The 105,961-nt window shown below is 43.2% G+C and overlaps 4 protein-coding genes and 1 long non-coding RNA gene across 9 annotated transcripts; 4 read left to right on the top strand and 1 right to left on the bottom strand.

Annotated features, from left to right (window-relative positions):
• The first annotated feature begins 2,110 nt into the window (after positions 1 to 2,110).
• Positions 2,111 to 6,598, top strand: LOC139564365 (uncharacterized). Its single transcript, XR_011672722.1, has 4 exons — positions 2,111 to 2,465; positions 4,386 to 4,438; positions 5,358 to 5,484; positions 6,345 to 6,598. It is a non-coding gene; the product is annotated as an uncharacterized lncRNA (long non-coding RNA).
• A 1,018-nt stretch (positions 6,599 to 7,616) lies between these two features.
• LOC139564364 (type-4 ice-structuring protein LS-12-like) lies at positions 7,617 to 9,344 on the bottom strand. Its single transcript, XM_071383837.1, has 4 exons — positions 9,209 to 9,344; positions 8,801 to 8,869; positions 8,369 to 8,486; positions 7,617 to 8,029 (listed from the first exon to the last, which is right to left on the bottom strand). Exons 2-4 carry the CDS (start codon positions 8,844 to 8,846, stop codon positions 7,756 to 7,758), a joined length of 438 nt encoding a protein of 145 aa, XP_071239938.1. The 5' UTR covers positions 8,847 to 8,869; positions 9,209 to 9,344; the 3' UTR covers positions 7,617 to 7,755.
• Positions 9,345 to 11,668: 2,324 nt separating this feature from the next.
• Positions 11,669 to 15,827, top strand: LOC139564363 (RNA-binding protein 8A-like). 2 transcript variants are annotated; one of them, XM_071383835.1, is made up of 6 exons: positions 11,669 to 11,843; positions 12,649 to 12,708; positions 12,842 to 12,919; positions 13,132 to 13,268; positions 14,864 to 15,000; positions 15,278 to 15,827. In XM_071383835.1, the coding sequence occupies exons 1-6, from the start codon at positions 11,777 to 11,779 to the stop codon at positions 15,324 to 15,326; spliced, it is 528 nt and encodes a 175-aa protein (XP_071239936.1). In that variant the 5' UTR covers positions 11,669 to 11,776; the 3' UTR covers positions 15,327 to 15,827. The 2 variants fall into 2 exon arrangements, with proteins under 2 accessions (XP_071239936.1, XP_071239937.1); XM_071383836.1 differs by having other exon boundaries at positions 11,714 to 11,837.
• Positions 15,828 to 22,952: 7,125 nt separating this feature from the next.
• On the top strand, positions 22,953 to 58,311 carry LOC139564046 (OTU domain-containing protein 7B-like). Of its 3 annotated transcripts, none has more exons than XM_071383248.1 (12): positions 22,953 to 23,243; positions 43,877 to 44,096; positions 44,516 to 44,686; positions 46,568 to 46,795; positions 46,987 to 47,088; positions 47,489 to 47,616; positions 47,720 to 47,826; positions 48,044 to 48,171; positions 48,305 to 48,454; positions 49,297 to 49,411; positions 52,145 to 52,223; positions 53,132 to 58,311. In XM_071383248.1, the coding sequence occupies exons 2-12, from the start codon at positions 44,012 to 44,014 to the stop codon at positions 54,587 to 54,589; spliced, it is 2,751 nt and encodes a 916-aa protein (XP_071239349.1). In that variant the 5' UTR covers positions 22,953 to 23,243; positions 43,877 to 44,011; the 3' UTR covers positions 54,590 to 58,311. The 3 variants fall into 3 exon arrangements, with proteins under 3 accessions (XP_071239349.1, XP_071239347.1, XP_071239348.1); XM_071383246.1 differs by having other exon boundaries at positions 22,955 to 23,243; positions 44,516 to 44,698; XM_071383247.1 differs by having other exon boundaries at positions 22,959 to 23,065; positions 44,516 to 44,698.
• Positions 58,312 to 60,086: 1,775 nt separating this feature from the next.
• Positions 60,087 to 93,564, top strand: LOC139564223 (myotubularin-related protein 11-like). Of its 2 annotated transcripts, XM_071383560.1 has the most exons (18): positions 60,087 to 60,576; positions 65,338 to 65,435; positions 66,580 to 66,649; positions 72,359 to 72,495; positions 72,736 to 72,805; positions 73,037 to 73,176; positions 82,289 to 82,373; positions 84,194 to 84,341; positions 84,569 to 84,656; positions 85,074 to 85,162; positions 85,528 to 85,652; positions 87,229 to 87,307; positions 87,793 to 87,863; positions 89,190 to 89,362; positions 89,535 to 89,705; positions 90,020 to 90,238; positions 90,561 to 90,887; positions 91,229 to 93,564. In XM_071383560.1, exons 2-18 carry the CDS (start codon positions 65,403 to 65,405, stop codon positions 91,649 to 91,651), a joined length of 2,448 nt encoding a protein of 815 aa, XP_071239661.1. In that variant the 5' UTR covers positions 60,087 to 60,576; positions 65,338 to 65,402; the 3' UTR covers positions 91,652 to 93,564. The 2 variants fall into 2 exon arrangements, with proteins under 2 accessions (XP_071239661.1, XP_071239660.1); XM_071383559.1 differs by lacking the exon at positions 65,338 to 65,435.
• Positions 93,565 to 105,961: the final 12,397 nt, after the last annotated feature.

Raw genomic sequence — 105,961 nt, 5'->3', positions numbered from 1 at the left:
TACACGCTAGGAATTCTCTTTTCCCGCTGTCAACCACTTGCAAAGTGCACCTGTTTCATCTAGCCACACAAAATAACAATATTGTACAGCAGAAGCACTATTGTCAAGCCCAAGTGGACTGCTGCTGTTTTTAAGACCGCTCTCTAATTTGCTTCCATTTTGTAGTCAAACCCAACATCTCATATGTATAAAGCCTGCTACACTCTAGCCTCAGCCCCTTCACATGTACACATCGTCAATGCCTGTCTAAAATACACAAGGATCATTAAATGTTTTGTATGTGGATCAATTGGTTCATCCAGTCCTCATCTTACACAGAATGTCCTGATGATGTAAAGGTCTGATGTGATCTGATAGAGGAAGTAACCGATTACACAACAGTGACAACAAACTCCATATTTTGTGTAAACTTACACTGGTAGCCCCTATTTGTACTGTGATTGTTGTTATTACAGTAACCACATCTAGACTAAGAAATGTTAGTCAAACAAGAGACATCTTACATGAATCACAGACAAACAGAACACAAGAACAAGCCAGACATTTAATGATTATTAGATTGATTAGTATGTTTGATTGATTGATTTATTGATACGTCTAGCCAACATGGAACCAAAGCCATAAGGCTCTGCGTGGAACTAGAATTCAGGTCCAACGTACGTTTCAGGGGTACGTACTATTTCCTGTCTCCCCATGTGCTACAACACAGCAATATGTTGTTCTATGTCTTCTCTAAGGTGCACAGCATTACTGTTTTCCTCATCAATAATTTTTTTTGTGTGATTTCATTCCTTTTAGTCCACTTAAGGTCCTTTGGTTTCCAAGGAGGCCATTGTATTTCCTCCATTGCCTAGCAACCATCACCAAGGCCAGCACTCCATTGTCGCTGAGGCTATGCACATGAATTGCCAACCATAGAAATAGAATGAACAGAACACACATCCCTATTCAAGTCAATAATGGAATAACGGGTGGACTGGCAGCCCTTTTGAGTATACCCATGCCTAGGTTGAATATAAAAGGTTAGGACAAGTTATGACTTTTTAAAATATTTTTTAAAACAATTTTAGCCATAGTAGTATGGCACACCTGGACCAAACTTGGGTTAAATAGGGCACATTAACAGATTTTTCACCATGTTGGCTAAGAAATGCAAACCAGCGACCTTTCCGTTACTGGTCCAAACGCTCTAACCGCTAGGCTACCAGAACCGTTGTTTACTAGCATACAGTAGCTGGCCCCATTGTTGCAAATAAATATTAGAACCCTCTTGTCTTAACTTTTGTCATCTTCAACCTAGACCCATGCCAGGAAGTAAAAACAGGAAGTGTACCTCTCAATCTATGCTGTCATTTGTTGAGTCAACTCAACTGACATTACAACAAATACATTCCATTGCATGAGCCTCATCAGTTAGCATAATTTAAAGGAACATTCTAGATTACTATGGCAATCCAGCATCAGTTCATAGAACATTACAAATTACGATGGAAATGATTGATTCACAATATCAGGCAGCCATTGCGAGTGTACCCTTGAGTTTACCAGGTTTAGAGCTTCCAACCTCGTTCTATTCATTCTATTTCTATATTGCTGACTGCCTGCGTCTACTTTTCAAAATTGTACTGTAATTTCACAAAGTGGTATTTCAGCATTGGAGAGATAGAAAAAAAACAGGAGGATCAGACAATTGGGAAAAATATCTTTCATTTGGTCATTTGTTTCTGAAGAAATTGACAGAAAATGGCAACTATTGTGAATACAAATATTCTGCTTTTTTGCACGGTGACTATATATGTGTGAAAATATATAATGCTGCTACATGTGTACTGTATAGTATTGCATTACATTATTATGTAAGGACACAAGAAAGAAAGAAAGAAAGAAAGAAAGAAAGAAAGAAAGAAAGAAAGAAAGAAAGAAAGAAAGAAAGAAAGAAAGAAAGGGAGAAAATACTGTACTCTAGAGCAACTCAAAGTGGAAGGAAGGACTTTTATGTTGAAAGGCTTTCAGAGCATATTTTCAGTGATGTCATTTTTACACAATTCCCTTGAATAGGCTAGCACCTGTGTGCATGGGGGTTGTCTGTCTGTCAGCTTTGAGTAAAAAACATAACCCATGCCAGCAAAAACATATCCACCAGTATTCCCCACTGCCCATTGAGACACTCTGTGTCCTTACTCCTTAGAGACCAAAGCATATAGCACTCTTCTTAAAGACAAGGCGTTTGGAACTGTAGATATTGGATTGGCCCCCACTTTTTACAGCCCAAAACCATCTTGAAGTGTGGCTTCCATGTGGTGCTTTCTTATTTTCCTCTCTTTTCTCAAATTTTTGTCCAATTCTTAAGTGCTTTTCAGGTTCCCTTAATAGGCCACAGTTTCTTTTCTGTCAGGGTTCGCTGTTTTCCACACGCAGATCAAGCCCGTCTGGATGACCCTTCTAGGTGCCTAAATTGAAACATGGTGAGTACCTTCCATTTTGCTAATGGGCAGAATGTAGTCCTGTCATTATGTGGGTGCATACGGATGTATGTATGATTTATGATCTTGACATGTCATGATTTTAAATGGTACATTTGATCATGTTAACCTGCTCTTTTTTATCTGCATAATCAAAGTCAATTATGGTTTGTCTCTGAGCCAGTGCATTATATCTCTATACACGATATGCTTCTGGGTTATCTAGTATCCTTCAGCTCATACTCATTGGATTTGTTAGATACAAATCTGCATGTCTAACTAGCTCTCCTTTGATTAAAGGAAGAGTGCATGGACATCATGGGCATAAAATTAAAAGATGTAATCTTTTCCTAAAGACTATAGACACACAGAGCATGTTATCAAAGGCACACACACACACACACACACACACACACACAACACTCCTTGTGTAGTGAAATTATACCAATCTATTTATTTTTGTTATACAGGCTCAAACTGCGCAACATTGTACAACATTGACTGTAACTGTTTTTCCTGTCATGTCCGTGACAATCGAGTTACTCAACTAACCATGCCAGGACCTGTACATATGATGGAAACCCCTATAAATATAATGCACATGCAGTATAGCCTTTAATATGCAGAGGAGAATATGCATTAGATTACAGCCTATGCCAGTAAATAATAGGCAATAACTTTGAAATAGCTAAAATAGTTTTTAGGCATTAACTACATGTGTTTAATGTGTAAATATCAATACATGTGTTATTGGAGTCCAAACAGTAACATAACGGCCACATGCCAGCTACAAATGTCACACAATATGTCATGCCTCACAAACAGACTTCAGATGCCAAAAACATTTATCTTGGTTAACCCAGAATGTAAATATTGTGTAATTTGGTCAGCTGCGTGATTACAAATACCCTCGACATTCTAGAAATTAATTTTGCACCGCAAGGAGTCTTTTTCCAAATCACTCACCAGCCTACAGTAACAGAGAAAAAACCTTTGGAATAATACAATATGTACATACTACACAATACCTTGATGTTCCAAATATTCAGTGGGCAACAACAAGAGTTAAGGGAAGAAAAGACATGTTGTTGTGATCCTAAGAGTTATTAATAATTGACAGAACATAGTCAAATAAATGGATTAATCATCACATCATGCACAAACATGACCATTTGCTTTTGTTAAGCTATTCATGTCTATATTTCCAGTATAAAAAAGTTAATTGGAGCTCATTAATACAAAATCAAATCCAACTTTATGCACACGTTATTGAAACAGATAAATTCAAAGGGAACCTCAAAGACACAGCTTATCTTTAGGGGTTCTCTCTATGCCTAACTACATGGCAGTAACTGCATGTGCCAACCTTTGTGGCACACAGTGTGCCCTGATACCCAGTTATCGCTGGGGCTTATCACTGGCTCTCCAACCAGCAGGTGTGCCCATCTACATCACCCTGGCCTTGTCCTTCCACTACCACCCCAGGGTCTGAGAGGCTGTAGAACAAGGCACCACCACCAACTGTCTCTTTAACACTATGGAAATAGCATATGTTAAGCCTCATGTCCCTCATACGCCTTCATAACCCTCTGATATGAAGCCTGTGTTACCAAATGTATTAAGCAGTTATAAAATGTTCGGTGAGTTTATGAAAAATTATGTAATGCACCACGATGAGACATGCAGTCATTAGTTAATGGTCTGATAAACATCTGTACTGCTGCTGCTGCTTCGTAACAGTGGTCGCTAGATCATTTAATATCTGATATTGACTGATACGTTTGTTATGAGTACAGAAGTCAGACAGACAGATGGTGGAAATATGTTATACAAACAGCTTAGAGGCAATCCCTGGTTACCCCATAGTCAAGATTTGAATTAGGTTTAAATGGTTCATATATTTTATTTTATGTTCACTTCAAGGAGGCAACGTTGCAGAACTGACAAGACATCTGGCCGTATCAAAATGAGCAGAGGTATAAAACTTAAATGTGATTTCTATTTTTACTTTCTGTCATGTGCTTCTTTGATTGCAAGTAAGGGCACTTGATAAGTTGTCTTCATTAAATCTTCTATTACAAGGAGAAGGTCACCTAGAACTGGCATTACCTCGTTCAAATGCCTTTAGCCTTCAGCCTGAAGGTCTGAAGGTTGTTGTGATGTATAGAGATTAGTGCAGCTGGAAGGAGACTGAGGCTCCCGGAAAATATGCTTCAGTCCTTTAAACATTAGCTAAAGGAGGCCACCTTGAGTACATCTTGTAGCCTGGCAACTGAATAGGCAAGAGTACAGTAAAGTGAAGCTAGATGAGATCATGCTATCAAATTACTGAGCATAGTGTATTCAAGGGGGGCATAGGCCTACTTATTGTTTACACTTAGATGCACTGCCATCATGCTAATAATGAGACTATAAGGAGATGAAGTACACACATTATTCTTTCCCAAATCAGACTCAACATTGACTTGATGAATGATTATTTGATTCTTTGGGTTGCTACAGCACACACGATGTGTCTCTAAGTGAGTTTCATCTTCTAAAACCAATAAAGCATGCAGCCTTTCATCTTAAGGGTCCATAGCTGTGTGGAAGACTAGTGATTTTGTTGTTATGTGTCAAAATTGACAACAAGTCATGGTCTACCTCATTGCTTTGAGACAAAAAACCCTAATATGCAGGTCCCATATCAACACTTATTTAATACTTATTTTTAAAGGATGTACAACTTTCCAGATTGCAACCATCTCTTCATTATGATGTACTGTCGTTTTTTTTTTTGCTATTTAAAATGGAGATATCTGTAAGTAGGCAGGCCTAAATTCAAGTTACAATATCTGGGAAGCTGAACAAACACCACTACCTCATTCCTTAACTCTTTGTCTCGATCATTTTCAGACCCATTCACCCTTTTCCATTGACTTTCCAAAGCAATGAGGGTATGGAAGGGACTGCAGAGATTTTTGAGAGAGATGTTTTCCATCTTCCCGTGCTGCCAGTTGAGAGGACAACATTCGAAAGACAGGTAGGCCTACACCAAATTTTAATTAGATAAACTTAGGTCTGTCAAAACTTCAATAAACTTTCCGTCTAAAACTGCAATGCATTTTTATTTAGGCTATTATATCAATGTTGATGAATATGAAACCATAAACTTACATTACGGATGCACGGACAACACTCTAGTCTAGTGTCTAGTCTACTTGAAGTGGGAGGGATCAGCGTCCCAAATGTCCATTCCGGCACGCTGATTGGTTGAAAGGAACAGCATTTTTTTACGACGATGATGATGATGAAGAGGAAGGTGGTGGTGGTGATATAGAAAGCAACAGTGATGACGTCTTTTTGTAGGCATTAACTCTGCCATGGTTCGTTGAACAAAGCCTATGGGGAAATGAATGGAGTTTTTGTAGGGTTTTTGGATAAACACCGAAAATAAGATCTGTGGTAAACACAGGCTGAGGAGATCTTATACAGTTTTGTTCTATGAGGTCATCTTAATCAGCTAACATCACTTTTTGTGAATTTTTAAGCATTTATGTAACTTCAAAAAACATAATGCACATAAAGGATTTGTAATTCATAAAGTTCATGATAACTGACTGATACCTCATAAAACAAAACGTATAAAATCCTCATAAGCCTGTTTTAACCACAGACCTTATTTTCGGCATTTATTCCAAAACCCTATTCTTTCCCCATAAATTTTTCCCATAGTAATGGCTGAACGAACCAGATGTAAATAATTTCTGTTTTTTTAGGACAACAAACTGTCGAGCTCTGTGGGATTAGAGTTTAAGAATGTAATGGTGATGTCGTGATGATGATTAGGCTTATGAATTGCACTATAAAACAAAAATATATTATTATTTTGACCCCCTTCAGTTACGTGGTAGGCTATTCCTCGGAAGTCACTCATGTCAGGCTTCTCGGATACACAACTGTGCTGCGCGGCTGTCAGCGTTGCGGTCTCATCCAACACTGGAGACTTTGGCGCCATCCCTGCGGACACCACTTCTGCCGTGAGTGCATGGATCAGATCATAGATGATGGTTTCCGCGACATCGAGGGGCTTGGCTCAAGTCCCTGTCCACAGTATAAATCAGTTATAGCCTATTAAATGTGTAACCGTGACTGTATGTTAGTGCCTTTTTCTGAGTTTGTGTAACCTTTTCTTTTTCTATGCACTTTGTAGTCCCCGCATGTCTCTATTGCCCAGGCAATTCAACAGAACTAAGGTATCATCAAGACAAAGGACAAGCAATACTACTTCACCACTTATCTAGTCAGTCAGATCAGATTTTCATTGTCATCTTTTGGACATTCTATTCTATGCATTAATGAGTGTGTGTAGTAGGACAAGGTTACAGTCAATGACATGAATATATCTTAATATAACAATCTAAATTTAGCTGATGCTAAACTCCATCCAATACAAACGACTATTTAAGAATATTAACAACTAGGGCTCCTAGGCAAGGTTGGGGAGAAACTGATTGCATGTAATCATGTACATGTAATCTGATTACAAAAAAGTAGTTCCAGCTAAAATTGTGTAATCAGGTTACAGATACTTTGAAAAACTAGATGATTACTCCTTGGATTACTTGCTTGCGACAAAATACATTATAACACTTTTCCTTTTCTCAATGACATTCAATTCAGCCTTGAAAAAAAGGGCAAATTTAGTTTGTTCCACCTGAGCGAGTCTGACCACAAATTAGAGACCACTACGATGACACACCGAATGCGTTTGATGGATCCTTTTTGTCTTCTAATGCCTCTTAAGGGGAAAGTAATCTAAAAGTAACTGAAATTAATAAGATTACATTACTGAGTATGGGTAATCCAAAATTACTGATTACAATTTTGGACAGGTAACTAGTAACTGTAACGGATTATATTTAGTAAGTAAGCTACCCAACTCTGCTTATAGGCTATATGATAGAGTGGCCCAAAAATCAGTATATCAAAACAAATATTAAATATTGCACTTCAATAAGCACTTCCCATCAAATTCCGCCCAGAAATGTATCTAATTTCAACCCCATAATTTGACCTTTAACCTTCAATAAATTACACAGCAGTACACAGTGTATTCCTTTCATCTGCAATGTGCCCATGTGAGTTAGAGAAAATAATCACAGACAAAATGGCCACCTTTCAAGCCCTTTATTGGTGAAATTTCAGCATAATTTCAAGATGATGTCAAGAGAAGGAGTGAGCTGGACTTGACACAGGTGAAACAGACAGAGTGGAGATGGTTTTTCCTTTCTATGGGGATGTAACGTTAGCTTTACTGGGGGGGGAGGAGAGCCTTGGTTTGGTCAACCACGGTCTGGAAGAGCTGCTCCATCTGGGCCTGCAAGTCATCAGCCAGAGGCTTGAACTGGGCCTGCATCTTGTCGACCAGAGGCATGAGCTGGGCCTGCAGGTTATCAGCCATGGGACGCACCTGCTTCTCGATGTCACTGACGAAGGGCTTCATCTGCTCCTGGATCTTCTCAGCATGCTCCTGGATCTTGTCGGTCAGAGGCGTGATCTGAGTCTTACCCTCCTCCAGGTAACCCCTATGGGTAGAGAGACACACTTAGAGAGACGTTTTCCAACAGCTGTAGGCTCAGGGAGCAAGCTAGCTTTAAAGCCGACTGTATGGTACTGATGTGAAAACAGACATGTTTAAGATGTAATATCCCTGTCAAGTACAATGTTACGAATAAATAAAATGAATAGTAACAATTTGAATGAGTGTTCTATTTAGAATGACTTCATATCTTAAACGTGAAGAGATTCAACTCCATACAGAGTTGATGGTACTTATTTTGTTGATCTGCAATACAATTTCCCCTCAAGAGAAGTATTCTATTATTTTATATTATATTGGAAGAGTGTGGTGGTCAGTGACATACTGAGCCTGGCTGATCAGCTCATGAGACTTCACTGTCTCAATGGCGTCCTGGAAGTACTTTTTGAGAGTCTCGATCTCAGCAGGGATGTCACGCTTCACCAGGGAACCGGACTCACAGCCTGTCATACACACACACAGAAAACACACTTAGTTACACACACTCACTACACACACAGTATTGTGTTTATAATGCACAGTATTAATTCAGTCTGAAAAAAAGGATGGATGTAGTTATGATTAAAGAGGTTACAGATTAGCAGAGGAGTAAAGGGCTTGATTTTCAAATAAATATTTATCCTCTGAATTACCTTGTTTATCAGTTATGTGTTACTCAATTACTATTCATGAGTAGTATTAAGTATATATGCAGATAAGATAGAAAGTCATAAATATTTTTCTTTGTTGCGGAACAATTTATGTAATGAATTCTTACCAATGGCCAGCACAACAACAAGGGCGGCGATGAGAGAGAATTTCATGATTGCTGATGGGCAAGGTGGATCTACAGGAGAGGAGACGAGGATTAGGACAACAGATGCAACATCGTACACTACATGACGATTGACACTCAAAGATATTCTGTTCACTTTCAGAAGTTGCACTTATCCTAGGTGAAACCAGGTAAATGTGATGAAACTCTGACCACATTAAGATCGCAGTAGAAATTGGCATCATAATTAACCATGTAGTCATAATGAAAACTTTACAGTACTTTGATGTATCTCTCTTGAGGCCACAACACAAACAAAAAGACACACAATAAATATGAGGCTAAACTTTAAGTGTTAAACCAATATACTGAGACATTGGAATCAGACAGAGAAAACCATGGAAGACTTACCTTTACTTCTGGGGGTTCTTGGACCTAACGGTACCTTGTGTCTGAGGCCAAGGGGTTTTATAGCTCCTGCTGGACAAAAGGGGCCTGACCCATATCTTATTGGCTACAATATGTAAGGGAGTGACCTGAGGTAGAATGTGCAAATGTGTAGCGTTGGCTGATGAACCTTGATGTGTTGCCTGTCCCAATAATGACACAAAGTCCAAGTGTGTGTATTGATCGGGTTCGCGATAAGGTGCTTGCACCACAGTTAAAACACGTATTACTGGTTGAATCAAAAAGTGCCATTCAAGCCAACCTATCCCGTCATCCCTTCATTGTGTAGGCTTAATGCAATCACTAATAGATTCATTCTTTCTTGAAGAATGTTTTGTCCAAATAAAAATTCAATGCCAATTTGTTTTACTATTTGGGTATGCATTTTAGGTTACCCTCCTCTTTTCATTTGGGTTAAAATATATGGCAGTAGGAAGTTGCATAATTTAGTTTTCCCTCATTTGTTTCCAATGTTTTGGGGTTTTATTAACTCATTTTCTAAATGATTGGCAGAGCTAGCATTTTTATAGAAAAATAACGTCAATTTTGGGGAAGTAACTCTCAGCAACACAAATGAGAAAAGCTTGGTAGTGTGCGTGCTAACCAGGGTTGGCGTCCATTCGAATTGAAGGCTGTAAGTTCTAGTCTGGCTGATACCAGTAAACTGAAATTCCAATTCACAACAATTGAAAAAGGGCATCTGGTGTCAATGAGTTCTCAATAAACTGAAAAGGGGATGCTGTTTATGTCAAAAGTTTTGGGGATTTTAAATTCAAATCACTTCCTGAATTTTTAAAATTTAAAATTGTATTTTATTTAACCTTTATTTAACCAGGTAGGCTAGTTGAGAACAAGTTCTCATTTACAACTGCGACCTGGCCAAGATAAAGCAAAGCAGTGTGACACAGACAACAACACTGACTTCAATTTGAATTGATTACACAGCCATTAAACACACATTAGAAAAAGACTGATGGTAACACGACTGACAACACCTTTTCTACTTTCCAGGTCGGACGTTCCATCAGCCATTGCCTCACTGCACATTACTACTGTTACAGTATCAGGCAGAAACACAGAGGGCCTCAGATAAACCCATCACATCAGGGGAATGGTAGATACATTGCTTGTATATGAACTTGTTATTGCTGAAGACATCTATTTCAGTAATAATGTGAAATTAATGGTAATTGCATTGTTTTATGGTTTGGTTACGATCAGTTAGAGTCAGCAGATATTTCCTATTCAGTTTGTAGATTGAGAACATAGATACTGGCATGTCGCATGCTATATAGTTTAATGTGGTCAATGTTCAGTTTTTTCTGTACTGTTGGATTTTTTTTCTCTACTGGGTAATCTAAAGTAATGATGATACATATTATCATTCATACATACAGCAAGAATGATCCTCTGACATACTGTAAATAAATTGCACATTGCATTAATTAATATAGAAAGACCCATCATTAAGAGAGAAAATATGTAATATGACTTCATTCATTATTTTGCATCTCTCCTATGAATGTAATTATCTCAGCAAATTAGATTGGCTGGACCAGAGATCCCAATGTGACATGTGCCCTAGATGTTGACTTAGCAATTTCTCATAAATATCACCATCCTCTGATTCGTGGATAAAGTACTTTTTGTATTTCCAAGTTCTTTCATTATTTTCCCATCTCTGCATCTTTCTTTGTATGGAGTCTATGATTCACCACAGTGAATGGGAAAAGATTGTGCTGAGATTGGTACTTTCAGCAACTTTTTTACAGAAAGGCAGCCTATTTTGTCGAGGAAGATCACTCTCTCTAGGCATCTGGCAGCTTGGTGGATCGTGGACGCAGTCAGCATAACTCCCCTCTAGCCAAGTAACCTAACATCACAAGGTTATGTGATGTATGAATTTTTATGATGACCTTTTCCCATTGTGCTGTGCTGTGTGCTGTCCCTGCTCAAATAATTTACATTGAAGTCATTCAGCAGATGCTTTTACACAGTGCGACTTACAGGAGCAATTGGGGTTAAGTGCCTTGCTCAAGAGCACATCGAAATGTGTTCAGCTAGTCAGCTCGTTTACTGGCCCAATACTCTTAACCGCTAGGCTACCTGCCATTTAAATATGTGAAATTCAACTAATAAATTGAAACTAACTGACACAAATAATTCGATGAAAACAATACACGCCCATACTCATGTATTCATTTATTTCACATTTCTAGTTATAATATAAGGGATAATATTGATACGCTTTCTATAGCGTCTCTGATAACAGGGGTGTATTCATTAGTCAGATTCCGTTAACAGAAACCGTTTACTGTTTACTCTAGAAACCAAAGGGAAACAAACAGAACAAACAGAACCGGACCAACCTGCATTTTCCATATAGAAACTCTCATTTCCGTTGCAAAACGTTTAGCAACAGACGAAACATTTTGAACTCGGAATCCGACTAATGAAGACACCCCAGTCAGCGATACTTCCCGGATATCATCAACGTTTACGCGCATCATCGCAAAAACAGTGGCTAACAACATGGCGGACGTACTAGATCTTCACGAAGCGGGAGGCGAGGATTTTGCTATGGATGAGGATGGTGATGGTAAAATTTATGAAACAGTAGTTCTGTGTTTTTTTGTGCTTGCTATGGACTCGCTAATAGAGCGTATTTGGGGAGTTTTCGACTAACTGCGTGAATAGTATCCGTAAATCGTGGATGCGTGTTGACTGTTGGGCCTAGTTGCAACCATTCAAACATGCTGGTTGGCTAATATCTTTTTGAATTGTGCATATTTCGTTTGAAAAATAGGTGTTAGCTAGCGAATGTGTACAGTTGCCATTCCAGTTACTGCAATAAATGTTTATTTGGCATTGTTAAAAGATGGCGAGTAGGTTGCGCTAACGCATTAGCAAGCTATCTGGCTAACACAAGTGGTAGCTAGGTAGGCAGTTCATTTGTTTGGAAACTGGGAGATCAGTGTTAATAACTCACCAACTACATAATCAGCATTTCTTCTGTTGACTATTGTAACCCGATGGCGAGTAGCGTGTGAGCTACTGAACGTTAGCTAAACTAGCTTAGCTAATTTACTAGTTAACGTTACACCAATCTAAAATTAACGTATGATAACTAACGTTAATGTTAGCTAACACCCTTTCAACTTGTAAGTAAGCTAGATTGGTCACATAACTACTACACCAAGCTAGCTAATTCATTTGTTTGTCAACTGTGAGGTCAAGGTAATAACTTGTCAACTAACCTAGTTATTAGATATTGTTTCTGTCGAGTTAGCTACTGTGCTGTCTTAAAAACGCGTTGTTCTATTCATTAGTTAGGTATACTCTAGCTAAGTCAGTAGTTAACTTTCAGTTCACTAATGTGTGTCTGTAATGTCTTTATTCCCCAGACAGCATCCACAAGTTAAAGGAGAAGGCAAAGAGGAGAAAGGGAAGAGGTTTTGGTTCAGGTGAGTTACCACTGCAGTTCTGACTCCTAACCTGGCTGTATTCTGCTTCTCCAATTTTTCAATAGTGTATGACAGTGTACACTTGTATGTTTGGGGTGGCATGCATGATTTCTTTTGTTCTCTGCTGTGCTAGAGGAGGGAGCGAGGTCCAGAGTGAGAGAGGACTATGATACAGTGGAGCAGGATGGAGACGAGCCAGGTCCTCAGAGATGTAAGTGTCATGATGAATTTAGGGTGGACATTCTTTTGTCAGTCACTTCTGAATGGGGGGGGGGTTGATTTTGTACATCGTTCCAAGTTTTAAAATGCTCATAACAATACGAGTTTAATTTAAATATTGTGTTATAGCAGGTGGTAGCCCTAGTTAACCATAGAGGCAGTTATTTAATTAACAAAGACATGTTTGTGTTTTGATTCTCTCAGCTGTGGAGGGTTGGATTCTTTTCGTGACTGGGGTACATGAAGAGGCCACTGAGGAGGACATCCACGACAAGTTTGCAGAGTTTGGAGAGATCAAGAACCTACATCTGAACCTGGACCGAAGAACGGGTTACCTCAAGGTTAGGCCGAATCCCCATGTCTACACAGCACATTTTAATTTAGGGTTTGTTGCGTGGCCAGTTTTGCCAGGATTAATTTGCCTGGCTAATATTGAGAGTTTTATAATTGTGTAATTTGTTGCACACTGCTCTTTTAAGCCACAAGGTGGCAGCATTACACTGAACATGGACAAATGACCATGTGCTTTTTTGTTGAAATTTAAGGCAAAGCAGACATAAAATTATAGGGTGGTGTAAAGTATACAAGTATTTGCAACATTTTGAATGGTCAAGCTGGACCGAATGATAGTCCAATTCACACAGCTATCAATAATAACACGTCACCACTACCTCCTCTCATCTGGCAAACTCACTAGACACACATACTGCATTTGTAAATTAAGTCTTGTTTGCTTCGAGAGAAAAAAAAGTGCAGTCTTGATGTATAGCATTTACTTTTACTGAAGTATGATAATGATGTACTTTTTCACCAGTGTACATTTAAAACAAGAGACGTTTAGACTTACTGAAGTAGTATTTTACTGAGTGTCATTTTCATATTTTTTTTCTTTCTTTAAATTTTATCCCCTTTTCTCCCCAATTTTCGTGGTATCCAATCGCTAGTAATTACTATCTTGTCTCATCGCTACAACTCCCGTACGGGCTCGGGAGAGACGAAGGTCGAAAGCCATGCGTCCTCCGAAGCACAACCCAACCAAGCCGCACTGCTTCTTAACACAGCGCGCCTCCAACCCGGAAGCCAGCCGCACCAATGTGTCGGAGGAAACACCGTGCACCCGCCCCCCTCGGTTAGCGCGCACTGCGCCCGGCCCGCCATAGGAGTCGCTGGAGCGCGATGAGACAATGATATCCCTACCGGCCAAACCCTCCCTAACCCGGACGACGCTATGCCAATTGTGCGTCGCCCCACGGATCTCCCGGTCGCGGCCGGCTGCGACAGAGCCTGGGCGCGAACCCAGAGACTCTGGTGGCGCAGCTAGCACTGCGATGCAGTGCTCTAGACCACTGCGCCACCCGGGAGGCCCCCTGAGTGTCATTTTCTATTAAGATATCTTTACTTTTACCCAAGTATGACAATTGAGTACTTTTTCCATCACTGAAATTCTGTTATTGTCGTTAATCATTTGAAGCACTGTTTAAAATTTAGGATCTGACAAGCATTCTACTCGCCCATTTTTGCCATTCCAATATCTGTACAGTCATTAACTGGTTACTAAGTACGGTGTGGTTGGACTATAGCGGGGCATTGAATTCCACAACACTTCCTGCAGCTGCACATCTCAACCTTGGGCATCACACGTTCAGGGAATCCAATGGGCTGCATTAGCTACCTAGCATGGCGACGCAAAAGCCTGTTTAATTAAGAACCAGCTCCATTTCGATCACCTCGATCTGCCGTTTTACGTTGTCGGATAATTAGGAATACAGCAACACCTGCCATTTCTGTATGTTTTCCTGTCCTTTTTAGTCTGGGTTGACAGAGGTACTCGTGTTGACCTGCGACTGTTACGACAAGAAGGGTAAGCCCTTCTCGTCGTAATATTAAGCCTAGAATTTGACTTTCTCATGGATTTGCTCATCAATTCTTTTCACAGGGTTATACGCTGGTGGAGTATGAGACATACAAAGAAGCCCAGGCAGCCATGGAAGGGTTGAATGGCCAGGACATGATGGGCCAGCCTATCAGTGTGGACTGGGGCTTTGTCAGAGGACCACCCAAGAGCAAGAGGAGGTGAGTGTCGTAGAGTGAGCAGTAATCTGCTGTGGAGGGTAACTGTAGGGGTTTGGAGCTGTGAGAACACTTGAAACAAGTGGGCAAAACCCCAGAGCTTAACTTGGAATATCTCCATTTCACATTTTACGGGTAAGATGGGACTTGTTTGGGTCTAATATGAAGAGGGGAACAGAATGGGTGCAGAGGCATGACTTGAATGGGGGAAAAGAGAAATGACTGATTTCAAGTGTTGTAAATGATTTTGTTGAGTTAACCCTCCCTCTGTTCCCCACAGGAGTGGTGGACGTAGACGCAGCAGGAGTCCAGACAGGAGACGGCGTTGATTTCCCACATAGCGCAGCCCTAATTCTGAGCAAGGACTGTTGTCATCTGCTCTTGAAAGGGTTATTTTTTTAAATTACATTTGCATTCTGTAATAGCGTTAACTTTACCGATGTCTCTATGGTAATCAACTGTTTAATTGCAAATGGCCCTGACAAGTGTGCTTTAGAGACAAAATTATTAGTAGTTCCAGCAAAATGGCAGGGTTGCCATTTTTTTTTTACTGAAATAAAGAACACCAAATACACTGATCAGTGAAACTTTGTTTGCATCAACAACAAACTGTTTTAAAGTAGTGGTATGTGTTTTCTTATGGATCCCTTGATTCTGTTTCAAGGTTTAATTTGGTTATGTTCTGGGCCATGTTTCCCAAAAGCTTCTTAAGGCTAAGTTCATTGTTAGAACCATAGGATCCTTGGTTTTCATGATGGACTTAGCCGTAAGATGCTCTGGGCATTTGTGTGGCCTTATGTATTACATGGGAATAAAAAAAATTTGGTGAATCGTGTGTGCCATGGTCATTGTTTTGTTAGGATGTTACAAATGTTTTATTTTCTATATATTTGTATACACTGAACAAAAGTATAAACGCAACATGTAAAGTGTTGGTTCATGATCTGAATTTAAAGATCCCAGAAACTGTCCATTTGCACAATGTATTTCTCTCAAATGTTATGCACAAATTTGTTTACATCCCTGTTGGTGAGTATTTTTCTTGCCAAGATAATCCATCCACTTGACAGGTGGGGTGTATCAAGAAGCTGATTAAACAGCATGATCATTACACAGAGGCACCTTGTGCTGGGGACAGAAGGTCACTCTAAAATATGCAGTTTTGTCACATAACACTGCCGCAGATGTCTCAAGTTGAGGAAGTGTGCAATTGGCATGCTGACTGCAGGAATGTTGCCAGAGAATTTAATGTTAATTTCTACCATAAGCTGCTCCAATGTTTTAGAGAATTTGGCAGTGCGTCCAACCAATTTCTTTAAAGATATATGACCAACATATGCATAGGTGTCACTGCAGTCCCTGGTTCGATTCCAGGCTGTATCACATCTGGTTGTGATTGGGAGTCCCATAGGGTGGAGCACAATTGGTCCAGCATTGGCCGGGGTAGGCAGTCATTGTAAATAAGAATTTGTTCTTAAACTGACTTGCCTAGTTAAAGGTTAACTAAAAAATAAAATCTGTATTCCCATGTGAAATTCATAGACTTGGGTCTAATTTATTATTTTGACTGATTTCCTTATATGAACTGTAGGTCATTGCATGTTGCGTTTATATTTTTGTTCAGTTTATATGTATATTTATAAACTGGGTGGTTCGAGCCCTGAATTCTGATTGGCTGATAGCCGTGGTATACCACGGGTATGACAAAACATTTATTTTTAACTGCTCTAATTACATTGGTAACCAGTTTATAATAGCAATAAGGCACCTCGAGGGTGTGTGGTATATTGGCCATATACCACACCCCCTCTTGCCTTATTGCTTAAGTATATCACAGGAGGTTGATGGCACTTGTGGTAATTACTGGAGCAGAATTAGTGGAATGGTATCAAACACATGGTTTCCCGGTGTTTAATGTCATTCAATTTGCTCCGTTCCGGCCATTATTATGAGCCATTCTCCCCCCAACAGCCTCCTGTGATGTATGCATGTACAGTATATGTATATAAATCTATCAACCTTTATGCAAGATAATGAAATGTACAGGTACAGTGCCTTCAGAAAGTATTCATACCCCTTGATTTATTCCACGTTTTGTTACAGCTTGAATTCAAAACAGAATACTTTTTTCTCTCACCCATCTACACAAAACCCCATAATGACAAAGTGGAGACATGTTTTAGAAATCTTTGCTAATTTAAGTATTCACACCCCTGGGTCAATAGTTTGTTGAAGCACCTTTGGTGGCGACTACAGCTTTGAGTTGTCCTGGGTATGTCTATCAGATTTGCACATCTAGAATGGATTTTCTCCCATTCTTCCTTGCAGATTTTTTCCTGCTCTGTTAAGTTAGATGGGGAGTGGTGGTGAACAGCAGTCTTCAAGACTTTCAATGGGATCCAAGTTTAGGTTTTGGCTGGGCCACTCAAGGACTCACATTCTTGTTCTTTAGCCATTCCAGCATTGCTTTGGCTGTATGCTTAGGGTCATTGTCCTGTTGGAATACAAATCTTTGCCCCAGTCTAAGGTCACTCTGAAGCAGGTTCTCATCAAGGACTGGCCTGTATTTGGCTTCATTCATTGTTCCCTCTACCCTAACCAGTCCCCTAGTCCCTGCCACTAAAAACATCCCCACAGCTTGACGATGCTACCACCATGCTTCACGGTAGGGACGGTGTTAGGCAGGTGATGAGCTGTGCCTGGTTTTCTCCAGACATAGTGCTTTGCATTCAGGCCAAAGAGTTAAATTTGTCTTATGATCTCAGTCTTTCGAGTGCCTTTTTGCAAACTCCAGGGGCCTCATAACAGTTCCTTAAATTTCACACTAAATATGTGCTTGCGCCATTTTTGAAAAGTCGGTGCAGATATAAATATTGACATTTATAAACTTGGCACACACCATACATAGGCATGCTTCCTTTACATAAACTACCGGCCTATTTACTGTGTTGGCAGAATGTTTTACATTTTATCAGTATCAGATATTTATGCTGTATCTGGAAAAGGAATACATCCGTTTCTTAAAGTGAAAACCATGGCAAATTGTCGTGGACCTGTCAGCAGATCGTTTGATTTCAACAATGTTTTGCATCGACTTTTCCACCAAACCTAAATAAAATAGGATGAACTGCCTATTTCTCGTGTGTTTTTGTTCTAGTTTACTTTTTTATTTATATTATATAGTAGGCCTACTATTGATATTCATTACTGCATCATTGGGAAAGAGCAAGCAAGAAAGGCCTTTCACTGTACTTGTGCACATGACAATATAAACTTGATACATAGGCCTACTTCAATGTAAAATATTACATTCAACTGTATACCGGCATTATAAACCGCACTGCCTATGATATTGCAAAACCTGAAATACATATAGCCTATATATTTACTAGGCTACTAGGTCAAATTAAATCAGAGATGCACATGGTAATTTGTTTTATGGCTCCTTCGGGAAGATGAAGCCATCATGGCCAGAAAAAGTGAGGAATATCTTTTCAATGGTTATGAAAATAAAATAAATAAGGAAAATATTTCTGTCTAGTCATTTTAGATTAAAAAAATAAAATCTAAAACAAGAATGGATGCTTTCTTGTTAATCTGTTAAACCCCCTTTAAAAAAAAAAGCTTTTCATCATATCCCACATTTGCACAAAATACTTACTTTACAGCATATGCATGGTCTAAAGTTTGCATGGAGGTTTGCGTGTATAAATGTGACCTTTTGCACGAAAACTGACGCAGGCACATTTTGGGGTATATTTTGTACATACAGTATGCACGGTATATTAATGAAGCCCCTGGCGTGCTGTCATGTGTCTTTTTCTCAGGAGTGCTTTCCATCTGGCCACTCTCCCATAAAGCCCAGATTGGTGAAGTACTGTAGAGACGGTTGTCCTTCTGGCAGGTTCTTCCATCTCAGCCAATGAACTGTAGTTCTGTCAGAGTGGACATTGGGTTCTTGGTCAGTTCTTGGCTAGCTAAGATTTTGAAAGTATGATGTTGACATGATCAGTCCAATCAAAGCTACGGTAGATATAACTTGATTTGACGTAATTTTATCTGTGGCCAATGACCTTGAATCTTCTTGGATGGGCACTTCTAATGTAACTCTATGGCAGCAACCAAGGGGCATGAATGTTTTAGCTCCACCTGTAGATTTTGCAGTGACATGGTGTCCCCATGAGTGACAGAACACTGAGCCAATCATGGCGCAACTAGAGAACATTACCAACTCCTACACTTCGTATTTTCTGCTGGCTGCCCCACCACCACAGAAAGCACTGAGCTAGGCTGAAACACCTGTGTTTTGGAGCTGCCTTACTCAAGAAAGCAAAAAAAGAGACCATGTTTGTATGCAGCTTTATTAACTCACCTTCCCTGAATGACGGGTCGCCACTGGCCTCATCACAATTCTATGTTGGACATCTACAGACAGTTCCTTGAACTTCATGGTATAGTTACTGCTCTGACTTGCGCTTCTTCTTCTTCTTCCTCTTTGGGATTGGGTTGGCAGGTCACATCCAACTTTTAGGTGCATACACCGCCACCTGCTGTACTGGAGTGAGGCCAGTCACAGCCTACCTACATGAACATCCGGTAATACAGATTGGAAAAAAAGGAAAATTACCCTGCCAACTATTAGCCCTCACTAAAAACAACACCACCCTATTCCACTACTAACCCTATCTGATCCTACTAGAGGCCTACAGCCTGGGAGAACAGTACACTACCACTCAATACCCCCTGCAAATCTTCAGCAGTAATACTTCGCAATCAAATCAAAGTTTATTTGTCACGTGCGCAAATACAACAGTGAACAATGCCACTTAATATAATGTTTACATACCCTACATTGCGCATCGCATATGTATATACTGTACTCTATACCACCTACTGCATCTTGCCATCTTTATGTAATACATGTATCACTAGCCACTTTAAACAATGCCACTTAATATAATGTTTACATACCATACCCTACATTACTCATCTCATATGTATATACTGTACTCGATACCATCTACTGCATCTTGCCTATGCCGTTCTGTACCATCACTCATTCATATATCTTTATGTACATATTCTTCATCCCTTTACACTTGTGTGTATAAGGTAGCTGTTGTGAAATTGTTAGGTTAGATTACTCGTTGGTTATTACTGCATTGTCGGAACTGAAAGCATAAGCATTTCGCTACACTCGCATTAACATCTGCTAACCATGTGTATGTGACAAATAAAATTAGATTTGATTTGAAATGCTTACTTACAAGCCCTTAACCAACAGGTATTAGGTAAACAATAGATAAGTAAAGAAATGTGGCGGGGTGGCGGGACACAATGCATAGTCCAGGTAGCCATTTGATTAGCTGTTCAGGAATCTTATGGCTTGGGGGTAAAAGCTGTTGAGAAGCCTTTTGGTCCTAGACTTGGCACTCCGGTACCGCTTGCCATGCGGTAGCAGAGAGAACAGTGTATGACTGGGGTGGCTGAAGTCTTTGACAATTTTTAGGGCCTTCCTCTGACACCTCTTGGTATAGGAGGTCCTGGTTGGCAGGCATCTTAGCCCCAGTGATGTACTAGGCCATACGCACTACCCTCTGTAGTGACTTGCGGTCGGAGGCTGAGCAGTTGCCGTACCAGGCAGTGATGCAACCAGTCAGGATACGCTCAATGTTGCAGCTGTAGAACCTTTTGACGATCTGAGGACCCATGACAAATCTTTTTAGTTTCCTGAGGGGGGAATAGGCTTTTGTTGTGCCCTCTTTACAACTGTCTTGGTGTGTTTGGACCATTCTAGTTTGTTGGTGATGTGGACAGCAAGGAACTTGAAGCTCTCAACCTGCTCCACTGCAGCCCCCTCGATGAGAATGGGGGCGTGCTCGGTCCTCCTTTTCCAGGAGTCCACAATCATCTCCTTTGTCTTGATCACGTTGAGGGAGAGGTTGTTATCCCAAGTACTTCTCTGCAGCTGCCACCACACAACCTCCATTTTCTGTGACTTACGTTCCATTTATGCAGTACAGTTGACAACCATGGCTATGAATGCTAAGAAACCCACCTTACTGAAGCACATATTATTCACAGCCCTCTCTATTGGTCTCTGCATACTCCAGGAATCCTTTCAGGATCCCTCACCCTGTACCCATCTTCCTCTACCACTGTTTTCGCTGCTTCAGCGCCCCCACACACACACACACACACACACACACACACACCTCTAACCCTGGCAACCTCAACCTATCTTTCTCTCACCAGCCCCATGGGCACCCCCACAGCTTACACACGTTACTTTCTCCACCGATACTTCACATTCCTTTATCTCATTACCTACTGCACACTCCTTACATCTAGGAATCTCCCTCCTATACACTGCTGCAACATGACCATAAGCTTGTCACCTAAAACACTACTATTTTTGGAATAAAAGCTCTCACGAGATAACTAACACATCCTAACTTAACCTTTTCAGGCAAAGACTCTGCCTCAAAACTCAGCAGGTCAGACAACGTCTTCTGTTTCACCATGCTCTCCACCGGGTCTGCGTCGCACCGAGCGACGGGCGTCACACCAAACGACGGGCGTCACCAAACGACGGGCGTCACAGACACTAGGAATCTTCCATTAAAGCTGATCTTCCTCAACACTTAATGCTACCCACGTTATCACTCCTTTCAACGGTGCCATGCTCTGAAGAGCAAAGCAAGTCACAGTTATTGTCCCTGGTACCGTAGTCCAGGGCGCCCGCTCCTTCTGGACAGAAGAAACATAATAAAGTCCACTTCGAGTTACTTTCACCAACCTCTTCTCCACCCAACCTGACACCACATATGGATCAGATAGAATACAAGGATCCATTCTCTCCACAAATCTCACTCCCACTGGGACAGAACCATCCCTGTCATCATCGGGACGAGGAATGAACTTGGCGGTCCTCACCGCAGGTGCTTCACCCTCACTCTTGTCAGGTTCCATCTTTGAGCTACCAGAGCACATATCCCTCTTTTTCCACTTGATGGCAACCTTCCTCACAACATCGCTTCCCTCTACACTCAGTTCCTTTTCAACGGTCACCACTGCACCTGCCACCACATTGAATTAATCCTCACTCTTGTCACGTTCAATTTCCTTCTTTAGCTCTTCCAAAAGTTCTGTGTGATCCTCTATTCCATATTCACTCAAAACATGTTAAACCTTTCTCCTTTTTTTCTTCTCCACCCGCCATCTTCTCCTTCATCATATTTTCCAGAAGGCTTGTGAAATCCCCCGCTCCATATTTACTCATAATATGTTCCACTTTCCTCCTTTCTTTCCTGTCCACCATCTTACAGGTCATCTCGACTCGGAGCCCGGTGGAAACCCTTGTCTTGTCTCAAAATCTTCTGACATTCACTGTCAACTGTGAGACCTTATATAGACAGGGGTGTTTCTTTCTAAATCATGTCCAAACAATTGAATTGGCTACAGGTAGACTCCAATCAAGTTGTAGTGATATCTCAAGGACAATCAAAGGTAATTAGATGCACCTGAGCTCAATTTGGAGTGTCATAGAAAAGGGGTGTGAATACTTATGTAAATTAGATATTAATGTATTTCATTTTCAATACATTTGCAAACATTTCTAAAAACAGTTTTTCACTTTGTCATTATTGGGTATTGTGTGTATATGGGTGAGAAAAATAAAAATGTCATCCGTTTTGAATTCATGCTGTAACACAACAAAATGTGGAATAGGTTAAGGAGTATGAATACGTTCTGAAGGCACAAGTTTGCACGTTAGCTAAATCACCCAGATGACCTCATCGAAGGAACAGTTCCCGCCCCATCCCTAGACTTGAAACGATTGCCTACCTCTCATTTCTCTGCAGCCAATCGGCGTATGAAGTCCCCCCCTCCACCGTTTCCAGTTGACGTTAGCTACACTGGGACATTTCAGTCAAAAAGTATCGTGTGGTCATTGGTGTTTTGGATTGGCAGTCAACTTCAGTCTGTTTTGCGATTGGCAGGCGACATAATTTGGCTACCTCAGCTGGCCGGACTCAGAAGCGCCTTGGTTGACATTGTTGTTGTTGTAAGTAAGAAACTACTTTGTCGTTGAGTCCTGTTTTGGATTTACAGTAGACTGCAACCTCTGGATTAGCTCAAAGTCAGGAACAATTGGTCTAATAAAGGTGGAGGTTTTCACAGTATTTGTCAAGAGGGAGGACCATTATGGGACGATGAAAGAAATGTCTGCGAGGCCGCTCAAGGTAAGCAGACAAGGGACACTCAACTGCTAGCTAGCGACTTTAGCTTGTAACATTATAGCTAGCTGGAAACATTTTGGACAGGACGACCCGTAGCTGGCTTTGTATGAACCTTTTTTAATGAGTTGGAATGGTACGTTTTAAGTGGGAGACTCCTAGACGGCTAAACATGAAACATAGCGGGTTCGATTTACCAACTAGTTAACTAAGTTACCTAACTGATGTTAGCTAGTCAGCCTAGCTAGCTAACTAATTTAGCTACAAACTTGTTACCGTAACTTATTAACGGGATAGCTAGCTATAACGTTAGCTTCCAATTTAATTCAAGTCACGTTAACAATGTCGCTTCGGTTACTGTGCCTTGCTAGCTAACGTTAGTTAACTACGTCCAGGATAACTTTGCTAACATTAGCTAACTGGCTAGTTCCCTCTCTTGCCCATCTGCCTAGTTAGCCAGAAAAGGATAGGACGAAAATGTACTATGCTTAGTTAGCTAAATAACGCTTAGCCCATTCATAGACAATATACACACATCAGTCAGATCCTTTAGTAACGTTACATTATTGGACTAACTAACGGTATGTTGAGTTAGCTGACTAGTTAGCCATTCTACTCTCTCCCTGTATCCTCCTTCAACTCTCTCCTTGTATCATCCTCTCCCCATCTAACGTTAGGCCTATGAATCCATTTGAGGAATGAGCAACTTCAAACGGGAGGCCTCTGTCAGTCAATTGTTGGTGAAATATTCAGCAAGTCGTAGCCCTGTTGCTTGCTATAATTAACGTTTAAAGTAAACGCATAGACATGCAGAGAGTATCAAATGTTATATCAATGCAAGGGACTCCTGCTTTATAGTTATTTACCCCAGAGAGTTTAATACTTGCCTGTATTTAGGCTATTGCTTAGTTAACTGTAAAACATTGATAATACATTTCAATGACACTCTTAGGTCACTAATATTCTTCCCTGGATGATTGAAACCAGTGACATAGGCTTTGACAGCTCCACAGTGTGTTTATTTAAAGACCTCTCGTCATTATGTAAACTATGCGTTGCGCCATTGCCAACACCACTACAATGAAAGGGTATCATTACATTTTGACTTGGATTATTCAGCTCTTTATTTACAATTAATTTTGTTTGCTTGTAGTCTAGTATAGGCAGACAACCTGCAACATAAAAGTAGGACAGAGAGACAGGCTCTTCACTGCTTAGGCCTACAGGTTCTTCTCACTTTTTCATTATGTAAAGAAGGCACATTGTTAGAAGATGAGGAAGACTAACCCTTATCAACTCTACCTTCCCTGCAGCTTTCTGACTGCTGTTTATATGCACTTGAACCCGAACCCATGCTTGTCTTGCTCCCACTACAAGTACACTATGCATTATAACATCATTGCCAGATGAAGCATAATTTGGGGATTTGTTATGATATCTGTGATTTGGCAGGAAATTTTCGCTCAAGACCATGTGATTGTGGTGTCATTCAAGTTGTGACCATTTGCATTAAAGCATTAGTCGATCGAGCCTACCACTTGAGGAGGGAGAGAGAAAACAAAAGGGACAAATGCAGCAAATGCCTTTTATATTAGTACAAGTAGAATTCAGAGGGAGCGCACAAGCACAGTGGAATTCTGAGGGATCTATTTTTGCAGTGGGGGGAAGAAATGCATCTATCCCTCCCACCTCTACTCATTTCAATGGCAATGCTGGGGGATGCTGGAAAGGCTAAATGGAAGGGCTAACTGGCAAGAGGAGAGTTCCTCAGTGAGCAGACTGCTAGGGTGTGAGTGCAAGTTTGCATCGTTACGCAAGTCTTCTCTTTTTCAAGGAATGCATTGATCCATACAGTGTCACACAGAACACCTGAGGTCATCTTTTGGGGAGCCTGTATAGTGTTCCTCTGTGATATTGAGATTCTCTAGTACAACTAAGACACTGTGAATGACTGTTTTTTTAAATCCAGCAGTAAATGTCAAATATGTTACTGTTGGGTGGTCCTTTGCATGGGGTGATGTCAGTTTCCTTTAACAATCAGTCTTCCAGATAGCTGACACAGACACAGGAACCTTGGTATAAAACTCTTTAGTAATAAAATGCAATTGCAGCCAGAGATTCACATACAGAGTATCTCAGTAGTCTATAGTAAAGATCTGTGTGTCGAAACAGGGGACCACAGACCCTACCGTCATTCATATCTTAACATTGTTGCATTGGATTAGATACAAAGTATCTAAGATGAGAAAAACATGTCTAGACTGTGGTTTCTCACTCTACTATCTCGGCCTTGAGGCTGGGTGACTATCAGCAGGTGCAGACAATTCTCAGCCTGAGAACTAAAGCAGTACATCTCCATTTACCCAGTACTTTTCCATCATTGTGCATTGCAAGCATACAAAGGTTATCACATATATACAGTAATCATGGCATTGGTGTAGCCCCTCACCAACCCCCAGGGTAACCCCCAACATTACACAAAAAAAACTTTTAAAAATGACAGCATCACATAGAACAAAATGGTGTTCGGATGCATTTGTTTGACAGTGATCACTAATTGTTTTGCGTAGAGCCCTTTGACTCTTGACAATGAAACATGGCAAATCTGTGGTTCATAGCTTAATTTGCAACTTTTCATGCTTCTCCACTAACATTCAAATGGTTTGTTTTTTGCCTCTATAGAAGCCCTGCGATGTATAAACACTACACTATGTCAAACTGGATGGCTGGCTGAATCACAGGTGGGAGAAACATGACACTGATGACAGAGAGAATTATCGCCATAATCCATCAAGGCAAGGGATTATCCTATTGACCTGGTGACGTCATAATTCGCTTCGGTTTTATCACCAGTTGAGCATTGTGGAAGTTTTCAGGGTGTGCTTGGCTAATTTATTGGTGTCCTTTAGCCTATGTGTGACACACAGTGAAGTCTTCCACACATGACTGATCTGTGTGCAGTTCCCTTGTGAGCACTCATGTCTTATTCGGACAGTTCTGTGGAGAAAAAACCCCGGAGTCCATCCATTTGTCCTTCAGGATCCTTTCCCTCTTTCCACTCTCTTTAGCTAGCACTCTCCAAGCTCTAGTCTAAATGGTTTGTCACTGTACAGCTTATACATGCTCAAGCCTTACCTATGTGAAGTTATGAGTTAAGCCTAAACCCTCTCTATCTCTCACACAGAGCCATTTAGCCTACCATTGTGTTGGTTGGCTTTAGCCATCTTGACTGTCTCTGTGTGGTAGTAGAGACTGAATGTTATATTTCAGTGTGGAACCCTGCTGCCGCAGCAACACCTAGACTAGAGATACAATTTTAGTGGTCTCTCGCTGGGCTCCCCCAAACAGCTGTTCAATAAGAGTGTGTTTCATGGATCCAGTGTCAGCTTCAGTGCCAGGCCCATGTAGGTTAAAACTATCCCCATAGGATCCCTCTACCCCCACAAACAAGGTCAGATGAATAAGTAAATAGTTGAGTGCTTCTCCAGGTTAGTGGGACAACTGCATGACCATGCATCTCTTATTGCCTCTATCTAGTCTGTGTTCAAGGATTGTAATTTGTCCTACCATGACCAAATGCTACAGGGAAGGAAATGCAATGCATATCTAGGCTTTTAGTAGGCCCATGCATGCATGAATTGCCCCTTCAACCCTAGTTGTTGCCAGCTTAATGTTCCAGCCAACAGAGGCATTTCATTGCTTTCATCAGGAAGGTCAGACCTTGGGTTACCAAAGTTAACCTGGACTCAAGAAAATAACCGGGTTGAGGTGGCCTGCATGGGCATTTCAGCATGTTGGGAGAATTTAATTGAGCAGCTGACCAATTCTGCAAGACTTTAGTTCTGGGTTAACCGAGATTGCTTGGGCCTTGTTGCTTACTATGACTGTGATACTGTATGGGGTTATCTCACCTAGCTACCTTAAGATGAATGCACTAACTTTAAGTCGCTCTGGATAAGTGTCTGCTAAATTACTCAAATGTAATGTTAACATGAATGGACACATCCTGCTAGCCTAAATTCTCTAACTAGGCAAAGATTTATTCTTCAGATTCTCTCTGGTGGTCACAATTTACTGCTTTACACAGCACATATAGTCTACTCCATACATTTTCATAAGACTTTATGACCATGACATCTAGAATTCCACCACCATGCACCCCTGCATCCTTGTTTGCCAGCACACAGCATGGTCCAAACAAGACTGTACCAGATGTGCTTTGGAAGAAAAAAACATCCCCATGATTCCTCAGCAGAGGAGCGATCAATAGGAAGCTTGTCTCTGAGAGCCTGTGCACCCAGACAGCGACTCATAAAACCCTGTTCAGCCGAACCCTCCCCTGCGTGCCTGGATGCCTGCCAGCCCTTTGACACAGCAGCCAGGGACCAGAGCTGTTTGTGTCAGGGTGGCGAGGCCTTCAAAACCAAGCATCAGCAATTGCACCCCGGCCCTACCTAGTACCTACTTCCTTTGTGTTCAACCAGAGACCGGGTGCGTGTGCCCTATGCTTTGGGATACTCTGACTGGTTATATGATCATTTTATCTGGTGTTTTTGTACTCAACTTTGCTATGCCAACTCTTTTCAAAAAGGCATCACTGTGGGGTGATTGTAGGATGTTGAATGCACTGAGTTCGACTAATGTAAAAACAATGGGACACATGTTCCCGATTTTTTTTTATATTTTTTTTTTTAGCTTTTCTGAAGCATTCCCAATATTATCTCTGCATTGCTCTACAGATCGGCCAACCGGGTCAAACGGTTGATGGGTATAGCCTAATATAGGGGTGAATGGAGACCCAGGCTATGCTTTTGCCCTCACATAAAAAAAAAGCTCCACAATCCCCCTTGACTGGGCCCTCTACCCGGAAGAAAGCCATGGTAAGATCACATGGCTGCTGGCTCCTCACCATGCCGTTACTACACAACAGCAGTCCTCCCCTCTCTAGATCCAGGACCACAGTAATCCTATCCCTGCAGGAGAGGAGCCTCTCGCCCTGGGCGAGTAAAGCCACGTCACTGCATTGACTGCCAAGCCAGCACCACGTGGGGATTCGCATGAGCATTAGTACCCAGGCCCGTTGCTGCTAATGCTCGTTTAACCACTGCCGTTAGCCTAGCCACGGACTGCATACAGGTTCGGTAGGCCTTGCACATACATAGGATGGCCTACCTGATTTTGAAAACAAGTTATTTTATGTGTGTTTTCGGAGTGCAAGGCTAATTCTATTACAGCAATTCAATTTGTGCTGACGGTATTCTGACTTGAGATCCACAGGCGCAACTCTGCATTAATCATAATTAATTTAGGCTAATTTCACTGGGAGACTTAACATTCAAGATATCAAGTTCAATATTGCCCATTCTGATCATAATGGTAGGTCTTTAAACAATTGCAAATATAGTCCTTTTTGTTTTCAGTGTTTTTCTACAAGAAGGCTATTGTTGCCTCCTTGAAAAAATAAATATATATACCATAAATCTTTCATAGGATTTTTACTTTAAGACTTAATTTACAGGTTTTGTAACATGGTCAGGATGTGTACTGTTATTGCTTAGTCTTGTGGTTGTTTCCACAGAGCAGTGCAGCCAAAGATGCAGGTTTGCTTCTAAGAAATGTCTGATATGCGTGAAGGAGTAATGCATAAATTACTGCAAAAGCTAACTCCCACCCTTCTTTTAAATGTGAGTTATGTAAGCCCTAGCTCATTGTTTTGTGAAGTCTCATTGGCATCCACAAGACATTGATGGCCTTTGCATATTGAGCTACTGGGGAAAGCAAATGTTGGTACAAATGTTTGAATTCAGTCTCATTCCTCTTACTGCCCTCAGGTTTTACTGTCCATAGGGTTTTAGTTGCTTTTATAAACTGGGTAGTTAGAGGCCTGAATGCTGATTGGCTGACAGCCGGGGTATATCAGACCGTATACCACGGGTATGACAGCGTTTAGTTTTACTGCTCTAATTGCGTTGATAACCAGTTTATAATAGCAATAAGGCACCTTGGGGTTTTGTGGTATATGGCCAATATACCACGGCTAAGGGCTGTGTCCAGGCACTCTGCTATGCATCTTGCCTGAGAACAGCCTGTAGCTGTGTATATTGGGCATATACCACACCCTCTCGTGTCTTATTGCTTAATTTCATATTGATTGCAAATTTCATCCAAATAGGCTAGCTGTGCAGACGATGCAGAAGCTGGCATTTCTGCACAAAGACAAGACATCAATAAAAAGCAGCTAGTGCTGTATGAGGAGTTCCCGCCCACGGTGTGCTGAGTTTAGGTTGGCAGTGCTCCGGGAATACTGAAACCAGGGCAGATTGTTCCCTGAGTCCAACGAAAACACTTCTGCTGCATATCTCTGTGCTGCAGTTCTTCATTGGCATAGCAGCGCTCTGCTCGCACTCTGCAGCTGACAGAATCAAGCTCTATTATTTTGATTAGCCACAGCATTGAAGAGCATTGACATGTAAGCAGATGTGCACAAAGTGTAGGCCTAGTCTCATTACAAAACACACACAAATCAAACATGCCTGCGTAAATTGTCCTGTTACTCCCTTTCTGCCACCATTCTCTGTGAACTACCCGTGTGCCCTCTTACATTGCTACATGGCACAGCAAGGCACAATATGCACCACGGTTCACGGTGTGGCATGACACAGCACGGCACTGCATGGCACACAACACTGGTCGGAGGATATGTCAGGGGCGTCAGTACTGTTGGCTGCTGCCTCGGCACCCCACATCCCCATCTGAAGCCGTCTGCTATGAGTGGCTGTTAATTAGCACCGCTTGACTGTTGATGACTGGGTGTGACTACAACGACAGACCCTGGGCACAGGGCAGGGTGACCTCTGAAGCCAGGTACTGGGCAGCTCTAATAAAGTGCCCAATGGAGCATGGTGGCAGGAGAGGAGAGAACAGGCTGTTCTGAAATACTCCATGCACATGACCCACACCACCAATTGGGGGGGGGTGTTGAGACATCCTTTTCCTCTCTTGAGAAAGACCAGTTTGTGGGTAAGTGAAACTTCTTTGAGACCTTGGCCACAAAATGCTTGGCTTAGCCATGACATCAGCTCTCAGACACTTGATAAACAGTTTCTCTGGAAAGCTATTACTCTGCCCATTTTAACTGCTTGAACTTGGCAGTTACTACCACGCCGCCGTGCATGTCAACAAGAGGAAATCGGGCCTCTGTCTGCCAAAATGAGAGTGACTGACTACCAGGCCCCCTAACTTCTGTACCCTACTGGAGTTAGCCTACACTGTCAGTTGCTACTGAAAAGCCTGCAGTAGCTAGTCCTACACTGTCAGAGAACACTGCACACCTTACTGGTGGCATAACCCATTTACCTATTGAAGTTGAGCAGATACACCAGAGAGAAAGAGCAGTAGCCTATCAGGGACGCTTTGTGTTTCTTGTAGACAAGCTTCTCGAGCCATGACACTTGCAGACATAGCTTAGCTGTCTTGTTTGCTCGCCATAACTTGGTCTGTTTCCCGCCTGTTTTCTTTCAGTTGTCTGCTGTTTAAAAACTTTGCGCTGAGAGGTGCTATATTTGGTTCATGATTATGGAGTGGTATTTTTAGGCTGTGAAAAGTCTGTTGTAACTTTGACACCTTGCAGATGAGGGGCTGGCATTCTGTATGCATTTCTAGCTATGGTAACAAACTGTACAAATGTAAAGTCTCCTTTTTTTCACAGTACAACTTACAGGGTTGACAGTTAGTTATCACATGGAATGAGAAGCTTGAGTATTTAAGGAGTGAGGGAAGACTGGGAACAAGCATCACTGAATGCTTATGGCAGGCTTAGACAACATGTGGGATCCCCTTAGGCCATTCAATGTTTGATGCCACTTTGTTTTATAGCCTCCTTCGGATGGGATGTTAAGGTTGCACATTTTGGGGAATATTCAGAGGTGGAAACTTTCTATTGGAATTAACAGAAATATATGAAAATTAATGTTAATACCATTTAAATGTAATGTTTTTTGCATTGGATATATTTACCATATCATATGGAGACAGAAACATAAACCTTTTACCTTATCATAAATAGATATAATTGCAAATTATTAAATCCTTCCTATATATATACAGTGGGGAGAACAAGTATTTGATACACTGCCGATTTTGCAGGTTTTCCTACTTACAAAGCATGTAGAGGTCTGTAATTGTTATCATAGGTACACTTCAACTGTGAGAGACGGAATCTAAAACAAAAATCCAGAAAATCACATTGTATGATTTTTAAATAATTAATTTGCATTTTATTGCATGACATAAGTATTTGATCACCTACCAACCAGTAAGAATTCCGGCTCTCACAGACCTGTTAGTTTTTCTTTAAGAAGCCCTCCTGTTCTCCACTCATTACCTGTATTAACTGCACCTGTTTGAACTCGTTACCTGTATAAAAGACACCTGTCCACACACAATCAAACAGATTCCAACCTCTCCACAATGGCCAAGACCAGAGAGCTGTGTAAGGACATCAGGGATAAAATTGTAGACCTGCACAAGGCTGGGATGGGCTACAGGACAATAGGCAAGCAGCTTGGTGAGAAGGAAACAACTGTTGGTGCAATTATTAGAAAATGGAAGAAGTTCAAGATGACGGTCAATCACCCTCGGTCTGGGGCTCCATGCAAGATTTCACCTCGTGGGGCATCAATGATCATGAGGAAGGTGAGGGATCAGCCCAGAACTACACGGCAGGACCTGGTCAATGACCTGAAGAGAGCTGGGACCACAGTCTCAAAGAAAACCATTAGTAACACACTACGCCGTCATGGATTAAAATCCTGCAGCGCACGCAAGGTCCCCCTGCTTAAGCCAGTGCATGTCCAGGCCTGTCTGAAGTTTGCCAATGACCATCTGGATGATCCAGAGGAGGAATGGGAGAAGGTCATGTGGTCTGATGAGACAAAAATAGAGCTTTTTGGTCTAACTCCACTCGCCGTGTTTGGAGGAAGAAGAAGTATGAGTACAACCCCATGAACACCATCCCAACCGTGAAGCATGGAGGTGGAAACATCATTCTTTGGGGATGCTTTTCTGCAAAGGGGACAGGACGACTGCACCGTATTGAGGGGAGGATGGATGGGGCCATGTATCGCGAGATCTTGACCAACAACCTCCTTCCCTCAGTAAGAGCATTGAAGATGGGTCGTGGCTGGGTCTTCCAGCATGACAACGACACGAAGCACACAGCCATGGCAACTAAGGAGTGGCTCCGTAAGAAGCATCTCAAGGTCCTGGAGTGGCCTAGCCAGTCTCCAGACCTGAACCCAATAGAAAATCTTTGGAGGGAGCTGAAAGTCCGTATTGCCCAGCGACAGCCCCGAAACCTGAAGGATCTGGAGAAGATCTGTAGGGAGGAGTGGGCCAAAATCCCTGCTGCAGTGTGTGCAAACCTAGTCAAGAACTACAGGAAACGTATGATCTCTGTAATTGCAAACAAAGGTTTCTGTACCAAATATTAAGTTCTGCTTTTCTGATGTATCAAATACTTATGTCATGCAATAAAATGCAAATTAATTACTTAAAAATCATACAATGTGATTTTCTGGATTTTTGTTTTAGATTCCGTCTCTCATAGTTGAAGTGTACCTATGAAAAAAATTACAGACCTCTACATGCTTTGTAAGTAGGAAAACCTGCAAAATCGGCAGTGTATCAAATACTTGTTCTCCCCACTGTATATTTTATTTTTTTGAGTTACGAATTGAACTCAAATTAAATGACTTGACTCTTCACATGGGATGATTTCACTGAACAACAAAAGGGAATATTGAATGATCCATCACATCTCCCAAAAACATTTTCAACATACATCTGTAAAATGATAGTGTAGAAACTAAAGCTTTGTTTGTCTTACTCTCAGGTTTCCATGTCTTCTCCCTAAACCTCAATGTCCACCTCTTGAACATCAGACTGAGGCCTCATCTTCACTTCACTTTCCAACCTTGTTGGGGATGGCTCGTTGTCAGGCCCAAAAAGCCTCAAATTGCCACAATTTTGGCCACAATTTTTCGACCCTTGTATTGGTCAGCATGTTGCGTGCTTTGGTGTGTGTTCCCAAACAAGGACCAGTTGTGCTCTGAGGCGGCTGATGATGTTGGGATTTGGAGGATGATGGAGGCAACAAGGGAAAGAACCTCAGATCCACAATTCATTGATGACTGTCTTCAGCTCATCTGCAATGTAGAGACCGGTGTGTCTGCTCTTGTAGAATACTGGTTGAGGGGTGGAGATGATGTAGTTAATTATTCCTTGCCCAAGAACATTCAACCACCCACCAGAGATGATTGCATTATAGACTGTGTTCTCTATGATTTGCTTGACCTTCACTTGAGCTGTTGAACTCTGCATCCAGCAAATTAGTACATAAAGCATGTCTGGTTGTTCTCTGCCCAGCATACACCCCTCCATTCAGAAATCTCTTCCAATACACATTGCCTGTGACCATCAGAGGTGAACCAGTTGCATACACAGCTCGAGCAAGACATTCATCAGCATTTCTCTTTATTCCTCCATTGAGTCAAAAAAACTTCTGATTCCAGGAGGACTATGAGCTGTTGCTATCGATAAGGTGTCTGATTCATCATTTTCACCTCGATTAGAAGTAGAGGGACTTTTGTCAGAGGTTGCTTGTTGTGAGCGCTGAGGGAACTTTATGCACTTGACCAGATGATTCTGCATCTTTTGTTGCATTCTTCACATATGATTTGGCACAGTATCTGCAAATGTACACAGCTATTCCTTCTACATTAGCTGCAATGAAATGTTTCCACACATCAGATGTGGCATTTTCCGTGGCATTTTCCTGTAAATATTAGAAAAAAAAGACAAAAACCCCCAAATACAATTTCATGTACAGATAAATAGTTAAGCAGTTAGATTAAACACCTCCTTTGTAAGATAAATGTTGTAATATTAAACGTATGGAAACAGGTGCGTTAACACTCCTCAGTTAGCAGGCTCAAGCAAGCTAAAACCCACATGGTAGCAAAAACTAATTAGCAAAAATTGTTAAGTTAGAAATGATTTAAACACACTTTGCTGTAGGCTACTATTTACTAGTGAACAAAAAATCATGTATGTCATATAAAATATATTCACCCCACCCAGTATTGTAATCAGAATTTACCAGAAAGCATGTAGTCCTTGACTCAGACAGTGTAGTAGTGTGGGCTCAATAGCATCTCTCAAGACCTTGCACACTAATGAATCAGCTGTACATGTGATGGAAGAGTGCACTGCACATGTGATGGAAGAATGCACTGTGCATGCAGAGGGTTGCAATTCCATTAAATTGGGGATAGTTTAACCAAAATATGCTACAAGACCTAGAATTGCCCTATGTGCATCCCACACAAAAAGGTTCACTGTTATAAGGTAACTTTTTTGATGAATTTAAGTAAAATTCCCGGCCTCAACTTCCCATGAAAAATTTCCTGGGAAGGGTGAAAGGGGCAGATTTTTGGGTGATGACTGGACACCTAAGCCCTGGCTCCAGCAACATGCCCCCTCAGAGGGTGGTCATCCCATGGAATCTCTGACATCGGCTCTTTCTTTCTCCCCCTTTCTCTTTTGGTTAGCGCATGAGCAGTGTCTTTGTAATCAGTGACACCGCTTACCTCAGCTGGTGTCCAAGCCTTGATCAAGACTGGAATCTCTGAGTTCATGAATGAATAGAAGATGACCAAAAGACCAGGCCTAATTCGAAGGGGAAACAAGTAACAATCCTTTGTTTCCCCAAACTCTTGCGCCTGTGTTGCGTTACCAAACTTTTCATCTTCTCCAAATACGGTAACAGAATGGCTGTTTGTGCCATTGACACCGAGCTAAAGCTTGTTTTGCTATGGAAAACCAATTTTTCACTAATAAACTCAAGTCAGTGGTTTTCATGGTTCAATTGGCTGACATCTCAGAAAATGTTCAAGGCTTAAGTTGTGCATTTCATAGATTCTTCTCCAATGACCAGCTTAAACAAATGTTATTTGACCAGGGAAAATGGTCCAAATCCAATTAAATATATTGATTTGGCTAAGAGCTGGATGTCATTGAAAACCGGAGACATTAGTCTCTCCACCTGAACTAAGCACATTTACTCAACCAAACGGACGAAACATTGACGGTACAATTAGCAACACACCAATTTGCTAGCAGAACAGGAGTATTAAAAAAAATATCTATCTTTCTTTCTCCCCCCTCTGTAAAGGTGAGATGTGGAACAGGAGCAACAGTATGGGCAGTAGTGTCTTCTCGGCTCCTGACTGGTCACAGACATTGCTGTGTTCCTGCGCCAGTGTTGAATGGGCACTCAATGTTTGCATTGTGTTGACTACCATGGTGTTACGTTGCGTAGCATTATGTTGGGCAGCTATGTCTCTTAGGATGTCCTGCAATACGTTGCCTTGCAGTGTGTAACCTGTAATCTTTGACTGTGCTTCTTTGTCCAGGGCTTCTGCCTTTTACGTTTCTGCAGCTATGCAAAGCAAGAAGTAGGCTACTTCAGTTGCGCTGCGTTATGCTGATTTGTACAGCAAGACCGTTGCTGCTGTGCGGTATGCTTAGCTGTAGTTGCAGGGTTCTGAAGCTCAGGAGGAACTGGGTAACTGCTTGATTTTTCTTAATCCCGCCGCCAGACAAGCTCGGCCTCCTCAGACGTAGCGGTGCAGTTATGTAATGAGCTAGTGGGCTCCGCTTCAGTCAGTAATCACCACACTGTTTGACTTCCTCTAGTTGTGAAGTGTCTGTACTCTGTTTAGTCACTTTATGATCTCTTGATCCTATTTCTGACTGATCCCTGGCACATTTGACTTGCTCAGAATGAGGGACTATTAGTACAAAACAAGGAAGGCTTGGGGCTATTGCACTCATAAGATTATTATTTATTTTTATTTTTTTAAAGCTGTGGTTAATCAGAATTATTTCAATGATTAGGCTAGCCTTAAATGCGCTAAAAGTTTTCCATGTACGGTAGTAGCTTATCTGATTATAGTCGACGGTCTAGTATGCAACTTCATAAAGTTCATAAATCAGTCAAACCAAATAGCTTAAGCTGCTGTTCCAGCGTTTATGGCCATCTCTGAGCTGCTGTGCCTCGGACTACTGTGCCATTTCCTAACCCCTCTCCACCTTTCCTCCAGCCCAGAGGTATGGGCCAACCACTGGGCAACATTTATCATCGCTGACGCAACTCACACAGCCTCGGTTGTCTTATCAGCCCTTCTATATTATCACTCATATGATTTTAGCAGTGGTGCGAGGGTGTTACACCCTCACTGAGATCACAGGGAAACTTTTATTAAACTAAAATAGAACTGATTCATTTAGAGATGTGGTCATCCATCATCTTGTCCTGACTGAAGATGAAATGGGAATAGAACAACCCAATTGTCCATCTTTGGAAAATGCTGCATTTAGGCTATATGTTGATGACAATGGAACAATATAATTGTAAAGCCTGTTGAGTATCTTCAGGTACAGTGGCTAGCCTTACCGTTTTCATATTGGGCCTCAGGCTCTAGCTACTCTCCCTCTCGACTGGAAAGTGAGGTTCATGTTTCACATGATGAATGACTTAGTGGGCTAAACATGAAATGGCAAGTCCTTCTGCTGTGTACTAGTGACAGCCAACAACCCTGCTCCCCCTTCACTGGAAGTGCAGATCACTCTCATTTTGTAAGGATGCATAGAGGGCTCACTTTAAAAAGTGACTGCCCCTAAAAAGCTAATTTTCATTTGGTCATAAAGTCAGTCTGGTCCAAAACTGAGATTTTAAAGGAAAACATTGTATGTCACGGAATAAAGGGTACTGTAACAGTTTTCCTTGGGTTGAGTTTATTTCAATCCTGTACACAGCTGGCAGCACCCAAGCAATCATCAATTAGGAACGCGTAGCTGCTCGAGCCCCATTCGTAATGCCCATGGTCAATTTGGTTTGACATTCGATAGTCCCCAACTAGCACCATAGGGATATCAGTAAATTACATAACGTAGGCCTACGTGGGACAATTATTTTAAAATGTCAGTAGCTCCCAATTTCAATGACTTAACCTCAAATGAACTTTGTATAAAAATGCATATACAAATATTGAGGCATTAAATGAGACAACTAAAAGATGTGCAACATGAAAATATTGTCCCATTTACATTGTGTAATCTATTGATGGTGCATAACTAGCCCCAGAGATGGGCTATCCAATGTCAAACCAACATTGCCACAGTTCACACCAGCCTGCTTATTGACTAAATAAGTTGGCTCGCACTAACTAGCCTAGGCAACTTCAAGACACGACCTGGTTAAACTGTTTTAAGTTATGTACAAAAGCTTGCCACGTGGGAAAACACCCACATTAAACCACCCCCCAAGACAACTCTACTTTGGCTTCAGTCATGGCCGTTGCATGTAATGACCAAGTCGCTAAACAAAGCCAAATCAGGAAGTTGAACTCCCTTTAATACTAGTCTCAAATGGGGTCTTTTTGCTTAATGAGGTTCTGAGTACGGCTATGTAAAGGGTTGGCAGAGGTCACAAATTCTGAAATATCGGTCATTCCAGACCTGTGCATCCATCTTATCAGTAGACCTACCAGTTTATGACTGCCTTGTGGACTTCATACTACCCCTGTGCAATACAACAGGCTATGCAGATTTATCATGAGAGTGCCTGGTACAGCTGGACTTAATTTATTGTCCAGGCTTGATGGAAGTTGGAGCAGGATGCCTTGTAGGCCTCGATAGGCAAGGTTTTCTAAGTGCTGGGCCTGTAGTGGAGCAGGTTCAAAAAACACATATAGGGCTTGGTGTAAGCCTACTTAAGTAATGTAGGGCATATTGAGTGACCTTACATGAATGCACAATGTGACATGACAAAGCATTTGGAGCAATCCCGCCCTTAATAAGTAGGCTATAGCCTAGTCTCTCGGTCTTGTTGTGCTAAACATTTATCTTAGGCTAGATTACTTCCTATCATATCTGACTCAGTTTGATGCAGTGGTTCTATATACCTATTCCTGTTCAGAATGATATCACTAGTATTCTTCTGTGGCTCTCTCAGCTGCTGTGGTAGCAGCTCTCTGGTTTTAGCTGGCTCACCACCCCAGGTTCTGTAGCTATGTGTTAGACCAACATGGCCCCAAACTACATGCCAAGGAGGCCGCTGTTTCAGTGACTAATCATTTAGTGTCATGATTTCAGGCCATGCCCCTTTTGGGTCCAATTTATCATTCAAATTCTGGCAGGCAGCACTATCCTTTTTTCTATTTTCAATTGATTCAGTGTTTGATTTTTAGGTTTCTACTAGTCTCTTGTGACAACAAAAAAACATTAAAATGTCTCAGGAGACTGGGATATGACGGATAGTGTGGAACAATTCTTCTGTTGCGCTTGTTTTGTGAAACGGTTTATTTGGAAGAATTACGATTTGAGGGGGTTCACCTACACCAGACAATACCATATTTAGAATTTCGGAACAGGAGGGTATATTTGGCCCATAGGCTTGCAGACCGAGAGAGTGAGGTTGGGGTGGGAAGCTACCAAACAGGATCCGCTTCTCACACTAGTCCAACATCTCCCCGTCCTCCACCCAGAACCTAATGGAGTAGCTGGCCAGAGGTTCTGGGTTGCTGACATTTTAACTTTGTACTAACCTGTTAGCCCAAGTCAGATTAGCACCACATTGTTTGTGCTTACACTCAACTCTCATTTCTCCTAAATCACTTGCAGTAGGCCTGTTCTTCACATGCTTAAATTAGACTTCTCTGTTTTGGTTAGCCTGCAGTTGTTTCACTGCTGGAAGCCTATACTGTAATGGAGGTTGTCTCTCCATCCATTGTTTACCTCCATGAATCTTCCACGGGCCCACACAATGGCTGCAGCAGGCCGTGGTGACCTATCCATGTCTGCTTCAGTGATCCAGGCCTCTCCCAGGCTCAGCACCCACGTGCTAGCAGCAGCTCCCATTATGTAACCTTTCAGACAAAAGCCTGGCCGGCCTGCACACACATAACTGACTGCTCTGTGCTGGCAACAGGGCCATTATGCTAGTCAGGCCATCGCTTAGGTGTCTCTCACAAAACCTAAACTTGATGGAAACTATTTTTGGGAAATTCTGACAGTTTCAACCCCGGATCGCTTACGTTGCTGTCAATATTTGCAGACACAACATTGACATTAATTTGTTGTCTTTGTTGATTTATCACCCCTAGCAGCTGTCAACTAATAATTTAGTGGACCCTTCCCTAGTTTTGTGGCCCTCACCTCACCCCATTGTCAGGAACTCCTGCTGGTTGATGCGTCAGAAGCTGAGTGCGTCCACAGGAATGGCTGATGTTAGAGGCTGGGAATACCAAAGTCCTTTCACTGGTCTGTTAGCATACATTCTGTCCACAGAGCGACACATTACCAGCAGGCATTGGCACTAGCTTGTCCGTTGATACATCATTATTTGTAGGACTTAGTTTGCTCAACTCCCAGCAGTAGGTGTAATAGTGTTTCTTAAATGAATCAGGTCATAAAGTTATCTTTATGAGATGCAGTGAAGTCAACACAACAAGAGGCTTTGTATGGAGGCCAGGGCCTAGGAAGATATTGTGTTGCTGGCTTCTGCTTCTCTCACTAGTGTAAACACTGACCTACCTCCAGGGCCAGAAGTACTTGTCCACTCAACTCAACACCTGTCTCTTTTGAATGCTGAGGATACTCACACAGCCTCTTGTCAACAGTGCCTTCTGAGAGTATTCAGACCCCTTTTTCCACATTTTGCTATGTTAAAGCCTTATTCTAAAATGTATCAAATACAAAAAAATCCTCAGCAATCTACTCAAAATACCCCATGATGACAAAGTGAAAACAGGTTTTTAGAATAGTTTATTTACATAAGTATTCAGCCCCTTTGCTATGAGACTCGAAATTGAGCTCAGGTGCATCTTGTTTCCATTGATTATCCTTGATGTTTCTACAACTTTGAGTCCACCTGTGATAAATTCTATAGATTTGGAAGGGCACATACCTGACTATATATAAGATCCCAAAGTTGACAGTGCATGTCAGAGCAAAAACCAAGCCATGATGACGAAGAAATTGTCCATAGAGCTCCGAGCCAGGATTGTGTTGAGGCACAGATCTGGGGAAGGGTACCAAAAAATTTCTGCAGCATTGAAGATCCACAAGAACACAGTGGCCTCCATCATTCTTAAATGGAAGAAGTTTGGAACTATCAAGACTCTTCCTAGAGCTGGTCGCCCAGCCAAACTGAGCAGTCAGGGGAGAAGAGCCTTGGTCAGGGAGGTGACCAAGAATCCGATGGTCATTCTGACAGAGCTCCAGAGTTCCTCTGTGCAGATGGGAAAATCTTCCAGAAGGACAACCATCTCTGTAGCCCTCCACAAATCAGGCCTTTATGGTAGAGTGGCTGCTCTAAAAGGCACATGAAAACCTGCTTTGAGTTGTCAAAACGCACCTAAAGACTCTCAGACCATGAGAAACAACATTCTCTGGTTTGATGAAACCAAGATTGAAGTCTTTGTCCTGAATGCCAAGCGTTACGTCTGGAGGAAACATGGCACCATCCCTACAGAGCATCATGGTGGTGGCAGCATCATGCTGTGGGGATATTTTTCAGTGGCACGGACTGGGAGACCGAGTCAGGATCGAGGCAAAGATGAACCGAGCAAAGTACAGAGATCCTTGATGAAAACCTGCTCCAGAGCGCTCAGGACCTCTGACTGGGGCGAAGGTTCACCTTCCAACAGGACAACGACCCTAAGCACACAGCCAAGACAATGCAGAAGTGGCTTGAGTAGCCAGAGCCCGGACTTGAACCCGATCAAACATTTCTGGAGAGAGCTGAAAATAGCTGTGCAGCAACTCTTCCCATTCAATCTGAGAGCTTGAGAGGATCTGCAGAGAAGTGTTAGATACTCCCAAAATACATGTGTGCTAAGCTTGTAGCGTCATACCAAGAAGACTCAATGCTGTAATCGCTGCCAAAAGTGCTGAGTAAAGGGTCTGAATACTTATGTTAATGTGATATTTCAGTTTAATATTTTTTATACATTAGCAAACATTTCTAAAAACCTGGTTTTGGTTTGTAATTATTGGGTATTGTGTGTAGATTGAGTAAAATACATTTTTTTAAATCGATTTTAGAATAAGGCTGTAACGTAGCAAAATGTGGAAAAGTCAAGGGGTCTGAATATTTTCCGAAGGCACTGTATAGTTTTTTTTGAAGGGTAGGCTGGCCCCTATCCACAGCTTCTAGCTGTGTGTTACAGCGGCTTTGGGAAAAGACTATTACAAGAGATGTGAACATAGCGGTGATGTGTGTATGTGAACATCAGTGAATTGCTACACCGCACGTGTGTTGGAGACCCTGCAGAGAGAAGTCTTTTTCTTTCTTTCTTTTTGGGGCCGAATTTGGAACGAGGGCACTGGAAATTCTCTGGTTTAGAAAGACCTTTTGTCCTGTTGCCTTATCTTGCCTGCCAGTGTGCCTTTGTTGTAAGGCGGGAGAGCGAGTGAGGGTGGGTCAAGAGAGCGAGAGAGGGATGGGTGTAAGAAAAAAGTGATTCATCAGGTGTGGAGGTGAAGAGTTCACTGAGGCATGGGCGGGGCTAGATGACTGCAGGTAACAAGGATAGTAGTCCAGTCACAGCTTGAAGCTTGAACTTCAGTATCTCAAATTCATAACATAACATGAGAGGTGGAACATTTGACCATTTAGGAGGATAGAAGGGAAATGGGGTTTTAGACTAAGATGTACACTAGGGTACCAAAGGAATTTGAATTACTGCTTTAGGCAGTGTATGCTCAAAGAGAGCTTAATCTCAATTCAGATATCTATACTGAACAAAAATATAAACGCAACATGCAAACATTTCAAAGGTTTTACAGAGTTACAGGTCATATAAGGAAAGCAGACAATTGAAAATAAATACATTTGGCCCTAATCTATGGATTTCACATGACTGGGCAGGGGTGCAGCCATGGGGGGAGCCAGGCCCAGTCAATCAGAATTTGTTTCCCCCCAAAAAATGGCATTCTTACAGCCAGAAATTCTCTTCAGCACCCCCATCAGGCGATCCCGCAGGTGAAGAAGCCAAATGTGGAGGTCCTGCGGTTGTTAGGCTGGCTGGACATACTGGCAAATTTTCTAAAACGACATTGGAGGCCGCTTATGGTAGAGAAATGAACATTAAATTCTCAGGCAACAGCTCTTGTGGACATTCCTGCGGTCAGCATGCTAATTGCACGCTCCCTCAACTTGAGTGTGTGGCATTATGTTCTTGATATGCCACACCTGTCGGGTGGATGGATTATCTTGGCTAAGGAGAAATGCTCACAAACAGCGAAGTAAACAAATTTGTGCATAAAATCTTAGAGAAATACGGTTTTTGTATGGAACTTTTCTGGGATTTTCTTTTCAGCTCATGAAACATGGGACCAACAGTTTGCATGTTGTGTTTATATATTTGCTAAATGTATTATAGGTCACATATTGGCACAGTGCTGCAGCCAAACACTAGGCTACCTTATGGACTGAGATGTTGACACTAGAAGCCTATCTTATTTCTGTCAGGGACATTTCCAGTCATCCTTGCACTTGTATCGATTGCCCTCTGCATCTCTCCTTTCAATAGCCCATCTGTAGAAAATGTATTGTTCCCCAGTCTCGATTGGGGGTCATCATTGCTGTTTGCTACACTGAAAACCTATCACTGTTACCATAGTAACATGACATTTTGCCTGATCCAGCTATGCCTCTTTTCAGTAATGTGATTTTTATTGCCCATGGATTGCTGTAGTTTTGGACTTTTTCTAAACCCTGGTCGTTATTTGAGACTTCTTTGTGCCCTGTAGTTTGGGGGTTCACTGACTGAGCCATGTTTTAAAGTCAGAATGGAATGGTTTCTTAAAGGGAAGGCTCGCCTCCAACTGAAGGGGAGTTCAATAATGTCCTTGTGTAGAGCTTTTCTGTCTTATGTCTGGCCTTAAATGTTTGCCAACTTTATAATTGAGCTGTCAAGGTTCCCTAATTCAATGCTAGTACTTTTTGCAATGAGCTTTTTTCTGTGATGCTTTTTGTAAAGCATTCTTTATTGCCCATCGTGATAGGAGTGACGGCCAGTTAACTGAATCTGCGGCTGTGCACAATAGCACAGCTATTAGGAGTGTGCTATTAGGAGTGTGCTGTGTAGGTAGAAAACAGAGACCCATCTGCGTCATCCCAACATGTTATCTTGTTGCCATGATTCAATGCAAATGTGAACACCTTTGTGTAATTTGCTCAACGGCTCTGTGAGCAGCCTACCACAACAGTGGTCATGGGTGAGTGAGACGTGGCCAGGCAGAGGGGTCAACTGGGAAATGTTTTTCCACAGATGTTGCTCTTTACCAAAACAGGCTTCCACATGGGCACTATGAAAGGGTCAGTGGGGTTATGTTTCATCTTTTTTTGTGTGTGTTAGCTGTTAAGATGACATTTAACACACTTGAATCATTTTTCCTGGCCCTATAACATTACATTCCACAGTACCTGCCTGCTGTACAAATGGATCATATTTTGATGCCAATTCAGGTTTACATTTTCATCCGTTTTGCTTCTTTTTGATTCTATTTAGGTTTGGCTGGACGTGTAAGGCAAGTTGAAGAGCCCCTCTTCCCCCTTCCCCTTGGTCCAGTGGTCTTGTCGGGGAGGGCGGATCCCCTGTTTTTTTTTTTTCTACCCTGATGCCGCCCTGTAAATTCATGATCACATGACCTTGGATATGGACGCAGTCCTGTCCGACTTTGTCCGTTCCACTGGAGCCGAACCAGGACTAGCCAGAGACCTGCTAGAGGGTGAGTTGCAAGGCATTCTGTGGTAAAATAGATGGTTTTATGGTCAACTGCTAGTGAGGGGTATAAATTGAGCAGTGCACCTCCCAGTTAGAGCTGTTGGTTAGGTAAGCTATGTAAAAGGAGGACGTTAAATCCAGAAGAGACTCAACTCTTGTTGCCTAGCAGCAGCACAAGTTGCAGGTAAGAATATGGGTTCAAAATGTAATGCACTGCAGTAGCTATATGGTGGTGAGAGACAAGACGTGCTCAAAATTCAAATATTTACTCAAGCAACGGAATGTGTCAGTGGCCTTTACATAACAGTCGCTATGGTTCTGACATATGGTAAATCTTTAAACTAATGACTGTTGAGTGGATCTGACTTTCATAGAATGCGTTGGCTTTTTCGGTCGGGTTTGACTTGTCCTTTCCATTTGCAGGGAAGAACTGGGATCTCAACGCTGCCCTCAGTGACTTTGAACAGCTGCGACAAGTGCATGCTGGGAACCTGTCATACTCTTTTGCTGAGGAGAGGACGTACCCAGCCCCGGAGAAGGAGATGGCCAGGGTGGGGCGGCCCCTTCTGCACCGTCAAGAGGAGGTGCTGCAAGGTGAGAACAATGGTAAGTAAAAAAATATATATATACAGTGGGGAGAACAAGTATTTGATACACTGCCTATTTTGCAGGTTTCCCTACTTACAAAGCATGTAGAGGTCTGTAAGTTGTATCATAGGTACACTTCAACTGTGAGAGACGGAATCTAAAACAAAAATCCAGAAAATCACATTGTATGATTTTTAAGTAATTAATTTGCATTTTATTGCTTGACATTAGTATTTGATACATCAGAAAAGCAGAACTTAATATTTGGTACAGAAACCTTTGTTTGCAATTACAGAAATCATACGTTTCCTGTAGTTCTTGACTAGGTTTGCATACACTGCAGCAGGGATTTTGGCCCACTCCTCCATACAGACCTTCTCCAGATCCTTCAGGTTTCGGGGCTGTCGCTGGGCAATACGGACTTTCAGCTCCCTCCAAAGATTTTCTATTGGGTTCAGGTCTGGAGACTGGCTAGGCCATTCCAGGACCTTGAGATGCTTCTTACGGAGCCACTCCTTAGTTGCCCTGGCTGTGTGTTTCGGGTCATTGTCATGCTGGAAGACCCAGCCACGACCCATATTCAATGTTCTTACTGAGGGAAGGAGGTTGTTGGCCAAGATCTCGCGATACATGGCCCCATCCATCCTCCCCTCAATACGGTGCAGTCGTCCTGTCCCCTTTGCAGAAAAGCATACCCAAATAATGATGTTTCCACCTTCATGCTTCACGGTTGGGATGGTGTTCTTGGGGTTGTACTCATCCTTTTTCTTCCTCCAAACACGGCGAGTGGAGTTTAGACCAAAAATCTCTATTTTTGTCTCATCAGACCACATGACCTTCTCCCATTCCTCCTCTGGATCATCCAGATGGTCATTGGCAAACTTCAGACGGGCCTGGACATGCACTTGCTTGAGCAGGGGGACCTTGCGTGCGCTGCAGGATTTTAATCCATGACGGCGTAGTGTGTTACTAATGGTTTTCTTTGAGACTGTGGTCCCAGCTCTCTTCAGGTCATTGACCAGGTCCTGCCGTGTAGTTCTGGGCTGATCCCTCACCTTCCTCATGATCATTGATGCCCCACGAGGTGAGATCTTGCATGGAGCCCCGTGACCGAAGTGAATGACCGTCATCTTGAACTTCTTCCATTTTCTAATAAATGCGCCAACAGTTGTTGCCTTCTCACCAAGCTGCTTGCCTATTGTCCTGTAGCCCATCCCAGCCTTGTGCAGGTCTACAATTTTATCCCCGATGTCCTTACACAGCTCTCTGGTCTTGGCCATTGTGGAGAGGTTGGAGTCTGTTTGATTGAGTGTGTGGACAGGTGTCTTTTATACAGGTAACGAGTTCAAACAGGTGCAGTTAATACAGGTAATGAGTGGAGAACAGGAGGGCTTCTTAAAGAAAAACTAACAGGTCTGTGAGAGCCGTAATTCTTACTGGTTGGTAGGTGATCAAATACTTATGTCATGTAATAAAATGCAAATTAATTACTTAAAAATCATACTATGTGATTTTCTGGATTTTTGTTTTAGATTCCGTCTCTCACAGTTGAAGTGTACCTATGATACAAATTACAGACCTCTACATGCTTTGTAAGTAGGAAAACCTGCAAAATCGGCAGTGTATCAAATACTTGTTCTCCCCACTGTATATATTTTGGGCATAATGTCACTTATTTACAACCACTTATCTGTTGTCCTCTTGTTCTCCTCATTGTGATAAACTAGAACCCTCTCCTTTTGTTTTGTTAGTTCACTTTTTATTTTTTGTCAATTCTCTCAAGTCAGCCTTCCTTGTATACTTTCCCCTTGTCCAATTTCTCTTTCCTACCCCTTCCCACAACTAACCTAAACTCCTCTTTCTCTTTTGTGATACTTCCCTCTGCAGCCACAGAGAAGCGTCTATCGAGAGGCATATCCCATGCCAGCTCTACCATCGTGTCCCTTGCGCGGTCACACGTCTCCAGTACGGGCAACTGTAGTAGTGAGCCCCTTCTGGACACTCCTCTGTGCACATTCCAGCTGCCCGACCTCACCGTGTACCGGGACGACTTTCGCGGCTTCATCGAGAGGGACCTCATCGAGCAATCTATGATGGTGGCCTTAGAGCACGCCGGTGAGTTTAACTGCACGGGTTCCACTGCTGCCACCAATTACAAATAAATGACTTTATTCACTTCTGAGGCAATCTTGTTCATTGTGTCGTGTAGATGACCGTCTACACCATAGATTCTCAGTACTAGACGTGCGTGCTAAATAGTTTTTAGTGTGAATGAAACCGCGAGTGCCTGTTCTGTTTACGTTAAGGCCGACTCAATTGGTGGACACGGGTGGGACCTAACTGTCAGAGTCTATTGCCATTGGCGACGAGTGGGGACGGAAACTGCCTGTTACATGCAGCGTCATTGGGTGAGTGTCATAGCCTTTAAAACAAGATCCAAATCTCTGCTATGTCAATCAATGATGAGAGCTTCATTGTTAGCTGAAGTAAGCCCTTGAATAATTGTGGTACACATTATAGCTAAGCGGCAGTGTCCTACTGGAGAGGCTTAGCCCAGAGCAATTAATTAGGACCCAATTGAGGTGTAAGCATTGCAGCTAAAATGCCTTGTAATCCATCCTTAGGAATTGGGCTTTATTTGTGATATTCCTGAAGCTACAGCCCATAATGGCACACTAGGCTAATTAAGAACACAACTCCCACATCAAACAACTTGCCTTTTGCCTAGAGTAAGGTTTGGATGTAACCACTGCTTTTCCTTTCTTTGGGATGGTGTTGTGTATATTATGTGCTTGTACGGCCATGCAGGTATGTGGGGCTTTCATGACCGCGACCTGATGCTGCGGAAGTCTCTGTATGCACTGATGGACCACGGCCAGGAGAGGGAGTCGCTGAGACGCAGGTGGAGGTGGCAGCAGACCCTGCAGAACAAAGAGGTGGGGGATTCACTAGGATGGATCCATGTGAAACTTAGTCCTAAGGGATTGTTTACAGTCCCAACTTCCATTTCAGTGTATTGAAGTGTGTGTGTGTCCACAGTCTGGTCTGGTGTACACGGAGGAGGAGTGGCAGAAGGAGTGGAATGAGCTGCTAAAACTGGCCTCCAGTGAACCTAGGATACACTACAGCACCAATGGCAGCAATGGGTAAGACCTGTCTCGGACACCTCTCGCACGCATTATTTATGTTAAGTATGTATACTATTATATTAAGTGTGAGGCATGCCACATGGAGTTACGGCCCATCATGAGCCTCTGTTTTGGAACAAAGACTAAGATAGTAAGAGGAAAATGTTAGATAGTGGCTACCTATGTCACTTCCTGCGTGTTTCCTGATCTGACCTCGTTTGTTTCCTATGTGCAGGACGGAGTCTTCAGAGGAGCCTGTGTACGAGAGTCTGGAGGAGTTCCACGTGTTCGTCCTGGCCCATGTCCTGAGGAGGCCCATAGTAGTGGTGGCAGACACCATGCTCAGGGACTCTGGAGGAGAGGGTAGGAAGACACATTTTGATATTACCAATTTGGCTGCCTTACATCCATAAGCTATGTTTTATGAACTTTAGTGTTGTAACTGATTGTGATGTTTTATGCTGAATGTTATTCTCTTCCTCCCTTCCCTCACCAGCTTTTGCCCCCATCCCATTCGGAGGGATCTATCTGCCCCTGGAGGTGCCAGCTGCCAAGTGCCATCGCTCGCCCTTAGTGCTGGCGTACGACCAGGCCCACTTCTCTGCCCTCGTCTCCATGGAGCAGAAGGACGGCTCGAAAGAGCAAGGTAATGTTACGTGTCCATCCTCTTAACTACCTATTACAACACAACCAACACGTCTCATAGTGAAGTGGACCACTTGAATAGACTACACCTCATCAAAGTGGAAATTAGAGCAACTGCACATCAATCATAGTCCCAAAATTGACTAATGTGTAAAAACATTTTTTTTTTGACTTCAGTGTTTTTCTAAAATGAAAAAGTCTGAGATTAGGAGTACCTGTCACATTTGATTTCTTTGTAATATTTGAAGTTTTGGTTTCAAGTAATTCCCTTGACTGACACAGTGTTTGTTTGTAAAGTATCACTCACTTGACGCTCCGACTGAAGAGTAGCATTCTGATCTCACAACATCAGTCAAACACTGACGCAGAAGTTGGCTAGCTTGTTAGCTACTTCCAGACACAAATGAGAGAACACCTCCCTCTGACCATTTTACTCACCCTAGAAAAGCTGGTTAGACTGTTCTCTTATCAAGAAGGGTTAATGACTGTAACAATAAAAACAATAAAACATTTTTAGCCAGTCTTTACTGAAACATGTCAACTGGGTGTATGTCATTTGTAAATTCATCAATTATTCTGCACTCTGGGTCTCAAACCAGAGTACTAATCGGAGTAGATTGCCAGTGTTTACGAACTCACCCCATGACCAACATCAAAGTACGCCTCCAAGACACGAATCTAGTCTTTTCAGTTGTGTTCTTAATGAGGCATAGGAAGACTGAGGAGAAATTGGCCATTACGGTCCCTCTTTAATTAGTACTTTGCATCAGTTGAATGACAATTGCTGGATTGAAGAATGCTTTTAATTTTACTTTGAACATTTTTGCTCCCTCTCCCCCACAGTTGTGATCCCTCTCACTGACTCAGAACACAAAATGCTGCCTGTACACTTTGCAGTGGACCCTGGGAAGGACTGGGAATGGGGCAAGGATGACACGGACAATGTCATGTTGGCAAGGTATGATCCGACTCATTGCACTTCAAATTGGGTCTGCATTACCCCCTCCAAAAACACACACGTAGTCACTATGTCCTCGTAGGACCTAATATCCAGTATTGACCCCTGCTCCAGATTAGAGAAATGCGTGAGAGTGAGATTAGCTCTAAATGCCTTCTATGATTGGAACAAGGGGGAATACAGAAATAGCCCGAAATAAAAATAAGTGGATATTTATTCCACAGGATTAAGATTTGCTGCTGTGTTTCAACTGGAATGGTGTACAAAAATAACTTCAATGGAATTAATACAGTGCCTTCAGAAAGCATTCACACTCCTTGACTTTTTCCACATTTTGTAGTGGAATTATGTTTGTAGAAATTTCTACTAATTAAAAAAAATTAAAAGCTGAAATGTCTTCGGCCAGTAAGTATTCAACCCCTTTGTTATGGCAACCCTAAATATGTTCAGGAGGAAAAATGCAATAATAGTGTTTAACATGATTTTTGAATGACTACCTCATCTCTGTACCCCACACATACAATTATCTTTAAGGTCTCTTAGTCGAGCAGTGAATTTCAAACACATATTCAACCACAAAAAGAGGCAGACATTGAATACCCCTTTGAGCATGGTGAAGTTATTAATTACACTTGGAAGGTGTGTCAATACACCCAGTGACTAAGATACACGCAGCCTTCCTAACTCCGATGCCAGAGAAGAAGGAAACCGCTCAGGGATTTCACTAGGAGGCCAATGGTGACTTTTTAAAACGGTTCAAGTTTAATGGCTTTGATAGAACTGAGGACGGATCAACAACATTGTAGTTACTCCACAATAGTGCTGAGCGATTGGTGCTTTTTAGGTCGTTTTGGTTTGATTATAAAAAAAGAATCACGTTTTGATTATTTGGGTTGAATGCTGTAACACCGAATAAAACAATGAATTAGTCACATGATGGTAGTGGACTGTCCATTACTGCTTATCATTTATTCACATTACTTTATTAATATTTCAGTTGTGTATATTACATTTGTTTTATGGCTTTAATTCATTCCAAGTCCTCATCTCTGTAGAGCTGCTTTCTGACAAAATCCCAATTTGTTTTAGTTCTTCAAAGGCATACTTTTATGACTGCTGTATTTTCAGGTAGAGATAACTAGCGAAGCAACAGCTGCTTTCTATGTCCCATCACGATCAAACATTTGTGTGTCTTCTGTAGCAGGCGTAAAAGAAAGACCGGAAAATTGGATGTGCAATGGATTATGGTCATTGTAGTTAATTGTAGTTATTTTAAGTTCCAAAATATGTAAAATATTTGTCTGCTGGAAACTACAACTCACTACTACATCGCACAGTTCAGGCTGGATCGGATTTATCTCTAGAGAAACGGCAATGTGTGCATTGAGCTCACGGGGAAAAATGAATTTAAAATAATTGAACCAACAACACGATTAGTTCTTTAAAAAAACAAAAAATAACTTTAATTTAATTTCTCAGCACTACTCCCCTATACTAAACTAAATGGCAGAGTGAAAAGAAGGATGCCTAAATAGAATACAAATATTACAAAACATTCATCCTGTTTACAATAAGGCACTAAAGTAAAACTGCAAAGAAATGAACTTTATGTCCTGAATTCGAAGAATTATGTTTGGGGCAAATCCAACAACACATCACTGAGTACCGCTCTTCATATTTTCAAGCATGGTGGTGGCTCCATCCTGTTATGGGTATGCTTGTATTCAGCAAGGACTATTGAGTTTTTTTGTATAAAAAGAAACGGAATAGAGCTAAGCACAGACAAAATCCTAGAGGAAAACCTGCTTCAGTTTGCTTTCCAACAGACACTGGTAGACAAATTCACCTTTTAGCAGGACAATAACCTAAAACACAAGGCCAAATATACACTGGAGCTGCCAAGATGACATTGAATGTTCCTGAGTGACCAAGTTACAGTTTTGACTTAAATCAGCTTGAATATCTATGGCAAGACTTGAAAAAGGCTGTCTATCAATGATCAACAACCAACTTGACAGAGCTTGAAGAATAAAAAAATAAAATGTGCAAATATTGTACAATCCAGGTGTGCAAGGCTCTTAGAGACCTACCCAGAAAGACTCACGGATGTAATCACTGCCAAAGGTGATTCTAACATGTATTGACTCGGGTGTGAATACTTTACGTAAATGAGATATTTCTTTATTTCATTTTCAATAAATTAGCAAACATTTCTAAAAACGTGGGGTATACCATTGAGGTATTGTGTGTGGATGGGTGAGATTATTTAATCCATTTTAAATTTAGGCTGAAACACAACAAAATGTGGAATAATTCAAGGGGTATGAATACTTTCTGAAGGCACTGTACATAGTTTGCCTGAAAATGGATTATAGAAAGATTTGTATGGGGAATTAGAATTTCAGTTCTACACAATTATGCATTCATGTTGGCTACATTTCTGACACAGTATTTATCCATTATCAAAGGTTACATAGTTTCAAGTGAGTCGTTTGGGCCTCAAGACTTGAACAGATGCCACGCCATTAGCCTAGTTTGAATAACTGTCATGTTTCCAGACATCACTTATGTAGCCTAGTTCTTATTTCCCTTTCTCTAAATGATGCATGTAATATTCTGGGAAGCAGCCTTTTCTCTAAATGTTTCACCCAACATGGTGTTACTGTTAGGTGGCACGACAAGGCGATTTCACCCTCCGTTTTGAACTTTGACCTGTCTGTCTTCCTCCCTCAGTGTGACCCTGTCCCTGGAGGCAAAGCTCCAGCTGCTACACAGCTACATGACTGTCACCTGGCTGCCCCTGCCCTGTGAGGTATCTTTCGTGTTCTCATTCGCTAAGGGGGAATCCTAACTCTTAACACACTTCCCTCAGTCATGCATTGATGTCAATGGGAGACTAAGTGACCATTTCAGTTGTCGGTTTGGATTCAGCCCTGGTTGCAGATCATTTTGTAACAATCATCATTTTGTAACAACACCCCCTCTAAATTGATCGTGAATGTGAAGCTTGGATCATATGTTACCTACCTGGTTACGTTTTTAGCATGTTGTAATGGATGGTTAAATTGAAATGAAAAGATTATATGAGAGATATGTAGATAAGCTATTTACTGTGTTACATAACTGTGTGGGTTTCTGGTATTATGTGGGTTGTAATTTTCTGTTTTGTTCTAGTCGGTAGTCATTCCCTCTGCTTCACAAACCCCATGTTGAAAACAAACCACACATAAAATGACGTCACACTAAATAGTTTGAATGGCCTTTTCGTGCATTCCAATCTAATGCTGTGAGCTAGAAAGGATATCAACCTCATGGCAATTTCACCGTTAACCTCTAGTGAGAAGTAGCAATAGGATCGCTGTTGAAGAGCTGAGGTATTCTCTGACTTTCCAATAAAAACGAGGACGTTGGTGTTACCTTTAGATCTTCGGTTGTCACGGTTATGGGGCTTGGCAGAGAGGACCGTTTTTATAACTGTCCATTGTGTGAACTAGAGTGTCATCATTATCTTCATTGTAGGTTCCACCCTCTCCAATTATAGCATGTATATTTTCCAATAGAATCTATAGAAATGGCAAAGAAGCTTCCTGAACCGAGTCATCTGCACCTCTCACTCCTGCTCTTAATCTCTCTGTTGCTCTGCATCACTCACACTCACACCCGCTCCCTGTTTCTTTTTTATTTCTCTATAATTCATCATCGGTGTGTCTGTTCTTTCAGCAGGCACCTTTGGCTCAGCCCGAGTCCCCCACCGCCTCTGCAGGAGAGGACGCCCGCACCCCTCCCGACTCAGGAGAATCCGACAAGGAGTCGGTCAGCAGCAGCTCCAACGGTGATGCAATAACGACAGCAGGGGCGGCCAGCGCAGGTGGAGGTGTGTCGACTAAGAACAGCTCCTCTTCCTCCAGCTCGTCCAGTAACAGCTCGGCAACATTGACGACGGGTATGGGGGGAAAGGAAAAGCCCAAGAAGGAGAAAGACAAAGACAAGAAGAGGGCTGACTCTGTGGCCAACAAGCTGGGCAGCTTCGGCAAGAGCCTGGGCAGCAAGCTTAAAAAGAACGTGGGCGGGCTGATGACGGGGAAGAATGCAGGAGGCGGCGGGGCCAAGCAGGAGGGCACAGAGAAGAAAGGTTCGCTGAGGGGGCGGAAGGGCAGCAAGGACAGCTCGCCTTCGGCCCACGCCTCTGAGGACTCTGGGAAGTGCTCGCCGTCGTCGGGAAGTGAGCGTCAGAATGGCACGGGCGGCGGCAGCAGCGAGAGTGACCCGTATAAGTACAGTGCCGACGTGAAGGCGAGCCTGGGCATCCTGCGGGCGGCCATGCAGGGCGAGAGGAAGTTCATCTTCGCTGGCCTGCTCACCACCAGCAACCGCCAGCCCTTCCAGGAGGAGATGATCCAGCGCTATCTGTCTGACGCTGAAGAGCGCTTCCGGGTAGAGCAGGAGCAGCAGCGGCGAGAGGCAGAGCGGAAAGGAAGCACCAACGGCGTCCAGCAGCCCAAGAAGGAGGCAACGGCAGGCACAGAGGTGGGCTACCGCACCTATGAACCGAAAGAGGAGCCGGCTGAGAGCTCACCGCCCAACTTCAGCAACCTCAAGTCGTCCTCATTCAACCCCTCACTCTACTCCGGCGTGGTGCCCATCCCCCGGCCAACCTTCATGGACCAGCCCCCCTCCCCGGCCCCGCTCACTCAGCACCCACACATGCACGGCTACATGGAGACGCGGCGCCAGCTTGCAGGCGGCTCCCCAGCCTCGTCTTATCCCGGTCTGCCCTCCTACGCCACCCTCCCCCGCCACTGCCCCATGGCGCAGGGCCCCCCTCACCCCCAGTACCACCCCCCGCAGGCACCGGTACCCCTCAGCCCCTTTCGCCTCATCCCCTCTTTCGCACCCTCATACCTCCCCGAGCACGACCCTCCAGACTACCCCACCTCAGAGCCTGTAGGCGGGGGCTACACTAACGGATTCCGGGACGTGCGCTCGGGCCTGGATGTTCCTCGCAGCGGGCCTCTCCCGGTCAGGCACTACTCCCTGGGCAGCGCCGGAGGCCTGTCCAGCCGCTGCCGGACGCCCAGCTGCAACTACTACGGACACCCCGAGACGGGCAACTACTGCTCCTGCTGCTACCGAGAGGAGCTGAAGAGGGAGACGGAGCCAGCCATCCACAGGTTCTGAACAGATGGATTGACCAGAACTGGCTTTGTGGCCACCAACCACAAGGAAACTGATGGATGAGGTTTCTTGCTATAGGACGATACAGAGCCTGGCCCTCTCATCGCATCACGTCCTTCTCTAAAGGCAACACTGTGTGTTGAGAGCGTCCTGAACAGGATCAGTACAGTGACTTCAGAGACTGGAGAGAAGGGGGCTGTGGCTGGCGGCCGCTGCGGCGAGCGTTAGACAATAGGACTGTGCACATCTCTTACATTTGCTGTGGCTCTTATGCAGTGTGTGTGTGAGAGAACTGCAGGCTCTCCTCCACTTTGTCCCCTCGTCGCCTTGCAACTGTCTCCTCCTGGTGGAGAGAATGTATACGGCAGGCGATACACGCACACTGACATTCACATTACACACACAAACTAACACTGCACGAGCACAACCAGAAACTTCTTGATTATCACGCTTCTCCATATGTGGAGACAACCTATATTTGGCCCTGTAAATTGGTGGTATATTAACATATGAATCAGCCCTTCGATGTCTTGTCTATTCAACCAGAGGGTTAGAGATGTATGCAGACGAACTAGCCTAAGACATTACTGTTACCGGGTGCTCATGTATGACTTGGGAATGAACCGTGCTCTTTCCTGATGAGTAGTTGGGTTTCTTTTGCGTTGGTCCTCGCTCTTGTAATGCAAATTGAAACTACAGTATTATGTTACAGTAGTTGCTGTTCTGTGGGCTTCAATGGTGCTGCTAACATTCCAGAATGCAACAGACCCCCTCTATACAAGTTCATCTCAAATATAAACAGGCAAACAGATAGCCCTATCCACCCTTAAGATGCCTTTTATGGCAAAGTAGCCATCCAATCTAAATTCACCACTATGTCCAGATGTCAGTCAAGTACATTTTTAAACTTCTACCATTTTTAGATGTCTCCCAGTATCAATTATAGAACATACATGGCGGAGTACTGTGGTAGATATTCCCGAATGGCTAATATACTGTTTTTAGTAAGGTTGCTAGAATCTTACTGTTCCTGGCTTGTTTTTGTCATTTTATATCCATCATGAAAATGAGGCATTTCAATAATATGCTGGTACGTTTAGGGTCATCCAACACTACTAAACCGGCATTCAAAACCAACTCCCCTCGCATGTTCAGCTCAAGACCTCAAGGTAATCAGTACATGCTAAACTGATGAACGTTCACATTTTGGTTGAAAAAGACACTGTCCATTGTAACATTGTAACTGTCAATTAGTCTCTGCTTCTCTTGTGGCTGAGAAAGGTAACAGGTATTTTATGGAATCTTGTCCATAGGGCTGTGTTACTTTAGCCTAAATATTCAAAACTTTTCATGAATACCTACTATTGGCAAACCCCAAATTCCTGACATGGACACCCCATTGATACGATTAAAAACAAGTTGGATTGTTTAACCAAACTCACCTTCAAGTCCTAATTGAAGGCATTGTGTTGATTCCAAACAAGTGACTGACACCTGTCGCTTAACCTCTTTCTGCACAAATTCAAGCACTTTCCTAATGTCCGTAGATATTTTGTTACCGTTTTGAAGGTATCTGACTGTTATGTTGTCCTTAGGTCATGTCAGAACTGTAGACACTGCCACCTCTACTTGCAGGAGGGCAGATGCATGGGCTAGAACCCCTTCTCTAAGGATTCAGTTACCATGGGAACAGCTTTTTGGTGCCAGTGTTGTGGTTTAACTCTATTTCCTAGTTGCCTTTTTCAGTCTCTTGTCCTTGTGGCATTACAATCTTGTTTGTATGTTTTACAAAATGTGCATCAGGTGTACAATACTCGTTTTTGCTGCAGTTTCTCTTCTGGTATTTTTGTACCCTACTCAGTGTAAAGCCCCTGTTTTTAATTATTTTCATTTTGCACCCAGACATGGAGTCATTGTTCGAAGATCATAACAAAGTGATTTAGAGATCAAATGTAAAAAAATATATATATATATAAATAATAATTCTGGAGTTTGGAACATATCACATTTTTTAGATACCGTTTTGGTCTCGTGTTACACTCAATGATTTGCAGATTAGGAATATATTTGTTTTTCTCATCACCAATGTATTAACACTTTCTCATCCAAGCCGTGTTATTACCAATGAGCCATGTAGAATCATGAGGAAGACCAATCTTCCTGACTCTATAAACTCTTTTCACTTGAAGCACAATAGGGAGAGAATATCTGTATGCAATTCACTGCCTTACCCAATGGATGGCGCTCTTGTATTTGTATTCAATGTTCCTGGAAGTTTCCATGCCCTACTTAACCAAAAATACAAAAGAGAACAATTTAAGGGTACTAAGATTTGAGTTTATAAAAATAAAATAAAATTTGGCCAAGGGTATGAGGGACTCTTCTCTCTCTTTTTAAGTAACATTTGTCTTTTGAGAGGTAGTTCAAACATGCGGCTCAAAATAGTCACCCTTCAAGGGAATGCTCCATGACTTCGAGGTGGCATGTGCATCTTGAATTGGAACCAACCATTCCCCACAAAACCATTAAGCTATATCCCAAACAATATTTCTGTGTGACGTGGGGTGTGTGCGTGTGTTTGTGCGCTTACGCTGTATGAAACCATTTTGCAACAAAAAATTGCAGCTCATAAGGCACAAACAACAGGTCATCTTTAATGAAAAGATGATGGCTAACTAAGAAATGGGTGTATGCGAGCTTTCTCCTCTCCTTCCAATGTAATAATATTTGCTTACATCAACAACAATTTTTTTTTTTAAGAATTGGATGGCTTACAGACAACATCTTGAACATTTGACTTAGACTGCAAACATTTTTGTATAAAAAACAAATGACAGTGAGGTTGTATATGTTCAAGTTATTTTTGTAAACCCAATGTTTTACAATGTTTTTAAAGATAATCTATATTGACGGATGCTAAAATTAGTGGAAGATAAGCTTGTAATAGCCTGGGTGTATGGAGGAGTCAGTATTCACCAAAATGGACAGTTTGGTTGTCAAGGTTGATCACAAAAGAGCCTCCTAAACTCAAAGGTTTCTCATTAGCAAACTAGTTTCCTCCTTGCTGACCTGACGATATGATTTGAGAATATATATTTATAGTGAGATTATTATTTTTTTCAGAAGCTTCCTTTTGGAATGTTTAGTTGAACTTTTAGTATGTTCTTTCTTACGTGTCAAGCAGACTGGCTTTTATTTGTTTGTTTTTATTTGAATTTTAAGTGTTCATTTAAAAAAAAAAAATCTCACCACCAATCCATGCAATGCTAACACATTACAGCAATGATTCAATACTTGATTGTTGGTGTTTTCAACCTATGCTCTTGCTGCAATCCCTCTCTCGGAATAAGATGGCTTTGAATTTGTAATACTAAGTAACTGACCCATTATTTTTATATTGTACATTTTCTCTCATTTCTATGGGACAGAATAGTCATCAGCAACATGAACCTGGGATACTTTAGTTGCATGGGACTGGAACTGTTGCATGTAAATGACTATCCATTTAACCAAATTTGTGCATTATTTTGAGCTGATTTGGGCAGTCCTGGTTTTCTGACCTGTTTTTTTTATCTTCATCTTTTTATGTTTGGAGAGGAGAGGCTGTGACAGTGCAATCTGGATGGAAAGAACATCTGATTTTAATTTTTACAAAAAAAATGTTGCACTGTTTGAATAAATTCTCATTGTATTTCAACAACATGATGGCAATCCCAAAAGTTTTACTCCGTTTCTGACTTTTTTTTGGGGGGGGGGGGGGGGGGGGTTACAAATGTATGGTAGGTATTCCAGAGATGTACAGAAAAGGGATTGTCTGTTTTTCAATGTGCTCATTGGATGTACAATAATGTTGGATGAAAGGTGAGAATTGGTATTATCTTGATCTAAGGATGATGTAATTGTGACACCATTGATTTCTAATCTTTCGTGGCCAGACGACGTAAACATAAATGGTACCATAGTCCAGTACATTTATCGATCATCTGACCAAATGACACCAGATTTTAGTTCTGGGTTAACTGAGATTACATTGACTCTAACAATTTGTACATCGATTCATCTACATCTGATGCCAGCCAGTGGATATAAATGTTCAAAACTATTGGATTATATTGTCCAATTATCAACTGTGTTGAAACACTCAAATCAACCAAGCAAGAGAGACTTAACCAGCAAAAGCTGTTTTTACATATTAGAAACAACTTGTTACAGACGTAAACTTTCACCCAGATGAGGCAGCCGACACTGTCTGAAGCTGTTCTATGTATTAGAGAAATTGGAGACCCTTATTTAATATTGAATAGGGTCCCATGTGGTAGAACGAGATTTGGATTTATAGCTCGTTCACAAGGACACGGTCTCCCCACCTGTCTGTTAGGAGGGACAGACTGTACTTCATCCATTTAGAATTTCTATTTGCTCATCGAAAGGAATTTATGCAGTACATTCCCACTGGAATATTCTTCCAATAGCATCTGTCTGCATTACTGCAGTACTACCTTTCTACATTGTCAGTTCCGATGACAGAGCAGCCATTCCTCAGACGCTCATCATTTATCAAAGGATCAACTGCAGGTACTGTATCACTCATCCATCACTTGCCTTTGTTAAGATTAATAAGACTAACGCCTACAAATGTGTACTTTTTTTTAGGGCTTTTATTTTGTATGTAGTTGTATGCTGGTTGAAACTACTGGTAATTTATGTAGATTTTGAAATATTGCTTCTGTGCTCTTTAAGCTTAGTCATCCTCATGGCATTTTCTTATGTTTACATCGTTGCTTCCATTCTTGTTTGAAATTCTCAAGGTAGGCGAAGTTGAACACTTAGTGACAATGCCATTTTACAGAATACTACAAATGCAGCATCCAACTCATTCTGCATTAGTAACATGGGTATAATGATTTACAACTATTTTATAAGCATGTATGATCCTGTAAAATGGTATCATGCGGCTGATAAGTATCTATATGAGACTGATAGTCTAAGATATCACGTTTTTATTTCTGAGCCTCAGGTGGTTTTCGAAAGTTCTAATTTCAGCGAATCAGTTTGTCAATTACAAATGACATATTAGCATTGGAGGCAAAACACTTGTATTTAGAAATATCTGTGCATCTGTGTATAGGCCTGTATTCAACAACCTATTAACTGGCCCATTTGAACCATCAAGATTTCCATAAAACTAGGCTTACTTCAAAAGCTCTACATACGGTCACCTTTCCTAAACCCCAAATTCAAAATGTCACCACAGCGTTCTTCATAGTCCTGAAGAACTGAACTGCTTTAGTCCCAGTGCTCTTGACACATTCAACTAACCAATACCTTAATTACCTGAATAAGGTGTAGTGCAGGATGGAACCGAACATGCACACCTTGTGGCTTAATTTGCAGGACCATTAGTGAAGAACACACTACTGGTTAAAAAAAAAAAGGATTCCTATTAGATGCTTTTTACACTTCTGGCCCTTTAAGAGGCTCTACTGCACTTGCTTTTTTCACTGGTGTGTGTCATTTTAACTATGGCGAGGGAAACAACAAATGGAACGCAAAAGGGACAAGCAGAGAGAGGTATACAATTCTTTCCCATACCAGTGACTGACAACTATAAGCAAATATTCCTGACAGGCGGTACATTTATGCGGGGCGTGCTCTACACAGTAGCATACATACATGGATGCTTTCGGCAATGATAAACGTGAAAGAAACGAAATTAGTTTCTAATTCAGAGACCACCTCTGTTCTCGAAACCGGTGATGCATGGTCTCGCTGACATTCGAAGAAAGTGGACCGTTTCTTATGTTTTCCTGAAAAAGACATGGAGCGATTAAAGGCATTTTTTCTTCTCGCCATCGGAAAAATTTAAATGAACTAAAGTCTGATAGCTTACTTTCTGTAGTTCGTGCCGGGAGAGTTGGATATTGGACGTCAAAATGTTAACGGGATCCAAAACCACGTTCAAAGTGAGACAAATGGTTCCAGATATAAAGGTAGGCTTTCGACGCAATGTTTTAATATTCTGTTTTATTTTCTTCATATTCTGAAAGGTAGCTTGCCCTGGCTGAACTTTTTCGGTACCAATGAGAATAATAAACTGAAATACTTTCTTCCATCATTGGTGGACTATATACACAGATGTAGAGTGTAGATTCCACCTAGATATTTTGCTGTGTTCAGAATGGTTAGTTACATTGTCGAATTAGTTGGACACATTGTATCGAATTCTATGAAACATTTTAAGACGTATTACTTGTGGAAACGGTTTAATGGTTTGATAACCTACATTCCACAGACAGACTGAAGGCCTTTTGTTCTTACTGTCTGGGACTGAGGGGGTTGTTTTCCTTTTGTATAGCAACAAATACAAGCTGCTCATCGTAGCATTCTTTGTTTTATGTACAATGTTTCTATACGGTAAAGAGGCAGGCAGCACGTGTGCACTGATGAATTTTTCCTGCTTGGATTGTATGAATTATTATCCATACCAAATGATGGCATGTGCTATGAATGCCCATATGGTTCATATGTATTTAGAGAAAAAAAATAACATTTTGGAGCTGATGGAGGACTAAACCAAAACTTAAACACTACAGGCACATAGTGTACAGTTGCATACTGTACAGTATTATATGACAAGAATGAAATGTGGGAATATGAATTGACTTCGTCAAGTGGGATTAGCCTACATATTCAAGACCTTGGATCATCATGCATAGAGAGATGCCAGTTTTTTTTTTAAACCACTCCAAACTACTCTTCAGCAGCACCTCATGTGATTCTGAGCTTGGGTGGCCAGGAAGCAATCATCCAGGAAGCTGCTACCATCACACAGTTTATCACTAAAGGCGCATATATATATATATATGAACCGCAGAGAGACCTGTGGTTTCTTAACATTCAGGTTTATTTCTGAGATCTTTCATCATGTGTTGTGGCCTTGAATGTTTTGTTGTTGCACAGAACAGTGGTGTAGCTCTGGATGGGTCTGTCTACACTGTTGATGCCTTCAACTCTGTTATACCACCACAAAGGGATCAACCTTTTACCTACAGTATGTCAGTCAACATGCTTTGTCACGCCCATCTTTGGAAAAGTCTTTGTAAATCTGCATTGCTGCCTCCTTTACAAGAGAGACAAGAGTTTTGGACATCATTACATGGAAGACTGTGTCTATGTGAGCACATTCGGGGCGAGGGACATGTCTATAAGCCCAATACAATTAAAACCAATCTAAATCGAAGAACCTTGGGGAAAATTGGTGGACTGCTTATTACATTGATGGTTTATGTCATATCCTAGATATTTCTTTCGAATTTTCAATTTTATGCTCTTGCGCCCTATGCTGCTTAGCTCTTCCTCCATGGTTATTTTGAGAAGCCGCGGGGGGAAACGATAACAGATGCCTCAACTCCACCCTCAGGCATTTCTGCTCACATGTGGAGTGGGGGTGGTTAGTGCAACATCTGACCGTTGCCGTGGAAACGACAGCCTGAGGAGCAGGAGGTTTTGAATTTGATTATGAATATAAGTGCCTAACAGAGACGGCAGTTTATTTTAGCCATCTTAAATAAAAGTTTGCAATGTGGCTGTAGAGAAACATATGGTGATGTCCTGAATATTATACACCTACACACTCTGGTTTCACTTCCACTAACGTGTTGAGGTTTAGAAACGCACTGAATAGAAATTAGGAATGAGTTGTCTATGGATCTGAAACCTTTGTCGCTCTCATTTTGTATTTAATAAGTAGGCTACAGCACCCCAATACTGAACTAAATTACATTTGTGGAATAGTGTTGTAATTCTTGTGTATGTAGGCTATTTACAGTAATACCAAATTAGTTACCATTGAGAAATTACATAAGGTTAAGAAAAGTTCTGCCATCCATTTCACATCACATGCAGACTGATTGGGTTATAAGGAGGTTTGCATGTTACTTTTCATAATTACAGTCCAGGCTTGTTGTTTTCCCACTCTCTGTCTTTCCCCTCCCCTGAATTGTTCACATGCTGGCTCCTCAGCTAGCTAGAACATAAGTCTATGGGCTGGAATCTGGAAGCAGTCAGTCAGCCACACAACACAATGCAACTGCCACAGTAGTGAAAATGTAAGAGGCGGGCTCAGCTCTATTCAGAGTGGCTGGAGACCCAGGAGGGCTCATAAAAGAGAGCCAAAATGGTATTCACACACCCAGTCCCATAGGGCCAAGACCTCAGATCCTGAAACAAGCTATGGAACTGGCGGTGCTTCCCATGCGGAAACTGAACAAAACAACGCCGTCTCTCATTAGTAAACAAGATGTAGGCTTGTTTTCAAGGGTTTATTGATCGTACATTGGGTGATTATTAACCGATACTGCTATCCCCTAGGGAAAGCGTGAAATAAGGATAGTAGCCTATTTCTGTCCATTTCAAGTGTCTAGATTGTTTTGGGCAACACCCAATGTGGGAGTTGTATGTTTATGAGTTGCTAGAGTCACACATTTTTGTTAAACAAGAAGCACATTTAAAACATGAGTTATTAAAACTTGTCCTGTTTTTACAGTCTACAAATAGACATACTTAAGCTACGTACTGACACATGCACAGTGACAAATAGAAGCTTGAAATACGTATCGCCAGATACACCCTCTGACACACACGTGCCACTCTGATTTAACTTTGAACCTTACTTTCACAGCGAGTGCATCACTGAGTATACAGTTTCCTTTGGACTAGATGATACACAGTTGAATGGAGAGGGATACAGAAGAGGATTAGAATGCAAAATGTCTCACCATGAACAACAACTAATTTGGACTATCGTTAAGGGCAGTTAATGAGTGTTTGTTGCAGACCACGTCTATACTGAGGTCGTTGTAATGATATAAGGCCAAGACACCATAGGCATTACTATAAATAGTCCCTCTACCTTCATTTATATGGAGAGTAGTAGGCACATTAGATTCCATAGGGAGAGTTATAGTACTGCTTCTGCAGGCTGTGGAGTAAGCTAGTGGTTCAAAGCAGCATTTTAAGCAGGGCAAGTGGATAATGGTATATGAATTCACGATTCATTAAAACATTCATATTTTCTCCTATATGTTTAAATCACTTTCCTTCCTTGTTTTTTGCACATTCCGAGGTGGAATTCTCAGTAGTCTTTTACAGTGTGGGATCTCTTTCATTGTTTTGTCGTTGGGGTTTTGTTCTCTCTGTATAATAAAGTGTTTGATGTGACTATTTCTGTTGTAGGAAATGTATTACACTGTCGTAGACGCTCCTTGAAAGCAAAAGAAAGAGGCAGCATTAAAGCAAAGCCACGACTCACGGCTAGACAGAAACGGTTTTGGGTTTCAGGACGACTTTTGTCTGGTTTATGTTTCAGGAGTTGCTCCAAATGGGGCAAGAGGTAAAACACTTCAAAGTAAATCCATGTTTAGAGAAAAGACCCCACATCCTTGTTTATATTTTTGGAGCCCCTACGACAATGCCACAAACCTGCTTATTGATGTGAGGAAATTGACAATACCACATAAACCAACAGGCTAACCTCCCTCTACAGCAGCACCACATGTTAAAACAGTGTGTTTTAATGATCTAACTAGTAAAAATGTAACTACCTGAGATACACACAGGCCCCTTGTTGTGCTTGTTGGCGAGGGACGTTGTTCAACCCTACAGTGTGAGGTTTATGTGGTGTTGGACTGCCACTTTCCTCCCTCCGGTAAGTTTGGTCTATTTCAGGCCAGAGGAGGTATGTTCTCCTCTGCAGAAGAAGTCTGGTCGCAGTAGCAAGGGGAAGCCATGAGCAATGGAAACTGCAATGGGCCTTGGCTGCACTCCCTGAGGAGAAAGGGAGGGAGGGAAAGAGTTGATCGAGTAGTACACACGCAGAAGCCAGATACTTAAGGCAGAGTCGAGGAGTGAAGCATCAGCAGAAACAGAGCCTGGACATGTGGTTATTCATTTTGGGGGGTGTATTGGATTTAGGACTAATTTGGGATTTTTCCTCCCTCACCGATTTAGGGTTCCAGTCATTTTTGTCTAGACATCTTCACCTCGCCCTTCTCTCCTATTGGGGCGGCAGGGTAGCCTAGTGGTTAGAGCATTCGACTAGTAACCGAAAGGTTGCAAGTTCGAATCCCCAAACTGGCAAGGTATAAATCTGTCGTTCTGCCCCTGAACAAGGCAGTTAACCCACTGTTCCTAGGCCGTCATTGGAAATTAAAATTTGTTTTTAACTGACTTGCCTAGTTAAATAAATAAAAATTCTAATCTACCTGCTGACTTGTTCTATACCTTTGTCTATTGCAGTTTCTCTTCCTGTTATGACACATTTTGTTGTAGTTTATTTGATGGGCTTTCACTCTATTCTTACTCAGCCTCCAATGTAGTTTTAGCTCGTGGAGCAGTTTGGAGAATTTCTGCTGTTGGAATCCAAATATGTTTACTGAACTTTCGAAATATAACACAACCCCGAGGCACAGACACAGCGTTTGTTAATATTGGTTGATACAAGGAACTGAGTTTCAGATTTAAAAAACTAAATAAGTTCCGAAAAAGAGCAAGGAATGCAGAATGTTTTAGTTATAAATGGGGACTTGGTGCTGAAACAATGGATAAACATATGACTTGAAAAGCCAGATGAAAACAAACATGAACAATGGTCTGCTGGCGAGCAGAAACCAAGAACCCTGTAAAGTTTTAGTGTTCTCCCTTGTAATTTAAAAACAGGCTTGTTTTTCCACCATTCCCTTCTGCTAACTCAGGTCTTGGGAGGAGGATTGAGTCAATAAAATTGGTGGAACAATAACCCTGTCCAGGATGTCTTGGTATGACCCAGGACTTCATCTTCTGTTTTGAGAAAGTAAGGACTGTTAGCCCATTTCTGAGGTTTTTGTTAGGGGGGGTTGGCAGTTTGTTTGTTGGGGTTTCTCTCACACTAACTGCAGCCAATGAATTTGGAAAATTGATTAACCACATGACTTCACTTGAGAATTAGCACTTGCTTTCTGAGGCAAGAATTTAAAAGCTGTGTGATTTGATGATGGGAAAGAAGCTGAAAACCAAATGATGCTAGCATCATGCTAATGTTAGCGGAGTGCTCTAGAGTTTAGGCCTCTGTTGATATGGTCGGTTGGGCATATGCGTTTCACAGACAAGGCAAACAGCTACGCTATGAATGAGTGGAACTTACAACCCTTTTATGGAGCAAAGGTTATCTTTGTTTTAACGCTCTCGTAAGGTTTTAGCCACTGTCAATCTAAAGTTAACCAGAAGAGTGCCATACGTTTTCATTAGCATGTTAGCACGCAGTTCACTTCACCACTACATTGTGTGTGTCACAAGAGTTATAGTAGCCTAAGAGTATTTGTCACACATTATAGTAAGTTGTTTTTAGTTCGCAAGCCAAGAAATATGTGACTAAACTGGAGCAAAAATGTAATATGATTGTGAATAGCGGCCTTGTAGGCAGTGAAGAATTGCTGAGTGAGTAGTCAGTACCATAAAGATTCATTGTATACTTTGACCTCAGTCCAAAGCAGTCTCCATGTTTCTATATTGGACCGCCTGAGTGGTCATTACCAGAACAAACAGTTCCTTTTTCAATGCCTAGGCCTATGTCTTGTGCATTGTGTGATTTCTACCCTATGTAAATGGTCTTTTGTGGGGGGTGGGAGCTCAGCCTAAATGGGCCCATATGTTCTAGCAGCTAGCCAGTAGTCCGGTAATAGCAACCTGTGGTTCTATGGGATTGGATTATGCCGCTAGCAGAACAGCCTGGAGTACTTTGAGACCGCATCAAATCATACAGTACAGAGCAAAACAAGTAATAAAACATGGAAACTGAGAGTCATCATGGAGCATTGTGGAATTGGCTATGGTGTTGGGGAATGTGGTCAATAAGAAGATCTTGAGTTGAAGCAAAATCAAATGAGTGTTTGTTCTCTAATTATTTTTGAAAAGGTTGCAGTAATAACACCAAGGCTGTTTTCTGTTCCCCCCCGCAGGAGAGGATGCTGAGTCACAGTGGTGTCAACGCACGGGGGAGAGATATGTTTGGACTGCGCTGCTTACCAGGTAAGACCCAGACTGCAGAGCGCTAATGAATATGATGCTATTTCCATGTCAGAAATACAGTAGCTATACGCATATCATAACATGTGGGTCTGAAAACACAGCGTCAGCCACATCTCTTTAGGCAAGTCCATCTTCTGAAACTGCACCCATCTGTATCTCTGTTTTCTTACTAAATCCTAGTGCTAAGCTACTGTAATGTAGCCTTTGTGAGAACAGTGTGTCTGTGTGCTGTGGAGAGCAGTGCTGTAGGCCTCTGCCCCTGGTCATAATCTCAGTTTCAGCAGCACGCCGCGCGGCATGAGCTTTCCAACAGGAATGTTGGCAGGCCAGGACCCCTCCAGAGCCACGCTAATCTCTACCGTTTCATATCAGCAGTTATTCACAGCACCTCTGTGGGAGCAGTGTGTGTGTTTCCTTGTCCCTTTCACTTTCAGCTCTCACTTCCACCTTGTACCGCTGACCTAGACACAGCCCTCCCCGTCCCTCCTCCCTCACTTCCCACTTCATTCACTTTTTCTGTCTGGTTCAGAAACAGTTTTTATCTCATTCTTTCCAGACTCTCCCACTCTGTCTGAGGGTCACTGTGTTCCCATTCTGAGTTTTTGTTTTTGTTATGGCGTGACTGTGGCACGTCTGTCTTTCTTTCTTTCTCTCCGGCTCTCACATCCCTCTTCTTCCCTTTCTCTGACAAATGTTCTATGTCATGGCAGATTTGAAACACAGCTGGTCATGGAAACCTGCCTCACATTAAGGCAGAAAGGATTCATCCAAATGGGAAACACTGTCATAGTTTCTGCGAAGGAGTTCTCTCATGTTGGAAACTGACTTTCGGCTCTGAAAAATGTGCTACACACACTTTCACAGAGGCACCGCGCAAGGGAATGGGGATTCTGTGGAAGCAAACTGGGTGAAAGGGCTCACGTTGCAGCATGTCACAGACAGTCAGAACAGTCCCAGGCCTCAGTGTACTGTATACTATATAACCCTGCGTGCCATTCATCACATTCTCAGATAACACTCAGACACAGGACAGGGGAAACCAGAACGGGCTCCAGGGGGTGAATGGGTCAGGGCAGCGCAAACAGCTATGGGTGGATAGATAGATAGATTGTGTACCTTTTTGAATGTGAGGGGCCTACTATAGATCCACAGACAAAGCCAAGAGGACAGGACCCTCCTCGGAGCATAACCACAATCCCCTGATCCATGCGCTTATGTTACACTGGATTTGGGTTGGTGTCAAGCTTTGGACTGTCACTGCTGGCCTTGCTGAGTGACAAGAGAAGAGCAGGTCAATATCTCTGAAGAATATACAATTGTATGCTTTATGAGCTCAATTTGGATAGCGCACTAACTACCTAAAGAAGTAGCGAAGAGCTCTGTGCATTCTGTGTGTGTATGCATGTGTATACATGTTTTCCTACATTATCACGACCACAATGTCACCAGAACGTCCTGACAAGGTAGGAAAACAAGAAACATTTAGAAAAGTCAGGACTTTTTTCATGTCCTGAATTTTGTTAAAATGCTATTTTAGGCTTAAGTGTTAGGTTTGGGGTTGAAGTTAGGGTTATATTTAGGTTAGGGAAAATAGGATTTTGAATGGGAATACATTTCTTTTCCCCAAAACGTCCTGTAAATTCAGGAAAACAAAGCTGTGTGTTGTTTCATCAGACGTCTCATGACACTGCTCCGGTACAACCGTTTGTCTTATTCTCTCCCATCGGTTAGCAGAGGGCCAGAAACGTCTCCCCTGCACACACACAGGAACAAAATGGAGAACAAATGTGGTTGGACACAAATGAAATTGAAAATGGAGCATTTGGTTCATATCACATTCAGCTGTGTTCTCTCTGGCCCGATTTCTCAGGTTGTTCAATCCACTGGCAGAACACCAATGGACAAAGAGAAAGATAGCCACAGTGGGGATTTTCAGGTGTTTATGTGTGTTTGCATGTAAGTGTCTGTGCATGTGTTTGTCTGAGTGCATATGTGAGTCTGTGTGTACATGCGTTTTTGTGTGCGAGAGAGGGTTAGAAAGAGAGAGAGACAAAGGCACTTGAGTGTTGTGTGTGTGGTGGGGATGGGGCCTGCACGCTGTGGGACGAAAGTAAAACTGTTTAAACTGTTAAATTACCAGTGTCGTCTCATAAACAGCTTCACTGTATACAGAGTATTGAGTGACTCAATCCTCAGCTTCCCATGATGTGGGAATGTAAACTACCTGCAGACTCTCCAGTCCAGAACTCAAACCAGAAACAGACACTTCCTATCCCCTCTCTCACATCTGTGAGCCACAATGCCTGAGAAGTGTCTTCAGCACTGTTGCACCCGGGGAGCCATTAAAAGGAGCACGCAAATCCCACTGAGCCTGATTGGCCACAGAGTAACATGCAATCCTAGAAACAAGGGCCCATTTGTGTTTAAAACCTAAATTGTCCATAGGGCGCCTGGTTCAAGACTTTTATTCGTAGCTATATGTCCGGGACTTTAGAAAGGGAATACTTGTGCTGAGGGTTTGTGACTTTGATCCGGCATCGTGAGACCGAAGTCGGCGTAAACATAGCCTAATCACAGTGCCTTGCTTGATTCCAGTCCTCAGCTCACACACCCCACCTCTTGTGGCTTCGCTGAGGGACCCTTTGAAGATTTTTTTGTAGCTTTTGCCAGGCTTTGGTGTTAATCTTGCGCAATGGGCGAAGTATTGGAGTGTTAGCTGTGATGACCGTGATTACAACCACACTTCCCTTTCTTATAGGATAATCAAGCATTTGATGTGTTAAATTAAGATTTCTTGTTATTCTCTTTTTATGCAATTCGGTATCCCTGAAAATCTTCTCTTAACCGAGGTTGAGGTCTAATCTGAGGAGGTTGAGCTGTACCAAAAATGGCATGTTTTGTGCAGTTATGTTTTTGACTTATTGCTTTTTTGTTTTCCTGAAACGTTATTTTGAAGGAATTCAGTTGTTCCTTAAAATTAGTTTTGAAGGAATTCAGCCCTGTTAACAACCCACCAAATCCTTTTTATTGTTCTTAAAAACAATTAAAACATTCTCTCCACCATGATGGTGTCTGGCCCAACACTTCCCTTGCAAGAGACAAAAAGGCAATTTTCCCCCTCTACTCTCTCCTGGACTCTGTTGCCATGGAAACCCAAGTCTAGCTGGCAAAGGCTTTGTTTTGCTGAGAGGGAGCATTACAAATGTGCTGTCTCACTGCTGTGTGAAAGAAGGTGTGTCTGTGTGCTCAGTGTGTTTAGATGTGAGAGAGCTGTATGGGTGAATGGGCTTGTTTTTGGAAGCTTTGTTCTAGAGTTCTGGAATCACATTTTTATTTTCAAGCATAAACTAAATATTACAAACAGATTTCAAAATATGTTGCATAAATTCATCATTCCCAACAAAGCATTTAAACACATGTATGGCGTAATAACATGGTAATAGACTAATATTGATAGCTGTAGAGCCCAAGCTGTATCAATCTGGAAAATATATTGGCCCTGTATCCCATGGTACTAGACAAGAGCAGGTTAAGTTGCAAGTTTTATTGACATTAAAAAAAGTCTCTGTAAATATGCACCAATGCATCCCTGCCCAGAAGGGAAGTCATCCATTTGGATTGGAAAATGCATCTGACGTGAAATGAGGATTCATAAGTACAGTATATTGATGAGATAAAGTTGGAGACTGAGATGGAATAGTATATGACTGGCGTTGATACAAGCGGCTTCATTTTGAGGCCAAAACACCACAGTGAGAAAAGGCAGGGGTCTGTTCATTAATCTAAATAGGAAAATGAGTTCATTGACACAGACATGCCTCTGTTATCATGCTGCTTTTTGTATTTGCGACAATGTTTGCACTGATATCAACAATTGCGATGACGGAATGATTCCTCACTTGCTTTAAATATGTTTGTGTAGCACTAGTATTTGGACATCTTTCACTGCCATGGTATTATCGCCACCCCTCCCTTCTAGTAGCTCTTCAACTTTGTCTTGAGTTCAGTGACTGATTTCCTCACCGCCCCAAAATCACAGCAAATCTTCAGAGACAGGGTTACAATGTTCCTTGTACATCTGAAGGAAATAGATTTGATATTTTGTGAGAGCTGTTCCAGCTCAGCTTCTCTCATCCAGAGCTTACCCACCTCCTGCTCCAGTCGCTTCAGGAGCAGTTCAACCCGACTCACTTCAGCCTTCTCCTGGGCTCTGATTGACTCCTTCACCTCAGAGCACCTTCTCTCAATGGAGTGGATCGGCTCAGTAAACGTCCTCTCACTGTCCTCCGCTGCTGCCTGTGCAGAGCTCTCGAGTGACGCCATGACTTCTCTGAGCTGTTCTATCTCCCATGTCTTCTCTTTTCTCTTCAGTTGGAATGTTTCCACCGTATTTTCACCGGAATCTCTTTCACACTCCTTTCTGCTTCAGCTGAGACTGTATCGTGCCCTTTATGTTCATCTACGCAGACAACAGAAACATTGCTGTTCTTCGCAGTACTCGTCCAGCAGTTTGTTATGACGAGAGCAGACCTTCTCCTGCAGTTTTGGCAAGGCTTTGACTAGCGTGTACATCTTAGATGCAGAATATTCATCGTGATGCTAGAGGGCAGTCCTACAGTAGCTGGCCGTACACACCAGACAGGAAATATCCGCTTTGCGGTTTCTTCCCGAGCAGACGTCACACTGCATATCTCCGGGTCTAGCATAAAAGGAAACTCTTTGGAATTCTCTGTTCAGTTTCTCCACCATATCAGCCAGGATGGTATTTCTGTTTAGAAAATGCCTTGGGATAAAGGTCAGTCTGCACTGGGGGCTGCTGTAGACCACCTTCTCATCATCCTGATCCCAGTAGCTCTCAATACAGTCCTTACAGTAGCTGTGTCCCCAGGAAGTTGTCACTGGATCTTTCAGTAGATCCAGACCTGATCGGACAGGAGAATTGGTCCTTCTCTACTGAGACATTAGCAGCTGGCATTTTGATACAGACTGATAGATACGTAGACAGCCTGAGCTAAAATATTTGTATGAAGGTAAAGAAATAGATACTAATTCAGAGAGTTGAATGTTGAGTGCCGTTTTAGAGAGAAAATTAGTGTCTGAGTACCTTTTTCTCAAACACTCTTTCAGTGATTTTGAGTTTATCACAAGCTGATGAATTGTGATTGCGGATCAAAGTACATGAGAGAGGTCTTATATGTAAGGGCTGTTATTTACAACATAGCTAAATGTTATGTACAGTAGAACTGTCATCACATTCGTTGCACACACCGTATTTTATTATGTTTATGTGAAATGTCAATGTGATCGGAAATATGAGGCGAATGCCAAGCTGGACCCGGATGCCAGGCAACTACATCTGACTCAACCATTCAGTGGCTGACATAGCTGAGAAAATAGCACCTCCCAGACCCTTGATAAACTCCATGCTGAAGTTTACTTTCATTCACATTTATGTTATACATAACACTCAACGTTACCATCTCCCTTCCCTCAAACACACAATCATTCTGGTATTTTGCACAATGTATCACTTTACCTTGGAATGCTCAGTCTTGACGATGAAACTCTCATGATGTTCTAAAATTGTTAACTTTTTATTTTATTTTTTTATATATATATATATCAAGCATATTTAAAACACTCTGTGAACAAAGTTGTTGTATTCTATTCAGTAAGCTCCAGCCTAAACCCCCTATCTGTGTTCCCCAGGAGAGTGTGTGCTGCAGAGGGCTGTGTTGGTGAGGAAGAAGCTAACTGCCAAGGAGGGGGGTGGATGGCTGTCTGGCACTCTCTTCTGTACCCACTTCAGAGTGGCCTTTGTGCCTCAGGACAGCCCCAAACCTGACGTGAGTACTGGACTAGCTCTGAGTATGGACTGTTGAAGGACAGCTCACCTGGTATCGTAGTAGGAAAGTAGTAATGATGCCCTATTATTGCTAGAAGAAGGCTTGTGGGCGTAATCATCATCATCACAATCAACAACATCATATAGAACGTTTTCAGACCATCCATTCATTGGTGTAAAAAAATCCTGATCAGACAAACTGACCTATATTTGAACCATCCCTCTAACCCTCCGTATGTAGGACAACGCAGACCCTGTGCTCCTGGGGGATCATGATGTGGCCCTGGCCTCCATTGAGAAGGTTGTAGCAGGTAAGGCTTCTTCTACAACTCTACCAGGCTGTAGTGGTCCCAAAGTCCTTTGTGCTATGAGAGCCACCAGATATACTTGTAAAAAAATATGATGAAATAATAAACAATCGTAATATCCTAAACCCAATTCAAGTCTGGGCTTGACACAGGAAGCTTTAGCTGTGAACCATCAGTGGTGTACTGTGTTCTGTGTACCTGGCTTTGACTGTAAGATGGTTGTGTAATTTCCAGTGGGCCCATCCCGGACCAAGCTGGTGACGGCTAGCTCCTCTCTGAAGTTCACTCCTGAGGAGCTGGTGTTGTACTGCCGGGACCTGCGTGTTCTCTGCTTCCTCTTCGACCGCCTCACCCCCGACACACAGGCTGTGGAGGTAGTGCGTGTGTCTGCGTGTGCTTGTGTGTGTGTGCATGCCTGTGTGAGTGCTGGCGTGTATACAGTGCATTCAGAAAGTATTCAAAATGGAAATATCACATTTACATAAGTATTCAGACCCTTTACTCAGTACTTTGTTGAAGCACCTTTGGCAGCAATTACAGACTCGGGTCTTCTTGGGTATGACGCTACAAGCTTGGCACCTGTATTTGAGGAGTTTCTCCCATTCTTCTCTGCAGATCCTCTCAAGCTCTGTCAGGTTGGATGGGGAGCATCGCTGCACAGCTATTTTCAGGTCTCTCAAGAGATGTTTGATCGGGTTCAAGTCCGGGCTCTGGCTGGGCCACTCAAGGACATTCAGAGACTGTCCCGAAGCTATTCACGTGTTGTCTTGGCTGTGTGCTTAGGGTGGTTGTCCTGTTGGAAGGTGAACCTTCACCCCAGTCTGAAGTCCTGAGCGCTCTGCAGTAGGGCTGTGGAAGTCACGAAATTTTGTCATCCGGTGATTGTCAAGCAAATAACTGCCGGTTTTATGGTAATTTACTGTTAATTAACATAAACACATTAAGCAACTCCTGGCTTCCACACATAGCCTACAAGCCACTGGTACAGACTTTTGGAACATCTACATTTTATAAAGTCTAATAAATCCATGTAATATAGCCTACACCTTCGCAATAAATCCATGTATGTCCTTATGTTAGGTTCTGAAATGGCTATGCCATATGGCTGTGGGCTACGCTAGTTCATTTAGCAGACAAGATTTGCTTAGAATTCCGTGCCATTATTTTATATTCATTTATAGTATGAAGAATACAATTGAACAAAGCTGGAAAAAAATAGAAAGGATATTTTCTCCAAATGATTTGAGGGAGTGTGCACATGCGGCTATTCTGTGTTGAGTGGTTAACAAAGAAATTGGTACTCCTATATGCCTAATTTAGAGTTATTCATTTAACTTCAGTTGTTCTACAAATGTTGGGCTATATATTTAGAATTTTCTATTGTAAGGCTACCTGACTCAACTCTAATGATGATTTGAAAAAAGTTGCTTGAAAGACATGAGCACTGCTTGTGCAGCTCAGGCTGTACACACTTCATCAGTCTCTCATTCAATTTGACAAGCACTTGATAATGCCTCGAATTTCCCAGCGGCATCCCCTTTGTGTGGCCGTAATGCCCTCTAAAGAAATCCAGGCCTTTTGCAGCCAGTGGCCGTTGTGCTCTTGGGCTAAATATAATAATTAGAATCCCCTTCTCCCTGGGTGCTGCGAGCTCCGTAGCACCTTTCACTCATATTTCTCTCATCACACGATCGGATCTTCCTCACAGGCTACAAGTGAAGACAGACACATCGGGGACGCAACTGCGGGCGTCCTTATCCAATTCCGAGTTCCATATTGAAGATATTGGAAGAACTGTCCACATTTGCGTTTCGTCAGCCAACAAGATGAGTATGTCTAACGAACAGCTAAAGCATTAGCCTATGTCAATCTACTATCCCCCATAGTACAAAGGTTGACCTATTCTGTGAGAGAAATAAATATTCCAAACATAGTCTTGGACAGTTGTGGGATGCGATAGATCCCAAATTAATACAACCACTTGTCACGGTCGTCAAAGGGAGGAGACCAAGGCGCAGCGTGGGATGCATACATTCTTCTTTATTTCAAAGAACGAACACTAAACAAACTAACAAACGAACCGTGACGCTATACAAAAATGAGTGCTGACAGGCAACTACACGTAGACAACTACGCACAAATACAGGTGGGAAAAGGCAACCTAAGTATGGTTCTCAATCAGAGACAATGATAGACAGCTGCCTCTGATTGAGAACCACACCCGGCCAAACACACAGAAATACAAATCATAGAAAAAGGAACATAGAATGCCCATCCAAATCACACCCTGACCAAACCAAAATAGAGACATAAAAAGCTCTCTACGGTCAGGGCGTGACACCACTAGCATCAAAAAAAGCTTTTTTATGCAATGAGGCTGATGCAACAGATCAGAACGTTTAGCTTAAAATGTTGATAAACTATTATTTATAAGCGCAGAAATGTGAACATGGCAGTAGGCTATAAGCACAAATGTTCCATTAGTGGGAAAACACCATTATCAAAAGAGACCACAAATGTGATTATGCATGTAATGATTTTATTATAAATGTGCATTTTTATGGTGAAAATGATCTTCCCCAAACTTGAAACTCACGCGCTGCTTATGTATGCCAGTTAGGCTCTACACCCTTTGTAAAGAGGATTAATGTGCTTAATTTTAAGATTATATTTGGCACAAACCTTTTCAAAACATATAGGCCTATGGGCTAAGCTACATGAGGTGTGTGACTATGATTTGAAAAAGTTGGGGAAAAAGGCTTTGTTTCTTGCTGTCACCTGCTCCCTCTCCGGCCTCTAGGTCACCAGGCTGCTCATTATGGCGCACACCTGTCACCATCATTACGTGCACCTGTGTGTCATCAGACTCACATGAACTCAGGCTCCCCTGCTTCCACCGGCTCGTCAGGCTCTCATGCCTCAGCCGGATCACCAGTCTGTCAGGTTCCCGTGTCCCAGCCGGCGACAAGTTCCCGCGCATCAGCAGGGGTGACCGGTCCGCTCCTGATCCCCGGGATCGTCCCTTTGGTTGGCATCCTGCGGCTGGAGCCGAACGCGCCGGGGAGGTGTACCGTCACGTATGCTCTCTCTCCGGCGCTCTAGGTCGCCATGCTCTCGCGTCTCAGCCAGACTGACAGGTTTCCCGCACCTCAGTAGAGGTGACTGGTTCGCTCCTGATCCCCGGGATCGTCATTTAGGTCAGCGTCCTGCGGCTGGAGCCGCGCGTTAGGGAGGGGGTACCGTCATGTGCTCCCTCTCCGGCCTCTAGGTCATTAGGCTGCTCATTGTGGCGCACAGCTGCGTGTCGTCAGACTCACCTTGACTCACCTTGACGATCCGTTTTTGTGTTCCGGCGCCGAAAAGAGATGGCTGCCTCGCTTCGTGTTCCTTGGAAAATATGCAGTATTTTGTTTTTTTACGTGTTATTTCTTACATCGGTACCCCGGGTAATCTTAGGTTTCATTACATACAGTCGGGAGGAACTACTGAATATACGATTAACGTCAACTCATCATCGTTCCTACCAGGAATATGACTTTCCCGAAACGGATCCAGTGTTCTGCCTTCCACACAATACAATGGATCTGATCCCAGCCGGCGACCCTGTGCGACGCCGAAAAAGGGGAAAACGTGGCGGTCTCGTGGTCAGGCTTCGGAGACGGGCACATCGCGCTCCACTCCCTAGCATACTACTCGCCAATGTCCAGTCTCTTGACAATAAGGTTGATGAAATCCGAGCACGGGTAGCATTCCAGAGAGACATCAGGGATTGCAACGTGCTCTGCTTCACGGAAACATGGCTAACTCAAGGGACGCTAACGGAGTCGGTGCAGCCAGCTGGTTTCTTCATGCACCGCGCCGACAGAAACAAACATCTTTCCGGTAAGAAGAGGGGCGGGGGGGTATGCCTTATGATTAACGAGAAGTGGTGTGATCATCATAACAACACACAAGAACTCAAGTCGTTCTGTTCACCTGATCTAGAACTCCTCACAATCAAATGTCGACCGCATTATCTACCAAGGGAATTCTCGTCAATCATAATCACAGCCGTATACATTCCCCCCCAAGCAGACACATCGATGGCCCTGAACGAACTTTATCTGACTCTTTGTAAACTGGAAACCACACACCCTGAGGCTGCATTCATCGTAGCTGGGGATTTTAACAAGGCTAATCTAAAAACAAAACTCCCTAAATTCTATCAGCATATCGATTGTGCTACCAGGGCTGGAAAAACACTAGACCATTGTTATACTAATTTCCGCGACGCTTATAAGGCCCTCCCCCGCCCCCCTTTCGGAAAAGCTGACCACGACTCCATTTTGTTGATTCCAGCCTACAAACAAAAACTCAAACAACAAGCTCCCGCGCTCAGGTCTGTTCAACGCTGGTCCGACCAATCTGAATCCACGCTTCAAGACTGCTTCGATCACGCAGATTGGAATATGTTCCGCATCGCGTCCAACAACAATATTGACGAATATGCTGATTCGGTGAGCGAGTTCATTAGGAAGTGCATTGACGATGTCGTACCCACAGCAACGATAAAAACATTCCCAAACCAGAAACCGTGGATTGACGGCAGCATTCGCGTGAAACTGAAAGCGCGAACCACTGCTTTTAACCAGGGCAAGGTGACCGGAAGCATGACCGAATACAAACAGTGTAGCTATTCTCTCCGCAAGGCAATCAAACAGGCCAAGTCTCAGTACAGAGACAAAATCGAGTCGAAATTCAACAGCTCAGACACAAGAGGTATGTGGCAGGGTCTACAGTCAATCACGGATTACAAAAAGGAAATCCGCCCCGTCGAGGACCAGGATGTCTTGCTCCCAGACAGGCTAAACAACTTTTTTGCCCGCTTTGAGGACAATACAGTGCCACTGACACGGCCCCCTACCAAAACCTGCGGGCTCTCCTTCACTGCAGCCGAGGTGAGTAAAACATTTAAACGTGTTAACCCTCGCAAGGCTGCAGGCCCAGACGGCATTCCCAGCCGCGTCCTCAGAGCATGCGCAGACCAGCTGGCTGGTGTGTTTACGGACATATTCAATCAATCCTTATCCCAGTCTGCTGTTCCCACATGCTTCAAGAGGGCCACCATTGTTCCTGTTCCCAAGAAAGCTAAGGTAACTGAGCTAAACGACTACCGCCCCGTAGCACTCACTTCCGTCATCATGAAGTGCTTTGAGAGACTAGTCAAGGACCATATCACCTCCACCCTACCGGACACCCTAGACCCACTCCAATTTGCTTACCGACCCAATAGGTCCACAGACGACGCAATCGCAACCACACTGCACACTGCCCTAACCCATCTGGACAAGAGGAATACCCATGTGAGAATGCTGTTCATCGATTACAGCTCAGCATTTAACACCATAGTACCCTCCAAACTCGTTATCAAGCTCGAGACCCTGGGTCTCGACCCCGCCCTGTGCAACTGGGTCCTGGACTTCCTGACGGGCCGCCCCCAGGTGGTGAGGGTAGGTAACAACATCTCCACCCCGCTGATCCTCAACACTGGGGCCCCACAAGGGTGCGTTCTGAGCCCTCTCCTGTACTCCCTGTTCACCCACGACTGCGTGGCCATGCACGCCTCCAACTCAATCATCAAGTTTGCGGATGACACTACAGTGGTAGGCTTGATCACCAACAACGACGAGACGGCCTACAGGGAGGAGGTGAGGGCCCTCGGAGTGTGGTGTCAGGAAAATAACCTCATACTCAACGTCAACAAAACAAAGGAGATGATTGTGGACTTCAGGAAACAGCAGAGGGAGCACCCCCCTATCCACATCGACGGGTCAGTAGTGGAGAAGGTGGAAAGTTTTAAGTTCCTCGGTGTACACATCACGGACAAACTGAACTGGTCCACCCACACAGACAGCGTTGTGAAGAAGGCGCAGCAGCGCCTCTTCAACCTCAGGAGGCTGAAGAAATTCGGCTTGTCACCAAAAGCACTCACAAACTTCTACAGATGCACAATCGAGAGCATCCTGTCGGGCTGTATCACCGCCTGGTACGGCAACTGCTCCGCCCACAACCGTAAGGCTCTCCAGAGGGTAGTGAGGTCTGCAGAACGCATCACCAGGGGCAAACTACCTGCCCTCCAGGACACCTACACCACCCGATGTCACAGGAAGGCCATAAAGATCATCAAGGACAACAACCACCCAAGCCACTGCCTGTTCACCCCGCTATCATCCAGAAGGCGAGGTCAGTACAGGTGCATCAAAGCAGGGACCGAGAGACTGAAAAACAGCTTCTATCTCAAGGCCATCAGACTGTTAAACAGCCACCACTAACATTTAGCGGCCGCTGCCAACATACTGACTCAACTCCAGCCACTTTAAAAATGGGAATTGATGGAAATTATGTAAAAATGTACCACTAGCCACTTTAAGCAATGCCACTTAATACAATGTTTACATACCCTACATTACCCATCTCATATGTATATATACTGTACTCTATATCATCTACTGCATCTTGCCATCTTTATGCAATACATGTACCACTAGCCACTTTAAACTATGCCACTTTATGTTTACATACCCTACAGTACTCATCTCATATGTATATACCGTACTCTATACCATCTACTGCATCTGCCATGCCGTTCTGTACCACCACTCATCCATATATCTTTATGTACATATTCTTTATCCCTTTACACTTGTGTGTGTGTGTAAGGTAGTAGTGTGGAATTGTTAGGTTAGATTACTGTTGGTTATTACTGCATTGTCGGAACTAGAAGCACAAGCATTTCGCTACACTCGCATTAACATCTGCTAACCATGTGTATGTGACTAATAAAATTTGATTTGATTTGATTTGATTTGATTTGACTCCATCACTTTCCTGATTACCTTCCCTTTGGTTCCATCCCCAGGCGTCTTTGTTTCTGTTTCAGTTTCATGTCTGTGCATTGTTCGTGTTTTGGAGTATGTTATGTTTATTTATTAAAACACTCATTCCCTGAACTTGCTTCCCGACTCTCAGTGCACACGTTACACTTGCCTTAAGCTGGGCATCATTCACAAGTGATAATATATAATTCACAAGTGATATTATTGGCTAATATTGTCACCCATCAGACTATTCTTGATTTTAATCTTGTCTTTACATATATGTGTGAAATTTGTTTTGATTTAGAATGGACCATTATCCTGCACCTGTCTCAAAACAGTGTCAGGGGAAAAAATAAATGTAATCTATGCATTTAAATAGTGAAGGGAGCAGCTTTTCCCACAGTTAATTTTCATGCCAGTTAGGTAGGCTATACTCCTGTTGTAAAGAGAAGCAATGTGCTTCATATTAGGAAAGTTGAGAAATAAATATAGTAGGCCTAGCCTATAGAAAGCTGATGGGATCCTCCTCTTTTTAATAGAGGCCATCACCCTGTTTTCTCATGCAATTGCATAAACATAAGCTCATGGGCGCTCATGAAGTGTTTGATTAGATTTTCGATTACATTTACATTGATGTCAAAGTAGTTAGAGGGACAATCGAGTGCTGAGTACCAGGCAGTTAGCAAGTTTGGGAGCATCAGAGCTTGGAGAAACACAATTCCCGTGACTAAACGGTGGCAGTAATATGTGTGGCAGTAATATGGTCACCTTAACACCCCAATCTGGAGCAGGTTTTCATCAAGGATATCTCTCTATACTTTGCTCCATTCACCTTTCCCTCAATCCTGACAAGTCTCCCAGTCCCTGCCGCTGAAAAACATCTCCACAGCATGATGCTGCCACCACCATGCTTCACCGTAGGGATGGTGCCAGGTTTCATCCAGATGTGACGCTTGGCATTTAGACCAAAGAGTTTTATCTTAGTTTAATCAGAGCAGAGAATCTTCTGTCTTATGGTCTGAGAGTCTTTAGGTGCCTTTTGGCAAACTCCAAGGGGCTGTCATGTGCCTTTTACTGAGGAGTGGCTTCCGTCTGGCCACTCTACCATAAAGGCCTGATTGGTTGAGTGCTGCAGAGATGGTTTTCCTTCTGGAAGGTTCTCTCATCTCCACAGAGGAACTCTGGAGCTCTGTCAGAGTGATCATCGGCTTCTTGGTCACATCCCTCACCAAGGCCCTTCTCTCCCGATTGCTCAGTTTGGCCGGGCGGCCAGCTCTATTTATTTTTTATTTTTTTATTTTACCGTTATTTTACCAGGTAAGTTGACTGAGAACACGTTCTCATTTGCAGCAACGACCTGGGGAATAGTTACAGGGGAGAGGAGGGGGATGAATGAGCCATTTGTAAACTGGGGATTATTAGGTGACCGTGATGGTTGAGGGCCAGATTGGGAATTTAGCCAGGACACCGGGGTTAACACCCCTACTCTTACGATAAGTGCCATGGGATCTTTAATGACCTCAGAGAGTCAGGACACCCGTTTAACGTCCCATCCGAAAGACGGCACCCTACACAGAGCAGTGTCCCCAATCACTGCCCTGGGGCATTGGGATCTTTGTTTAGACCAGAGGAAAGAGTGCCTCCTATTGGCCCTCCAACACCACTTCCAGCAGCACCTGGTCTCCCATCCAGGGACTGACCAGGACCAACCCTGCTTAGCTTCAGAAGCAAGCCAGCAGTGGTATGCAGGGTGGTATGCTGCTGGCCAATGACTCTATGAAGAGTCTTGGTGGTTCCAAACTTTTTCCATTTAAGAATGATGGAGGCCACTGTGTTCTTGGGGACCTTCAATGCTGCAGAAATATTTTGGTACCCTTCCCCAGATCTGTGCCTCGACACAATCCTGTCTCAGAGCTCCTCGGGCAACTCCTTCGACCTCATGGCTTGGTTTTTTCTCTGACATGCACTGTCAACTGTGGGACCTTATATAGACAAGTGTGTGCCTTTCCAAATCATGTCCAATCAATTGAATTTACCACAGGTGGATTCCAATGAAGTGGTAGAAACATCTCGAGGATGATCAATAGAAACCTGATGCACCTGAGCTCAACTTCGAGTCTCATAGCAAAGGGTCTGAATACTTATGTAAATACGTTTTTATTTAGTTGTTTATATATACATTTGCCTTTTATTATGGGGTAGTGTGTGTAGATTGATGAGGAAAACATTTAATTTAATCAATTTTAAAATAAACCTGTAACGTAACAAAATGTGGAAAAGTCAAGGGGTCTGAATACTTTCCAAATTCACTGTATTCTGTCAGCAAGTGTGTGTATATTTTAGTATACTGAGTCCTTGTGATTAATTACAAAATTACATTCAAAGCATATTTAGCACCTATATAATAATTACCATGTAGCATGCCCAGCGTCTCCTTATTCGAAGGTTTACTTCAGACGGTTGTGATTTGAGTTTCAAATGGCTATTATGCAGCATGTACCCTGTGAGTAGAGAAACGGATGTGTCTTGTAGGTCATTGTGATCATGCATACAGGGTTTCCCTCCATGTTCAAAGCTGATGCACTTTGTCATGCTGATCAGCAGACTGAGTCTTGTTCCTCCTCCTCAGATAACGTACACCATTGCCAAGACCTACCAGCCTCTGAAGCCAGGGACTGTCCTCTCCTTCCAGAATGCAGCTCTGGGGAGTGTTGGTGAGTCACACGCACGCTGGAATACTTTATTAAAATAGTCACATTGACGAGAGTACATTCTGAGTACAAAGAACTAAAGTATTTTAAAGGTCATACGAATACTTGGAATCGTTTCATTATGAGTCATTCATACATCCACACACAAACAAATACACACACACACACACACACACACATCTGTTTTTGTCTTAAGGGTTATGAGGCTGGAAATCATTGCTATTGCATGCAGGCGCTTGATAAGATCTCAAGCTTACAGGTATTCTCTTTGGCTCTCAAAGACCCCCCCCCCCCCCAAAATAAAGAACATACTGTTTTTAATACAGTGCACTGAAGCTCTTCACATATTGAAAGCATTAGAGGGGTTTGTTAGACAGACAAGTTAGAAACTGTATTACTGTATTTTTTTGGTATTAAATGGTATAAAGGTTGGACCTTTATGTCATAAAATATATATATTTTTAAATATATATATATACACTACCGTTCAAAAGTTTGGGGTCACTTAGAAATGTCCTTGCTTTTGAAAGAAAAGCTAATTTTTTGTCCATTTAAAATAACATCAAATTGATCAGAAATACAGTGTAGACATTGTTCATGTTGTAAATGACTATGGTACCTGGAAACGGCAGATTTTTTTATGGAATATCTACCATAGATGTACAGAGGCCCATTATCAGCAACCATCACTCTTGTGTTCCAATGGCATGTTATGTTAGCTAATCCAAGTTCATCACTTTAAAAGGCTAATTGATCATTAGAAAACCCTTTTGCAATTATGTTAGCACAGCTGAAAACTATTAAAGAAGCAATAAAACTGGCCTTCTTTAGACTAGTTGAGTATCTGGAGCATCAGCATTTGTGGGTTCGATTACAGGCTCAAAATGGCCAGAAACAAAGACATTTCTTCTGAAACTTGTCAGTTTATTCTAGTTCTGAGAAATGAATGATATTCCATGCGAGAAATTGCCAAGAAACTGAAGATCTCGTACAACGCTGTGTACTACTCCCTTCACAGAACAGCGCAAACTGGCTCTAACCATAATAGAAAGAGGAGTGGGAGACCCCGGTGCACAAGTGAGAAAGAGGACAAGTACATTAGAGTGTCTAGTTTGAGAAACAGACGCCTCACAAGTCCTCAACTGGCAGCTCCATTAAATAGTACCCGCAAATCACCAGTCTCAACGTCAACAGTGAAGAGGAGACTCCGGGATGCTGGCCTTCTAGGGCCGAGTTGCAAAGAAAAAGCCATATCTCAGACTAGCCAATAAAAAGAAAAGATTAAGATGAACAAAAGAACACAGACACTGGACAGAGGAACTCTGCCTAGAAGGCAAGCATCCCTGAGTCGCCTCTTCACTGTTAACGTTGAGACTGGTGTTTTGCGGGTAGTATTTAATGAAGCTGCCAGTACTGACAAAACAAGCAAGTATAGTGTAGAAAATATTGTACCATGTAAACCGCTGTGAAATATATTTTCCATAAGCAAAAATATAGTATTTTCAGCTGTTTGAAGCTGGTGTACAAAACCGAAAGTAAAAGACACAAAAACTAAACTTAAGATCGGACACCATAGAAATAGCATACATAAAACAGATATACCGTTTGTTAGACTTGCTTTTAATGAGAATGACAGATCTATAACACACATTTCCATGTGAATTTGGTCAGGTTGCCTAAAAAGTTACATAATGCAGCTTTAAGTGTGATATAACTTTTTAAATTAATGGTGATACACATCAAATCAGCATAACCAATGTTTCAGTGTGGCTTTTCTCAAGGAAAGCTAAATCTCTCCACCACCGCCTCTCTCTTCCCCCCAGAGATGAAGCAGTTCTTGAGCAACCGTAGGCGTGACTCCCACATGAACTGGTTTGATAGTTCTTCGGACTGGGAGCAGGAGCTGGAGAGGACCGGGGCCTGTGGCTGGAGGGTCAGCTCTGTCAATGACCGCTTTGAGATGTCCACCAGGTAGCCTATACACACACCATCTGAAACTTTCCTGGTGGTTAACCTGTTTGGAACTTCATTAGTGGAAAATATAAAATATATTATATAGTTTCCCACTCTGGTCCTGTTAGTGTTGGGTTGGAACAGAAGCCTGCGCACACTGTGCACCTGGTGTAAAGTCAGTGTCCTAACCCAAATGCCCATTAAACTTGCAATGGTTAATGTCATTTTATCCTATTTCATGTCAGTCTGCCCAAGTTCAACGTGGTCCCTCAGAAAGTTCTAGACACTGAGCTGAAGAAGACCTTTGCCCACTTCAACGAGGGACGCATTCCTGTAAGTAGAACTTTACCACTCACCAATATCAGTCATTCCTGTAAGTAGAACTTTACCACTCACCAATATCAGTCATTCCTGTAAGTAGAACTTTACCACTCACCAATATCAGTCATTCCTGTAAGTAGAACTTTACCACTCATCAATATCAGTCATTCCTGTAAGTAGAACTCTACCACTCACCAATATCAGTCATTCCTGTAAGTAGAACTTTACCACTCATCAATATCAGTCATTCCTGTAAGTAGAACTTTACCATTCATCATATGACCCCTCAATATCAGTCAGGTCAGAAAACTCAGTTAAAATCTCATGCCCTGGTCACTAAGAACTCATCCAGGGATTTCAGAACATATCCAAAAACCATTACTATTGAGACCACGTTGTGTCTAAATCTGTGTGACTGTTGTCGTCCAGCGCTGGTGTTGGCGACATCCTCGGGGCAGTGACCTGCTACGGATGGCCAGCTTCCAGAACAACATCTACCATGAGAAGGATGACATCAGGTGTGTGTGCATGTTTGTGTGTGTGTGTGTGAGAGAGAGACAGAGGAAGATAGAGAGAGATAAACATAGTCATACTGTTGTTGATTGCTTTTATGGCAAAGGCTATTGCTTCACAGCAGAATGTTTAAGTCAAAACTAACCTGTAATCATGTACATGTTACCCGGCCATTCTTGAGATGGGACAGGTTAGCAGGCTTTTGTGAAATGCTATTACTTGTGCATGTCTGAGACAGCGCTTAGCCTGGGGCAAAGACCGTTTACTAGCCCTGGGCTATGGTTACAAAGTAATGGAATGTGACATGTCTAATCACAGAGAATAATGCTAAGGGCTCCCTGTCTGTCTGTCCTGTGGGGTGTTACTGTAGGAACCTGGAGTTGATCCTGTTTGGGGGCCAGTCTCTATGTGTAGTGGTGGAGCTGGGAGACGAGATGCCTTCACCTACAGACATACAGCTGGCACACACCCGCCTACGGGCTCTGTGTCTGGGAGGTCAGTACAAACCTTCTGCACCTTTTGGAAAGTCAAGTGTATTAGTCCGTGTTTTAATGTATCTAACAAAGACCCACATTGGATAAGATGTTGGTCAAAATGTTGCTACAGTGCATTTAAACATAGGAGTATATTCTGTTTCCGTTTCACATGATAGCCTGTAACCAGTGACATTTGAGTGGGGTTGCCAGTTTCATTGGCAAGCCCTCCCCTTGCCTCTCCCGTGCCGTCTTTTTTATTTGTTGACAAATGAATTTGCTTTAGCACAGATTTTACGCTGCATCTATGGAGGAGCACTCGCCCTGAGGGACAGTGGGCATGCAGATTTTATAGAGGACATAAAGTGGTGTTAATCTATTTCCATGTGCTTCCCATTACAATGCTACTGAGACAGAGATGGTAGGCTAGTAGAGATCACATCCAGATGACAAGACCCCAGACACCAATTTACCTCCTGAAATTACGGATTTGGATTCAAGACAAAATCCCCAATAAATCAATGTATAAGTGTACACCAGTGGTGTAAAGTACTTAAGTAAAAATACTTTAAAGGACTACTTAAGTAGTTACTATTTATATTTTTGACAACTTTTACTTTTACTCCACTACATTCCTAAATAAAAGAATGTACTTTTTACTCCTTACATTTTCCCTGACACCCAAAAGTACTCATTACATTTTGAATGCTTAAGAGGACAGGAAAATTGTCTAATTCTCGCACTTATCAAGAGAACATCCCTGGTCATCTCTACTGCCTCTGATCTGGCAGACTCACTAAACGCAAATCCCTAGCTATCCGTAAATAAAAAATGTAATTATGTTGTCTGGTTTGCTTAATATAAGAAATGTTTAATGTATAATGTATAATTTTACCTTCGATACCTTAAGTACATTTCAAACCAAATGCTTTTAGACTTTTACTCAAGCAGTATTTTACTGGGGGACTTTCACTTTTACTGGAGCCATTTTCTTTGAAGGTATCTTTACTTTACAAGTATGAAAATTGGGTACTTTTTCCATGCCTGGCGTACACTACTCATATTTTACGATATGTGAGCACCATGTGATGGTGGCGTGTTCTTCCTGACGCTTCTTCCTCTAATGCTGTGAGATGTCAAAAAATCTTTGAGAGACTGTTTCCTAGACTAGGAGACAACTAGTTTCCTAGACAACACCCTCTCTGTTGTGCTGATGTGGAGTTCACAGGGACAGGGCAGGGCACACCACAGGTCACTGACTCCCATGGCTCACACATTGCCAACACAATGCTCACATTTTTTGGTTTATTGTGGATCGACAACAACCACACAAATCTATGGGCCTCACTCATCATGTCATACTTCAACTACCTTAACAATTGTGAAATCTTTTTTTAAGACTAAAACAATATGTTTTCAGAAGATATTTATTTACAACCAAACTAATTTGATATGTAGAGCTATGGATCTTATTTAAAGATTTCAGGTGCAATAGTATATCTTAAAACTTGTCAAATCCCCACTCTAATTTATGTACAATAAGGCTCCTTCGACAAAAACATGAACAAGGTTTCTTTGTCTTCTGTGTTGGTCCACAGACATTTCCACATCTGTGTCTGTGCCAGATGACAAATGGCTGTCTACGCTGGAGAGCACCCATTGGCTGGACTACACCAGGTGAGAGGTCCTGATTGGCTTCTCATCAAAGCAATAAATCATCTGTAATAAATGTGCTGGGCCTACATTGATTTGGTCGATTTGTTTATGTCTACCTAGCAATGATAGTGAATAGCCTGTAGCGCAATGTTGATGTAGTATGAATGTACCATTATAGCACATTAGCCTATCCCTGGCTGAATATGTGGCTTTACTGTGTTACATTAGATGTAAGCAGATTTGGAATGCTCCAACATACTGTTACAGAACATACCTTTAGCATGAGGCTATAATAGTCCCACACACATGGATGTTGAATGTAGCTCTCATATATTCAACACGTGTGTGAGCCTGCTATTCCTACACAGTAGACCAAGACCTAGTGCATAGCATTTTTACAGGCTTACACACATGGATGTTGAAGCGTCTATGTGCTGAAACGAGCTAGAACTGTGCCAGTAGCATAGCATTAGCCTGATTAGCATGCTGCTCTGCTCCCTCCCCAGGTGCTGTCTGAGGAAAGCTGCTGAGGTGGCCTGCCTGCTCCGCGGAGGTCACCTGACCGTGGTGCTGCAAGGTGAGTCACATGACGAGGGCCAAGCAGCACCGAATATTCAATCCGTTCATTTATTATTCACGCTGCGTCCCTCATTAAAGCGGCGTTAGGGCTTACCCTGAAGGAGACTCCTACTGTAGAAGCACTACTCTACTTGGACACCAATACACAGTGGTGGAAAATGACCCAATTTTCCAACTTGAGTAAAAGTAAAGACACCTTAAAAGGAAATGACTCAAGTAAAAGTAAAAGTCACCCAGTAAAATACTACTTGAGTAAAAGTTGAAAAGTATTTGGTTTTAAATGTACCCCCAAAAACTACTTAAGTAGTACTTAAAAGTATTTTTACTTAAGTACTTTACACCACAGCTAATACAGCAGGTGGTAGTCTATTGTGTCTGATGAGATTGTGTTATGATAGTGTACTATATTGTCATGATGACTGGCTCACTTAGTTGTGGAAGTTTACTGTAGTGTGTTGGAAGTTCAAAATGGGTGCCAGTCTGTCTGTTTCTGTTTTAGCCAGCTTGTGGTTGTCTTGCCACACAAGGCAAGGATGTAGCGAACTAGCGATGTTGAACATAAATAGTCTGGCACCCAGGCTGGAGACCACGGCCTTGGAGAGATAAGTGTAATATTACGGTCTATTATGGGGAGAACAGTCTTATGGCAAAGCTACAGACGTTCTTGACTAAATACAACTATGTTCATACATTATTATTACATGACTCCATGTACTGACACATATAATTGGTCTGTGAGAGTCAGTCCTAGTCTGTTGATGCCTAAGGTAGCTACCACAGACCGAAATGTCAACAGAAATCTGTGTCACATGAACAATGGCTGCTACTGCTCTGTGATTTTCCCTCCTCCGTATGAGTTGTGTTGCCTGGCCAGTTTCAAGTGGGCTTTTTGGAGAAGAGGGTTGTATATCACCCCCCTAAAACCACAGAGCTGACTGTGTCCTAAACACAAGTAAATGACTGGAGAAATGACCCAATGGCATTTTCAGACAGGCCCAGCCAACACTCCCTACTGCCTGTGGTTAGAAAAAACCTGCCAACCAGATGTGGGGATTCGGGAGAAGTTCTATTCAAGTCCACAGAGGGGGGCACTTTTTGTCAGAATGAAAGGGCTGATGTGAGACTGTGGCATTTGGATTGTCATGTTGTGTTGTTCTTTTAATACAAGGCATTACCCTTCTCAAATCTTTTATTTTGTGTGTGTTTGGGGTAGATGATAAACTCAAGGACACGTCTCTTATCCTCTGAGCCTTGAATATGCATACTGTTACTGTATTCAATTATAATTGATTATTGATGGTCTATTTCCTCCTGTTGTACGCAGAGGCGGAGGACCGGGACATGACCTGTGTGGTGTCCAGTCTGGTCCAGGTGATGTGTGACCCCCACTGCAGGACCAGGGTGGGCTTCCAGGGTCTGGTGCAGAAGGAGTGGGTGATGGCTGGACACCGCTTCCTCAGCCGCATCAACTACCACAGGGACAGCGATAAGGAAGAGGTGAGAGGATAAGCTGCCACCTATCAGTAAACTCACCTGTCAGTGGTCATGGGGGGAAAAGGCAAGGAAAGGAAACTATTTGCATTAGGACACAGTGTTTAATGCCAGTCATATGTCTTTGGGGATCTTTCTCCCATCTTTCTTAATAACCCTGTGTTTTTCTCCCCACTAGGCGCCAGTGTTCCTGCTCTTCCTGGACTGTGTGTGGCAGCTGTGGGTCCAGTACCCGTGCCGCTTCCAGCTGACAGCGGACTTCCTGCTGGCCCTCCATGACAGCTTCCACCTGCCCCTCTTCAGCAGCTTCCTGGCCAACTGCCACAGGGAGAGGTGCAAACGTTCACAGGTAGGCCAATGTTCAGCAACACCACTGCTAATGCTGAAGCTGTAGTACTAGATAAGATGCACTGTAGGTATGCTACTGTAGGCTAACATGGAAAATGTTGGAAATACCTGTATCAAAGTTTGACAGTCGTAAATTCTATAAACCATCTTAGATTAAAGCGGTTGATTTGCGAGGCGAGTCCACGTCATTTTTAATCCCACACATGCATCAGCTCATATTGTCTTCAACGATAACTTTTGAATGAGCTCAGATTGAATCAGACGAATCACTGTTCTCTCACCTCTTCTTCCTCCATCCCTTCCTCTCTCTCCCAGAACCTATCCCAGAGTTACACTCCAGTGAACGGCTGGAGAGACCTGGTACCCAGGGGCTCCTTCCCGGACCCCTCAGACCCCCCTCTGCCCCCTGTGTGGGACTGGGCTCTGCAGTACAGCAGCCAGAGACGGGAACATTTCACCCAGCCAGTGCCGCCGCTCACCCTGCCACAGCCCCTACTCAATGGCAACCTCAACACCCACCCCGAGGCACACAGGGTAGGAGTGAGAGGATGATATTATGGGGGATACAGTCAGGCGCAAGGAGTGTGAAAAGCACTATATAAATGCAAATCGTGCATTTGATCATTCATGTTAGGGTACTTAGTAATTCAAATGCTATTTCAATGAGCTCCTGTCTTACAAAAGCCACCCCGCTCACACACACATAAATACACTTACTAAATATTAACGACCATGATGAGGGATGAACACAGGCCCACTGCATCTCCGTGTGGTAGGTCTCAGTATTGCAATATGCTTGAGGCACAAAAGGGATATTCAAACATATTAATCTCTCTTCTCTCCATCCCTCTCTCAGCTGAGTGACAGCGCACCAGGCTCTGTGTTCCTGCTCTCCAGGGGCTCCTTCTCCTGCTCTGCTAACCTCCTGCCCTGGCGCAGCGGAGGGGGCTCAGGCGTCTACCGGAAGAGCCACCGGAGAGGGGGGTCCTCCTCAGAGAACCTTCCGGGCCTGGAGAGGCTTCTGAAGGCCTGGGCCCTCACAGAGCTCCCTCAGGGCCACACCACCACCACATCCGGTCTCCAGGGGCCCCTGGACTCATACGAGCCTCTGCTGCCCCTGCTCCTGGGGCCCTGCGTAGGTGTGTGGAGGGACTGCTACCTCCGCGGGGCTCTTCATGCTCAGGTATATAGGGAAGGATTATCATTCTCACTACTATACAGAGCCTAAAACACTGTAAACATGGGGATGTTTATAATAGCCTACTCTACTGGTATGTGGGTGGGTGATCAAAATTAACTTTGAACTCGGTAACTGAAAAAGGATTTCAACTAGAGGTATTGCATAAAAAAGGTAGTAAGAAGTTGAAATTCATATTTTTATTAAACTGAATAGTGCAACGTTGTACTGGACAAGCTTCTAATTTTTGCTGGTCACATCAGAAACTACAATTAGTTGCTCATGGATGGCTGTAGTCATGATGGTGTTATAAACTAACAGAAACCCTGGCCATGTTGTGTCCTCAGGCTTTCTCCCACCCCATCTCCCTGTCCACCCAGCACCCAGTGGAACAGCTAGCCTGGGAGGTCCAGCAGCTCAGAGACAAGCTGACGCTGGCCTCCAGCCCCACTAACACAGTCCCAGCAAAGACACAGGAGACCCGTCGGACAGACTCCAACCTCAACCAGAACACCAACAATAGCACCTTCCTCTTCCCAGCCTCCAGACCCCCTGGGCCGGTTGCCTCCAGAACCACGCCCCCTATCTCGAACCTCCAATCCAGGGTTCCTCCAGCTCGTTCTAAACCTGGCCACAGAGACAGCAGCAAGCACACATTCCTATTTGGCCACCCATCCTCTTCAGAGTCCCGTCCAGACCAGCGTTACTTACCCGCGCCCAATAATAATGCCAAGCTGCCCAAGAGCAACGGTCCTTCACTGGGTTCCTGAGCTCTGGGTGTCACCTGTCAGTTAGCACAAATGGTACAAACTGTTCCCCCTGGCTCTGAACTCTAGAATGAGATCACCTATACACACTCTCCAAGACTCTATTTCCTTCCCTGACACCTGATCTCTGGGTGGAACCAGATGTGATTTTCCTGTCAAGGCCTGTTTGAGTGGCTTTGAGGCAATAAAAAGACGAGGAGAGTCATGTACTGAGCAGGGATGAGAGTCTAAACTGCAGTAATAATGCATTGAGCAGTGCAAAGCACAAATAGTATTTGAAATGTTTCTGAAAGATTGTTTAACTTGTAACAAATTGTCTGTTTTACTGAATATGACACCCAAACTGAAGGTTCTGGTCTGCATTCCCTGAGAACGTATTGGTGTTTCTAAAAGCAGCAAGCTAATTCCCAAAATGAATAAGGGCTGATGATGATTGATAAGCTAATGACATAAGGGCACAAATAATGAGCTGTTGGCTGAAATATGGAATCAAATACTTCTATTGATAAGACATCAGCTGTCTTTAGAATCATGATTTGAGTGACAACCTTCATTCTTGACCAGACGTCTATAATAGGACTGTTGTCCTGACTCGGTCTCTTAGTCCTTTTGAGTGACTATAACCTCCAATTCCAAAACCAACTCAGCCTTGAGAGGAAAAATACATAGAGCTGTTCACCAAGTAAACACTAGGGAGAGACATTGGCGTCACAAAAAACATGCAGTTTTAACTCCAGGCATTTTGTCCAGCAAATTTGGGCACTGGAGCTATTTTGGTGCTGTTCCCATATCTTTATACTTGCATGCATGCTAGTAGTGAACAATGAGAGGCATAAGCTGAGTTGTATGACTCTGTATCATAAACCTGTTTTTCAGAATATGGCCATGGTCAGTTAATATTGCTGTAAGTGTGCATGATTGAGGTAAAAGTGCTATTATTTCTATGGTCTGTGCATCTCTATTGAGAGTTCTAAGTATTATTGACCAACTTTGGTTGCGTATGAATTTCAGAAATTGTAACGATACATTTTTAAGTGATCGTGACCAAGATTAGTTTTTCCCCCTTATGTTGTCATTGTGCAAACTATACGTTCTGATGGTTCATATTTATAGTTTACTTTTATTTGGTACTTCTAGATGTAGCTTTAAGGTAAGCAACTTTTTTTTTCAATAGTGTATTTCTTCATTACTTGTCCTGACTGCTAGTTTCGTATTTAGCTAGCATTCAGGTCAAGGACTTCTAAATGCGTCATTTCATTCAAAGCCCAGTGAGGTATTGGGACTGGGCCACTCAGTCCAGACAGATCGTTGTTGTTTGCATGATGTGGATATTAAGCAGCAAATACATTGGCATGATTTCCATATAGTGTATGTTTATACAAAACTAGCATTTCCATGCAGAGAAGTACTTGTATTGTGTAACATAGGATGAAAAGGTTTCTGGCTGGCATACAATGTATTTCTCACTGAAATGTCTCATTATGTTTATGAAATATAAAGGCTGAAGGTGGTAATGTATGTGACTTACATTGGTCTGTTTTACCTAGAGTCATTCCTGTGCCTCAGTACGAGAGCATTTTGAATTATTCAATGGCTGTAAATATTCATTGTTGAATATCACAGCACACTGATATCAGTTACTGAATATCAGGTTGTTTGAGTTTTTGGATTTGATGCCAGTACTTTTGGTCTCGTCTTCCATGGAAAAAACAAGGTCATCACATTCCCTAATGGCATTGACTATACAAAGAGAAAATGAAAAGTCCCTTTCAGCATGCAACCCCACTTCCTATGTCTATACACCATTATATATTTAAATGTTTTGGTACGAATGACACAATGATTTGCCAGATGTACATATTTTTTGTATCAGCATGTTAGGATCCTGATTAATAAACTATTATAAGTTCATAAAATCGTTGCTTTCAAGTTTCAAAGTTTATTCGCCACGTGCACAGGATACAACAGGTGGAAAACAGTACAGTTAAATTCTTACCTTGAGAGCTCTTTCCAACAATGCAATGAAAGTAATATACAGTAGATAATGGAATAAGGTGGAGGTGCTGGAGGTCATTTTGCAGGGCTCTGGCAGTGCTCCTCCTTGCACAAAGGCGGAGGTAGCGGTCCTGCTGCTGGGTTGTTGCCCTCCTACGGCCTCCTCCACGTCTCCTGATGTACTGGCCTGTCTCCTGGTAGCGCCTCCATGCTCTGGACACTACGCTGACAGACACAACAAACCTTCTTGCCACAGCTCGCATTGATGTGCCATCCTGGATGAGCTGCACTACCTGAGCCACTTGTGTGGGTTGTAGACTCCGTCTCATGCTACCACTAGAGTGAAAGCACCGCCAGCATTCAAAAGTGACCAAAACATCAGCCAGGAAGCATAGGAACTGAGAAGTGGTCTGTGGTCACCACCTGCAGAACCACTCCTTTATTGGGGGTGTCTTGCTAATTGCCTATAATTTCCACCTTTTGTCTATTCCATTTGCACAACAGCATGTGAAATTTATTGTCAATCAGTGTTGCGTCCTAAGTGGACAGTTTGATTTCACAGAAGTGTGATTGACTTGGAGTTACATTGTGTTGTTTAAGTGTTCCCCTTATTTTTTTGAGCAGTGTATGTTCCCAGTATAAGTGCTTTTCTAATGATCCTTGATTAGTATAACCATGGGTTCCTTGTTACATTTTCTGCTTACGTTCTGTTTTACATGTCTGGTGATTAACTTCATGTTGACCCAGTCTGTACATTCTTATGGATTCTGCCTAAATTGTGTTTTTACTGCAGTCCAATGTTTAACTCTGTTTATCCAGCTCTTTCCATTTAACTGAGCTCAGCCTATATTCTGCTTACACATGTCTTATTTGTTAGCGCTATGTTTTCTGTCTCAATACATCAAGGTGGTCAGTCTGGATTCTGGAAAATCAAGCACGGTCATGAATTTTTCACCTACAAGTGCAATTGAGATTGCATTGTCTGTAGATCTGTCTGGGCGGTATGCAAATTGGAGTGGGTCTAGGGTGTCTGGGATGATGGAGGTGATGTGTGCCATGACCAGCCTTTCAAAGCACTTCATGATTACAGATGTTAGTGCTACAGAGCATTAGTCATTGTGGAAGTTAACCTCAGAGTTCTTGGAAACAGGAATGATGTTGTTCAGTTTGAGAAGTGGGGATTACAGACTGGAGAGGTTGAACATGAAGATGCCTGCCAGCTGGTCTGCGCATGCTCTGAGAACACCCGTCTGGTAGAGGCACCATTGGATAGATCACGGCTAGGTCTACCTTTGTAATGGACTGTAGCCCCTGCCACATGCATTGAGCGGCAGAGCCGGTGTATTAGGATTCCACCTTGTTCCTATATTGTCCTTTTGCCTGTTTGATGACTCTGCAGAGGTCGTAGTGGGACTTCTTGTACACGTTTGTGTCCTTAGTCATCGCCTCTGGGTTGACTGTGATAGCTCTGTGTGCGGTAGCTCTGTCCTTTATTTTAGCCCATACCTCTGTGTTAATCCAGGGCTTTTGATTGGGGAAGCAGTCTTGCTTTTACTGTGTCTGTGTCTGTCTGTGTCGGCCATGTCTACAGGCAGAAGGACACCCCTGCTAGTGAACTGATCCTCTGGCAACCAAATTATACAACAGGTGTAGACATTACCGTGAAATACTTACTTACGAAACCCTTAACCAACAATGAGTTATGCTAAATAAACTAAAAGAAAAATAGTAACAAAATAACAATAATTAGGATATATACACAAGGTGTACCGATACCGAGTCAATGTGCAGGGGTACGGGTTAGTCAAGGTAATACGTAGGCATCTTAGTGATGTAGACACCAAGGAACATGAAGCACTCAATCCGCTCCAACCAGCCCTGTCGATGTGAATGGGGGCGTGCTTTGCCCTCCTTTTCCTGTAGTCTACGATCAGCTACTTTGTCTTGCTGACATTGAGGGAGAGGTTGTTGTCCCGGCACCACACTGCCAGGTCTCTGACCTCCTCCCAGTTAACTGGTTGTCTTGAAACTCCAGGCTAACCGGCAGGGGATCTCAGAGCAGCAGTGGGCCCCAGTGATGCATCTGTACAGGCCCACCTCTGTGTGAACACATCCTGGCAGCCATCAACCACAGCCCTGCTGCCTTGTGGGTTAGTCTGTTACGAGAAAGGCAAGGGGAGCACACCCTGAGAGAAAAGCAGCGTGCTGGTGGCAGGCGGACGCCGACAGTCTGGGTATCCGGCAGCCTCCTGCAGCTGTGGAAGATACCGGTCATCCTGGCCACAGGAATTCACCGTCCTACAGTGAAGAAGTTCTGTTGGGGATTGCGCACCCTCAGTTGCACTTTAAGTAACTTCCTTTGCGCAGGTATCCACTTCTGTCCTCAGTGAAGCCATCGACCGGAAAGCGGACTAAAGTCTGGTGGTGTTGGGGTGTCTGGTGATGGGGGCAGGAGTGAATGCAGCCTTAAAATCAGACCACTGCACGCCAGCGGCACAGGACTATTATGGTCGCCAGCAGTTGGGACTTGAGTGGAGGCTACTCTTGGCAGACCCTTGTGTGACTGAGCAGCCCTATTTAGGAGCCACACTGCTCACCCCAGCTGAGGAGAGGCCTAGAAAAGGTGGCCAGAAAATTGCCCACTCACACCATCCTGGATAGGCTACCGCACCTATCGGAGTTCCACTCAGCGGTCGAAATATGCTAACGATAATAATTCCCCTGAAACTGGCGACATGGAACATCAGAACTCTTTTGGACACTATTGATAATGGTGATAGACCCATCGGAGAAGAGCTTTGATTGCTGCAGAACTAAGGCGCTACAACATTGACATTGCTGCCCTGAGTGAGACCAGGTTCCTGGATGAAGGTTCCCTGAAAGAGGAGGAAGAAGGCTACACCTTCTTCTGGAAAGGTTACCCTCTGGGTGGACAACATCAGCACGGTGTGGGACTGGCAATTAAGAACAGCCTTTTACCCAGCCTCACCGAAACACCTGTCGGCATAAGTGAAAGACTCATGTCTCTCCATATCCCCCTAGCCAAGATGCGTTATGCTACTCCTCTCAGTGAGTACGCACCAACTTTACCATCTGAAAATGAGGCAACGGACTGCTTCTACCAACCACTGCATGAGGCCTTTCACCGCATCCCCAGGAATGACAAGATCTTTCTGCTGGGTGACTTCAATGCTAGGGTGGGACAGAACAACAGGATATGGAGTGGAGTACTGGGTAGGCATGGTGTTGGCGACCAGGGAATTCTCGTCAATCATAATCACAGCCGTATACATTCCCCCCCAAGCAGACACATCGATGGCCCTGAACGAACTTTATCTGACTCTTTGTAAACTGGAAACCACACACCCTGAGGCTGCATTCATCGTAGCTGGGGATTTTAACAAGGCTAATCTAAAAACAAAACTCCCTAAATTCTATCAGCATATCGATTGTGCTACCAGGGCTGGAAAAACACTAGACCATTGTTATACTAATTTCCGCGACGCTTATAAGGCCCTCCCCCGCCCCCCTTTCGGAAAAGCTGACCACGACTCCATTTTGTTGATTCCAGCCTACAAACAAAAACTCAAACAACAAGCTCCCGCGCTCAGGTCTGTTCAACGCTGGTCCGACCAATCTGAATCCACGCTTCAAGACTGCTTCGATCACGCGGATTGGAATATGTTCCGCATCGCGTCCAACAACAATATTGACGAATATGCTGATTCGGTGAGCGAGTTCATTAGGAAGTGCATTGACGATGTCGTACCCACAGCAACGATAAAAACATTCCCAAACCAGAAACCGTGGATTGACGGCAGCATTCGCGTGAAACTGAAAGCGCGAACCACTGCTTTTAACCAGGGCAGGGTGACCGGAAGCATGACCGAATACAAACAGTGTAGCTATTCTCTCCGCAAGGCAATCAAACAGGCTAAGTCTCAGTACAGAGACAAAATCGAGTCGAAATTCAACAGCTCAGACACAAGAGGTATGTGGCAGGGTCTACAGTCAATCACGGATTACAAAAAGAAAACCAGCCCCGTCGAGGACCAGGATGTCTTGCTCCCAGACAGGCTAAACAACTTTTTTGCCCGCTTTGAGGACAATACAGTGCCACTGACACGGCCCCCTACCAAAACCTGCGGGCTCTCCTTCACTGCAGCCGAGGTGAGTAAAACATTTAAACGTGTTAACCCTCGCAAGGCTGCAGGCCCAGACGGCATTCCCAGCCGCGTCCTCAGAGCATGCGCAGACCAGCTGGCTGGTGTGTTTACGGACATATTCAATCAATCCTTATCCCAGTCTGCTGTTCCCACATGCTTCAAGAGGGCCACCATTGTTCCTGTTCCCAAGAAAGCTAAGGTAACTGAGCTAAACGACTACCGCCCCGTAGCACTCACTTCCGTCATCATGAAGTGCTTTGAGAGACTAGTCAAGGACCATATCACCTCCACCCTACCGGACACCCTAGACCCACTCCAATTTGCTTACCGACCCAATAGGTCCACAGACGACGCAATCGCAACCACACTGCACACTGCCCTAACCCATCTGGACAAGAGGAATACCCATGTGAGAATGCTGTTCATCGATTACAGCTCAGCATTTAACACCATAGTACCCTCCAAACTCGTCATCAAGCTCGAGACCCTGGGTCTCGACCCCGCCCTGTGCAACTGGGTCCTGGACTTCCTGACGGGCCGCCCCCAGGTGGTGAGGGTAGGTAACAACATCTCCACCCCGCTGATCCTCAACACTGGGGCCCCACAAGGGTGCGTTCTGAGCCCTCTCCTGTACTCCCTGTTCACCCACGACTGCGTGGCCATGCACGCCTCCAACTCAATCATCAAGTTTGCGGATGACACTACAGTGGTAGGCTTGATCACCAACAACGACGAGACGGCCTACAGGGAGGAGGTGAGGGCCCTCGGAGTGTGGTGTCAGGAAAATAACCTCATACTCAACGTCAACAAAACAAAGGAGATGATTGTGGACTTCAGGAAACAGCAGAGGGAGCACCCCCCTATCCACATCGACGGGTCAGTAGTGGAGAAGGTGGAAAGTTTTAAGTTCCTCGGTGTACACATCACGGACAAACTGAACTGGTCCACCCACACAGACAGCGTTGTGAAGAAGGCGCAGCAGCGCCTCTTCAACCTCAGGAGGCTGAAGAAATTCGGCTTGTCACCAAAAGCACTCACAAACTTCTACAGATGCACAATCGAGAGCATCCTGTCGGGCTGTATCACCGCCTGGTACGGCAACTGCTCCGCCCACAACCGTAAGGCTCTCCAGAGGGTAGTGAGGTCTGCAGAACGCATCACCAGGGGCAAACTACCTGCCCTCCAGGACACCTACACCACCCGATGTCACAGGAAGGCCATAAAGATCATCAAGGACAACAACCACCCAAGCCACTGCCTGTTCACCCCGCTATCATCCAGAAGGCGAGGTCAGTACAGGTGCATCAAAGCAGGGACCGAGAGACTGAAAAACAGCTTCTATCTCAAGGCCATCAGACTGTTAAACAGCCACCACTAACATTTAGCGGCCGCTGCCAACATACTGACCCAACTCCAGCCACTTTAAAAATGGGAATTGATGGAAATTATGTAAAAATGTACCACTAGCCACTTTAAGCAATGCCACTTAATACAATGTTTACATACCCTACATTACCCATCTCATATGTATATACTGTACTCTATATCATCTACTGCATCTTGCCATCTTTATGCAATACATGTACCACTAGCCACTTTAAACTATGCCACTTATGTTTACATACCCTACAGTACTCATCTCATATGTATATACCGTACTCTATACCATCTACTGCATCTGCCATGCCGTTCTGTACCACCACTCATTCATATATCTTTATGTACATATTCTTTATCCCTTTACACTTGTGTGTGTGTGTAAGGTAGTAGTGTGGAATTGTTAGGTTAGATTACTGTTGGTTATTACTGCATTGTCGGAACTAGAAGCACAAGCATTTCGCTACACTCGCATTAACATCTGCTAACCATGTGTATGTGACTAATAAAATTTGATTTGATTTGATTTGATTTTGGCCAGGTCAATGAGAACGGCATGAGACTGCTAACTCTGTGCCGAGCACAATCTCATTTTTCACTAACACCTTGTTCCAGCAGAAGAACAAATATAAAACATAATGGATGCACCCACGTTCCAAACACTGGCACCTGATCGACTACGCCATAGTGAGACGCTCTGACAGTAATGACGTCCTGCTGACACATACCATGAGGGGTGCTGAATGCTGGACAGATCACTGTATGATACTGGATAAACTCCAGGTGAGAATAAATCCCCCAATGCCTGCAGAAGTCCAGTAAGAAGCCTCTGCACTGTACCCAGCTTGAGAAAGCTGCAGTAAGGGACGAGTTCCGTCGCCCTCTCGCTAAAAGGCTGAGGGAGATTTAGCCTCTTCTGAGCGCAGAGGACCCCATGGACCAGAAGTGGGCATCTATTAGCTCAGTGCTCTATCAGGAAGTGGCCCACTTCACTGGCTACAGAGGTAGGAAACATCAGGACTGGTTCGATGAGAACTCTGACACCATCACAACCATACTAGACAATATGCACAAAGCACACAGGGTTACTCTCAACAGCCACACATCTGCTACCCTCCACCATCAATGGCATGCTAGAGGCATCACTACAGACCCTGGTTCGATCCGGGCTGTATCACAACCGGCCGTGATCGGGAGTCCCATAAGGCGGCACACAATTGGCCCAGCATGGCCCGGGTTAGGGGAGGGTTTGGCCTGCGTAGGCCGTCATTGTGAATAAGAATTTGTTCTTAACTGACTTGCCTAGTTAAATAAAGGTTCAAATGCATCGCGCAAGGAAGTGCAAACATTGTGTGCTCTGCAGAATGAAAGGTGGATGAATAAGGCAGAGGAAATCAACATTTATGCTGACAAAAACGACATGCACAATTTTTATATATGGCCCTAGAAGTCGCTCCATCACCCCACTGAAAACAGCTGATGGTCTGAATCTCTTGAAGGACCAAAACCAGATCCTGATGAGGTGGGCTGACCACTTTGAAGCACTACTCGATCAGCGCTCTCCTACTGACCACTCCATCCTGGAAGAACTGGCAATCCGTCCACCCATTCAAGACCTCAACCATTCGCCAACCTTCCAAGAGGTGTTATCAGCTATCCGTTCCCTCAAGAACAACACGGCTCCTGGTGCTGACAGCATCCTGGCAGAGCTACTTAAGGAAGGTTACTTCTGCACCAGAACACTCCACCAGTACATCACTGAGGTTTGGGACCGGGAGATCGTCCCCAAACAGTGGTGGGATGCAAACATTGCACCATCTATAAGAACAGGGGTGACAAGTCCATCTGCGGAAACAGCTGGGGAATATCCCTTCTGGTTGTTGCCAGCAAGGTCCTGGCCAAGGGGATGCTACACAGGCTGGTAAACAACAGAGGTGACTCTGGCAGCAGTTCAATGCAGCTTCAGAAAGAACAGGAGTACAGTCGACATGATATTCACCGCACGGCATCTCCAGAAGAAGTGCTGTGAACAACATCAGGACCTTTATCGACCTCTCTAAGGCCTTCGACACTGAACAGGCAACTACTATGGGGCATTCTACTCAAATTTGGCTGTCCAGACAAATTTGTTAACATCCTTTGCCAGTTCCATGATGGGATGATGGCTTGGGCGGCCATAGGAGGGCAGGAGTCAGTGCCCTTTGGAGTAATCATCGCTGGGAGGCAGGGGCGTGTGCTGGCACCTGTACTCTAACATCTTCCTCCTATGTGTCACCCAGCCTCTCCATAATAAGCTTGAAGACAGCAGCGGGTTTGCAGTGGACTTCAGGCTGGATGGAAACTTATTCAACATCAGGAGGCTCCAAGCAACCACCAAGGTTTTGACTGCGCGGGTTCTTGAGCTGCAGTATGCTGATGACTGTGCTCATGGCCACACTCTGGAAGACATTCAGTCCATCCTTGTAGCGGTTGTGAGGGTCTATAGCAGAATGAGACCGTCTATCAACACCACCAAGACAGAGGTGGTCTACCAATGGAGATCCAGCACTCCACCCACCATGCTTGTCTTCACCATTGAACACAAATCTCTGGCAATAGTCCCATTCTTCAAATACCTGGGCAGCATCCTCTTGGAGGACTGCAGCATCAACCTCTAAATTAAATATAGGATCAAGCAAGCATCAACTGCCTTCGGGAAACTCAGACGCAGGGTCTTCCAAAACAGGGATCTCCACATCCACACCAAAGTTGCCGTCTATCAAGCAGTCTGTATCACCACACTTCTTTACAGCTGTGAAGCATGGGTCACATAAGATGCCTGAAGCGCATCCTGGGAATCACCTGGTGCGACCGTGCGCCCCGTACAGAAATATTTGCTAAGACCAACTGCAAGAGTATGGATGCTATGGTCACACAACACCAACTGCGCTGGCTTGAGCCTGTCATTAGAATGTCTCAGAAGCGCTTGACGCGGAAGACCCTGTATGGCCAGCTACATCTTGTCCGGCGATATGCTGAAAACGTTGCTGAAGTAGTGCAGCATCAAACCCACAGACCTGGAGGATGCTGCTGCTGACCGTTGCACCTGGCGGCAGCTCTGCCATAGCGGTTTACATAGTTGGGAGCACAACAAAACACAAAACACAAAAATAGCTCAGGAGACATACAACCATGCCCCGCCAACAGACTGCATATGCCCCACCTGCAATAAAGTTTGTGGATCTCGGATTGTACAGTCACCAAAGAATTCACTGTTAACTTAGAAGTCATCATCGGATACGATGGACAACCGTAATGTAACATCTCTTACCTTCTCCCTATAGACTGTCTCATCGTTGTCGGTGATCAGGCCTAACACCGTTGTGTCTGCAAACTTAATGATGGTGTTGGAGTCGTGCATGGCCACGCAGTCATGGGTGAACAGGGAGTACAGGAGGGGACTAAGCACGCACCGGAGGGGCCTCCGTGTTGAGGGTCAGCGTGGTGGATGTGTTGTTACCTACACTCACCACCTGGAGGCAGCCTGTCAGGAGGTCCAGGATCCAGTTGCAGAGGGACGTGTTCAGTCCCAGGATCCTTAGCTTAGTGATGAGCTTGGAGGGCACTATGGTGTTGAACGCTGAGCTGTAGTCAATGAACAGCATTCTCACGTAGGTGATCCTTTTGTCAAGGGCAGTGTGGAGTGCAATAGAGATTTCATCATCTGTGGATCTGTTGGGCAGTATGCGAATCGGAGCCGGTCCAGGGTTTCTGGGATGATTATGTTAGCCATGACCAGCCTTTCAAAACATTTCATGGCTACAGATCTGAGTGCTACGGGGCAGTAGTCATTTAAGCAGGTTACCTTTGCATTCCTGCGCACAGGGACTATGGTGGTCTGCTTGAAACATGTATTACATTCTGAGTCAGGGAGAGATTGAAAATGTCAGTGAAGACACTTGCCAGCTGGTCAGTGCATGCTCTGAGTATGTGTCCTGGTAATCTGAATGATAACCTGTTTAAAAGAGGTCTTACTCACGTCATCTATGAATCACACAGTCGTCCGGAACAGCTGGTGCGCTCATGCATGGTTCAGTGCTGCTTGCCTCGAAGCGAGCATTGAAGGCATTTAGCTCGTCTGGTATGCTCACATCACAGGGCAGGTCGCGGATGGACTTCCCTTTGTAATCCGTAATAGTTTGCAAGCCCTGCCACATCCAACGAGCGTCAGAGCCGGTGTAGTAGGATTCGATCTTAGTCCTGTATTAACGCTTTCCCTGTTTGATGGTTCATTGGAGTGTGTAGCTGGATTTCATATAAGTGCCCGGATTAGTCTCCCGCTCCTTGAAAGCAGCAGCTCTAGCCTTTAGCTCAGTGTGGTTGACTGTAATCCATGGCTTCTGGTTGGGATATGTATGTACGGTCACTGTGGGGAACGACGTCATCGATGCAGTTAATGAAGGCGGTGACGGATGTGGTAGTATACTTCTCAATGCCATTGGATGAATCCCGGAACATATTCCAGTCTGCAGAAGAGTCAGGCCAGAGATCACAATGGAGAGCATGCCATGGACCCCAGACGACCAGATGATTATGTTCTGCAATCATTCAAGTCTTCAAACAGAGTAATACAATTCACAAACTTTATTTTTTTAGCAAAATATATATTTACAATATGATATTGAACACTTTAAAAGTAGCATGGCACTGTACAATTAAGTTAAATTAAAATGCATAAGCAGCAAGTACACTCAAAATATAATATTCCTAGAATAAGGTGCAAATGTCTACTAATAATAATAATCAGTACACATAAATGTAAAGAACTGTGACACAAACATCTAATACTTAGCTCTGGCTTAATCACCCTGCAATATCCACTTACAGTATGTTATGGCACACCAATGGACATTATCTGTAATGTTATGCACTTCCATTAGTTTCACTTCCACCTCCATATTACACAAAGAAGAAACACTGAGCCACTATCCATCACACGTTACCAGATCACAATCTCAGTGTAAAGCAGTGCATTAAAATATTCAAATCAAAACACTAAAGACATAACTGAAAAGTCAAAATGGTTCCTACAGTGTTTCATCTGGAGAGGGGACAACATGCATTTGTTTTTTAACCACAACCTTTGATGTACAGTATAAACTGCCTCAGTTTTACCCCCACTTGCTCCCATGCTCTTTAGCCACCTGCTGCTGCAGGGTCCCACATGGCCCAAAGGAGGGGGTCCCCAGGTACCCATAAGAGGGGGGGCCCAGGTCCCCTAGCTGGCGGAGGGACTTGCACATGGGGCAGGGGTAATCAGAGAGGCCCTCGATGTCCTCGAAGGCCAGGTTGACGATCTGGTCTGTGCAGGGGTCACAGTAGAGGTGGCCGCAGGACAGGCGTTTCAGGCGAGCTTCGTAGGAGATGCAGCACTGGCAGTGAGGCAGGTCTGGCCCCAGGGAGAGAGAGCCAGTCAGGGAGCTGCTTTCCAGACTACCTGCTTGGCTGGAGCTCAGCTTGCTTGGAGACCTACAGAGGGGATGAGAAGTTAGGGGTTGGACTCTGGGTAAGAGGTGTGTAATGTATACACCGGGAGTCAGGAAGCAGATGCAGAAGGTGAGTTTAATAATAACAAACATGAAGAAAATATAAAACAGGATACGTGTACTGAACGTGACCAAAACCCAATACTGCCTGATGACTGAGGATTACTGGGGGCTATATGAAGGGAAAGTAATCAGGGTGGTGATGAAGTCCAGGTGTGCTTAACAATGGGGAGCAGGTGTGTGCCATGATGGTTGCCAGGTTTACGCAATTTGGGTTGCCAGGACTGGTAGTTAGTAGACCGTTGACTTTGAGCGCCCGCGGGAGGGAGCAGGAGTAGGCGTGACAAGGTGTTTGCTGAAGTGCAATGGTATAGACTATACAGTGTAGTACTCTGTGAATCTTTTCAAATTCATTTATCCCAAACAAATGCTGTGGGGCAAAATGGTATGTAATAGGATCATATAAGTATAGAAACTATCATTCAGCAACCTTGAATAGAAAACATATCATACATGCAGATATCATTGCATTTTCAGTACAATATACACTATGATATGTTTTGGTTTAACAAAGGGTTTCCAACAAAGTCAGATGCATTTCTGGCTACATTTGTGGTCATGTAACACATTATTTCATACCTTTCATAATTTGTCTCATGAAAACAATGCTGGAGAATGGAGGCAAACCTTTTTGCTTCACAAACCTTTTGTCATAACAATTAAAGGATGGATTTTTTCTTCATAGCAAATATATTGTTACACTTCACAAACTCTTATAGAGGGGGATCAAATAGATTATCTATATGCTATTAATCTAGTCTTAAAACTGAAATGAAATATTACTTACTGTGATATTGACACTTCGGCTCTGACTCCATAATATACCGAACAAAAATATAAAACGCAACATGTAAAGTGTTGGTCCCATGTTTCATGAGCTGAAATAAAAGATCCCAGAAATATTCCATACGCACAAAAAGCTTATTTCTCTCCAATTCTGTGCACAAATTTGTTTAGATCCCCGTTAGTGAGCATTTATCCTTTGCCAAGATAATCCATCCACCTGACAGGTGTGGCATAATCAAGGAGCGGATTAAACAGCATGATCATTACACAGGTGCACCTTGTGCTGGGGACAAAAGGCTACTAAAATGTGCAGTTTTGTCACAACGCAATGCCACAGATGTCTCAAATTGAGGGAGCATGCAATTGGCATGCTGACTGCAGGAATGTCCACCAGAGCTGTTTCG

This window comes from Salvelinus alpinus, chromosome 35 (genome assembly GCF_045679555.1).
Source record: "Salvelinus alpinus chromosome 35, SLU_Salpinus.1, whole genome shotgun sequence".
Taxonomy (NCBI): domain Eukaryota; kingdom Metazoa; phylum Chordata; class Actinopteri; order Salmoniformes; family Salmonidae; genus Salvelinus; species Salvelinus alpinus.
Note: the sequence above shows the minus strand (reverse complement) of the source record. Positions and strands in the feature narration are given on the sequence as shown.

Coding starts and splice junctions, on each gene's coding strand:
- LOC139564046 (XM_071383246.1), top strand. CDS start 44,012: ATGACCTTGGATATGGACGCAGTCCTGTCCGACTTTGTCCGTTCCACT. Junction 49,412..52,144: donor GACAATGTCATGTTGGCAAG/GTATGATCCGAC, acceptor TTCCTCCCTCAG/TGTGACCCTGTCCCTGGAGG. Junction 52,224..53,131: donor GGCTGCCCCTGCCCTGTGAG/GTATCTTTCGTG, acceptor CTGTTCTTTCAG/CAGGCACCTTTGGCTCAGCC.
- LOC139564363 (XM_071383835.1), top strand. CDS start 11,777: ATGGCGGACGTACTAGATCTTCACGAAGCGGGAGGCGAGGATTTTGCT. Junction 12,709..12,841: donor GGGAAGAGGTTTTGGTTCAG/GTGAGTTACCAC, acceptor CTGCTGTGCTAG/AGGAGGGAGCGAGGTCCAGA. Junction 12,920..13,131: donor CGAGCCAGGTCCTCAGAGAT/GTAAGTGTCATG, acceptor TGATTCTCTCAG/CTGTGGAGGGTTGGATTCTT.
- LOC139564223 (XM_071383559.1), top strand. CDS start 60,520: ATGTTAACGGGATCCAAAACCACGTTCAAAGTGAGACAAATGGTTCCA. Junction 85,653..87,228: donor ACGGGCTCTGTGTCTGGGAG/GTCAGTACAAAC, acceptor GTTGGTCCACAG/ACATTTCCACATCTGTGTCT. Junction 89,706..90,019: donor AGAGGTGCAAACGTTCACAG/GTAGGCCAATGT, acceptor TCTCTCTCCCAG/AACCTATCCCAGAGTTACAC.
- LOC139564364 (XM_071383837.1), bottom strand. CDS start 8,846: ATGAAATTCTCTCTCATCGCCGCCCTTGTTGTTGTGCTGGCCATTG. Junction 8,487..8,800: donor TGTTGTTGTGCTGGCCATTG/GTAAGAATTCAT, acceptor TGTGTATGACAG/GCTGTGAGTCCGGTTCCCTG. Junction 8,030..8,368: donor GAGCTGATCAGCCAGGCTCA/GTATGTCACTGA, acceptor CTCTACCCATAG/GGGTTACCTGGAGGAGGGTA.